Here is a 144,179-nt window from a genome sequence, read left to right as displayed (position 1 = left end):
GCCATTGCTAGTCATACATACTTCTAATGGCTCTTACCATGATGGACATAACCTATCTAGGTATTGAGGCAAGAAAAAAAGAGGGTGTCAGATGGGCTGACACTACTGAGTTCTTTTTTCTAGCATTGCTTGGGTTAATAATAGCTGTCATGCATTGTCCATTTTCCAAAAGGCAAACATAATGTAAAGTGCTTTATACATCATTATCCCATTTATTCACCAGGATAACCCTGTGAGGAAACTGGAACTCAGAGACGGTAAGTGACTTGCCTATGGTCACACAGCTCCTAAATCCATATCCCAGACCTCTTAAGCACTGTATTTTCCTTCCTCCTATACAATGAAGAGTCGTGAATGAGGCTGGGAGATTAGGCTAAGAGGAGAGGTGTTGGCTGGGTCAATGCCAATTTTGTGAACTAAACAAAATTGTTCTAACAATTTTTGAAAGCTTTTTGAACGTGGCCTTAGGCCTATCATGGTTCTGAGGTTTTCCTACAACTCCTTTTAATTGAGTCTTTCTAGGCTGAACTGCAGGATTTAAGTAATTCAACAATACAAAAATAGGAGTTCTCAGAATTTCCCTACTTTCCTTTTAAGTTGGATGAGAATGTGTCCTGCAGCTTTCTGCTTTCATGCACAAGAAAACATTCTGGGAGTCTGAGACAAGACCTGGGTCAGGGCTGCCATTTTTTATTGTACTTTGCACAGGAGGGCTGAAATCAAGGCTGTCCTCCACTCACCAAGGCATATAGCCTGGCCCCAGGTTGTCTCACCCAAAGAGGGGCCATATTCTGGTTCACACCCTAGGGCACCCTATGGTGGCACTGTGCACTAGTGGCAGCCTAGGAGAGCTATAACATCATTTCAGGTTATGATTGTGACTTGTGATTATGCGATTTCTGGATACTTCTAATCTCCATACTGGCAAAAGGAATCCAAATTCTGTTAAGTCGTTCTGAAGGGAGAGAGGGGTTGGCATCGCTGATTGGACTGGGTTTCCAAATGGTTGGCGTGTGGTTCTTCTCCTTGCCACTTCCCAGCTTGTCCCCCACCTCTCTACCCACAGCCCCTAATCCAAGCCCCAGGGGATAATCTTCGCAGTTTGGGGAATGGTGAGGAAATAAACTGGAACTCAGTTAGCAAAACAACTTGGTGAAGACCAGCCTAGAGCAGACCAATGTTAACCCCCAGAAAAGATGGCTTGCCTTAGAGCTCTTCTTCTGAGAAAACTGAAAGACCCTCCATCTGACCCCCAGGACACTATGGGTGTAGTTTAGGTGTTACATCAAATTTATGGTCTCTTTACTTTTGTTTCTAGGTACTGTGATGACTTTACAATATGCTGCCATGATTTTAATTATGTATGTGTGCTCATCCTGAAATATACACACTTTGGAATATATTTGAAACAGAAATAGGATTTTAAAGGAACAGAAATATTCTGAGTTTCAGGATCCCTCCTGTCTCTACCCCAGGTTCATTCAATACTTGGATATATTTATGCATGGCAGTACCTAGACAGCAAAGCATAGTTACAAATGATCAGTCTGGAGAGACAGATCTGGGAGGGTTCAGGTCTCGTCTCTGTCACTCACTAGCTGTATAATCTTAAGCAATTGCTCAAACAGTCTAAGCCTCATTTTCCTCAACTGTAGAACAGAGATAATAAAAAATTCCTTCTCCATAACTTCACTGTAAGGTTCAGTGAGATGATACATGTAAAATGCTGAGCACAGAGCCGAGAACTTAGCACCCATCAATGCCGGCTCTTCTTCTCATGTCTCTAGATGTGCACCTAAATTTCAGTTGAGAACTTGTTGAACACCGGACACAGTTTTTGTCATCTTTTGTTGGAGGCCCTCTCTTTCCTCCACGTGAATGCCCTCAGAATGTGATCCTGGTGCCCAAAACTCTGTCCATGTTGCTACTCCCACCAGGAAGCAGCTCTGGTTACCATGACGTGCACTTAGCTAGTGAGCACACTTAACAGTCTTGTTCTTCAAACCCCAGAGGTGCACTGGGGGACCAGCGAGCTTGTTAACACGGGTGCAAAGCTGGAAGGAATGAGTACATCTATTGGATGTACTTTAGGTACAACATTGTGTGGAAGATGAAATGATGAAAACTCAGGACACTGGTAAGCAGAATGCTCACGACAGCAAATTTTCCATTCTTACATACAATTGCCTCTACCTCTGAGTATAACAAAACTTCCCAGTGGCTTCTTTTTATCTGATGAGGGAGGATAGTGTAGTCAGTGTGTGTACTGACTTTGGGATGAGGCAGCCCAGGGTTGTCTGCTACTAGCTGAGGTACTTTGGGCAAATTACTGAACCTCCTCTCACTTCAATTTTCTCCTCTATAAAACAGAAATATTAATATCATCTATCTGTCTCACTTGTTTTGAGAAGCAATTGAGACAATGAATGTAAAGTGCCTGGCACATAGTAAGCACTCAATAAGTATACGTTATCACCAGCACCATCATCATAATTATTACCTACATCTTGGTGTTGCTGAATGTATGATAAGAGATCTGCAAAGCAATCAGCATTCTGCCCAAAATGGGCACTCAATAAATGGTGCATGTTATAATGTCTCTGTTGTGAATATCAACTCTAAAATCTAATCCTTTTCAAAGCTCTCCAAGGGCTTGTCCCATTCTATAAGATCTTTGGTTCCCACCCCGCTCCATGGCTCTGAAAGGATGGTTTCCTATGACCAACACTGCTGGTTACCACTCCCACCGCCAGTCTCCCTTCTTCCTTGTGCTAGCCCCAGGAGAGGAATCATGATTGGTGCAAGGCAATTATGGCAGTCCCATTTATCTTTACTTTAACTGGTTTAGGGGATGGCATGTGATTCAGTTATGGCCAATGAGATATGAGGGAAAGTCTCCCAATAGAAGGAAAGAAGACTATGTGGTGAACCCTATTTTGGTTCCTGCCCTCTTCCTTCCTACTTTAGGTACTCTCATATGAAGATGTGATGCTTGGAGCTTCCGCTGCCATTTTGTGACCATGTGGGTACAAGGATGAGGACAAAAGTCAACATGTTTAAGATGACAGAGCAGGAAAATAGAGTCCAGATTCTTAATGACATTGCTAAGCTACCAAATCGACTCGAGCTGCTTGCCCAAAAAACTTCTTTTTTTTTTTTTTTTTAAGATTTTATTGGGGAAGGGGAACAAGACTTTATTGGGGAACAGTGTGTACTTCCAGGACTTTTTTCCAAGTCAAGTTGTTGTCCTTTCAGTCTTAGTTGTAGAGGGCGCAGCTCAGCTCCAGGTCCAGTTGCCGTTGCTAGTTGCAGGAGGCACAGCCCACCATCCCTTGCGGGAGTCCAACCGGCGACCTTGTGGTTGAGAGGACGCGCTCCAACCAACTGAGCCATCCGGGAGCTCAGCAGCAGCTCAGCTCAAGGTGCCGTTTTCAATCTTAGTTGCAGGGGACGCTGCCCACCATCCCTTGCGGTACTAGAGAAATTGAACTGGCAACTTTGTGGTTGAGAGCCCACTGGCCCATGTGGGAATCGAACAGGCAGCCTTCGGAGTTAGGAGCACGGAGCTCTAACCACCTGAGCCACCAGGCCAGCCCCAAAAAACTTTTTAGTACACAAAAATGGTTGTTATGATTTGAGCTATTTTTAATTTGGTTTTCAACTATTTAATTGATACATTCTTTTTTCTGTTTGCCAAGCCTGGCTATTCAAATTCTGCCCAGATATAAAGACATTCAGTTCCCATTTTCTTCCCCTACATTTGGGTAATCAAGTCTCTTTAAGTAAATTCCGTACCCACCGTTATAGTAAAACTGCTCTTGAAAAGGTCACCAATGACCTCTTGATTGACATGTCCAATAGTTTCATCTAATTTTGCATCTGGCTTAAACTCTGCTCCACTGGACAGGTTGACCACTTCCTTATTCTTAAAGTGAGTCCATCCCTTGGTAGAGTCATTGCTCTTTCTACGATGCTGGTCCCTCTGTGGTCTCTTCTCTTTCTTCCCCTTAACTATGAACCCCGACATTCTTCCCTTTGCCTTCTCATTTCCCACCAGGAGTTTTCTCTGAATGCCTTCTCCACTTCTGAGACTTCGGTTACTACCCATGGGCCCTAATGATCCCACATCCATGTCTCCAGCGCAGACCTTTCCTCAGGACCAGACCCACCATTCTCTCTGTGAGTAGGACATGTCTACTTGGATATCCCCACAGGACCACTACCACCATATTTCTAAAGTGAGTTATGTCCCCTACAAATTACTTCTCCTCTGTCACACACATCACCACTTACACCAGCCCTCAGCTGGAAACCTCAGTTATCCTAAGCAATTCCTTCTATCCCAACCTCCAATTAATCACCTAGTATAACAATTTCTCTATTCTCACAAGCCTTTTGCAGCTTCCCCATGCTCACTGCCACAGCTTCCATTCATCATTTCTAAAAGTCTTTCGCATGCTTTCAATCTCTCCCCTCTTCAATCATCTGCACTGCTGTTAGAGTGGATTTTCTAAAAACAAATTGAATAATATCCCTGGCTTTACAATTTCCCAGGGAGTAGATGCGTATGGGAGGGGATTGACGGGAAGGTTATATTACCCTCCAGGCCCTCCAAATGAAGTCCAGACTTCATCACATGGCACAGAACACCCTCCAGTCACTCTGAGTCCAGGCTGGGATTTGTGCTGCATTTCCTACCATCTTCCCTCCACCTTCTGTGCATCCTTAGCTCGAGCTCCCAGGAACTCCTCTTTCTCTCCACTATTTCCTCTAATTAGATGCTTAACCCCTAATCCTCAGCATTCTGAACTCCTAGCATCCTCCAGTTCTCAAATCAAAATACACTTCTTCCCCAAAGCATTTCTTGAGTGCAGGACTAGACCAGAGTTTCTCAACCTCAGCACTATTGACACTTGGGGCTGGAGAACTCTGTATTTTGGGGGCCATCCTGGGCCTGGACGCTCAGACATGTCCCTGGCCTCCACACACTAGATGCCGGTCACCCTCCTCCCCAACTTACAATGAAAACTGTGTCCAGACATTTCTAAATGTCTCCTGGGGTGCAAACTGTCCCTGTTTAAAAATCGTTGAACTAGATCAAGTCCCCTTTTAATCATCTCATGGTGTCCTGTTCTTTCCTGATCATAACACCCATGGCACTTTTTCGAAGTGACTTGTTTGACTGTCTCATGTGTTTCAACAGATTGTTATCTCCAAGGGGGCATCTCCCAGGACCTGGCATGCAGTGCGTATGCGTCTAGCTTCTCAAAAGAGTGAGCTCCATGATGGAAACGTGCGTGTCATCTGTCTAGAGTCCAGCACAGTATTGACATGTGGTAAGGCTCCAAAAATATTAATGTTTGTTGAATGAAGAATGATTGATGATCCCATTCAAACACTTTTCTCTGTGAAACTTTTATTATCTTAGTCAAGGTCACAATCTTTTCTTCTCTTCACCCCATAATATTTTGCACATGCCCGTCTTCTAGCACTTCCTACATTGTTCAATAATTAGAATCAGAGTGTTAATAAATGTTTGTGGAAATTAAATCATGCTCTCTCTGTCTTCAGGCCTCTCTCTTTAAACAGAAAAACTCTGTCCAGCCCTGTGCCCGAGAATCTCACCATGTCCCTTTTTCTTGTACTTCTCCACCTGTTGTGCCCCTCCCTGGCTGCTCTCAGCCACACCTACCACATGCACACTCATCCATCTTCCTTCACTGACTTCAAGGAGGAGATAGGGCTCAGAGCTGCTGAGAACGGAGAACCCACTTCCGCGTCACCATACTATTCTGCCTTGCTCTCCCCTGGCTGTGTTCCCAGCCCTGGCACTGAATTCTGAGAGGTCTTAATAACACATAGTGCTCACTCATAGCTTCTCCCAGGGAGGGAAAATCCCACCTCTGCAGTGTGCCCACCACCTGACGACTTTATATGCCAGAGGCGGAAAAGAGCTGTGATACTATTACACAAACATTCAAATTGGTCGTGGGAAGGAAAACAGCCTGTATGGAAGAAGAGTTCAAGACTCAGAGGCAAGTTGGGTAGCTTTTTACACATGGTAGATGGTTAAAATGCCTCCTTTAGTCAAAAGGCCTGAGGGGAGAAGATGCCGAAGTTAATCTTTATATTTGGCATCCAGCCCTCCACACAAATAACAGCATCAAAGCCTTGGTGTTTAGTTTAAGGTCAGCTCTGTTTAAACAGCTAGGCCAGGTGCAGACACACACACTAGACCTTTGAACTCTGTGTTGCAATCCAGATGTTTGGCAGAAGTGATGAACGTGGGTCACTGACAGTGAGAGAGTGTTTGGTGCTCTCTTCTAGCATCTTCCATGGGGAGCTCTGGACAGTAGACTTGGCCCCAACCCCACTTTTCTCACCAGAATCAAGAAACAACAGTAGCAGCTGTAGTTGTTGCTAGTGCTGAGGGATCATCCACTTGGGAGCTGAGATAGCCAGGAGGGGGTGGGAGGTAGCAGGAAAGAGGTCACAAAATTGACCGTGCTTGGCCGCTGCCTGCATGTGGATGACTTGGAGACATTCTGCAATGGGAAAAATATCAGGCTTTTAACAACAGCCCTGACAAACATGATCCAAACTGGTCTCAAAAGCAATTGCTATCATTTATTAAGGGAGGATTTGCCAAATTGCATGGTTCTTCCAGGGTTTTCCTATCCCACACTTTGCCTCAAAAATGTATACAAAGTAAGGGGTTTGAACTTTTTGAATTCAATGCAAAGCACATATGTTGTTTGGGTTTTGTTTGCTTTTATGGTTGCAAAATATGTCATATAAAAAAGAGCCACATAGCAATAAAATGGTAATGTAAACACAACCCTCCAAAAGAATGTAACATATTTCTAATGAAAGGAAATAGCCACCTTTGCTTTATCCACAAAAAAATAAAAAATGATGAAGAGGAGCTGTTATATTCACAGATTGTGGAATCCTACTGTTTACTGCTCTTCAAATGAATGTTTTTGATGCATGACTTAAAATGGGAATTTTCAAAATGAAGCAGCTCCTGGCATAGCAAAAGGGACACTGATGTTGTCAGCCAGGCAACTTGAGTTCCAGTCATGACTGTTGGCCCGTTTCCTGGCTCCCAGCCCCAGCCACTCAAGTGCTCTTGTCAAGGGTACCAGGGACCTTCCAACGGCGAAATCCAAAGGGCACTTTTCAGTCCACTTCTGACCTGACCTCTCTTCATCACATGACATAATTGCCCACTCTTTCCTCCTTGAAATGCTCTCTCTCATGTCTTCAATGACACCATCCCATTGTGATTATTCCCTAGCTTTCTCCACCACTCCTTCTCAGACCCCTTTTAGGCTGGTCTCTTTTCACCAACAGCTGTGAGAAGCTGCTGTGGACCAGGGTCATGTGAGGCTTTGTGTGCATTTTCTTATCAACTCTTCACAGCAACCCTGAGAGGCAGGACTTAGTGTTTCCATTTTACAGACAGCAAAGTAAGGCTCTGAGTGATGAAGGGAACCTCACCCCAAGTCACAGAGCTACTAAGTAGCAGGACTGGGATTCCCATCAGGGTCCATTTGAATCCAGAGTCAGGTTCTCAACTATTACATTGTAATTTCTCTTCTTCAGGTAGCCTTTGAAATAGACGTGGTTTCCAGAGCTGTGTTTGGCCCCTTTTTCTTCTCTCCGCCTCTGTCCTTGCAGGCTGTCAGCCACAGCCCTCCTCTCATAGCACCTCTCCAATCCAAATCTGCCCTCTGATCCTCTTTTCCAGCTGTTTCCCAGATGTCTCCATTTGCGTGTGCCACTGTCACCATGTAGAGGTGGTGATGGCAGACTCTCCACCTGCCCCTCCGTTACTGATGATTGGCCAAAAGCCACGATTGCCTAAAAGGTGGGCAATCATGTAACCCGATTCTGCCAGTAAGACATTGTAAGTTATTCACCTCTTTAAAGGCCCTGTCTCCAAATACAGTCACGTTCGAAAGAACTGGGGGTAAGGACTTAATGAGTTTAAGGGTGACACAATTCAGTCCATGACAACATTAGATGTTCCTATGGGTAAACCTCTTTCTTAACCTAATTCTTAATTAATGAATCCCAGTTGTGTTTTAGAGGCGGCGTAGAGAAGAGGGAGATTGGGGATGGAGTTGGGAAGTCAGATGCTAAGTATGAATTCAGACTCTGTTCCTGACTCTGGGCAAATCACTTCACTGACTCAGTTTCCTCATCTATCAAGTAAGGTGATAATAATTCTTACTCACTGGGTCATTTGGGGTTTCAATGGAGTAATAGATGTAAAATCATTCTACAAATAATTTTTGTGTTCCTACTATGTGTAGGAACATTTCCTACACTGTTCTAGCCACTAGAGATACAGAATGGAACAAAACAAAGTCATTGTCCTGACAGCAATCAAATTCTAGTGGAAGAATCAAGCAAAAACAAATAATACATCATGTAATGCCAAGTCATGATAAGGACGTAAAGAAAAATAAAACAGGATAGGGATGGCACTGACTGGGGTTATGCCATGTAAAATGTCTTAGAGAGGTCCTCTCTGAAGAGGGGGCATCTAGCAGACACCTGGATGAGAGAAATGGAGCCATGAGAACTTCTGGGGGAGAACAGGTAGATAGGCCCTGAGGCGTAGCTAGGCTTGGCAGAAAACTGCGAGGCCAGTGTGCCTGGAGCTGAGATAGGAGCAGGGGAAGTCAGCAGGCTTGAAGGTCACGGTCAAGATTCTGGCTGTTAATCTAAGTGTCATAAGAAGTCATTAGAGGATTTCAAGCAGAAGAGTGCCTTTGTAGTATACATCTTAACAAGATCCCTCTGGCTGTTTGGAAAAGAGACTTTAAAGAATCATGGTAACCACAAAGCTGATGGCCAAATATTTTCTGCTCTCTACCTCCTGGGCACATGGTGGGCTATACTTCCTGGTCCCGAGTGGAGCCATGCAACTCTGACCAGTGAGCTGTGAACTGAAGTCACAAGTGTCACAGGCCAAGCAATTCATTCCCAGTGTGAGGCCCTCCAGAGCTCCTTTTCCTTCTATCTCAGGGACCAACAATGTCCAGGTGGAGGTTGCTCCCTCAGCCTGGATCCTAGGGGAAGAGATATGGGAGAGAGATGAAGCTGACCTGCAGTAGACATGTTGCTTCAGTGAGAAATCAACCTTTGTACAGATAAACCATGAAGACTTGGGAGTCATAACCATAGCATAATCTAGCATATCCTGACAGGTTCAAGGAGCAGGAGGAGACGTAGGGAGGCCAGTTAGGAGGCTGAAAGATGATCCTAATTTGAAATAGAGTAATAGAAGTAGAGATAATGAGAAGTGGTCAGATTCAGTAGATCTATTGAAGGTCAAGTGCAAAGGATTTGCTGATGGACTGGATGCAAGGTATCAGGGAGAGAGGAGTCAGGGATGACTCCAAGATTTATGGCCTGAGTAATTGGGTGAATAGTAAACAGAAGAACACTCAGAAAAGCACAGGATTCCCCCCACAGTGCTAGGCACATGGCTAAAGCCCAAAACGAGAGCTTTTGTGGTTATTACTATTAAGGGGACAGACAATATGAAATGTAGAGGCTTGGGTAACTCTTCAATCCAGAATAATCAAAAGTCAGATTTCTTACAGTGTAATTTATATACAGTATAATTTACTCTTTTTGGCCTATAGGTCCAAGTCTTGACAAAAGCAGTTTGTCTTATAACCACCTTCACAATCAAGATGTAAATTACTGCCGTCACCCCCCAAATTCCGCTTTGCTGCTCCTCCCTTTGTAGTCAATCCTCCCTTCACCCCTCACCCCTGGCAACCACTGATCTATTCTCCATCCCTATAATTTTGTCATTTCCAGAATGTCACATACGTAGAATCACATAGTATGTAACATTTTGAGACTGGCTTCTTTCACTTAGGATAATAATTTGAGATTCATCTGTGTTGCACGTGTCAGTAGTTTCTTCCTTTATCTTCCATGGTGTGGTTGGACCACTCTTTGTTTATCATTCACCAACTGAAGGGCATTTGGGTTGTTTCCAACTTTTGGCAATTATAAATAAAACTGCTATAAATATCTGAGTACAGGTTTTTTGTGTTAACATATGTCTTTAGTTCTCTTGGTGAATTTCTAGAAGTGGAATTGCTGGCTCATATGACAAGTGTATGTTTAACTTTATAAGATATTGCTAAACTAGCTCTGGTCAAGATGGCAGAGTAGGTAAATGCTGTGTTCGCCTCCTCCTATATCAAAATTACAACTAAAATACAGAAAACCATCATTGAGAATCATCAGCAGTCTAGTTCAACCGAAGTTTTATAACTTCTTCATACAGAAGAAGCCACATCAAGACTGGTAGCGGGGTGGAGATGCAGAACAGGCTGGTCCCATACCCATGTGTGGCAGTTAAACATTGTGAGAGATATCTTGGCTGCAGAGGTCCCTCCTGAGGAGTGAGGGGTTCCAGTCCCACACCAGGCTCCCCAGCCCAGGGTCTCAGTGGTAGGAAGAGAAGTCCCCATAACTTCTGGCTGTGAAAACCAGTGGAGATTGTAGCTGAGTGAGATGAAGGGCTGCTAGAGTCCCAGGCATTCCTCCTAATGGGCCCACACATAGACTTACTGTCTGATGAATTCATTTGCTCTGAGCTCCAGTGCTGGGGGAGCATATCAAAAGGTGCCAGGGACATACGGGGAGGAATTGAATTGTCCGGCTTCAGAGTGGAGGGCTAGAGGGGCAGCTTTCTCCCAGGTAGAAGTGCTGGCAAAAGCCATTGTTCCTTAGTTGAGTCCTCCCCTTTCCCAGCCTGTATGTACAGTTGGGCACCATATTTCAGTCTCCATCAACTTAGTTAACACCATTTGCCCTGCCCTGGTGATTCCTAGAGATCACACCCCTCCCAACTTTCAGGCCCACCCAAAGATTCCAGTAGCTTCTCCATACAAAAAGACTGTGTTAGCTCATGCTATGGATTTTCCTGAAATCTCTCAAAGGTTCACAAACCCCAAACAAGCAGCATCTGGCCTCAGCATGTCTCATATCCCTTGCTAAGCAGACCTAAGCCTGGCACTAGTGGCAGCCAACCTTAGTTGACAGCTTAGCCTCTCCCAGGCACCTCTAGGCCCAGCACAAGTGGCAACCATCTAAAGATCACTTTGTAGCTCATACCAAGTAGCCCCAGGCAGGACATAGGCTTCAGCTGAACTTGGCCTGCACAAGAGCCCCTCCCAAGAGGCCCCAGAACCTACACACCTGGTGGCCAGCTTCAGACAAGACCAGAGCACCACCCAACCACATCCACAAAGGGCAGACTCAGGAGGGACCAGAATGCCTGCTAAAACAAAAATCCTGCTCTCTAGGGTCAGCCCCTGCACAACCAGTCCTCATAGCCAATCAGCCTGAGAGTCAATCCCTCCCATTGATGTGCCAACAACAATCAAGATTCAACTATGCCAGGAGGGCACACACAACACACACAAGGGACACATCTGGAGCATGCTACTCAGGTGACCAGGGAGACTGTGCCATTGGGCCCCACAGGATCCTTAGTACATAAGCCTACTCTACCAAGACTGAGAGACATAGTAGCCTTACCTAATACATAGAAACCAACACAGGGAGGCAGCCAGAATGGGGAGACAAAGAAACATGTCCCAAATGAAAGAAAAGAACAAAGCTCCAGGGGGAAAAATCTAAACAAAATGGAGACAAGCAATCTACCAGATGCAGATTTCAAAACACTCATTATAAGAATGTTCAATGATCTCAGTGAGAACTTCAACTCAGAGATAGGAAATATAAAGATGGAGATAGAAAACATAAAAAAGAACCAGTGAGAATTGAAGAGTACAATAATTGAAATGAAGGAGTGACTGCTGTGAGCGGCTGACCCATGACCAGTGACCGACTGCCTCAAGCCGGAGGGAGCGCAAAGCTCATAATACCAGCATGGGCCAGGGAGCTGTGTACTACACAACTAGACTAAAAACAACGGCTTGAACCGGAGTGGGGGGAGAGGTGGAAGAAGGGGAAAAAAAAAAATGAAGAAGTGATGTAATAGGAATGGCAGCAGCGAGATGGTCTTCTTGAGTTCTCCAGAACTTACTACAAATTAAACATCTATAACCCATCAAAGGACTCTGCGCAACACATTGAACAGCTAAGACAGTCAGATTATTTGAAAGTGGGCAAACCGGGCGAGTAGAGGAAGAGGGAAGGGAGCGGTGTGGAGACATGGCCCGTATCTGTGGCTGCAGAGACGCAGAGGCCCCAGGATACAGGCTAGAGATCACAAGAACCAGGCGGTACGCTCTTTCCCTGCATCTCACAGCTGATCTCTCCCCCGGAAAGAGCAACATATCCAGCATTTGAGGCAGCAACCTCAGAGATCTCCAGCTGGGCCCTAGGTCAGACAAAATAGCAAACGCCATACCTGGGCCCCTTTCCCCACTCTCCCACAGCAATCCTCCCTCTGCCCTTCCAGAGTCTCAAGCTGGTCTTTGAACTGAAGAGAAGTGTCAGATTACAGAGGAGCTGTAGTGCTCAGAACCTGGAAAAAGCCGCATTGCAACTGTGACCTAGGGAAGAGGCTGGGAAGAGTGTGACACTGCTGGGCTGGGAGACGGCAGACACCTACCTTCCCAGCCCTCACCTTTTCTGGGCTGCTGCAGCAGGACAATTACAGCTGCAGAGACACATGCAGGGGTCAACAGCAGGTGGCAGAGGCAGCTCTGGGCTTTAAGCAGCTCAGAAATTTCACGTCCTCCACACGGCCGATGAAAGAAGTGCCCTAAGACTCAGGAGACTTGGGCACAGGGAATAAACCCACCTCCCAGTGGCTAGCTGTGGTGCTCTGAGCACGCGTATGTGCAGGTGAGAGCAGAAACTGCACTGGCTTTGTAGAAACTACCAACCACACCCCATAGCCCCACTCATCTAGAACTGCAATGCCAGGGTCACTCTGGACACCAGGTGGCTGGCTCTACCTCCACAAGAGACTCAGAGGAATCTTTGTAAGGCAGAGGAAAACCTGGAGATTGTTTGGTGGGCTTAAGCCAAGACTGGTGCTATTTTTTTTTTTTTTTTTTAGTATTACTATCATTTTTAGCATGTATATGTATATATATACATTTTCCCCATTCTCTATCTCTTCTCTTCTTTTTTCTCTTCCCTGCCCCTACTTTTCCTCCCTCTTTCCATTTTTCTCTGTTTTTTTTTATTTTTTTTTGGTATTTTTTATATTTTTGCCTCTGTTGAGTGTGGGTTATCAGTTGTTTTTACATGTGAGTGTATTTGGTTTTTTTCTTTGTTGTTGTGCTTGTTGATTTGTTTTGTTCTGAAATTGCCCTACACCAGGGCCCAGCCCAAGAGGCACACGATTCAACACACCCAGAGGCCAACTCCAGACCAAACCAGAGTATTACTGGGTTTAAACTACAAATGATACACCCAGAGGGAATTCTCTACAGGCACAAGAGGCCATAGGAGCCAAGCCTCATCTGAGCGGTCAACCCTCACGCAGCAGCTCATGTACTGTGGGCATAGCCAACTCTCACAATTAGTCAGCCTACGAGTCAATCCCACCTACTGACAAGATAAAAGCAATTAAAGCTCAACTTAAACAGGAGTATACATACAACACAAGGGTCACCTTTGGAGCACATGAACAGGAGAATAGGCAAGTCAAATATAAAGGACACAGACTACATAAGATCACCTAGCAAAGACTGTGAACCCTAGGGGATCTACCTAGAAAACATCGAAGCAAACACAAAGAGTCAGCGAGAATGGGGAAACAAAGAAACATGTCCCAAATAAAAGAACAGAAGAAACCTCCAGAATTGGAACCAAATGAAATAGAGGTAACCAACCTATCAGAGACAGAGTTCAGAACACTGCTGATAAGAATAGAAAAGGAGATTAGGGATGACATAAAGAAGGATAGAAAAATCATAAAGAACAACCAGTTGGAACTAAAGAACACTATAACTGAAATAAGGACCACACTTGAAGGAATTACCAGCAGGTTAAACGAGGTAAAGGATCAAATCAGCGATTTAGAAGAAAAGTTAGCAGAGATCACCCAAGTGGAACAACAAAAAGGAAAAAGAATAAAAAACAATGAAAATGGTTTAAGAGACCTCTGAGATAACATCAAGAGCAACAACTTGCACATCAGAGGAATACCAGAAAGTGAAGAGAGGGAGCATGGGATCGAGAACATATTTGAAGTAATAATGACTGAAAACTTCCCTAACCGGGTGAAGGAAATCAACATACAAGCCCAGGAAGTGCAGAGAGTTCCAACCAAGATGAACCCAAACAGGCCCACACCAAGACACATTATAGTTAAAACTGCAAGGGTTAAAGACAAAGAGAGAATTCCAAAAGCAGCAAGAAAAAGAAAGCAGGTTACATACAAGGGAACTCCAATAAGACTATCAAATGACTTTTCTACAGACACTTTGCAGGCCAGAAGGGAGTGGTAGGAGGTACTCAAAGTGATGAAAAACAAAGGCCTACAATCTAGATTGCTTTATCTAGCAAGGCTGTCATTTAAAATTGAAGGAGAGATAAAGAGCTTCCCAGAAAAGAATAAGCTAAAGGAATTCATTACCACCAAGCCAGCAATGCAGGAAATGTTAAAAGGGCTACTGTAAACAGAAGAAAGATGAAAACAATCTAACTAATGAAGACCAGAAATACAAATAACAAAATGGCAATAATTATGTACCTATCAATAATCACTTTAAATGCAAATGGATTAAATGCTCCAATCAAAAGACACAGGGTGGCTGAGTGGATAAGAAAAGAAGACCCTTGCATATGCTGTATACAAGAGACTCACCTCAGATCAAAAGACACACACAAGTTGAAAGTAAAGAGTTGGAGTAAGATATTTCATGCAAATGGAAATGAGAAAAAAGCTGCAGTTACAATACTTATATCTGACAAAATAGACTTTAAAATGAAGAATATATTAAAAGATGGGCACTATATAATAATAAAGGGATCGATCCGACAAGAGCACATAACCCTAATAAACATCTATGCACCCAACATAGGAGCACCTAAATATGTAAAACAGATATTGACTGTCATAAAGACAGAGATCAACAGTAACACTATCATAGTTGGGGACGTCAACACACCTCTGACAACAAGGGACAGGTCCTCCAGATAGAAAATAAATATGGAAACAGTGGCCTTAAATGATACATTGGACCAGTTGGATTTAATCAATATTTTCAGAGCATTTCACCCCAAAGCTGCAGAATACACATTCTTCTCAAGTGCACATGGAACATTTTCCAAGATAGACCACATGTTAGGCCACAAAAAAAATCTCAATAAATTTAAGAAAATTGAAATCATAACAAGTGTCTTCTCTGGCCACAGTGCTATGAAATTAGAAATTAACTACAGGAAAAAAAAAACTAAAAGATACACAAATACATGGAGGCCAAATAACATGTTACTAAATAATGAATGGGTCAACAATGAGATCAAGGAAGAAATCAAAAGATATCTCAAGACAAATGAATATGAAAACACAATGACCCCAAATCTATGGGATGCAGCGAAAGCAGTCCTAAGAGGGAAATTCATAGCAATGCAGGCCTACCTAAAGAAACAAGAAAAATCACAAATCAACAGTTTATCCTTACACTTATGGGATCTGCAAACGAACAGCAAAATAAGCCCAAAGGGAGTACAAGGAAGGAGATAATAAAGATCAGAGCAGAAATAAATGCAATAGACACCAAAAAAAAAAACCAATTACAAAAGATCAATGAAGCCAAGGGCTGATTTTTCGAGAAGATAAACAAAATCAACAAAACTTTAGCCAGACTCATCAAGAAAAAGAGAGAGAGGACCCAAATTAATAAAATCAGAAATGAAAGAGGAGAAGTGACAACAGACACCACAGAAATACAAAAAATTTTAAGAAATTACTATGAGCAACTATATGCCAACAAATTAGACAATCTGGAAGAAATGGACAATTTTCTAGAAGCAGACAACCTTCCAAGGCTAACTCAAGAAACGGAAAGCATGAATGACTAATTACTACCAGGGAAATTGAATCAGTAATCAAGTAGCTCCCAACAAACAAAAGCCCTGGACCAGATGGCGATACAGGGGAATTTTACAAAATACTCAAAAAAGAATTATCACCTAGTCTCCTCAAACTATTCCAAAAAATCCAGGAGGAGGGAAGGCTCACAAACACTTTTTATGAGGCCACTATCACCCTGATTCCAAAATCAGACAAAGACATTACAAAAAAAGAAAACTACAGGCCAATAGCCCTTATGAACATAGGTGCAAAAATCCTCAACAAAATATTAGCAAACAGAATTCAGCAATAAATGGAAAAGATCATACACCATGATTAAGTGGGATTCATTCCTGGTATGCAAGGTTGGTTCAACATCCGCAAATCAATTAATGTGATACACCACATTAACAAAATGAAAAAAAAATCATGATCGTATCAGTAAATGCAGAAAAAGCATTTGACAAAATCCAGCAGCTATTTATGATAAAAACTCTTAAGAAAGTGGGAATAGAGGGACCATATCTCAACATAATAAAGGCCATATATGATAAACCCACAGCTAACATCATACTCAATGGGGAAAAGCTAAAACCATTCCCCTAAAGATCAGGAACAAGGCTAGGTTGCCCACTTTCTCCACTTCTATTCAACATAGTTCTGAAAGTTCTAGCCACAGCAATCAGACAAGAAAAAGAAATAGAAGGCATCCAAATTGGTAAGGAGGAAGTAAAATTGTCATTACATGCAGATGACATAATACTATATATAGAGAACCCCAAAGACTCCATCAAAAAACTGTTAGAACTGATAAATGAATTTAGTAAAGTAGCAGGATACAAAGTTAATATTCAGAAATCGGTTGCATTTGTATATATCAATAATTAAATATCAGAAAGAGAAATTTAAAAAACAAATCCCATTTACAATTGCTCCAAAGACTATAAAATACCTGGGAATAAATTTAACCAAAGAAGTAAAAGATCTGTACTCAGAAAATTATAAGACACTGAAGAAAGAAATGAAAGAAGATACAAATAGATGGAAACACATACTGTGCTCATGGATAGGAAGAATTAATATCGTTAAAATGTCCATATTGCCTAAGGCAATATACAGATTCAACACAATTCCTGACAAACTATCAAGGACATTTTTTTACAGAAATAAACATATAATCCTAAAATTTATATGGAACCATAAAAGACCCCGGATAGCCTCAGCAACCTTGAGAAATAAGAACAAAGTGGGAGGTATCATGATACCTGACATCAAATTATACTACAAGGCAATAGTAATCAAAACAGCATGGTACTGGCATTAAAACAGACACATAGATCAACAGAACAGAATAGAGAGCCCAGAAATAAATCCATGTCTATATGGTCATTTACTCTACGGAATTTATGTTGGGGTAAAGACAGTCTTTTCATAAATGGTGCTGGGAAACCTGGACAGACACACGCAAAAAAATGAAGCTGGACCACCACCTTCTTACACCATATACAACAATAAATTCAACATGGATTAAAGACTTAAATGTAAGATCTGAAACTATAAAACTTCTAGAAGAAAATATAGGAAGAAAGTTTACAGACATTACCTGGAGTAATATTTTTACTGATATATCCCCTCAGGCAAGGGAAGTAAGAAAAAAAATAAACATATGGGATTATGTCAAACTAAAAAGTTTTTCACAGCAAAGGAAACCATCAATAAAACAAAAAGGGATCTTGGGCCGGCCCGGTGGCTCAGGTGGTTGGAGCACCATGTTCCTAATGCCCTGGGCTACCATGTGCTGCCAGGAGTGGCTGGTGGCCAGTGTGAGTGGCTGGCAGCCAGCGTGAGGGGTCATGGGCTGCTGTGTGCTGCCGTGGGCTACCATGTGCTGCCATGAGTGGCTGGTGGCCAGTGTGAGTGGCCGGCAGCCAGTGTGAGTGGCTGGCAGCCAGCGAGAGCTGCCATGAGCTGCTGTGAGCAGCCGACTGACAATCGGCGGCCAACTGCCTCAGCTGGGTGGAGCGCAACGCTCAGGATACCAGCATGTGGCAGGGAGCTGTGTCCTACACAACTAGACTGAGAAACAATGGTTTGAACTAGAGTGGGAGGGGGGAGACGGAAGAAGGGGGGAAAAGTTAAAAAAAAAAATCAAAACAAAAAAACAGAGAGATCCTACTGAATGGGAGAAGATAGTTATCAATGATATATCTGATAAGGGGTTAATATCCAAAATTTATAAAAAATCTCATTCAACTCAACACAAAAAAAACCAACAACCCAATTAAAAAATGGGCAAAGGACATGAAGAGACATTTTTCTAAAGAGGACATACAGGTGGCAAACACACATGAAAAAATGCGCAACCTCACTAATCATTATAGAAATGCAAATAAAAACCACAATGAAATACCAACTCACCCCAGTCAAAATCGCTATCATCAATAAATCAACAAACAATGGGTGCTGGCGCGGATGTGGAGAAAAGGGATCCCTCGTGCACTGCTGGTGGGATTGCAGATTGGTGCATCCATTATGAAAATTAGTATGGAGGTATCTCAAAAAACTAGAAATGGAACTACCATATGACCCAACAATTCCACTTCTAGGTATCTATCCAGAGAAATCCAAAACTTTAATTCAAAAAAATTTATGCACCCCTATGTTTATTGCAGAACTATTCACTATAGCCAAGGCATGGAAACATCTGAAATGTCCATTGGTAGATGACTAGATTAAGAAACTGTGGTACATTTACACAATGGAGTATTAGGCAGCCATAAAGAAGAATGAAATCTTACCATTTGCAATGACATGGATGGACCTAGAGAACATTACGCTAAGTGAAATAAGTCAGACAGAGAAAGACAAATACCATATGATCTCACTTACATGTGGAATCTAAAGAATAGAATAAATGAACGAACTAATCAGAAACAGTCTCAGAGATATAGAGGAAAAACTGAGAGTTGCTAGATGGGGGCGGGGTGGGGATGAGGGAGAAGGTGAGGGGATTAGAAAGCACACTCAGTAACCACAAGATGGCCATGGGGATACAAAAGTCAATTTGGGGAATATAATCAATAATGTAAAGATTTTGTAGGCTTTCCGATGGACACTTGTCTTATTAGGGAGACCACGTCAGGGATGGTGTAGATGCCTGATCACTGCAGTGTACACCTGAAGCTGAAGCTGAACAATAGTGAATGTTAACTATAATTATATATATATAAATATATATACATATATATATATGGTCAGAAGAAGTGGAGTACAGCATAAGGAATAGACAGTGGAAATGTAACGGCCCTATGTGATGTCAGAGGGGTAGTAGATTGGGGGTTATCACTTTGTGAGGGATATAAATGATAAATGTCTAACTATTACATTGTTTGGTATACCTGAAACTACTAAAAAAAATAAAAATAAATAAATAATTGAAATGAAGACTACATTAGAGGGAATCAACAGTAGATTAGATTAAACAGATGATCGAATCAGCGATTTAGAAAATAATGTAGAGGAATGGCGGCAGCAGGGCGCACTATCTGAGTTCTCCTCCAGATCTTGTTGCAAACGGGAACTATAACCCATCGAGGAAATTTTCGCTCACCACACAATATTGTGGAGAGATTCGTGGATTGCTTGAAGCTAAGAAATTCTTGGGGATAAGCTAACTGGACGGAGCAAGGAGAGGAGGAGGAGAAGCGGCGTGGGAGCGCCCGGCCGGCAGCGGCGGGAGAGCCCAGCCCCCAGCGGAGCCTCAGCTGGCGGGGGCGAAAACCGAAAACCACGGAGCCGGGCAGGCGCGGGATCCCAGGCGGAGTGGAGAGCGCAGAGACCGGGGGTAGGCCCTTTCCCTGCTCCCACGGCTGATTTCTCCCGCCGGGAAGGCGGCGCGCCCTGCGGCGGACGGGGGGCGCAGTCTCCATACCTGGGCCCCTCCCCCCGCCCTGCCCTCCCAATCCTACCCCGCCCTTCCAGAGACTGGGACTGGAAACCGCGGTGCAGCCCCGCTGTGCCGGGCGCGCAGAGCGCAGAGACCGGGAGGCGGGCGCTTTCCCTGCGTCCCGCGGCTGATTTCTCCCGCCGCGCGCCCTGCGGCGGACGGGGGGCGCAGTCTCCATACCTGGGCCCCTCCCCCCCGCCCTGCCCTCCCAATCCTACCCCGCCCTTCCAGAGACTGGGACTGGAAACCGCGGTGCAGCCCCGCTGTGCCGGGCGCGCAGAGCGCAGAGACCGGGAGGCGGGCGCTTTCCCTGCGTCCCGCGGCTGATTTCTCCCGCCGGGAAGGCGGCGCGCCCTGCGGCGGACGGGGGGCGCAGTCTCCATACCTGGGCCCCTCCCCCCGCCCTGCCCTCCCAATCCTACCCCGCCCTTCCAGAGGCTGGGACTGGAAACCGCGGTGCAGCCCCGCTGTGCCGGGCGCGCAGAGCGCAGAGACCGGGAGGCGGGCGCTTTCCCTGCGTCCCGCGGCTGATTTCTCCCGCCGGGAAGGCGGCGCGCCCTGCGGCGGACGGGGGGCGCAGTCTCCATACCTGGGCCCCTCCCCCCCGCCCTGCCCTCCCAATCTTACCCCGCCCTTCCAGAGACTTAAACCGGCCCCTGAACTGAGAAGTGGTATCTAACGCTCACGCTTTGGGAAGCCTGACGGGCAGCCCTGACCCAGGCAGACTGGGCAGTGTGCGTGATTTTGGCTGCGCTAGGAGAGAAGAGACGCCTCCACCCCCAACCACCACCTTTTCTGGCCTGCGGGAAGAGGGCGACGCACGGCTGGGCTGGGAGAGTGAAGACCCCTCCATCTCCAGCCCCCACCCTTCCTGGCTTGCCTAGGGTGGGGTGGGTGCAGCGGCCGAGACACACCCGGAGATCAGCAGTGAGGCAGGCGCAGCTCTGGGCTTTCAGCAGATCAGAAATCTTCTGCCCGCACTCACACACACACACTGAAGAGGTGCCTTAAGACTCAAGAGTTTTGGTCACATATCTGGTGGTGCCACTCTCAGTGTGCATTTGTGCAGGCAAGGGCAGAAACTGCACTGATATTGTAAAAACTATCATCCAGACCCCTCAGGCCCACGCTTTTAAGTCTGCAGTCCCAAAGTCTCTCTGGGCACCAGGTGACCGGCTCTGCCTGCGCAATAAGCAGGGGGCTCCTTGGTACAGCAGAGAACAACCTGGACATTGCTTGGTGGGCTTAGGCCGAGACTGTCGCTGCTTTTTGTATTGCTTTGTTTTGTCTTGTTTTGCTTTGTCTTTATATCTTTGATATCTTTGCCTCTGTCGAGTGGGGTTATCAGGTGGTTTTTGCATGTGAACGTATTTGATATTTTTCTTTGTTGTTGTTGTTGTTGTTGTGCTTGGTGATTTGCTTTGTTCTGAAACTGCCCTGCCAGGGCCCAGCTTGTGAGGCACGGTCAGCAGATCAGAAATCTCCCGCCCGCACCCATACACACACACTGAAGGAGTGCCCTAGGACTCACGAGCTCTGGACAAAGGACTGGTGGTGCTCCTCTCGGTGTGCATACGTGCGGACAAGGGCAGAAGCTGCACTGACTTTGTGGAGACTATCATCCAGACCCCTCAGGCCCACGCTTTTAAGTCTGCAGTCCCAAAGTCTCTCTGAGCACCAGGTGACCGGCTCTGCCTGCGCAATAAGCAGGGGGCTCTTTGGTACAGCAGAGGACAACCTGGTCATTGCTTGATGGGCTCAGGCCGAGACGGTCGCTGCTTTTTGTTTTGCTTTGTTTTGCTTTGCTTGGTTTTGTTTTGCTTTATCTTGTATCTTTGATATCTTTGCCTGTGTTGAGCGGGGGTTATCGGCTGTTTTTTTTTTTTTTTTCTTTTCTTCTTCTTTGCTGTTGTCGTTGCTGCTGTGCTTGGTGATTTGCCTTGTTCTGGGACTTCCCTGCCGGGGCCCAGCTTGGGTGGCACGGGACTCGGCATATCTGGGGGCCAACTCCAGACCAAATCGGAGTGCAGCCGGGGTTGACCTACAGGTCACATACCTAGAGGGGGTTCTCGGCAGGCTCTGGAGCCCATAGAGGCCAAATCACATTGGGGTGGTCAACCCTCACGCAGCAGAGTGCCCTGCGGGGGGCAGAGCCAAGTCTCACGGCAGGTCAGCCCAGGAGTTGACCCCACCTGCTCATTAGCGGGAAGCAATTAAAGATCTTCTTGAACGGGACAGTGTACACAACACAAGACTCACCTTTGGAGCACACGCAGAGGAGGACGACGTGGTGCGAGTCAAATATAAAGGACACATACTACACAAGATAACCTAGCAAGAACTAAGAACTCTAGGGGATCTACCTAATATATCAAAATAAACACAGTCAGCCAGAATGGGGAAACAAAGATACACGTCCCAAATAAAAGAACAGAAGAAGCTTCCACAACTGGAACCAAATGAAGCAGACGTAACCAACCTCTCAGAGACTGAGTTCAGAACACTGGTGATAAGAATGTTTAAGGAGCTTAGAGAAGACATAAAGAAGGATGTAGAAATCATAACAAACGAGCTTAGAGAAAACATAAAGAAGGATGTAGAAATCATAACGAAAAACCAGTTGGAACTAAAGAACACAATTACCGAAATTAAGAACTCACTTGAAGGAATTACCAGCAGGCTAGATGAAGCAGAGGATCGAATCAGCGACTTAGAAGACAAGGTAGCAGAGATCACCCAAACGGAACAACAAAAAGAAAAAAGAATAAAAAACAATGAAGATGGCCTAAGAGACCTCTGGGATAACATCAAGCGCAACAACATGCGCATCATAGGAATACCAGAAGGTGAAGAGAGCAAGCAAGGGATTGAGAACATATTTGAAGTAATAATGTCTGAAAACTTCCCCAACCTGATGAAGGAAACCAACATACAAGTCCAGGAAGTGCAGAGAGTTCCAACCAGGATTAACCCAAACAGGTCCACACCAAGACACATTATAGTTAAAATGGCAAAGCTTAAAGACAAAGAGAGAATCCTAAAAGCAGCAAGAGAAAGACGGAGGGTTACATACAAGGGAACTCCCATAAGACTATCAAATGATTTTTCTACAGAAACATTGAAGGCCAGGAGGGAGTGGCAGGAGATACTTAAAGTGATGGAAAACAAAGGCCTACAACCTAGATTGCTTTATCCAGCAAGGCTATCATTTAAAGTTGATGGAGAGATAAAGAGCTTTCCAGAAAAAAATAAGCTAAAGGAATTTATTACCACCAAGCCAGCATTGCAAGAAATACTAAAAGGTCTTCTGTAAATAGGAGAAAGATCAAAACAACCTAACTACAAATTTAAAAATGGCAATATCTATGTACCTATCAATAATCACTTTAAATGTAAATGGATTAAATGCTCCAATCAAAAGACATAGGGTGGCTGACTGGATAAGACAGCAAGACCCTTGTATATGCTGTATACAAGAGACTCACCTCAGAACAAAAGACACACACAGGCTGAAAGTGAAGGGTTGGAGTAAGATATTTCATGCAAATGGAAACGAGAAAAAAGCTGGAGTTGCAATACTCATTTCTGACAAAATAGACTTTAAAATGAAGAACATACTAAAAGATAAAGATGGGCACTATATAATAATAAAGGGATCGATCCGACAAGAGGACATAACCCTAGTAAACATCTATGCACCCAACATAGGAGCACCTAAATATATAAAACAGGTACTGACTGACATAAAGGCAGAGATCAACAGTAACACTATTATAGTCGGGGACTTCAACACACCTCTGACCACAAGGGACAGGTCTTCCAGACAGAAAATCAATATGGAAACAACAGCCTTAAATGATACATTGGACCACTTGGATTTAATCGATATTTTCAGAACATTTCACCCCAATGCTGCAAAATACACCTTCTTCTCAAGCGCACATGGAACATTTTCCAAGATAGATCATATGTTAGGCCACAAAACAAGTCTTGATAAATTTAAGAAAATTGAAATCATACCAATTGTCTTCTCTGATCACAATGCTATGAAATTAGAAATGAACTACAGGAAAAAAACGGGAAGACACACCAATTCATGGAGGCTGAATAACTTATTACTAAATAATGAATGGGTCAAGCAGGAGATCAAGGAAGAAATCAAAAGATATTTCGAGATAAATGAAAATGAAAACACGACGACCCAAAATCTTTGGGATGCCGCGAAAGCAGTCCTAAGAGGGAAATTCATAGCTTTGCAGGCCTACCTAAAGAAACAAGAAACATCACTAATCAACAGTTTATCTTCACATTTAAGGGATCTGGAAAAAGAACAGCAAAATAAGCCCAAAGGGAACACAAGGAAGGAGATAATAAAGATCAGAGCAGAATTAAATGAAATAGAAACCAGAAAAACAATACAAAAGATCAATGAATCCAAGAGTTGGTTCTTAGAGAAGATAAACAAAATCGACAAACCATTAGCCAGACTCATTAAAAAAAGAGAGAGAGGACCCAAATTAATAAAATCAGAAACGAAAGAGGAGAAGTGACAACGGACACTGCAGAAATACAAAGAGTTTTAAGAAGTTACTATGAGCAACTATATGCCAACAAATTTGACAATTTGGAAGAAATGGACAATTTTCTAGAGGCGTACAACCTTCCAAGGCTAACTCAAGAAGAAACAGAAAACCTGAATAGACTGATTACCACCACGGAAATTGAATCAGTAATCAACAGTCTCCCAACAAACAAAAGCCCTGGACCAGATGGCTTTACAGGTGAATTTTACAAAGCGTTCAAAAAAGAATTATCACCAATTCTCCTCAAGCTCTTCCAAAAAATCCAGAAGGAGGGAAGACTCCCAAACACTTTTTACGAAGCCACTATCACCCTGATCCCAAAATTAGACAAAGACACCACAAAAAAAGAAAACTACAGGCCGATATCTTTAATGAACATAGATGCAAAAATCCTCAACAAAATATTAGCAAACAGAATTCAGCAATACATTAAAAAGATCATTCACCACGATCAAGTGGGATTCATTCCTGGTATGCAGGGGTGGTTCAACATCCGCAAATCTATTAATGTGATACACCACATTAACAAAATGAAAAATAAAAATCACATGATCATATCAATAGATGCAGAAAAAGCATTTGATAAAATTCAACAGCCATTTATGATAAAAACCCTTAAGAAAGTGGGAATAGAGGGATCTTATCTCAACATAATAAAGGCCATATATGACAAACCCACAGCTAACATCATACTCAATGGGGAAAAGCTAAAACCATTCCCCCTAAGATCAGGAACAAGGCAAGGATGCCCATTATCTCCGCTTCTATTCAACATAGTTCTGGAAGTTCTTGCCACAGCAATCAGACAAGAAAAAGAAATAAAAGGCATCCAGATTGGTAAGGAGGAAGTAAAGTTATCATTGTATGCAGATGATATGATACTATATATAGAGAACCCTAAAGACTCCACCAAGAAGCTATTAGAGCTGATAGATGAATTTAGTAAAGTGGCAGGATACAAAATTAATATTCAGAAATCAGTTGCATTTGTATATACCAATAATAAAACATCAGAAGGAGAAATTAAAAAAACAATCCCATTTACAATCGCTCCAAAGACTATAAAATACCTGGGAATAAATTTAACCAAAGAAGTAAAAGATCTATACTCAGAAAATTATAAGACACTGATGAAAGGAATGAAGGAAGATATAAATAGATGGAAACACATATCATGTTCATGGATAGGAAGAATTAATATAATTAAAATGTCCATACTGCCTAAGGCAATATACATATTCAATGCAATTCCTATCAAACTGCCAACGTCGTTTTTCACAGAAATAGAACATATAATCCTAAAATTTATATGGGACCATAAAAGACCCCGAATAGCAAAGGCAATCTTGAGAAATAAGAACAAAGTGGGAGGTATAACAATACCTGACTTCAAATTATACTACAAGGCTACAGTAATCAAAACAGCATGGTACTGGCATAAAAACAGACACATAGATCAATGGAACAGAATAGAGAGTCCAGAAATAAATCCACGCCTATATGGCCATTTAATCTACGACAATGGAAGCAAGAATGTACGATGGAGTAATGACGGTCTATTCAATAAATGGTGCTGGGAAACCTGGACAGACACATGCAAAAAAATGAAGTTGGACCACCTCCTTACACCATATACAAAAATAAATTCAAAATGGCTTAAAGACTTAAATGTAAGGTCTGAAACCATAAAATACCTAGAAGAAAATATAGGAAGAAACTTCTCAGACATTACCCGGAGTAAGATTTTTACTGATATACACCCTCGCGCGAGGGAACTAAGAGAAAGAATAAACATGTGGGATTATATCAAACTAAAAAGTTTTTTCACAGCAAAGGAAACCATCAATAAAACAAGAAGGGATCCTACTGAATGGGAAAAGATATTTGCCAGTGATATATCTGATAAGGGATTAATATCACAAATCTATGGAAAACTTACTCAACCCAACTCCAAAAAAACAAACGATCCAATTAAAAAATGGGCAGAGGACTTGAAGAGACATTTTTCTGAAAAGGACATTCAGATGGCAAACAGACATATGAAGAAATGCTCAACCTCACTAACCATCAGAGAAATGCAAATAAAAACCACAATGAGATACCACCTCACCCCAGTCAGAATGGCTATCATCAATAAATCAACAAACAACAAGTGCTGGCGCGGATGTGGAGAAAAGGGAACGCTTGTGCACTGTTGGTGGGATTGCAGACTGGTGCAGCCGCTATGGAAAACAGTATGGAGGTATCTCAAAATTCTGAAAATGGAACTACCTTATGATCCAGTAATTCCACTCCTAGGTATCTATCCGGAGAAATCCAGAACTTCAATTCAAAAATCTCTATGCACTCCTATGTTTATTGCAGCACTATACACAATAGCTAAGACATGGAAACAACCAAAATGCCCATCGGTAGATGATTGGATTAAGAAACTGTGGTACATTTATACAATGGAGTATTATGCAGCCATAAGGAAGAAAGAAATCTTACCATTTGCAACAACATGGATGGATCTAGAGAACATTATGTTAAGTGAAATAAGTCAGACAGAGAAAGATAAGTTCCATATGATCTCACTTATTTGCGGATTCTAAAGAAAAGAATAAGTGAATGAACTAATCAGAAACTGGGAGACAATGAGGAAAAACTGAGGGTTGCTAGATGGGCGGGGGGAGTGGGGGGTGGGGGGGAGGGTGAGGGGATTGGAGGGCAGTCGGTGACCACAGGATGGCCACGGGGTTTGAAAATTAATCTGGGGAACGTAATTTGGTGGTTACCAGAGCGTAAGGGGGTTGGGGGGTGGGGGATGAGGGTGAGGGGGATCAAATGTACGGTGATGGAAGGGGAGCTGTCTCTGGGTGGTGAACACACAGTGTGATTTATGGATGATGTGATTCAGAATTGCACAACTGAAATCTATGTAATTCTACTAACAATTGTCACCCCAATAAATTAAAAAAAAAAAAAAAAAAAAAAAAAAAAAAAAAAAAAAAAAAAAAAAAAAAAGAAAAAGATAGCAAACGACTTTCTCCCTTTTCAAGGAAAGTATAATTAACATTTGGAAACTAGCTTGGGGAACTTGAGCTGAGAGCATCAGAAGTTCACCAGAGAGTCATCTAGCATTTCTCAATTCTAGTAATAAAAGAAAACACCAAAGAATAAAAAAAAAAAAAAAAAAAAAAAAAAAAAAAAAAAAAAGAAAATAATGTAGCAGAAAACACCCAATCAGAATAGCAAAAGAACAACAACAACAAAAGAATCCAAAAAACTGATGATACTTTAAAGGGCCTCTGGGACAATATCAAGCATACCAAAATTCCCATATAGGGCCACCAGAAGGAGAAGAGAAAAAGCAACGATTTAAAACCTTATTTGAAGAAATAATGATAGAAAACTTCCCTAACCTGATGAAGGAAGTAGACATACAAGCCTAGGAAGCGCAGAGTCCCAAAGATGAACCAAAAGGGGCCAACACCAAGACACATCATAATTAAAATGCTAAAGGTTAAGGACAAACAGAGAATATTAAAAGCAGCAATAGAAAAGCAGTTAGTTATGTGCAAGGGAGCTCCCATAAGACTGTCAGCTGATTTCTCAACAGAAACTTTGCAGGCCAGAAGGGATAGGCCTTCATGAAAGATATTGATTCATGAAAATCATCAAGAGATATTCATTCATGAAAAGTAAGAACTACAACCAAGATTATCATTTAAAATTAAAGGACAGATACCTTCCAGACAAGAAAAAACTAACAGAGTTCATCACTACCAAACCGGTATTACAAGAAATGTTAAAGGGATTCCTTTAAGAAGAGGGAAAAAAAGATACAAAAAGAAAAAGTAATAAAACGGCAATAACTACATATCCAGCAACAATTACTTTCAATGTATTAAATGCTCTAATCAAAAGACCATAGGGTGGGGAAATGGATAAGAAAACAAAACCCTCACATATGCTGTCTACAAGAGACTCAGTTCAAATCAAAAGACACACAGAGACTGAAAGTAAAAGGATGGAAAAAGATATTTCATGAAAATGGAAATGAAAAGAAAGCTGGGGTAGCAATACTTACAACGAGACAAAATAGACTTTAAAACAAAGGCCATAACAATAGACGAAGAAGGACACAGTTGTTCTACTTCTGGGTATTTATCCAAGGAAACCCAAAACAGTGGTTCAGGAGGACATGTGCATCCATATGTTCATTGCAGCATTGTTTGCAGTGACCAGGATATGGAGGCAGCATGGTGTCCATCCATTAGTGGATGAATGGATACTGAAGAGGTGGTATATGTATATTATATGATGGAATATTGCTCAGTCATGGAAAGGAATGGAATTTTGCCATCTGCAGTATTATGCTTGGATAAAATAAGTGAGACAGAGAAAGACAAAAATCACGATTTCACTTGTATGTGGAATCTTGGAAGCAGAATAAATGAATAGGACAGAGGTACTCATGGATACAGAGAACATTTTGATGGTTGCCAGATGGAAGGAGGGTTGGGGGATGGGTGAAAAAGGGAAAGGGATTAAGACGTACAAATTGGTAGTTACGAAATAGTCATGGGAAGGTAAAGTACAGCATAGGGAATACAGTCAACAATACTGTAATATGCATGGTATCAGATGGATACTAGATTTATCAAGGTGATCACTTTGTAAGTTACATAAATATATAATCACTATGTTGTACACTGGAAACTAATATAATATTGTATGTCAACTATAATTAAAAATAAAAAAAAGTTTAAAAATAAAAATAGAATTAACAGTGATGAAAGAAAAAGGAAGGAAGAATGAAAAGAAAGAAAGGAAGGAAGGAAGGAAGGAAGGAAGGAAGGAAGGAAGGAAGGAAGGAAGGAAGGGAAGGAAGAAAGAAACCACCAAACCATTTTCCCAGAGGAACTGTACCATATTGTACACCTACCCGCACTATGTGAGGGTCACACTACGTTTTCCCAAGAACTGAGATTGTCAAGATTTTTATTTACGCCATTCCAACGGGCAGTGGTATCTCATTGTCCTTTCAATTTGTGTTTCCCTAATGAATGATACTGAGCATCTCCTCACATGCTTACTAAACCATTCATATATCTTTTTTGTCAAAATGTCCATTTAAATATTTCATTAGGTTGCTTGTTTCTTTTATCGTGTAACAAAAGTTCTTTGTATATTCTAGATATGATTCTTTTATCAGATATGCATTTTGCAAATACTTCCTCCGTCTTTGATTTGTCTTTTCATTTTCTTAAGTGTCTTTCAAAGAACGGAAGCTTTTCATTTTGATGAAGTCCAAGACACCAACTTTCTCTTTTATGGAGCATGATTTTGTTTGGTTGCTTGTTTTTGTATCATATCTAAGAAATCATCTTCCAAAGGCTACAAAGGTTTTCTCCTACATTTTTTTCTGGAGGTTTTAAAGTTTTAGGTTTTACACTTAGGTCTATGATCCAATTTGAATTAATTTTTGTAAATGGTGTAAGGTAAAACCCAGGACAATTTTGACTCATGGCTATGCAAGAAGCAGATCAATAAAACTTTACATCTCTGATAAGCACGTGCACAGGTGACTTTGTAGCTTGTTGCAAAACTTGGTTAAAGTTCAAATACAAATGGTCAAGGAAGCTCCACCTGTCTTTGACTCCAGGGCTGCTGCTTTAGAAGTGAATCCTGTCATCAGTATCTCTCTGCAGATGTCCCCAGTAATACCAGAACAAGACTGAGTCTTTCATGAGCTAGGTTCTCTTTCATGAGCTAGGTTCTCCCCAGTTCCTGACTCCAGGTAGTTAGTTGCTTCAAGAAACAATGTTCTCTTGTAAACCACTGTAGGAACATTTGGTGCAAAATGGGGCATTCAGTCCTAGCAATTAGGATAAAAATCGTAAACATGTCTAGTTTCTGTCTTCTTGAGTGGCTTTTTCAGCTACCAAATGATACTATTTTCTCCTTCCTCTTCCCCTCAATAATACTAGCTCTAATGTTTCATTAAAATCATTTATATCTAGGTATCCCTTAAACTACAAGAATAAAACTGGCGAGGAAAGAGTTTAGGAAGCCAACACAGAATAGTCAACTTGTGATGTGGGCTATTGAGGACATTTTAAGAAAGGCAACTACCATCTCCTATTGCCATTACTCCATTATAGAGGGGGCATTTCAATTACCCAACACTCCAAGAAAAGAAAAAAAAATTGGAAGGATGTAATCTCCCAATAAAAAAAGTCTTTCCTAAGAATCAACTGTTGGTAATTTACTTGAAAGTAGGAAAGTATACATACATTTACCCTTTAGTTTTCTCGTTTCACTAGAGATTGGTAAAAACTCCACCCCAAATCACAGTTTGGCACTCAGACCATAAGAAGGTGTAACATGGGTGGGGTGGGGTATTTGGAGAAAGGTTATTTTTTCTCTCACTTGTTTATAATAATTTTATTGGATAAATTTATTTATTCCTAAGGTTCAAAGTCCCAGTCTTAGTGAGTACTTAGATTTTCCACCTGGGAATAGCACTTGCAAATTTAAAGTCACAAGGAAGGTAATAACAATCCAGACCCTTCCTTTGGCAGGCACCCATAGTGTTGGCTTCTTTCTGAGCAAAAGACAGAAGGGAAGCCCAGACAAGCGGCCCTTCCTGACCCATCTCTCGGGCTAATCTAAAGGTACTTTCACTATCTCCTCCCCGCAAGGGCTCTGCGTTCTCCCAGCATCTCATTCATTAAGACAGATCGAAGGCACTCCCAGGTAAACAACTATTCCAACAAATTGGTAAGCTCATCAATGGTGTAGATGAAAAAGGGGCGCTGTAATAAATTATAAATCTCTAACTGGGCAGGTCATGGTGGGCAGTCATGCCTGATGCTTGTAATCTCTTTAGTGAAAGGTTTTAAGCTAGCCCTGTCCACTGTTCTTGTGCATCTAGGTTAATATACCTTTGAAACACCAGAAGTAATACCCCTTGAAGGTGTAACCTTCAAGAACACATAATCTTAACTATCCTAGAATCCAACCCCCACCTTGCTTTCTCCCACCCTCATGTAATCTTCCCTCCTTAATTCAAAATGCATAAAAAAAACTTCGAACAGTCATTCTCTGGAGCATTTGAGATTTTGCTTCTGGCAATTGTCAATTTTGGCTCAAATAAACTCAGAAAAATTCTCTACAGATCTGGAGGTTTCTTACATAGGCAATGGCTTCCACGCATTCAGGATAAAGACCCCAAATCTCCACTAAGCCTTCCTTGCCACACGGGAGCTAGCCAGAGCCTAGCTCTCCAGCCTTACCTCTCCTCCTCCCCAAGGGCTCCTGCCATAGCCGCTTGCCTTCAGGTCCTCCCAACACCATACCCTTGAACACTCTTTCCTTCTCTTCTAGGCAATCTTAGCTTTTTCAGGAACCCTCCCCCTTCCTTAATGCCCTCTCCACTTACATCCTGTAGTTGGTCATTGTAGCAACTGTCACAATCATAATTAATTAATTGTATAAAATGTGGCTTCTCAACTAGAATGTAAAGTCCAAAAGATTAGGAATCAAGTCTATCTTGTTTGTCTGATCTTCCAGTCCCTGGTATGGGGCATGGCACCTAGTTGCTGCTCAGTAAATTACTATTGTTGAATGAAAAAAAAAATTCTCTTTACTGCATATTTCCCGGGTACTTATAGATAACAGTGAGGGGGGACAAAGAGAAAAAAATTCCTTGCCGTTATGAAGCTTATATTCTATTGGGGCAAGACTTGCTACACAAGATAACTTCATGGTATGTTAGATGTTGATAACTGCTAAGGAGAGAAAAGTAAAGCAGTGAAGAGGAACACGAGGCAGCAGGTTGTGGGCTGATGTATGAAATTTTTAGATTGGGTGACCAGAGAAAACCTCCTTGAAAATGTGACTTTTGAACAAAGACCTAAAGGAAGTGAGATGGCTGAAAATGTGGGTATCTGGGGAAAGAGCATTTCAGGCAGACAGAACAGCAAGTGCAAGCTCCCTGAAGTGGGAGAGCAACTTCCAGGAACAGCAAAGAAGCCATTGTGACTGAAGTAGAGGGGAAGGCAGGCAGAATATGGTCTTTTAGTTTCTGCAACGTATGTGTGGAATCACTGACATGCGGCAGTTTTGGAGAGTGCTTCTACTCAGCAGCTCTTTTAAAACCATGGGTTTCAAATAATTTTTAAAGCAGAACCCTTCCTTCAAGTGAAACATGAAATGGAAGTTCAAGATAGAAAATAGAGGAGCCCAGGAGGGCGTCATGCCTTCAAGCTACACTGGTTCAAGGCAACACAGTGAGGAAGGTTTGTCCCCCACCCAGCTCAGGTTGAAACCATGGCTCTAGAATCATAGTCTGATGCTCTGCCTAGAGCTGTGCTATTCTATAGCACGCTGCTCCAGAAGTAGCGCTGTCTGGCTCCTTTAACTACAAGGAGAATTTCAGTAGATCTTTACCTCTAACTTGTGAATGAAATTGGAGCCTCTACAGTTACAATCACATGGTGATGTGTGGGTCTGATATGTCCTTAGAAATTAGTTCTCTATAGTGGAACTTCTTTCTTAAAAACACTTCTTAAACTTTGCCCTTTTTTGAAAAGGTGAAACAGGTCAAGGATACTAAAAGAAATACAATAAAAAAAGTCAGTCTCCTATGGATAACTAAATTACCTTGAATTTGCAATGGAATTTTACACACTTAGGTAGACAAACAAAAATGAACTTCTGATATAGGCAACGATATGGATGACTATCACGAATATTATGTTGAGAAAAAGGTGCCAGCCACATGAATACATAGCATATGACCCATATGTATGATATTCATAAATAGGCAAAGCTAATCTTTGGTAACAGAAGATGGAATAGTGGTTAACTGGAGGAGAACAACTCACTGGAAGGATGAAAATATTCTGTATCTTGATCTGGATGGTGGATACAGAGGTGTAGTAGATAGATACAAACAATTCAGTGGTGAAAAATGATTTGTGCACTTTACATAAATCATAATAATAAAGTCAGTCTCCTTCCCACTACCTATGGCTCCCAGCTACCCAGTTCTCCTCCCCAGAGGCCACTCCTCCAGCTGGGATTTCTTAATGCTCCTTTTCTTTCAGTACCTTCCACCAGGGGTGGAGTCCTGGGAGCCTGCCAGGCAGCACCAGAGGCCAAGGCTGTAGGCACTGGGCCATGGCTGGTGGGCAGCCCCTTGGCTTTCTCAGGCTCCTTTGGCTCTCCGCCCCACACCCATGCCTCCCTCCTTCTCTTCCTCCTTTTCTTCCCTCCCTTCCTGAGAAGGCAGGGGCAGCAGTGAGAGTGGCCAGGAGGGCTGACCCTAAACAGCGCTGTCGCTCCTGGCCCTCTAGGGCGTGCCTGTCTGGAAAGGACAGTGTGTGCTGAGCAAGCTTAGAGTTGACACACTCCCTCCCTCTTACTCTCTGGCTTCTGATCCCTGAACTGATCCTAGAACTTCCTGCACCCTGGGCACCCAGTCTCCGTATGCTTCCCTTCGTGGGGGCAGTCCTGATAATAACCGACTATGTGTTTGCGTATGAACAGGGCTTAGCACAGCGGATGCCCAGGGCCTGTCTTATCTTCCGTCTACACCCCTCCCCCCCAACTTCCAGCAGTATTCTTTGACCCTGTTCCACCCCACCCAAGGCTTCAGCCCAGCCAACCCTTTTATCTTGTCATCTGGGGTCCACTCCCTACCAGACTCCTCACCCCCCTTCCCCAGTGACTGAGGGCAGAGGGGCCTGAGTCAGTTTGGTAAGCATTCTTGGAGCAGGGCAGAAAGTAAAGGGTAATGCATGTTCCTTACCTTCAAAATCTTGTGAAGTGGGGGAAATAGTGCACTACCCAGGCCCAATTATGATAGTCTCAGCCCAGCATTTTGTTTTGGTCTTTCCGAAGACCGAGGCACTGACCTGCGTGCTTTTCTTGCATTAAGCCTGAATTTTCCAATGTTCAGGAGGAGGGTTATTAGCCTCATTTTGGAGATGGATTTGAGGCCCAAGGTTTGCTAACACGTGGCTGCCAGGATTCCAACAGCCACTTCCCTAGGGAAACGCCCTTTTTAGGCTCGGGGTGGGGTGGGTAAAGCGGTAGTCCGGGCGCAGGAGCTGTGTCCAGCCTCGGGGGACCTTTAATCGTACCACACCCGTTTTGCACAGTTCCCTCATGCGTCAGGGGCCTGGGAAGGGTTTAAGGCCGGAGTAAGGGCTGGAGGCGGGGACTTCAGGGGAAGCCTATTGAAAGCTCCGCGTGGCAGAGGAGCAGAAGGGTGCGGGGGGGACCCAGGCCAAAGAGGCCCTGCTGGCTCCCGTGGCACTGCAAGCCTCGAGGCGTTGGTACAGGCGCGGCCGTTGCAAACCCCAGAGGTGTGAGCAAACTGCGCGGAACTACTTCCCCAGGGCGGCTTGGGTCACGGGGACAGCTTCACCAAGCGGCAGTGCGGGACCCGAAGCTTATCGCCGGCCCCGGGCACCGCCACGTGCGCCCCGCCGAGCTCGCACGCTCCGCCGCGCCTGGCCGCGGGGCCACCAGCAGGCACGCGCGCCCCCAGCGTGCACACACTCCGGGGCACGCACACCGACGGCCCGGCCCACGTCCGCCACGCCACGCCCACCCCCGCGCCCCGCCCCCGCCCTCGCGGCGCAGGCCACCGCCCTCCCATTGGCCGCAAGGCGCGTGACGCGCGGCGCCCGGCCCCGCCCCTCGTCAGTCACTCGGCGGAGGCGGCGCTGGCGGGGACTAGTCTCGTCCGGAGACTGGCAGCGGCGGCGGCGGCGGCGGCGGCCGGAGCTCGAGCCCCAGCGGCTGAGGGCGGGCGGGCGCGGGGGAGGGAGGGGGGTCGGTCCGAGACGACTCCCCGGACGGCGTTTCTCCTTCGAGCGGCGCCGGTTTCAGCTTTGGGGGGGCGGGGGTACAGCCCATCCATGACCATGGGCGACAAGAAGAGCCCGACCAGGTACCTGCTCAGAGCTGAGGGGCGGAAGGGGAGGGAGGGCTGGGGGCGGGCGGGGGCCGGCGAGGACTAGGCCCAGGAGCCACCCGGGCGGGGGGAGGCGCCGCTAAGATGGAGATCCGGGGACGGGGGGAGGCGGGGGCGGCGGGGGCGGCGGAAAGCGCTGTCGCTCCCGCTGGGGGCCGGCGGCCGTGCGCGCCGCAGCCATGGCGGCTCCTCCTCAGCCGCCGTCCGCCGCCGCCGCCGCTCCTCCCAGACAAAGGGAGATTTAACCAGGTGGGGAGGGAGGGAGGGAGGGCGCGAGCGTGGGAGGGGAGAGGGAAGGAACCGGCCCACTCCCCCGCCGGCCGCGGGCTGCCCCCGCGCACCCGCTCCAGATCCGGCCGGCGGCTCCCCTCCCGGCCCCCCAGCCCCAAGCTCAAGTCCACAAGTCCGCCCGCTTCCTGCGCCCGCCTTGGCCCTTCCCCGGGCGCCGTCGCCGCCGCCTGCTGTGCGAGGCTGCACGGCCCGGCCCGGAGGCGGCAGGGTGCCGGTGGGGGCGCCCTGTCCCCTCCCCTGGTCCCTCTTCTAGTCCCCGAAAAGGGTGGGTGGGTGGTCGCCCGAGCGAAGTTTCCAGCGCTGGATTCCTGCGAAATTACGACGGCTCACTAGCGCCTGTGATTTGCTGTCTCCCCCTTTCTCCTGCTCCCTGTCTCTCTTCTCCCCTTTCCCCCACTCCTCACTACTCCAAAGGCCAAAAAGACAAGCGAAACCTGCCGCAGACGAAGGCTTTTGGGACTGTAGCGTCTGCACCTTCAGAAACAGCGCGGAAGCCTTTAAATGCAGCATCTGCGATGTGAGGAAAGGCACCTCCACCAGGTACTTGAAGATCTGTGTTACCTTTTGTTAAAGGACTTTTTTTTTAAAAGTGGGGAGAGGGTAGTCAGCTATACTTTTTGCCCTCTTTCCAACTTGTTGATTACGCCTTTTTCTGCATTTGTGGGGTGGGTGATAATGCGGTTTTGGTTGTATTTCGTGTTGGGTGCAAAGTCTCATGTTCAATAAAATTTATGGGAAGGAATTTTTCCAAGTTTTCGTTTTATTTCAAACAGACGTTGAATTTATTTTACACTTGTATCCTCACTGGTATTGGCTCAAAAAGAGAGGAAGCAGTAGTTTTGCTATGCATTGTAGGACATAGTCCTTTTATTTTTGCCATGCGTAGAATGTTTTTAATTTGCCTGTCTTGAATTTTTGTCCTCTGAGAAATTTAGTGGTGGTTGTACAGTAACGCTGGTTGTGCTTTTCCTGTTTTGAGCTGCAAATGTCTATTTTCTTACACTTGAAAATAAATGTTGGGGCTTGATAAAGGAAGTGCATTTTTTGGAAGTCTGAGTTGACAGTTTGGTTTTTTTCTGATTAGCTTATGTAGAGTGGTGATGGAGGATGATTTTGCAAAATGGTGAAATGAATAGTGTGACTGACTATATTGAAGTTTGTGTTTGAAACTATTATAATAAAAAGAATGTTGAAAGAATTTATTTTCATTTTGGTGAAGGTAGTATACTGCATCTGGCATCAAAACGAGTTCACTCCAGATTTAACATTTAGATATACAAGAATAAAATGCCAAAACTAATTTTGTAGTTTTCCAGTCAACTTTTGACTTGTACCTTGAATTTGTTTCAGTGATGTTAAAGTTTGAAGTTAAACTAGTCTTGATGTCATTTAATGGGCAGACATTGGGATATGTGTGTGAACTGGAGACAAAAATGAATGAATTCCTGGTGGATCCTTGAATACTTTGCCAAAAGTCTCATTTCATCAGGAACTTGTTTTTGAATTGGTGGCTTTCCAATATGACTGTGTAGTAGTACTCCATAGTTTTGACTGGATATTGTTCTTTGACTAAATGGATGTGTCCTGTTAGGATTTCATTGCTTTATTTATAACTGGTATTAAATAGGATATTGGGCCACCTAAAGAATATATCTCTGAGATGAATGGGCCCAGTTACTGGTGGAACAGTTCAGTGAATTCCACTACCTCTTTAGGTAATGAGACCTTTGAATAAAAATACTCAAGAAGTGACAGTATTTTCACCATAAGTAGTTTTCAAAGTAAATTCATGTTAATATTTTTGTGTTATAGGTTAGTTAAGATAAAACAACCTCATGGGGAGCTTAATGGACTTTGTTTTGCTATCTAAAACACGTCATTCCATTAAATGGCATGAAAGTTTAGAAATGTATGTTATTTAAAGTAGTAGTGATTATATTTATGAGTAATTTTTTTTTTTTTAACATGTAGAATCCCACAGAGGCCAAACCTCTTTATTGTGGTTTTGCTTTGAGTGTTACCGTAGATGATGCTCAAGTAAATGACTAGGAAACTCCTAAGAACTTGAAACTTTAGTGGTGAAAATAAACTTACCCAAATTCAAAAGTGTACATCTGATGTATTGCTGGGAATAATTATCACATAATGAAGTACATTTCAGTTTCTACATGTATTAAAACCTGACTCATCAATGAAAAATGTTTAAAGTTTTTTCAGTCACAGATTATGATAGTGAAAGTCAGTTTTTTAAACAAATATTAAATTGTTAATAATGAAAATATTTTAGAGTCCATTCAGGAATGGAATACTTACCTACTGTCTTTAAGGATCTTCGTGTAATTTTTTGATGTCTGTTGTTGAGTAGTAGGCTGTGAACACAGATTTCAGAGATCTAAGGACTTAAACTCTTACCAACTCACAATAGGTGCCCTTACATAGTCCTTCAATTTGTTTCATTTTGGTTATTGTCAATATTTTGGTATTAGATCTATTAAAGAAGTCATCTTTAATTGGAAAGAAGGCAGATAACATTTTGGCTTTCTTGTTATGAATGGGCTTCATGTGTGCGGAAAGGTGAAATTTCGCAGGTTTTCATCCTGTCCTATCCAGTGTATTATTGGTTAATTTATCTGTGATCATAGTTACTATGTGTTTTTCTGGAGCTTTTTTCTTGTAATTTTTTTAGTACCTCGAAGGTTTGACATTTTCTGATTTCCATAGTTTAATCAGACTTGATATTGATGGCAGTAGAAAACTTGTTGGGTTTTGGACATTGGGTAATAGGCAAAAACTTGTGATTTTTAGAATAATTTTTAAGTAATAAGAGAGTTTTTCTAACCTTTTGACTGATGTAAGTTGGGTTTTATTATTCTGAGCTGGTGTTTGGTATGACAGCCTACCTGATTGGTTAGCCAGTGGTCATAGTTAGTTCCTCATTGTTGCCATCTACCAGTCAAACAAGGAAGTCAGCTTTGAATTAGTGGTGTCCAGTAAGAAACAGAACTGTATTTAGCCTCTGAAGATAGAATTAATATTCCTCAATTTGATGAGGAAAATGTTGTCACTTATCCAAATAACATTTATTAATCCCAGGATGTGAAAGATACTGCTCAAGATATTGGGGAGGGGAACAGGGTGTAAAAGATTGGTAGAACATGCAGTGGAATGACCATACTCCAAGTTATAAAGGCCCTAAGAGCTATAAAGAGCTACCGTATGAGAGATTGGCACAGTCTGGCTTGGGGGATCAATTGGAGTCTCCTTCCCCCTGTTTCTTCTGGGCAAGGAAAATTGATTTCTACAAAACCACCTACCAACTCTTCACTATTATTGCCTTGTGGACCAGATATATTTAATTCTGCAGGTGGAATCATGAAAATGTTTAGAAGGTCTTTATGCTTCTTGGAGCAGCATACAGCAGATTGAAAGGAATGTCAGAAACTCCTAAGAAACATGTTAAGGGAAGAAGTAGGGGATGTTTAATAGGCTACTTGGAGGTTTAGGGGGGAGTAGAGATCTATATTTTGGATATATTATCAATTATGTAGTGGGTCTCTATCCCTTGCTGTGGTTATCTTTTTTTATAGCTTTATTGAGGTGTGATTTACATACCTTAAAATTCACCAATTGTAAGTGGATAATTCATTGATTTTTAGTAATTTTGAAGAGCTGTGCAGCCATTGCTATAAACCAGTTTAGAACATTTCCGTCACATCATATGATTTCCCCATGCCTGCTGTGTGATACACTTTTAAGTAGACTTTAAAACTAGAACATGGAGGAGTCACCTGTGGCTGGGAAGGATGCCTCTTCAGACCCATCATGCTGATGTACGCTAAGCCTTTCAAGGTGAAAAATAACAGACTGTGTATGTAAGGTGGCGATAGTTGGGGAAGAAACACTATCCCTTTTCTAAGTGATAGCTAAAGTAGTATTTCCCAGCCCACTTGCCAGTTTCATGAAAAAAGATACCAGCTTTTAAAAGAAAAAGAAAAAAAATCCCCACAAATTTAACCATTGTTAAATTGAAGTTCTTGAGTGTTGGGCATAGTAGCCTTTGGACTTAGTGATAAATATATTTTACTTCTGGTCTTGTTATTTCTCTGAATGTAGTGATGTCTTTATTGTAAAATAAAAATTACCAAGACATTGCTGCAGCTCTTGTTGATGAATGGTTCTTTGACAGTAGTGCTGCATTTTGAACTTCAGTTACTGCTTAAATCACACTCAACTTGAAAAATTGGAAATTTTTTGCTTTGGGTAATTACCATAGATTTAGAACTTTTCTAGTCTTTGACTCCACATATTATAGTGTTGAGTTGAGATTAGGTTTTATTTAATCCTTGTTTATTTGAACATTATCCCTCTGAAAAGTGTACTGTTTTTAGAGATGTTACAGAGAAGGAAATATGAGGAATTGACTTCAGATGCATTAAAAAATTATGTAGCTTAATAAAAAAGTTGGTACTTAGATTGTTGAATTGGAAGTTGGTACTCGGTTGTTTTGTGTGTAAAATGTTTTCCTTGTTCCCTGATTCTTTGCAGTTGTAATTTTTGGATGTTTTCTCTTAAATCTAGGTACCTTGACAACTGAAAATATCTTCAGTAGTAATGAAGTACTTTAGGAGTTTTAGGGGGAAACACATATTTAGTGATAACGTCAAAGTTTTGATCTTTGCTGGAAGCTTCAAAAGTGCATCATCCTGTAATACTGCTAGCAGAGGGAGTAGGTAACTAACGTGGAACAGAGCTTGGACTCTTCCCCAAGGTTCTGGGTCATCCACCACTATCCTTAGGTCACATTAGTTTTATTGTAGTGTTTGTCTTTCATAAAATTTCCCCATAACATAGGTCAGAAAATTACCTGTCTTCCAAATCATCAAACCTTTCGGCCTTGAAGCTGGTACAAAAGCTGGATCAATCACTCTTACCCAGAAACGGAGTGATAATTTATTTTGTATTTGCTGTTACATTGGACTTACTGATTTATTGGTACTGACTTGATCTTATGTATAGTTTGTGACCTTAAAGTAAATTATCTGGGTAGTTGTGGTTATTTGACAAGTTTTTATTGAGCACACAGACACCTGAGTTCTGGGTGACAGTTCTATAAAGACAGACAAGGACCGTGTTCTTAGGGAGCTTAAAATGCCGTGGAGAGGAAGAGAAAAGAAACAAGTAAACAGAAAAATCAGATAATACCAGCTAGTGATAAGTGCTACTAAGAATTTAGAGCAGGTTTGGGAACTGGAGAGTGATGAGAAGTGGGTGCAGTGGCTGCTTTATAGACTGTGGAGATACCTGCCTTTTTAGGAAACAGTGCTGCTTCCTTTTGGAGCAAGGGCATAGTTATTTCTGTAGGTTTACTTGTGCCATTTAGCTCATATGTTTGGGGACAGTTTAGAGTTGAAGCCTTTGTGCACAGACTGCTCAACTTTTTTTAGTTGCTTGTCATAGACTAAACCCAGGCCAGCTGATTTGCCAGTATATCCTATTAGTTACAAGAATGGGAGGTTCTGTGTTATTGATTCACGTGGCATACATTTCTTGTGTGCTTCTATAGATGCGGAAGAAATCTTAAGATTAATAAAAGCTTGCTTAAGTAGCTGTAGTTTACCAAAATAGTTATCAGCACTAATTCAATTCATTACTGCTTTAGGTGATAGTGGGTCTCTAAAGGTCTCCTTTCCAACCTGAACTAAAACATTCTACAATCGATTTGACTCTCGTATTCTCTTTTGCCTCATCACCACGGCCTTTTCTCTTTGTGGCGTGGCATCTTCCTTTATACCCTCCATCACTGGTACTCCTCTCCTTTTTTTGCCTATTTTACTCATAAGTAAACATTTTGAACTGTAGCATACATAGAGGTGTGCAAATAAATTATAAGGCTTGATGAACTTTCACAATGTGAGCACACCTGTGTAACCAGCACCTAGATTAAGAAACAACATTACAGGAACCCCAGAAGCCCCTTGTGTACTCTGCAGTCACTGCTCCTACCCTAGCCACTCTCCTGGCTTCTAACACCAGAGATGTGTTTTGCTTGTTTTTGAACTTAATATAGAGGAGTCATACAGTATGTATACTTCTGGGTCTGGCTTCTTCCATTCATTGTTTGTGAGATCCATCCCACTTGTGTATTGTTCTTGTGGAGCCGTTTAGTCCTAAGAATATCTTAGAGCTCAATTCTTTGTATGCAGACCCTTATACATTGTAGAGATAGGATCTCTCCTGACCTGTCTTCATTACCTACATACTTGAACACTGCTATCTCCTCCCAGCAGTAGCATAAATCCATACATCATTAGGTGAAAGGAATAAAACTGGATGTGTGGAGCTTTCTAGAGTACGTACACATATACTTTGCCTCTCATCTGTAGTATTGTTCATCACTCATTTATATTTCAAGGCATTGATTAAATAGACAAAATTCCTGCATTCAGGGAAACTAACAAACTTGTTGAAAAGACCATAAAAAGAAAACAGATGGTGTAAAGCACCCAGTGATTGAATGAACTTCATGGTAGTCATGGAATGAATGAGTACATGGTAGAGAACATAAGTGCTTTTTGGAGGACTTAGAGACAGTCCGGGGGTGGTACACTGGGGAAGGCCTCACTCAATCTGGGATTTAAACTAGACCTTCATGGTTCTGGGATGTAGGGTTTGCTGTAGAGGCTGATGCAAGGTAGTTCTTTGCCTCTTCCTATCATCTCCTCATTAACTGTTTCCTCTTTTCAGGTGTCGTCCACACCTTTCCACTTCTCCCCACAAACTGGTAATTCCCAAGTACTATTTATTAACCACCGGCCACCACTCCCCCCTGCACACACAGATGCATCACAAAGAACCCAACTGGTTTTTGGGCCTCTCCACTTGAACGACTTAAATTATTTCTTTGTCCTCATTGCCTTTAGGATAGAGTCCAAATCCTGAGCATCACAAGGGGCTTCTGATTTGGTCTTTTACTGTTTCTTTAGAATTTCTGGAAGCAGCCTGCTGCCATCCCACCTGTCCTCCATGTACAGCATGTGTGTTTCATACCAAACTGCTTGGTGTTTTCCAAGCATGGACCATGATGTCTCGTTTCCATACCTACACACATTCTTTTCCTCTGGGTTTTTTCCTGAAATGCTTACCTTCCTTTTGTGGCGTGGCTGACGTCTGTTTGTCCCTCTGGATGTCTCAGGAAGCCTTTCCATTGCCCCCCATTGATGTGTAACAGTTGCACTGCATTTTCATTAGTTTGTCTTTGTTATGTTGAGTGTGGGACCTTTCTTTTCATAGTTTTATTTTCCTATCTGTTACAGTGCCTGCCGCTTGGCAGGGGTTCAGTAATGTATATAGAATAAATGAAGACTTGGAGTTTCAATTGGAGTCCTGTTTAACTGTTCCACTTAAACTTTCATTTAGGGCTTACATCTTGGTGTGCCTAATGTTAGGGGAAGTTGTCTTTGTGTCCTTAAAAGTAGTATTCCTATTTTTCTGGTTTTGTTTTCAAAACATGTACTAGAAATTAAACACTGAATTACAGTCTTGGAATCTGTAGACAGTGCATTTAAAGTACTTTCTGGAGTGGTTTTTAGCTTCAGAGTTTTATAGCACACTTAAATAACAACTGTGACGATTCTGAATCCTTTTTTCGTTGCCCATTTGGTGCTTTAAACAGTCACAAGTCATATTGAAAAGTCTGGTAAAGCAGAGGATCAGTCATATTGTGCAAAAACAATTTAGAGGTGTGATAGATAAGATAAGGAACTGGACCAGTGCTTGTAAGATAGTTAAAAATGGCTACAGAACTTCAGGTGTTAGAAATGGTGTGCTGTCCATTGTGTAGGTTCTTTTGGGTCAACGTATCCATAACTTGATGGTTGCACATGGTGTACATTGCTATTTTGTTTAGTAATTTGGATTATTTTTGTTGGAAGTCTTGACTCATTCACTTATTTAGCTATAATTTCAGTTCCGTGCAGTGATTGACACAGACTTTGGTGTCAGTGTTGAATTCTCGGTAAATGCAATGCACATAAACTGTTACACAGAAATCGTAGTTGAAATCACAAAGTAAACAGTGAAATTTTTATTTTTTAATAGGATTAGATACTACTTCCTGCTCTCTTTTTCTCCCTCTGTCAATTTAGAAAAATCTGCCTTATTTATCCTTTGGGAAAAGAAACTAGTGGAAGGGATATGTAAAAAATTCATCTTACTTAAAACTTATTCAAAACATTTTCCTCTAAGAGTCATAGCAATACAATTTAAGATGAAACTTGGATAGCCTTTGGGAGAGACAAGAAATTAAGTGCAATGTAAGATGCCAGTTTCATCAGTATATTGTCTTAAAACACACAGAGTGCATGATGGTTAGTTGAAGGTGGAATACAAACATGGTGACTGCTTTCTAAGAACAGGTCAGACTTCAAATGTAAGTTATAAGGTTTATATACTGTTCTCTTCATTCTTTTACAAAACTAAAAGTTGTTTAGTATCTTAGGTGCTGCAAAAATATTCAAGGTTGCAAGAAATAGGAATTTAAGTCAAACTACCTTACGTCAAAACAAAAAAAAAATAATGAATTTACTGGTCCATATAGCCAGTAATGACAAAGATACCATTTGAACTCAGAATCGAAGGAAGAACTATAGGAATCAGGACCCCTGTCATTTGTCCAATTCCTGGACCGTTCTTTGTAGTCTAGAGGTTGGGATACTGGGATTTGCCAAGCCTAACACATCTGTAGGATGTTACTGGAAGGGAGTTGGGACACTGAGCCTAGCTCCTGTAGTTAGTACTCCACATTGGATTTGTTGCTGGGCTAATACACAGGATATGTTCAGTTCTAATTTCAAACTACGTATAATAAGTTTCTTGAAGGCGGGAGCTCTGTTTATCTGGCATTACCGTAGCATCTTGTAAGTTTTTATCACATAGATAAAAGAAAGATTATCAGTGAACGTTGGTAAAATTTAAAAAATACTGACTGATGTTCTGTAGGTTAATTTTCTTTATCATTAGTCACTGGTTCTTTGTCCTTTATTTTAGTTAGAAGGTAATACTTGCTTATTACAGAAAATTTGGGACAAACACAAAAACAAATAAACAAAGGTCACCCATAATCCTTCCAGCTAAAATTATTTTTATTTATTGAGCAGTGTATTTATTCACTGGACCACAACTATTTGAGTAACTATAGTTTTCCAGGTACTGTGTTTTAATATGCTAGTTGGTTGAATTTTCAAAGTGATGTAGATGGTAGTTCCGTGTGGGAGTAGGAAGTCAGAAAGTGACTCTCAACAAACTGACTCTTGATTTGAAAGACGTGTTCCGATTTGTTTATATAGTTCATTTTGGATTCTTCTAAGGGAAAATTTTTCTGAACACTTCATGTTCAGTTTACAGTTTTCTTTTTGGATTGTTTTAATTTGGGGAGGAATGAAAATATGTCATTGAATTCTTAATATCTGTAGCATAATTAACTTGAACTTCTCCCAAGTTCTTTATTAGAGAATAATCAAGTATATAAGGGAACCTAGATTTAATGTTTTTATACTAAATTTGTTCACATCAGTGGTTCTTAAACTTTAGCATGCACCAGAATCACCTGGAAGGCTTGATGAAACACATTGCTAGGTCCCACCCCCAGAATTTTTTATTAAGTAGGTCTGGGGTAGGACCCAAGAATTTACATTTCATACAAGTTCCCAGGCAATGTTGCTTGCTGCTGGTCTGGGGAGCACACTTTGAGAACTGGTTTAGATGACCTCAAACAACATTTAGCCTGGCTTCCTAATGAAGCTGAAGAGAGTTGTTGATGTTTGTTAATGGAAAATAATGTCTTGGCATTTCAAGGTGAATTCAGAGAGAAGTAAGTGATCCCACATTCTAGGAACCATGTTTTTAATCTAGAGCTGCCACTGGAGGTGATTTCTTAATTACTAAATATATTGTGTGAAGTATAGGAAAGTTTATAAATTGGGGGACCATGTCAGCTAAATTTGTAATTGTTTTACATTATAAAATCAGCTATTACTTTACATTACTGATACTTGCATTGGATTTCAGATACATGTATTTTAAAAACCTGTTTCTTTGCAACATATGTTAGAACCAGGCCTTATAATAAACTAATATTCTATCGAAATGTTGGTGGAGAACATGAACAGGTCATTAATAAAAACTACAAATTAAGTTAGGAAAGATGAGAAGCATTAACCTTCCCGTTACACAAAACAAAATACCCCCCCCCGTTCTTCCCCTTTTCTTCCCCCCCCCCACTCCGGTTCAAGCCGTTGTTTCTTAGTCCAGTTGTGTAGGACACAGCTCCCCGGCCCATACTGGTATTATGAGCCTTGCGCTCCCCCCTGCTGAGGCAGTCGGTCACCAGTCCGCCGCTCATGGCAGCTCTCTCCGCTGGGCTGCCAGCCCAGCTCCAGGGAGAGCTGTTGTTCACAATCTTATCTGTAGGGGGCACAGCTTACTGGCCCATGTGGGAATTGAACCAGTGACTTTGGTGTTAGGAGCAAGGCGCTCCAACCACCTGAGCCACCGGGCCGGCCCTAGATTTTTTGACAAGTCAAATTTTAAAGATTAAAAAAAATTTTAGTGAAGCTAGGAAATACATTCTCACAGACCTTTGGGTGTGTTAGTTGATTTAAATTTTCTGAAGGCCGTTATGATATCAAATACCTTTAAAATGTTTGTACCCTATGACCTAACAATTTAACTTCTAGGAATTTGTGTGATCTGCCTGTAAAAATTTCTGTGTAAGTACAGGTATACTAATTGCATCATTATTATAACTAAAAATGAAAATTACCTACATAGGAATCAGCAGGGAATTGTTACAAAAGTATGGAGTAGCCATGAATATTTTGCAGTGGTTACCAAGATTTAGGGCTTGTGAGGCTGGAGAAGGGAGATGGGCGTATGACTCTAAAGGGGTAGCAAGAGGGAGGTCTTTGTGGTAATGAAATAGATCTGTATCTTTTTTTAAAAATTTTTATAAGAGTTTGAGTGAAACTGATGACATGTGAGGAGGCAACATCTCAAATGCTCTCTAGATCTGTATCTTGATTGTGGTCATAGTTGTATGAATCTACATGTGTGATAAGATGGCATAGACCTATACACACACGTACCGATTTCCTGGCTTTGATGTACTGTAGTCAAGAGCATCCATTTCACGGAAACTGGATGACGGGTATATGGGATCATACTATTTTTGCAACTTCTTGCGAATCTATGATTATTTCAAAATAAAAATTTAACAAAAATTTTAGAAAGGATCTTAAAAGAAAATGTAATAGAAAAAAGCAATATACAAAATGATGAACAATATGGTCCCACTGTAATATTTCACACCATTTAATATATACACCCCTGATCAGAAGATTAATTGAGTAGTGGGATGATGGATTCTTTTTTGTGTGTGCTTTTCTATAATTTCTGTGGATGAATAAGTATCACTTTTATAGTTGGAAGACCAATTTTTTTATGACATTCAAAAAAATGATCTTATTGTGGAATATTGAAATTTAAATAAGCAGAACTATATTTTTACATTAAGGGATTTTAAAGTTTTGGTTTTCCACTAACTTAGTATTAAGTTTGGAAAGTATCTGTACTTTAAAACGTGTTATGTTTACAATTTAAAATTATTTTGTGCTCTTTGTATTATAAGATAATCCTGTATGCTGTTCTAAATCAGTGCTGTCCAGTATAAGCCTATGCATTGCAAGCCACGTGTAAATTTAAACTTTCTAGTAGCCACAATAAAAATGTAAAAAGTGGCTGGTGAAAGGAATTTAAAAATAATTTAAATACATTTTATTTATTCCATTATATCCAAAATACTATCATATCAACATTAATCCGTAGAAAATTGCAGTGAGATGTCTTACATTCTCTTTCATACTAGGTATTCAAAATCTGGTGTGCATTTTACAATTACGGCATAACTCAATTCAGACGGGCCACGTTTCAGTTGCCGCATGTGGCAAGTGGTTGCCATGTTGGAGAGTAGTAATAGTAGTAATAGTAGTTGAGAGCCAGGGCTTTGGTGTCAGACCTCAGTTCGAGTAACACCAGCTCTGTCATTTGCTAACCTTGTGGCCTTGGGCATGTTACTTGAACTTGTGCTTTAGTTTTTCATCTACGGATAATTTTTCCATAGGTGAGTATTATAAGGATTAAATGAGTGAATGTGTGTAGCATACTAGGCACTGGACCTAGCACAGAATTCGTACTGTAAACAATATATAATTCTTGGTGATTTTATTATTGCAATAGTGTGTGTCTTGGATTGAATGACTAATCATTCTAAAGACATGACTGATTTCTTTATAATGCTACTAGTGAGTAAATATATTAGTAGTACAGGAGATACTGTTTGTTTTTTAGAATTAAAATTTGGGCCCTAACTTTTAAATTATGACTGAATGAGTGGACAGAATTTGAGCACTTGTGCAAAATATTGCACCAGGCACTTGAACGTTGAGACTATAAGTCTTAGGATGATATCCGCAAATACTATACATTTGCGTAGTACTTTACATTTTGCATGCCAGTTTTATGTGTATTTTCCCAATGTAATACTCAAAGCAATACTGAGAGGTAGTTGTTATTCCAGTTTTCACAGTTGAAGAAGCTGAGGCTCAGAAGAGTGAAGTAACTTAGTTGATTTCATTGATTTGATGGAGGTGATTACCCAGTTAGTAGAATAGAATAGAAATGTGACTTAGTTAAACAGATTAATAGGGTACCAAAGGGTTTTCACTGCATTCTTTTGATTCTATACCTTCCACCTTTGTCATCTCAAAAAAGAGCACATATGAATGCCCTCTCTTCCAAGGCCATTTGAATTAGAAGAGGGCAATGATATGTCAGTTGAATAGCTATCTTGCTCAGAATTATCCCAAGAGTATTATCCTAATCAGATAACCTATGGTGGAAAAAGTTAACACAAACCTGTATAGATTAGTTGATTTATTTTGCTTGTTGTGATGTTTCTCTTTATAAAGTTCAGTGTTTCTTATTCTGTCTCTTGGTTAAATATATCCACAAAAATGGACTGAGAGTATGCAATACATACTAACTGCCTTAAAATCAGATGCTGTTCATCGCTTGACTGATTCAGAAAAGTACAGTTTTTTGAAAGAACGTTGCATGTCATCATTAAAATCAGTGGCAAGAGGCAGTGAATTTGAAAGATTGACTCCCAAGGCAGAGGAGCAGTGGATGGCACTTGTTTTCTGGGTAGTCAGACAGAGCATATGTATCATTAGGTGTTCAGTTTCTGTGTTCTAATACGTAGATTCTGCTTTCACTGTTAGTCATTGCTGCCTTTATTTCCAGTTTCTTCTCCACTTGAGAAAATTGAAGTCACATGACATCCAATTTGTTGTTGAGTACTCTAGGATAAAATGTACAATAGTAATCTATCAGCTCATTTTGACAAGTACTTTTGGTATAAATCTATGTATAAGAAGGAGAATTCTGTTTTGGTGGAAGTGGAGGTAGGTGTGTTCTTGGCCCCTTGGTTTTTCTGTGTGCCTTTTCAGAGTTTTTCCCCTTTATCCCTGCATGATTTGCCTGACAATGCCTCGTCCAGCTTACCCCACCTTGACTATAGAGTTAGGAGTATCAATCTTATAGTACAAAGAACCCATCAGAGTCCTGTATGAAGAACTCATCATTCCTGATCTCCGTGAATCTGCAGCATCAAATTCTGCATTGGTGGTGTTTTCTTTGAAGGGCTGTTATGAGGATTGTGGAATGTAGCTATCCTGGTTGAATTTTTGGATGAAATTTGATGGAATGTAATCATTGCATCAAATGGTATGGGGAATCTCAGCACCTAGAATTCTTAAAAGTCTCACTGTGCGTAATTTGTGCTACTGCAATTATAAGAGTAAAAGCTTTAAAACATCACATTGTAAGACATTATATGTGTACAGATATCTATGCTAGGTTTGGATTTAAAACTGTGGGTGCAATTAATATTTGAAATTTTCTGAAATTCCCAGTAGTAGATTTCTATATCTCCTTCAGTTCTAAAATATTGTGATTTATGTCAGTTTTGGTAGTTTATAATAAATAATAAAAGGACTCTTACATATACAATGCCCAGTTAATTGTCCTAAAATATATAGAAAATTTGTAATGCCTCACCCCCGTACCCCCAAGATATATCAGTAGATACTTATTATACATTTTAGAATCTCTGAATAGCAAAGATTTGTCTGTTAAAACCTTTTGGCATTGTGGAGTTTATTTATAGCTAAACAAGTTTCCTTATTTAAGTTATAATTAATGTTTTTATTTTGAAATCCTTCATTTATGGGTGGGTAACAAATCCTAGTACCTGATTTTCCCAGTCTAAGAAATTCATTGCATACTGATCAAAACCCCTAGGTTAAGATAAGGGCTTCCCCTCAGAACATCTGGTGTGGAAGGTGAGGTGTTTTTTGTTTTGTTTTGTTTAAGTGCAGTATGGTGTACTACAGCCCTGGGGTATCTTACTTAGTCCTTGTTATATCATTTAATTGAAAGAATGACTCTAGTCCGTCTTTTTTTTCTAAAGTTTGTATTACTGAAACAGTTGATATTCGTGTCACGCCCCAAAGGCAAAGCTTGGTTCTGATAGAAGAGGTGTACATTGGACATTTTTCATGCTTCGCATTTTTTCAACTGTTTACTGAGTGAGCTAGGTGCTGTAAGTGTAACACAGACCCAGAAGGAGCTTCATTAGGTAACAGGAAGAACATTGGCACACAGCTTATCAAAGGCTGTCTTGGTGATGTGCATCCAGCCCAATGATAATGCTTACAAGGGCCAACATTTAATGGGTATTGAACATAGAGCAGACACTGTGCTAAGCCTCTTTCATACATTGTCTTTTTACCCTTAAGAGGCTGTGATGTATACATAGATATATCCCCATTTTACAGATAACGAAATGAGGCTTCGAGCTTACATTCCCAATCCAAGGTACATATAGCAGAGTTGCACTTGACTCAGACCTCTTCCAGCTTCACAGAATTGCATATGGTTTCTCTTTAGTGTTTTTCTTTGATAATGACATTACCATCTGTACAGCCACCCAGTCTATAGATTTCAATTTAGACATCCATCCATAGTAATCAAACAAAAGGAAACGCTTGTATATTTGAATGTTGCTAAGAGTAGATCTTAAAAGTTGTCATCACAAGAAAAATTATAACTGTGTACGATGACGGATATTAACTAGACCTATTGCGATCATTTCACAGTATATACAGATAGTGCATCATTATGTTACACGCCTGAAACTAATAAGATGATGATGTATGTCAATGAAACCGCAGTATAAAACACTTTGTAAGTCACTTGGAAATAATACCACACTAGTTTACTTTCTCGCTGTAGTTTCTAATTTTTGCATAATCTATTGTTACTCTTAAGATATGTCCCTTAATTATCTCCCTATCAAGTTCATACCTGCTTTACTGCTTATAGCTGAGACAGCAGTTGATTTCACAATAGAATTCTTCAGTGTCTATCCCTCTCAGAACTCCTAAAGAATGCCTTCCTCTTAAATTCCATTGTTTTGTGCTTGCTGGCTCAAAGTTTTAGAAACAAATTCTTGAAAGGTTTGTAAAACAGTGACTAGAGACTAAGAGAATACCTTTCTAGATAAGAATATGGCTTAAGGAGGAAAAGGTGGATTAAAATTGGCAAGATCATGAAGTCTATTAGGAGCATAATGGTTATAATTCTTAGTAAAGGATTTTCAAGAGGTGGGCTACATAATTTTTTGAACTGATTAATACGTTGGATGTTTGATTTTTTTCTGTTATTTGTCAGGAGTGAAGTCCTGGATGACCTTTCCCTGTCAGCTGGTACTGTTTTATATGAAGCCTTAGAATTATTAGTATTTTTCAGAGCTCTTTGATCTCATGAATTTCATGAGAGAAGATATTTCTCATGATGAATTGGGATGTTTTGGTAAAAAGAGAATTTGTTACATTTTAAATTAACCTATTAGCTATTAATAAGCACTGGAGCACAAACTTGGAGAATAAATTCTCAGTGAAAATAGAGCTTAATCCTGAACTGCAAAGTTGGTTTCTAAATAGATGTTTACATGGAAACTTATAAAATCAATACCTAGTTTAAAAAAATATTTACAAACAAATGTACAAAAGTGAATAAATTTCGTATGGAGCAGCCAGGGGGAACTTTTTTGCAAAATTTAGTATTAGACTTAATCTTAATAGTTAAATCCACTAATGGTAACTTGATATGAACCATTATGATCCTCTTTTGGTTTTGAAAGGTGTACAGTATTTTCAGAATTAATTATAACATGATCACAGAAAATTGATATAAAGATATTTGTTTCAGTGACCAATAAATTCTTTAAAGTGTACTTTTTAGTTTTTTTTTGCTATGACTGTAAGTTTGTTTTGTTTCCAGTTCAGTGATTTTTGTCACATAAATGGTTCCTAGTTATCTTTTCCTATTTCCCCTTTCCTTTATCCAGGCTCTATAGTTTCATATGAAGTATTGCATTAGAAATGAGGTTTTTATTTGTAACTTTTTAGTTCGTCTGTATGGTCTATAAAGTGAAATTCAAATTTATAGTTTGTATTGTTCTCCAACTTCTTAGTAATATGCATGCAGTACGGGGATGTGGAAAACTTTTCAAACTCTAACATAATGATAAATATATCTTGGATGGTTTTGTGTCATTTTAACTTTCGTAAGCCTGGTGTTAATGAACCAGATTTTCAAGGAAAGAGGTAAGAGCTAAAACTTCTAACGTTGACTTTATGGTGGTGTCTGCTGCTTAGTTTTTCATTTTAAAACTCTTTTACCTCTATGTAATTGAGTAAACATACCTGAGTTGTAGAGAGTAAAATATAGTGTGTGGTTTTCTTGTGTTTTTTATATTCTTTCTTGACTTGGACCAATGATTGTTCTTTAAGAGTCAGAATATTTGTGGCATGCAGATAAATCAGACTTTTGTATAGTTCTGTTCTTGAGGATATAATTTGACCTTCAGTTTAGCAAATGTTTGCATTCAAGTTGTGGAACACTTTTTATTGTATATGAATGAACACATTTTTAATTCCTGCCACTGGCTACTTAAAATCAGAGAAAACAATCTTGTTGGCTTCCTCTCTTGTCTGCTTTACAGCAGCAGAAAGCAACATAAGAATGATGAATGTGGAGCAATTAGCTTCGGTCTCCAGTTGTCTTATATGATTTAGAATTTCCTCATCTAACCCTAAAATTCACTTTAATCATTGGCTTCAACCTTCTCATCACCGTCTTCCCCCTCCCTTCCTTCCCCTTCTGCCAAAAACCCCAAATCCTGGAATTAAACAAAAGGCATCTGGCAAATGAAAGTTGATTTACTTTCTTTACCTTTTGCTTTTTAAGACTGGGGATTCAAAAGTAATGAAAGAACTCTTACCTTTCCCCCTTGTCCGTTCCCATGAAAACTTTTAGATGGTGTGAAGCAAGAAAGAGCTAACTAGATAATTGACCTTTGAGCAAATTCAGCCTGGTTTTGTTTCTTTCGGATCTTTTCTTGTGCTGGGCATAAAAATGTTTGGACCATATACTGGTGTGGAGATAAGGAAGCAAGAGTAGGATTACTCTACTGTAGGGAACATGACATACAGTATAGTGACCTCAAAATCACATGAAGTTGTAAACAGGCTAGATTTATGATCTCTTCCAGTCGTCAGAAAAACCACTTTATGCTTTGGTGAAATCCTGGTGGTACAAGATTGTTTCTGAAGAGATGCATGTTATAATTTATTGTGTGTGTGTGTGTGTGTGTGTGTATTGATAGTAAATTTACAGCTAAAATGTTAGGCTCTATTGCCAATTAAAATTTCTAGGAACAAAGAGAACATTTTGAAAATACTTTTAAGCTAGTGAGAAAATACTTTGCTCTATAAAAATACAATCTATTTGTAGCATATCTAGGAACACCCTCAAATAGTACCGTGTTTCCCTGAAAATAAGACCTAGCCGGACCATCAGCTCTAATGCGTCTTTTGGAGCAAAAATTAATATAAGACCCAGTCTTACGTTAGATTAGACCCGGTAAAATAAGACCGGGTCTTACAGTAAAATAAGAACAGGTCTTACATTAATTTTTGCTCCAAAGATGCATTAGAGCTGATGATCCGGCTAGGTCTTATTTTCAGGGAAACACGGTAATAACTCGATTTTAAAATCTGATTTTAGAAGATGATAAATAGTAAAACTTATATAAAATAAGTTTTGTATACTAATGTATAATTTCTGTATTACTTAATGTTTGTTTTAATCCTCTGTATTTTTAAAAAGTGTTGTGCTATAATCAGGAGAAAAACACAATGATCTATGATTAATTTTTTCAGCTTTATTAAAGTAGAATTGGCATATAAGAAACTTCATATTTAAAGAATAACCTTGAAAATCACCAAAAACGATATAATAATCATATCTGTCAATCCTAAAACTTTTCTTTTGCCCGTTGGTAATTTCTTCTTCCCCTTTCTGTCCCCAGGCAACCCTAATCTTTCTGTCACTATGGATTAGTTTGTATTTTCTTGAATTTTATATAAATATAATCATATAGTATGTACTTTTTTGGGGGGTAGGATATTTTCTTTCAGCATGCTTATTCTGAGATTCATCCATGTGTGTTCCCTTTTTATTGCTGAATAATATTCCATTGCGTGCATATTATGCTATTTATCTGTTTACCTGTTGATAGACATTTGAGTTTCCACTTTCTGGCTGTTACAAGTGAAGTTGCTTTGTATATTCCTGAACAAGTCTTTGTGTGGATTATGCTTTCACTTCTCCTGAGCAAATACCTAGGAGTGGAATCAGTGGGTGTGTTCACTTAACTGCCAAACTGTTTTTTCAAAGTGATTGTATCACTTTAAATCCCCAAAGCACTGGATGAGAGTTCCAGTTCCGCATCCTTGCCAATCTTCATGTGGTTATTAGTCTTTTAAATTTTAGACTGATAGAGGGTGTCTAATGGTATCTCATTGAGGTTTTAATTTGTTTCCCTAATAACTAATTATGTTGAACATGTTTTCATGTGCTTGTTTGCCATCTGTATATTTTCTTTAAGTTCTTATTTTCTTTTCATACCTTTTATACATTTTTAAATTTGGTTGTTTGATTTATTGAATTGTGAGAGTTCCTTATTCCAGATTCAGGTACATGTTTTTAGTTTTTTGAAGATCCAACATAATAATTTTGATGAAACCTAATTTATTATATTTTTTTTATGACTTTTTGTGTCATATTTAAGAAATCTTTGCCGAGTCCAACATCACTAAGATTTTCTCAGATCTTCTAGTTTTGTAGTTTACCTCCTACATTTAGGTCTTTAGTCTATTTTGAGTTAAGATTTGTATACAAATTTGTAAGGGTGAGGTAAGTTTTTATTATTTGACTGTGTAGTGGTTCCAGCACCATTTACTGAAAATGTGGTTCTTTCCTCATTGAGTTGCCTTAGCATCTTTGATGAAAATCAGTGGACTGTGTATTTGTCGCCCTTTCTGGACTTTATTTTGTTCCATTGATCTGTTTGTCTTTTCTTTACACAGATACTGCTGTCTTAATGTGCTTTATAATGTTTTCAAATCAGGGACTCTAGGACTTCTAACTTTGTTTTCAGTTATTTTGGCAATTCTAGGTCCTTTGAATGTAAATTTTAGAATCTGTTTGTCAATTTCCATAATAAAAGCCTGCTGGGATTTTTATTAGGATGCGTTGAATCTATAAATTTGGGGAAAACTCCATCTTAACAGTACTGGATTCAGTGTTCCAATTCCTGAACATGGTACAGCTCTCCATTTATTAGATCTCTCAGCAGTGTTTTGTGATTTTCAGTGTACAAGTTTTGCATATCTTTTGTAAAATTTATCACAAAATGTTCGCATTTTTGATGGCATGTAAATGTTACTACAGGTTTTTCAATTTCTGGTTGTTCGTAATTAATTTATAGAAATATCTTTATTAATCTTGTATCCTGCAATTTTGCTGAATTTACCTATTAGTTCTAATAGCTTTTTTGTAGAGTCTTTGGGGTTTTTTTCATAGATGATCTTGTCTGTGACTTAAGGTAGTTTTACTTCTTTTATCATTTGGATCCCCTTCGGTCCCCCCTTTTTTTAACTTTACTATTGCACTGCACTGGCTAACCCTTAAGTACAGTGTTGAATAGAAATTGTAGGACCATCCTTGCATTATTCCTGATTTTTAAGGGAGTAAAGCATTCAGTCTTTTACTACTAAGTATGATGTTAGCTGTGTAGTTTTTTGTGTCTGGTAGGTTTGAGGTAGTTCCTTTCTATTCTAGTTTGCTGAGGTGTTTTTGTTTGTTTGTTTGTTTTAAGGAATACATGTTGGACTTGTCAGATACATTTTTCCTCTTCCATTTACTAAGATAATCATACAGTTTTTCGTATTTAGAGTTGAGTTACATTGGCTGATTTTTGGAATTGTAAACTAATGTTGCATTCCTGGGATAAATCCCACTCTGTCATGATGTATTCTCATGGCAGTAATCCATGTTGGATGTGTTTGGTAGAATTCATCAGTGAAGCCTTCTGGCCCTAGTTTTCTTTAGAGGTAGGTTTTAACTACAAATTAAATTTCTTTAAAATGTATAGGAATATTCAAATTATTTATTTCTTTTTGAGTGAGCTTTGACAGTTTGTGCTTTTTAAGGAATGTAGGGCTTTGTCCATTTCATTGAAATAAAGTTGTTCAGAATATAATAAAGTTGTTCAGAATATTCTAAGATCATCCGTTAGTATCTGTAGCATCTTAAGATGTCCCTCTCTTATTCCTCATTGGTAATTTGTGTCTTTCTTTTCCTGATGAATTTGTCTTAATCAGGATATTATTGATCGCAACTTGATTTCACTGATTTTTCTTTGTTTCACTTTGTATTATTTCATCGATTTCTAGTCTAATCTTTGCTATTTACTTTCTTTTGGTTAATTTAAGTTTTATTTGTTCTATCCTAGTTATTTAAAGTATAACTTGAGATTATTGATTTCAAAGCTTTCTTTTTTTTTTTCTTTTTTTTAACTTTCAAGTATAGGCATTTGGTGCTGTAAATTTTCCTCTTAAGTACTACTTTAGTTACAATCTATAAAATTTGATATAATGTTGTGTTCTCATTTTCATGCAGTTCAAAATACTTTCTAATTTTCTGTTTAATTATTTTTGACTGATACATTACAGTCATGTGCTGCTTAATGACTGGGATACATTCTGAGAAATGTGCCTTTAGCCATTAGTCATTACACAAACATAGAGTGCACTTACACAGACCTAAATCGTATAGCTTACTACTGTAATTGTATGTGCTATGCTTGTAGATATCTGGCAATGCAGTAGGCTTGTTTACACCAGCACCACCGCAAACACATGAGGAATGGCTTGCACCAGGACATTAAGATAGCTGTGACGTCACTAAGCAATAGGAATTTTTCTGTTCTATTATAATAATCTTAAGGGACCACCACCATATATGTGGCCCGATGTTGACCAAAACGTCATTATGTGGTATATGATGGTATTTAGAATTACGTTACTTGGTTTCCAAATATGTGAAGATTTACCACATATCTCTGTTTTGGCATCTAATTTAATTATGTCAGTTTTATTAAGTGCATAAATATTTTAGAATTATGTTCTTGATGAATTGAACCCTTTGTCATTATGACATGATTTTTATCCCTGATCATTTTTTTTACTCCGATAATCTACTTTGTCATATATTAATATAGCCACTCCTGCTTTCTTTTGACTAGGTTAACATGGCATACCTTTTTCTATATGTGCGTCTATATTTGAAATGGGTTTCTAATATATAGTTGTATATAGGCAGTATGTAGTTCGATTTTGTTATTCTAATTAAATATCAGAATCTTTGAGTTTAATCTTGGTGTAAGACCACTTACATTTAATGTGATTATTGATATGATTGGTTTTAAACCTAGTCTTGCTATTTGTTTTCTATTTTTCCCATCCATTTTTTGTTTCCCCTTTTCTGCCTTCTTTTGGCTTAATTGAGGTTTTTGTTTGTTTGTTTAATCCCATTTATTTAGCTTCTTAACTATAACTCTTTGGTTGTTGTAGTTGTTGCTTTGGTGTACACCTTTACCACCATTAACCTTCAAGTGATACATTTCTTCACACACAGCCTAAGAACCTTATAGCGGTGTGGGCCTCTTTCCCACATCTAGCCTTTGGGCTAGATCTAGCCTTAGTGTCATATATTTACTTCTATGTAAGTTGTCATCCTCCACAATATATTATAATTTTTGCTTTAATTAATAATAATCTTTTAAAGAGATTTAAAAATACAATGAAAGAAGTCAGTTTACCACATACTTACTGTTTCTGATGCTCTTCATTTGTTTGTGTAGATCCAGACTTCCATGTGGTAACATTTCCCTTCTGCCTAAAGGACTTTCATTAACATTTCTTATAATGTAGGTCTGCCAGTGATTTTTTTGTTTTATTTTTTTATGTCTTAGAAGTTTTTTTTGCCGTTCTTCAGGTAATAGCTTTATTAAGATACAAGTCACATCATACAGTTCATCCATTTAAAGTGTATAATTCAGCCACATTTCATCAACCCCAAAAAAAACCCATACTTTGTAGCCATCACCCTCCGGGGTGCCCCATCCCCCACCCCACACACCTATCTCCAGTCCTAGGGCACCACTAATGCACTCTCTGTGTCTCAAGACATATCTGTTGTAGTTATTTCATACAACTATTAATAGTCATACAGTATGCGGTCTTTGACTGGCTTTTCACTAGCATAGTGTTTCCAAGGCTCACCTTGTTGTGTATGTTGCAGCATATATCAGTGCTTCATTCCTGTTTATAGCCAAATAATATTCTATTGTATAGATGCAAGATCTGGCAATTAACTTCACGAACTTGCCACCGTGCGCTTATGTTGGCAGCACTGTACAAACAGCTCAGTAAGGTTTCATAACCTTGGCGTATCAGTGTCTCACAGCTGTGTTTGTGTCGACATGTGGTGGTGTCTTGCTGAGCGGTGTTCATTATTGTTGAGTGTTTTTGTGTGCCATTGCAAGAATGTCTGAGCTTGAATGAGAGCAACGAAAAAACATTAAATGTCTTGTTAAATTTGGCAAGAGTGGAGTGAAATCAGGGACGTTAGTCAAAGTTTATGGGGGTAATGCCATGAAGAAAACAACAGTGTACAAATGGATTAAACGTTCTCTGAGGGGAGAGAACATGTCACTGATGAAGAGAGATCAGGGCAGCCAGTAACGAGCAGAACTGATGAAAATATTGCAGAAAAATGTCGAATTGTAGACAAATGTCGAATTGTGTATCAAAATCGTCGGCTGACTGTGAGAAGCATAGCAGACTAAGTAAACATCGATAGAGAAACAGTTAGGAAAATCTGAACTGAAAATCTTGGCATGAGAAAGGTGTGTGCAAAAATGGTCCCGAAGTAGCTCACCGATGAACAAAAGCAAAGAAGAGTTGAAGTTTGCCAAGACCTTTGGAGAGAAAAGACGATGTTTTGGGCCTTGTCATCACTGATGAGGAAACATGGGTGTAGCAACAGAACCCTGAAACAAATTATCAAAGTGCCCATTGGAAGTCAGCCAATTCTCCACGACCAAAAAAGTTCCATCAGTCCAAATGAAGAGTCAAAATGATGTTGCTAACCTTTTTTGATATCAGAGGGATTATTCATTATGAATTTGTACCAATTGGGCTGTTAACCAAGTTTACTATTTGGAAGTGCTGAAAAGCTGCATGAAAAAGTTAGACAACCTGAACTTTTTGCCAACAATTTATGGCTCTTGCATCACGACAATGCACCAGCTCACACGACACTGTGAGGGAGTTTTTAGCCAGTAAACAGATAACTGTATTGGAACACCCTCCCATCTCACCTGATCTGGTCCCCAATGACTTCTTTCTTTACCCAAAGACAGAGGAAATACAGAAAGGGGGACATTCAGGACATCAAGGGTAATATGACAGCAGCTCTGATGGCCATTCCAGAAAAAGAGTTCCAAAATTGCTTTGAAGGGTGGACTAAGCACTGGCATCGCTGCATAGCTTCCCAAGGGGAGTACTTTGAAGGTGACCTTAGTGATATGCAGCAATGAGGTATGTAGCACTTTTTCTAGGATGACTTTGCAAACTTAATTGGCAGACTTTGTACACCATATTTTGTTATCCATTCACCAATTGATGGATGTTTTGAGTTTTCCTATCTTTTGGCTATTGTGGATAATGCTGTCATGAACATTTGTGTACACATTTTTGTGTAGATGTTTTAATTTCTCCTGGATTGCTGGGCCAGATGGTAACCTTTTGAGGTTCACCAGTTTTCCAAGTGGCTGCACCACTTTATATCCCCACCAACAATGTGTGAAGCTCCCAATTGCTTGCCCTTGTTTTGAAAGATGTTTTCAATGGATATAGAATTCTAGGCTCAGTTTTTTATTAGTACCTTAAAGATGTGTTCCATTGTCTTCTGGGTTATATCATTTCTCATGAGCAATCTTTTCTGGTTGCTTTTTAAGATTTCTCTTTATCACTGGTTTGTAGCAGTTTGATTATCATGGTCCTTGGTGTTAGTTTTCTTCGTGTTTCTTGTGCTGAGGTTTGTTGAGCAGCATTTTACTTTCTACTTAAAGCTCAAATCCTATTGGGAAATAAATAACAGACTTGTACAAAATAAGATATTGTTAAACCTGCAATTTATAGTAAGAAGTATGCCATAGAAGAGCTAGAATCCTTTGAATTGCCCTTGGCTACTGTATATTCCTCCTGAGAAAAAATTCTTTAGATTGGGTCTTAGAGATAATTTTATCCAACCATTATTTCCAAGAAAACTGGGTTCAATGACTGGCCCAAGGTTATGGAGGAGGTTAGTAGTATGAGAACCTGGAGTAGACACCGTTACTAGCTTTGTCTTCTTCCCATCAAATTACACCACCAGTGTGACAAACTGACCAGTAGTCAGATGACTAGATGTATTATTATTATTCTCTGAACTCGATGCTGTAAGACTGCTGCTATGCTCTATATTTAGGGTTTCTTACCTCTAAGATTCAAAACTAAACCAGGCACATGTGTATTTCATAGTGAAATAAGAACTGTTTCTTCTCAATTTCCAGCTCTCATTTTTCTCCGTCTAAATACTTATTTGAAGTATTCTCTTTTACAATTACAACTATCTTAGACTTTCATTGCTTGTGTGTTGTCCTAGGAAGTCTATGGTTTCGTTTACTTGACAGGTAAATTTCTTATTTGATATGAGGGGTTTCAGGGTGTGAACCTGCCTTCTCTTGACATGTTTCTCTTTTCTTCCCACCTAATTTCCCCCAGTGGGAAGTATGTGTGAGTATGGGTTGGTGATTTTTTTTTAAAGTTACCATCTGTATAACATCTGTAGTACTTCCTTTCCTTTTGTAAGAGTTCCTTTTTTTAGTATCCTTTCATATTGACTATTCTGTTTGATGACTTTCTTGCACCTGGAGTACTTTGACACAGATGGAATACTTTACATGTCTTTATCCTTTTTGAAACTTAATCTGATTCGTTATACATTTCTATGCATTTGAAACAGATTGTGTAGTAATGTGGGACATGAGGTCACCTTGTCTTGAAGAATTGAGGTTTGATGAAGCTGACTACATGAGGTTCTCAGAGCCATTTAGAAGTACATGATGAGTTTTTGAATGGAAAACTGAAATGTTAAAATAGTTTAGAGAAAATACTTAAGAAAATTTGAGAATCTTTAAAGTCAGATTTAGGCGGTTTTTAATATAGTAAAGTTAACTCTTTTGGTATACAGGTCTGTGAACTTTGGTGAACTCAGTCTTGTAATTACAATAAAAACAAATATTTTTCATCACCCTAAAAAGTGCCATTTGCATTCTCCGCAGCAGTGTACGGAATTCCAGTTTTTGTGCATCCTCCTCGGTACTTGGTATTGCAGTTGTTTCGACTTTTTTACTGGCCATTATAATAGGTGGTATCTCATTGTAGTTTTAATTTGCATTTCCCTAATGACTAATGATAAGCCACTTTTCATATGCTTATGTATGTCATCTACATATCTTTTTGTTGGAGTGACTTCAAATTTTTTTGGCTCATTTTTAAATTCTGTTGTTTATTATTGAGCTTTTAGAGTTTTGCATGTGTTCTGGATAACAGCTCTTTATCAGATGTATATTTTGAAAATGTTTTCTCCTTGTCTGTGGCTTTTCATTTTCTTAATGGTGTCTTGGAGGGTGGGGGGAATTGGAGGAAGGTAGTCAAAAGATACTAACTTCCAGTTATAAGATAAATAAGCACTAGGGTTTTAATGTACAGCATGACAACTATAGTAACCCTGCTGTATGGTGCATGGGAAAATTAAGAGAATGGATCTAAAAGAGTTCTCATCTCACAGAGAAATTTTTCCTTTTTTTTTTTTTGGCATCTATATGAGGTAATAGGTGTTAACTAAACCTATTGTGGTAATCATTTCACAATCTACGTAAATCAAATCATCATTCTGTACCTTAAACTTGTACGGTGATGTATGTCAATTCTCAGTAAAACTGGAAAAAATAGTGTCTTTTAAAGACCAGAAATAAGTTTTTATGAACGCAATATATCACTTTTTCTCTTTCATGGTTTATGTTTTAGCCAAGGAATCTTTGCTTAAATCAGGATCATAAAGATTTTTCTTTACGTTTTTTTGGGAGCTGTATAATAAGTTTGAGGTTTATTTATTTATTTAAGAAGTGGCCCTGTGGGGATCGACTGGCAACCTTGGTGTTACTAGCATCACACTCTAACCGCTGAGCTAACCAGGCACCCCTCATTTTGAGGTTAATAGGCGTATGATTTATTTTGAGTTAATCATTGCTTACGGAGAAAGGTATGGATTGAAGTTCTTAAATTTACATCTGGATTGTCCCAGTTTTTTTGTGCACAAGTTGTAGAAACATACTTTTCTCTATTGAACTACATTAGTATGTTTGAAAATCAACGACGATATATGTGGTAGGATGTGTTTCTGTACTGGTTTGCTCCATTGATTCTTTGTCGGCCATTTTGCCAGTATTACACTGTCTTTACTGTAAGTAGTCAGCGTGAATCATGTAATTAGGAAGCTTGAGTCCTTCATCTTGGTACTTTTTTTCAAAAGTGTTTGACTGTAGTAGGTTCTATGGTTTTCCATGTAAATTTTAGAATCAGTTTTGTCAGTTTCTGTGAAACTTGCTGGTATTTTGATGGGATTGCATGAATCTATAGATCACCACTGTCCAATAGCAATAGAACTTCCTGTAATGATGGTTATGTTTTGTATCTGTACTGTCCATCATACAGTAGTCACTAACGATATGACTGTTGACTACTTGCAATGTGGATAGTGAGACTGCGGAAATGAATTTTAAATTTTATTTGATTTCAATTTAAATTCAAATGTAAATAGTCATGTCACTAGTGGCTACTCTATCGGATAGCACAACTATAGATCATTTTGAGGAGAATTACTTCTTAGCAATATTGAGTCTTCCAATCTTCAAACATGGTATATCTTTTCATATGCTATTTTAAAGACTTCTGTATTTGTTAACTGTGTTTTAGAATGTTGAGAGGGTTTAATCTTCCTGGACATACTTCTCTGAGTTATAATTTGAACTTTAGCAAAGTCCTTTCTTTTGATCCCGTTATAAAGTCTGTTTTCATGTGTTCTACCTTTTGTCTTTAGTTGTATATTAGTTCAGGGTGCAAAAGGACTATAGTATGTGCCCATCTTACTTTTCTTTATATTGTTATAACTATCAGGCAGTGTTACAGTTTTTCACATGGCTGCTTTAGAGCTGTTCTTTCTTCGAAATTGAGAGGAAGGAAGGCTTCCCCACCTGGACCCCAAGCCCTTCTTTTCTTGACAGCTGTCCATTCCATTTGAACACTTGCTGGTTGCCATCAGTAGGTCACCATACTCAAGGGACTGGGCTTTGCAGGCTTTAGGTGGAGATAACAGATGATGAAATCAGGCATGACAGTTTATTGTCATACTTTTTTCCACTAACCAGAGGCTCAGGTATCCTGTCAGGTGTACTTTGTTACCTGTTAAGGTGCTAAGAACCCAAGTTAATGATCTGAACTTGTTTGGTAAACTTAGAATCCATAACAAAAGATATGCCTGTTTGTCTTGAAGGCATGACTCCATCAGTATACCACACTATAGAAAATATTCTCTGATTGATGAGATTGTTCTTGTGCTTGCTCTATGACAATTGTTAGTCTCCCTCCAGAGATTATTTTATCTGGCTTGGTTTAGAAGTTGTAAGTGCTGCATCTCTTTCCTACTTTTTTCCTCCGGTGTTTAGGAATCAATAATTAATGACTGATTTTGATCACAAGTTTTATTAGGTCTACTTCTGTTCAGGAAAAGGTCTCTGTCCCATAAAAAGAATAATATATTGCAAGACTTAAACAATGCCTCCTCAGAATATGTGATCTATTGGTATTCCATAGAAGTAGTGCACATGTAGTGTGTTGATTCTTTAAACAGTTAAAAAAAAATCATCTTGAAGTAATTGTAGATTCAAATGTGAGAAATACTATAGAGAAATCTCATGGCCTTTACTCTGTTTTCCCCAATGGTAACATCTTGCATGACTGTATTGCAGTATCACACCCAGGAAATCTACAACAATACAATCCACAGACTTTACTTACTTCTGTGTATGATGTTGTGAGGAGAGGTAGGGAAAATAGAGAATATGAAAATGCATATTTAGTTTCATTTAGTGTTATCACATGTGTGGTTTGGGTAATCACCATCACAGTCAAGATACAGAATAGTCCTATCACAAGAATCCCTTCTATTACTCTTAGAGCCACAGTCATCTACCTCCCCTGCCACCAACCTCTCTGGAAACTACTACTATGTTCTCCACCTCTATAATTTTTGTCATTTTGAGAATCTTACATAAATGGAACCATACATACAACCTTTTAAGATTTTTCTTCGCTCATCATGATTCCTTTGAGATCCATTCAATAGTTCATTAGTATCCATAGTTCATTCCGTTTTATTGTTAAGTGGTATACCCTGGTATGGAGGTACCACAATTTTAACAATCACCTACTGAAGGACATTGAGTTATTTCCAGTTTGGGGCTATGAACAAATAAAGCTGTTACAAACACTTGCGTACAGGTTTTTGTGTGAACATAAGTTTTCATTTCCCTAGGATAATGCCGAAGAATACAGTGACTGGTCAGCTTATATATTTTTTGATCGTACTGAAACATGTGCTGTGTTAGAAATTTCTAAACAACATGCCTTAAGTGGAAACTGCTACCATCTTGAGTTTCCTTTTAACACTAATACAGTTTATGTTTGAAAACATAATTGACTACTGGTAAGTAAAGAATAAGACATGAGAATATTTTGATAAGTAAAAATAGCTTCTATATTAAAAATTTCTAAAGAATTGGGTTGCAGAAGTTTTCACTTTTAACAGATTTATTGCATTATAATTTACCATGTAATTCACCCATCAAACAATTCAGTGAACTTACACAGTTGTGCAGCCATCATTATAGTCCAGTTTTAGAATGCCTTTGTGCCTATTTGCAGTCAGTCCTCACTCTCTAGGTAACCACTGATTATCCTTTTAGTCTTAAAGTTTCATGTCTGTATAACCATTCACTATATAGTTTTTTTTTTTTTTAAGCATTCTTAACACTTTCTATTTTGTTAAAGAAACAGGCCAAAATGGAGACATTTTAGCTAGTTAACATCACCAAACCAAAACTTAATAATTAACTGACTTGTAGCTTCAGACTCTCCCTGGATGGTATTTTATTTTACTTTATTTTATTTTATCTTTTTATTAGTTTCAGGTGTACAAAGCAACATAATAGTAGTAAGACATTTAATCCCCTCATAAAGTGATAACCCACCCTCCAAGCTACTACCCCTGACATCTTATATACCTGTTACAGTACCATCGACTATCTTCCCTATGCTGTACTTCACATCCTGTGACTATATATACCTATATATTTAGGTATAGTTGACATTCAGTATTATTCTACTTCAGCTCTTCAGGTGTACGGCACATTGGTCAGGTATCTGCACAGTCTATGATGTGATCCCCCTGATAAGTCCCGTGCCCGTCTGGCACCTTACATGATCTCTACAACATTGTCGATTATATTCCCCACTCTGTATTTACTATCAATTTGTATTTCCCTTTTATTATTGGGGAATATTGGAGAACATGTGTTTTTCTATGACTCATTAGCTCCATGTCAAGTCGTTCTCAGTCTAGTTGTTGGGGGGGGCGCAGCTCAGCTCCAAGTCAAGTCATTGTTTCACTCTAGTTGTGGAGGGCGCAGCTCACTGGCCCATGTGGGAATCGAACCAGCGACCTTGGTGTTACGAGCACTGCACTCTAACCACTGAGCAAACCAGCCGCCTTCCCCCATCATTTGTATTTCTTAATGCCTTTACTTTTTCCATCCTGACCCCAACCCCATTCCCATCTATCACCCTGAAAGGTCTAGTACCTGTCTGGCACCATACCTAGTTATTACAAAATTACTGACTATATTCCTTATGCTGTATCCTACATCCCCATGACTACTGTATAACAACCAATTTGTTCTTGATCCCTTCACCTTTCACCCATCTTTACCCCCTCCCATCTTAAAGAAGTCCCTCTAAGAGTCTTTGTAACACTGGTTTGGTGGTGATGAACTCCTTCAGCTTTTTCTTGTCTGGTAAACTCCTTATCTGTCCTTCAATTCTAAATGGCAGTCTTGCTGGGCAAAGCAATGTTGGTTGTATGTCATTGCTTTTCATCACTTGGACTCTTTTCTGCTGCTCCTTTCTTGCCTGCAAAGTTTCTGTTGAGAAATCAGCTGACAGTCTTATGGGGGGCTCCCTTGTAGGTAACCATCTGCTTTTCTCTTGCTGCTTTAAGATTCTCTCTTTGTATTGAACCTTTGGCATTTTAAATATGATGTGTCTTGGTGTGGGCCTCTTTGAGTTCATCTTGTTTGGGACTCTCTATGCTTCCTGGGCTTGTATGTCCATTTCCTTCACCAGGCTAGGGAAGTTTTCTGTCATTTTTTCAAATAGGTTTTCAATTTCTTGCTCTCTCTCCTTCTGGTACCCCAATAATGTGAATGTCAGTACGCTTGATATTGTCCCGGATGCTCCTTAAACTCTCCTCAATTTTTGAATTATTTTTTATTTTTGCTATTCTGGTTGGGTGTTTTCTGCTACCTTATCTTCTATTAGTATACATCGCTGGTTGGATCCTCTAATCATCTAATCTGTTGATTCCCTGTAATATATTCTTTGTTTCCATTATTGTATCCTTTATTTCCGACTGGTTCTTTTTTATGGTTTCCATCTCCATTTTTATGCTTCGTGTCTCTTTGTTGAAGTTCTCCCTGAGATCATTGAGCATTGTTACAACCCGTGTTTGGAACTCTGTGTCTGTGAGATTGCTTATCTCCGTTTCTCTTAGTTCTTTTTCTTGAACTTTGTTCTGTTCTTTTATTTGGGACATGTTTTCTTTGTCTCCCCATTTTGGCTGCCTCCCTGTGTTTGTTTCTGTGTGTTAGGTAGGACTGTTAGGTCTTCGGTCTTAGAATGGCCTTATGTAGTAGGTGTGCTATGGGTATGGGGTTCAGTGGTGCATCTTTCTGGTCACCTGAGCCACGCGCTCCAGGTGTGTCCCTTGTGTGGGTTGTGTGTGCCCTTCTCTTGTAGTTGAGCCTTGGTTGATAATTGCACATCAATGTGAGGGATTGACCCTTGGGCTCACTGGCTCACTGGTTGTGAGGACTGGCCTTGAGTACAGTGGAGGGGTTGTTGTGCAGGGGCTGATTCTACGGAGCAGGATCTGCCTCAGCAGGGCTCTGGTGGCGCCTGCCCAGTGCACCCCTTGGGTGTGTCATACTTGGAGGTGACTGGGTGATGCTCCAGCTCACTTTGAAGCTGGCCACTGGGGGGCATCAGCCCCAGGACCACCTGGGAAGGGAACCGCTGTAGGTCTACTTTAGCCAGTCCGTGCCCCACCCTGCGCCACCCAGCAGGAGCCAGAAAGAAATCTGCAGATGGCTGCCGCTCAGGCTGCTCAGTCAGAGGTACAGGACACTCTCAAACCAGATGCTGCTTGTGTGCATTCTGCGAACTTTTGAGAGACCCTAGGAATGTCTGTAGCTTGAGCCAAAGCAGGGGGTCTACATGAAAAAGCCACTGGAAGTGGCGTGGGTGTGCCCGAAAGTTGGGTGGGGCCAGGTCTCAAATCGCCAGGTTAGGGCAAACGAATCTCAGAGACTCAGATATGGCGGCCACCTGTGTTCACATGCTGGGAAGGGGGAGGGCTCAACAAATAAATAGTGGCCTCCACCCGCTCCCCCGTCCAGGAGAAAGCCGCCTCTCCAGCCCCCGTCCCAAGCCAGACAACTCAGTTCCCCACCATTTTTCCCCGCCACCTCTCCAACTGCTGCCTCAGCAATGGAGCTCAGAGCAAGTGATTTAACTGGTGGGTAAGTCCACGCATGGTCCCTTAAGAGGACGCCTGTGAGTACAGCTGCATTCAGTTCTCTCAGTCACAATCTCCGCTGTTTTTCACAACCAGAAATTACGGGGACTTCTCTCCCCACCACTGGAACCCTGGGCTGGGGTGGGGCTGGTATCTCTCGCTCCTTTAGGGCATGGGGGTACCCCCGCAGCCGAAATAGCCCCTTGATCTTTAGTGGTCGCATACGGGTGGGGGACCAGCCCATGCTGCGTCTCTGCCCTTCCTGCCAGTCTGGAGGTGGCTTCTTCTGCACGTCCTTAGTTGAAAGGCTTCAGTTCAGCTTGATTTTAGGCGGTTCCCAATAATGGTGGTTTTGTAGATGAGTTGTAATCTTGACATGGTTGTGAGAGAAGGTAAAGAGCATTTGCCTACTGTGCTCTTAGTTGACCACTATATAGTTTTTTGGTGTCTGGTCTTTTTTCAGTTAGCATACTGTTTTTGAGGTATGTCTACCTTGTTAGATTATCACTGTGTAGTAGTATTTCTTTGTATGGATAAGCCACATTTTCTGGATCTACCAGTTAATGGATTAGATTGTTTCCAATTTGTGGCTGTTACTAATAATGCTGCTGTAAACATAGTATGGACATGTGTTGTGTTTCTTTTAAGTAGATAACCTCGGAGTGGATTGCTGACTTGTGTGGCAGTTGTATGTTTAACTTTTTAAGAAATGTCAAACTGTTCCAAAGGTGGTTGTACTATTTATATTACCACCAGCCATATATGAGGGTTCCAGGTTCTCCATGTCCTCACCAACACTTGGTATTGTCTTTTTGGTTGTAGCCTTTTAGTGGGTGTATTGTAGAACCTCATTGTGGTTTTAATTTGCGTGTCTCAAATGGCAGTGATGTTGAGCATCTTTCTTGTGCTTATTAGCCATTTGTATATCTTTTATTCAAATGTCTGTTGATATATTTTACCTATTTTTAAAATTGGGTGTCTGCCTTATAATAAGAATTGTGAGAATTCTTTCTATAGTTTGGCTGTATGTCCTTATTTAAGTATATGTGCCTTTTCATTTTCTTATTGATGTCTTTTGAAGAGCCAAAGTTTTTAATTTTGATGAAGTCCAATTTATCATTTTCTTCCTCTTAGAGAAGTATATTTTTTAAGAAGCAATTTTACTAGTGAAGGATGTATATTCATTATGAGCTGGGCCTTCATTAGTTGTTTCTAAAATGATACTGAGTTACTGCGTTAAATCTTTTTTTTGGTTTTAAGTTTTCTTATCCAACAATGAATAAACAGCTTGTAGTATCTATATTTTTGCCCCAGAACCTTCTGAATGTCTCATAAATCCTACGTGAAGCATTTGGTTTTCCTCGTATTACTTTATATTGAAAAAGCAAGAAATATTTGTACCGTAGGCCTGTTCAGGACGTTTTCTTGAGCAAGTTACAAAGCCTGATTGAGATGCACTATATATAGGTGTCATAACTGACACCAAATGCCATCAGATTATTATTAGAAATGCAGGCTAGTGAAATGCAGTGTCTGTTTGAACCCTTCTGTCTGTCTTTCTTCTGTTTAAAATTCATAGCAAAGGAAATGATAAGGCTCTTTAATTTTTCCCTTTGTAACTTTTTAGTATTGTTGGAGCAAGCTTTTAAAAAATTACCATATGGAGGTCAATTACTGTAACTCTGGCTTGAAAGGTGTCAAATTTTTGTCATATCTTGTTCTCCCTTCATATTTATATCTCCATTTTGTCTTCATTTGACATCTGCTCACATAAATTATCAAAGTGCAAGGCAGATCTTGAGCATATTCTGTTTTTTAAATTAAAGGACAAACTCATAAAGGAAGGAATGCAAACTGTACACTTAATTGTGATGTTAGGGTTGGATTTCTTCCCCAGTCATCTTCACGTGCAGAAGACAGCACAGTGATAACACTTAATTGAAAGTGAACTTCTCAGGTGAATTTCAAGATGGGCACACGTAAAAGATGGGAGTATTTTTTCCATATGCTTAACACTGCTTTGCATCAGGCATCTTTCATGAACTTCCCCTGTGCACAACAGTTCTGTGTTTGGGGCAGTGTGTAAACATGGGCTGCAAGCCATGTAAGTGACTGATACTGTAGGTCATAAACCGGAGGGGCCTGAGGTCACCTGTCAGCGCACAGTAGTGTGAGCCGGGGAATGTACACTATGCATATTGTGGCCCGCAAAAGATACACGTTTTTCTTGTTGAGAAGTAAAACAATATATCTAAATTCGGTGATAAGATGGGGGAAGTTAATAGGAATTTAGCTGTGCTTTACTGAAGGCCTTCTTAAATGAGAGAATTCTGTGCAGGAGAAGGTCCGTGTGGCCTGTGGGGTGTTTGCTGAGGAATACGTTAAGTTCCTCTGCAGTCATTCCCATCAGAATGAGTTGGGCCTTTCGGAAGGTACCTCCTTTTTCCCATTGTATACAATTTATGTGGAGGCTCATCTTCTAGATGACATTTAACTGCAGACATTTACTTAACACAGTTTTTTTTACAACATAGTTGATGCACAGAAGCAAAAATATGGGAAACTTGTAATAAGCATGCTATGACCTTTTAAACAAGCTACTGTTTCGGAGTTTGTCAGAAACAGACTTTAAATAACAGTTTTCAAAGCCTCCTGTGGTGATGAGTCCTGCTGAGCTTCTGCTTAAGCTCCAGTTAGCAAAGCAGTACCTTGCTATGTAATACAGGCTGTCTGATCCTGCCTTCTCACCAACCGTAGTGCAGTAAACTGATGTATAAGGCCCCCGGGCTCATTTGGGTGCTTTGCCGCAATCTCCAACCAGAAAGCACGTTTGGTAGATAGACTGTTGAAGAAACGTGGCTAGTCACCGAGCCGGTGACTAGACTTAAACCACCTCTAATTTTCTTACCAAGCATGATGTTTTACTGGCTACATTTTCACCATATGACTTAATTACATCAGTGTCTTTGGGAGCAGGAAAGACGGGAGTTTGGGGAAGGAATTCCTATTGGACCAGGAAACTTATCTGATCTCTATGGTGCTCTACTCCATTTAACCATAAATATGTATAAAAAGATAAATCTGTTAACAAATAATGGAATCCTATTTGGTGCACTATAGGAAAAAACGTTGGATTATCTATCGTTAATTATTCACATCACTAGCATAGCTGTAGAAGGATTGATTGGAACCCTTCTGAATTTTCTGAGAATAGTAAGAGTGAACCAACATCACTTTTTCCTGCAGATTTTGGCCTTAAAGCTGCCAGGGTGCATAATATAGTCCTCATCGCCTAAGATGGTTTCTTGTGACTTGGGGGATACTGGATACTCTTTTTACATTAATTTCTATTGATAAATATTGAGATGGCTTCTCATCACAGGTTTACAAATTGGCTGAATCATCCTTAATTTTTGCTGTTTGTTGGTCTGGAATTTGTCATCTGGGCTAAAGTTGATTGCTTATTTTTCTTAAATATAAACTCTACTGAGGTTTGTGTTCTGAGGTATCTATATGATTTAGAATATACTTTGAAGTTTCTAACTAGACCATGGCAAAAGATAAAGAATAACAATTGTGAAAACCTGTAGCACAGTGAAAGTAAATTACTTTGGTTTGAGCCAAGTGAATCCAAACTTTGCTTATTCCTCCTGGTAAAGCAAAGGTGTTACTAGAGTTGAATTTGTAAAATATTTTCTTATAGAAACCTCAAAAATGGAATTTGTATTTTAAACTTTAAAAGGAATACTACAAAAGGAATACTACAAAATTGACTATCTGTAAGTTAGGTGTTCTAGCGCTTTGGGGAATATTCATCCTGACAGTAATGTTTCTCACTGTCAAGAGCATCAGTGTCAATAATAAGTAAACACATTTAAGAGTATTTCAGACTTGAAACAGTCAACGTTGAACTACAACCAGATAAGTCTAGTTATAATGTGTGTTCAAGTGCATATAAATGCAGAGGTTGGGAAGCATTATAAAGTAATGCTTTTTGTTTCCTATCATTGCTATTGCACATTATTACTCCATTATAAAGTCCTTTTATTTTGAAGTGGAGCCTGTCGGTTGAGAGGAGGACAAGTAGTGAACCGAAATGGAGAATCTTGAACTCAATTCAGCCTCTGCCCAAGTACTGCAGATGACTGAGCAAGTCACCTAAACCTTCCCTGGCTTTCGTTTTTTAATCTGTACAACGGAAAGGCTTATACTTATTAGATATCAGCAGTGCTTTCCAACTCTAAATCCTCTAAATTGTGGGTTGTAATTTTTTATAAAGCCTTGTTTTAAATGAACACACCATCTGAGATGATTAACAATTAAATTATTTGCAGATATTTTACAGGCTGGAAAATAGCATATCTTACTGCTTCTTCCCCCTTCACCTCTGACAGAAAAATATAACAGCAATGGAAATTCCTTACCATTTAGTAGCTTTCATATAAGGGCACAAACCACAGGTTGAATTACATATAATCATTGGCACCAGTTCAGTGCCAACAGGAATCCCCAGTTTGGGGCGTGGTGAAGAAGGAAACTTAGTACAAACAGCTCAATGGTGTTACAGCTCTTCTTCATTCTGGCCCACTCTGCACGATCTGCTCTTGGGGAAAAGCAGCAGCCCTCCGTGTTTGGTGGAAAGGGAAAGTGCGCTCTCTAAGCCAGGGGAGCTGACTTACGTTGAGAGAAGTCCCCACCCCGGGTCCCTGATTAGTCTGTCTTCATGGAAATGAGGACTCCAAATACCCACAGTTTGATTGGTACAAAAAGCACCGCCCTGATTGGTTGGAATGGAGCCACGCTGATTGGTCAGTGAAGATGCTAATAGAGAGAGTCACACAGCTCCAGTTGGACAGGGAAAGCCTTAGTCCTCTTGGTTGAAATACAATTCCAGAAACTCCTTCATAAGAGTTGGCTCAGACAGCAGGAACTCAGTGCAGGCAGGCAGTTCAGTGCAGGCTTCTCCCTGAAGCATGGTTTGTGTGAGAGGCCCCTGTGGAGAAAGGGTTGCTAGTCTCTGTTTATAAATTTGAGCCCACCAATTAGCCACCAGTTCTTCTCAACAGGTACATTCATTCTTGGGGTCAACAGTACATATTGTGTTCGCCACTAAGATAACTGCAAAGACAAGTTCTTAAACTCAAGAACCTTTTTTTTTTTAGAATTTTTATTTTTTTAGTTTATTGGGGTGACAGTTGTTAGTAAAGTTACATAGATTTCAGGTGTGCAGTTCTGTATTACATCATCTATATCTTACATTGTGTGTTCACCACCCAGAGTCAATTCTCCTTCCGTCACCATATATTTGACCCACAACAGCTGTTTTTTAATTGGTTTTGAGAGCTGTTTTTTAATTGGTTTTGAGAGAATTAAGCTCTATTGCTCTAAGGCAGGGGTGTCCAAACTTTTTTCAACGGTTTTCACCAAGGGCCATATGTGGTAAAATACACAAACAGCCGGGCCACTCACTCGAGGTGAAGTACGTATTGCCTCACCTGGTTTATTTAAGTAAACTAACATATTTTTGGAATTTGCTGCGGGCCAATTAACAATGGATTGTGGGCCACAGTTTGGACGCCATTGCTCTAAGGTTTCCATTGGAGATAGTGAATTACCTTCTCCACATGCGATCAGAATCATACCAGTTATACATATCCTTGGGAGAATTAAGAAAAGAATCAGTGAAATCCTTTTTTTGTGTTCTGTGGTTCAGGCTGAGAACCTAGGCTGCGGACCCAGAAGAATACTCTGTGATGTATCTAATCAGTTCTCATGTGAATTTACAAATGCAGAACAAAGCTGGCAACAAAGATATTCTTTGTACTTGAGACATCACCCCCCTAGCATATGCTTTTAGTTTTGCCATAACCCAGATACCTAGTCCACTCCTGCAGTCCTTTCTGTCACTGGTGATCATGTGCTTTGACTGGCCAGATCTTTTGGAGTTCCCCACACCTACTTGTTTGTCTCTCCCCTGACAAATATTTTCCCCTCTTAGGGATGTTCCCCTTGTTCACCTGATTCACTGATTGAAGACTCCCTAGTCATTTTCTTGACTCATCTGCCAGGGCAAAGTTGGTATTTCCTCTTTTGTGCCACAATACCAAGCTTCATAACCATCATCTTTCACATTTAAAAATAATATTTCACAGAATTGTCTCACCATTCCTATCCTTACGCATCCCCAGAGGACAGGGACTATTAGACTTGTTAGTAACCTAGTGTGTATGCGTATGTTGTTTGAATATTGAATTATTCATTTTGAACTCTTTTGCTGTGTAATGGTAGGCATTCATAGTAAGGTTTTCTACCAGTAACGGCAGCAGTGTTTCTGGGCACCAAATAGCAGAACACCTTGGTCTTTGGTCCACATGGAGATAAAAATACAATCTTGGCCTCATCAACACAACACTCAACCCTGCTACTACTGGCTGACAGTAGCATAAAGACATTAAAACATGTCCTGAGTGATGCAAGACTAATACATCAAATACAGGTATGTAATTAATGGCAGAGAACAAGCCAACAGGGTCTTTTAAAAAACATTGAGTTAGGTGGATAGAGAGAGCATCAAAGAAGTTATGTACCCAGAAGACCTAAATGAGATCAATTCTGTTGTCATTATTTAGGTCTTAGAAAGGTCAGTACAATCTCTGGACCTCTCGTAGTTTTCTTATTTAGGAAATTGTTGTTTTGAGAGAATTGCTTGAGAATGTATGAGCAACTGTGTTGAAAGTGGGAAAGCAACAAAATAGAAGTGTGAAGTTTAGCAAAATGAAACATTCTAAGTTTAAATCGAAGTTTCTAGTTGTCACTTCTTTTGTCAACCAGAGAGGTGAATAAATAAGGCCTTGCATATCATTTAGTAAATATTTCTTGAGTCAGTGAAAGAAGTGAGGCTTCAGGATATAACTAACAGGCATGAATGACACTAGGTTGAACTGGGTACAGAAAGAGTCATCTAGCTAAAGGTACCTCTGGAGAGTGTCTCGAAGCACCAGAGCTGCTTGAGAATGGAGTGTGAAACGAACCTAAACCTGCTCCATAGTGCATGTGGGAACTCACGCTGATGTTTTTGAGGAAGGGAATGGTATAATCAGGGACAGTGTCAGAATGACGTTCTTTGTGATAAACTAAGGACAGTACTATAGGCAAGGGGGTTTGTAGTAAGCAGCTTAGGTGAGCAGTACAGCAGGAGGTGGGATAATTAATAACCATTTATTGAGTAACCATTATGTCAGGTCCAGTACAAGGCATTTAATAGAGAACATTTATTTTTACAGTATCCATGAAGGTACCTAGTATTATTCCTATTTTAAAGATGGAGAGAAGAAAGTGGGGGTGTGTGGTGGTAGTAGTTGTGGGGTTGTGAAGGATTGCCCTCCGCTGTGGACCTCTGCAGGCTTTGCCTTTACAAACTGGTGGAGGTGAAGCTGGGTTTGATTTCTTGGGAAACGTTACTTGTTTTTGTTCAAGTTATTTACCAGTTATTATTGAAATAAGTCAGATCTTTAAGTTTGTTACATTAAACTATTAGTCTTAATAGTGAGGAAGGATCTTTAACCACTTTGAAAATGCATTATTACCCATTTTAAAAAGATTATCTATTGAATGAATGGTGGTAATATATTGTTAAATTTCTGAATATGGGGAGAAGAATAACATACTTTTGAAAGTAAAACTAGGAACTCTGTTCGGTAATTAACTTCCCACTTCAGTAACTTAACCATATGAACCACCCAAAGAAGAAATAAAAATAAAATTTTATCATTCAAGTATTTAGCTGTGCACACTGTATCTCTTGTTTCATTATATCTCCAAACCCCCGTTCTTTAACAGATTACATTATAGCCCTCTCATGTGTTCACACTTGCCTTCTGTAGACCACACAGATTGATACATAGGGATCCACTTCCTTTACATTTTCTATGCCCCCATGCAAGCCTTCGTTCTAATTGCACTTATTTCTGAAATGCCTCATAGTATCAGCCTGTCAGTTTCCTCCTCTCAGTAACCCCAAATATTTGAATTAATTAGATTCTGTATCAAGAAGTGTTACGCTATTCTGTAGGAGTTGTAATGATTTGTTACAGTGTACTGCCATTTATCCTTTGCCTTTTTAATTCACCAGTCCACTGAATGCACTATTTAGCTTGCATCAAATATTTTATTTTGTTGTTTTTACTTTGTATGCCCTGTATATTTTGTGTTGTTTATAGGTTTGGCTCATAATCTCCAAATGGGAATTGTAATATCTTTCCTTTGTTTGGTATTGAGCTTAGTCCAGTGTAAACAGGCTCATTGCTTTAAAGAACGTTTTAGTAAGAGGTAGTAATTTAGTTTACTGTTTTGTGTGTGTTTTAAGCTACTTCAATTGAATGAAATACTAAAGGTAGAGGAAATGGTTTGGGGAGTATAAAATTGCTGAGTTTGTAGAAATAACTTTTAAATACCACACAAAGAGAAGTGTATTTGAAAAGGGTGCCTGATGCATGATAAAGTAATTTTGCATTATTTTTGCCAGTCCTAAGATTTATATAATGTTTTTTTTTTAAACACAAAGACATACTATTTCCTTAAGGTGATGATAGAATAGAACACCTTTCCAAGAATGTAGCCATTGTTAAAAGAAGGACTTCTATTGGATGACATCTTTAAATCATTTTTTTCAAAGTGTTAACTATGTTTTGAGAAGGAAATAAAAATCCGAATGAAAAGGTGGAATGAAATGTTCTTGTTCCTGGATTTAAAGAAGAAAACATTTCACGTATGTTTGAAACTTATGAAAGTTTGAAGGTGAATGGCATTTGCTGAGCAAACCTTTTTTTTTATTCTCCATACATTCGTTCAACACTCTCCTTAAAGACACTTTATGTTAAGCTGACAATTCCACATGTGTTACATAGTTTAGGCACAGTGCCAAGTGTTCAACCTTTAGCTAACCGGAAGTAAAGGCATTAAGAAGCCCGATAATCCATTCTCACATCAACTCAATATACTCTGGTCAGTGGAACTGGGGAGAGATTGTGGGCATTGAGAGGGATGGGCAATGAAAGGCACTTCTGCCGTTGATGTGAGACTCTAAATGGAAAATGACTTCGAATAATGTTGCCTGGATGCTGTCATTTACAGTTGGCTCAGGTTCATCTTAGAAAGGAAAATTCTTGGATGGAGCTAATTTTTCTCATTGTGTCGTTTGTAACTGTTCTTATAATGGGTTTAGTTTTAAAATAGAGAATGTGAAAATTGCGTTGCATCTTTTGAGGTAAATTTCAGTAAAAATCCGAATTTTCTTAATATGTAAAACTGCCTGCTTAATGACTAAAATCTTCTTTATGCTTTGCACATTGACCTAATACTGAACAGACAGGCACAGATAATCCAAAGTAGCCAGTGAAATCTAAAATTATTCATAAAATGCATTCAATTTTGAATTATTATAAACATCGCCTTTGTATATAAACAGTATTAGGGGTAGAATCCTGTTAGTATAGATAACACTGACTAGCAATTTTCTTATGTAACAAAACAAGCTAGAACCACTAGCCTGTCTACTTAAATTCAGGGAGTTTAATAGTTTAAGAGTTGACCTGTATTTGACTTTGAGTTATAACTGTCACTTGCTTGCAACTTCAGAAGCCATCTTGAACGCACTCCTTTCCTCCAGTTTCTTAAGACCCTGCGACTAGTGTTTCTCAGTCAGTTCTCAAACAAGCTTTTGCATGGGACACAAGTGAACATGAATCAAGTGGTTTCCTTTCCCTGTTTCTTTTCCCTTTTTTGCTTGTGATGAAAGGAAGCTCTTTCTTGGACAAAATACCTTCCTGTATTGTCTGCCTTCTTATGGATTTTATCCTTCTCCCACCAACTGGTGTTTTGACTAAAGTATTCAGGACTGAAGTGCTTGCTGTCAGGGAAGTCTTTATTTCAACTCAACACCCGTCACCCCACCCCTATTTCACTTGTGTGTTTGAAAAGGTGTGAAGAGAATGAGTGTTTCTCCTGGGACTTACTACTCAGATGTGTTGGGGACCCTAGCAGTGTGGGTTAAGTCTAGGAGGAACCAAGGGGGAAAATGTCTAGGTTTAAGGAAGGGCTTGAGAACAGCTATTTCTAAGAAGTTAGTTACTAGAGCCATCCCTATGACAAATGGTAGTCTACCCAGATTTCACCTTAGCGTCTGCTGGGGAGGTATTTAAAATACCTTTGACTCGGTGGGCCCCATCTCAGACCCATTGAATTAATACTCTATTGATGGGGCCAGAGCACCATTGTTTTCTAAAGGCTCCTCAGTTGATTCCAATATTCAGTCAGATTTGAGAAGCACTGATCTAAGGGTAAGTAAGCACCGAGGAGAGTTGCGATATGTATCTAGTAGGATGTCTGCCAGGCTGCTTACTTCTTTAGCACTTGTGTGTATTTTGTTAATATTTGAGCACATTCCTATTGATGCATGTAACTTTTCATGCAGCAAGTGAGTTTTAAGTTTCAGATCACATAGTACTTTGGTAGACAGTTATAGGGGATTTGTAGTAGCTGAGTCCATGGTGCCTGAATAACGGTGCCGGTCTGGCTCCCTGCCTGGCCTCCTGCCTCATCTTGGGGTGCGCAGTCTTAACAACCAGACCTTTTTCCTTCCAACCACAGGGCCATTTTCCATGCTTCCCCTACCTGAGATTGCCAGTCCTTGACTCTTCCCAACCCCCACCATGGTTAACTTCTTCACCCCAAAGCCACTTTCTTTGAATATACCCTTGAGGTTCCTGTCCTTTGGAACACTTCCGTCAGTTGTACTTCTATTTATGTGTGTGATTATTTGCTGGTTTGTCTCCCTATTTAGACCAAGGTCTTCAAGAGCAGACATCACCTGTTTTTATACACCATTGTATTTCTAGCATCTAGCACAGTGCTTGAGATACAGCATATGTTGAATCAATGAATTAAATAAAAGTGCAAAGCAACTGGATAAAAATTCCATTAGCTCTCTGTGTCTGTAGGACCAAGTAAATAGGAGAGCTAATAAGAACTCAGACTTCTGAGGCTGTAGACACTGATGGACGGGAAGTCAGGAATGGCTTTGCCACAAGTAGAAGTAGGCAGGAAGGGGGTGGTTGTCGGTTTCATGGGGCCCATGGGGGTGGTCGGTCAGTAGCCAGACCTATTTGTTTAGGGTATTGTGGTCAGGCTTGGAAAAGGCAGGCATTAGGTTGGTGTTACATTGTGGACTTTAGGTTTTTACAGCATATGTTGTCAAAAGACATTGAAAGTCTTAGAGGAAGGATCAAAGCAGTATTTTAAAAGATGAATTTGGCATTAGGATAGAAGCCAACATGGAATAATTCAGAAGGAACTAGAGTGTAGTTTGAGGGTTCTAGAGCTTCATTTGGGCTCTGCCATGTTTCTTCTGGGTTAGGAAGGGAGTGAATTTGTGTTGGGTATATGTCATCCGTGGGCTTTACAGGATGGACAGTAAGGATTCAGAGTGAGAAACCTTGGGGAGGAGAAATAAATAGTGGTTTATAAAGAGTGGTTTTTTTCCTTAGAGGAATTATGTGATAGCAAAATTGATTGATTGACGTAAATAAGGTAGTTATGACTTTTCTGGGTGGCTTTATTTTTTAAAGAGATAGAGATAATCCATACCTTATTAAATTCAAAATTGGCAGGCAAACCAGTTCATTAATTCTTTAATGATTATTAGCAGATGAGTCTTAGGACACATTTCTAATACTTAGGAATGTATTTTCACATATCTATGAATATTACTTTCATATTTATGTGAATTTTATAAGGAAGTAATAAAATTGTGTCCCCTCCCCACACCTCACCCCCAAAAATAATGATACTAAAGGAAAACTAGAGAAAATACTTAGTCTATTTGCCCCTAAACTCTCTTCCCTAAGAAGCAGGTGGCATTAACTAAAGGCTGTTGTTATCCAGTGGTTTTCAAAAATACCCAGGAGCCTTGGGAAACTCAGAGCCAGAATTTGAAGTTCAATTAACTGTAGCAACAATGTTTTTTTGCACTTGTTTCTATATTTAATCTGCGATTAAAAGTTTTGCAAACTATTTCACCTTTTGTGGAACACAATGGGGAGAGAATAAATGATTAGTTTTGTTAAGTACCAGACCAGCCCATTTAAATAATATTTCCCATCCACTCTACTTTGAAACATTTAGACCTTTTCTATCCATTTCTTCAATCCCCAGTAGAGTAATATATTGAATATATTTATTGGTGAGATGTTTAGCCATGGCACAGCACTAAATTTACTGAATAAATTTAAGAAAATGTAAATTTTCTTAGAACATTGAGTTTTCCTATGACACTTAATATTTTACTTAAGTATGTACATTCACAATTTTATGCTAAATATTCTAAAATATTTAAGACTTTAAAACAGTATCTCAGTACATAATGTACTTGGATTCAAACTGGATCCTTACCTGTCACCAGATGCCAAAGTTGAGGGTAATGACGTCTTTCCTAAATGCTCTCAGCCACCAAGCAGGTACCATGTAGCCAGGCAGGTGCAAACTTTACATATAATTCCATAGTGAGTACCTGGCTGTCCGTTTGTGGCAGATGTGTTATAGCTTGATCTTGTTGTTTTTCCTGTGGGGGTGTTCAGGGTCGTTGATTGGCCCACCAGACTGATTTTAAGTGCTTTCAGTGATATTTTCACCAAGGAGAACGTTTAACAGGAAGTGGGGGAAAGAATTCTGAAAAGATTAACGGGTCTATAATTTTAGAGACAGAGACAAAAACATTTTCTTAAGGCAAATCAAGCAGATTGGTATTCCTTTTAGAAAGCATTTCACTGGCTTCTTAGAGGATTTTCCTAGTATGAGAACCTAAGCAAATGAGGTATTTTCCAGACTTTAATTTCTTTTCATTTTCTTGCCTCCTTTTAGTATAAGAGCACTGCTTGCCTAATACCTATTGTCAGTTAAGTAGACAATTAGGCGTCTTCGTATTTGTTGTAAGTATATACTAGTCATGGATTTTTGCCATTCAGAATATTCAGATGTAATAAATACCAGCTCCGTCATGTGGAATCTGAATTCCACAGAAAACAAACAACTTGGCAGAGGTTGAGCAGCTGGTCAGAGTGTAAGGACTAGGTGTTGGCGGTCTCCTGACTGTCGGTGTTAGGGGGGCTAATATAATGATTAAACTCACTCCAAGCATCCATTGGTCCAGAGAAGTTGAGTTTATAGAGCTGTGTGCACTTAAAAAAAATAAATTAGGAAACTTGTAACTTCAGAATTTTAAAGCCAGATGATAGGATAATGGCAATAGTTGAAGGTGAATTGTACGATTCCTTGCTGTATTGGGTAACTAGTACATCATGTTTGCTGCTCAGACTCTTTGTTCAATGATAAATTTATTTGCTGGACTTTACAACCATCACCGTCTTTCCCCTGATATTCCAACTGAAACAAATTTGCATTTATTCGGGTTTGACAGGAATGTATGTCTTTGTTCTTAGGACTCTGGTGTTGAGATATTGTTAACTTTGGAATGGCAAGCAAGCCTTGCTCTCAGGAAAAGACTCTATGTTATAAGTTTTGTTGGTGTTTAATTAAGATTTGCGTTAATATGCAACCTGTGGGGAAGTCCTTTGAAATACAGACACTGAAAGCTTTGCATTTGCTTTAGTGTGAGAGACCATGTACTTTTTGTAGTCTAGACTCTAGTAGGCAAACTAGGGCCCACCACCTGGGACCTCAGAGTGCTGTTTACATTTTTAAATGGTTGTTGTGTAAGGGTCTACATAATCTTCTTGATTTTGCCTCTTGGCCTACAAAGCCAAAATAGTTACTATCTGGCCTTTTACAGAAAACGTTTGCTGAACTCTTGTCCAAAGGAATACAATAAATATTATTGACAGTATTTGATTGAATGTATGGCGAATAGAATATGAGGTCAGAGCTGGGTTCTTATATTAATTAGGTTTCACTTCTGGCTTCCTCAGATTAACCATTATTCTGTCTAGAGTCGATGTGATCAGAATGTTTTGTAGAAAATAGCAGCTGTATCATAACCTGGAACATGTATGCTTTTTTTCTAGTCATTTTTCTATATTTATAAAATGTATATTTGGGAAATGTGTTATCTGGGGGAAATTTTTGCCATTCAGAGGATTGGCATGTGTGTTATATATTATTTATTGCTGCGTAATAGATTATCCCCAAAATAGCAACTTAAAACAAACGTTACCTCACAACTTTTTTCTTTCAGTTTTATTGAGATACTATTGACATATAGAACTATGTAAGGTTAAAGTGTACAGCATAATGACTTGACTTACATATATCATGAAATGATGACCACAGTTAGTTTAGTTTTAACATCCATCACCTCATATAGTTACCCAAACAAAAAGAAAAAATTTTTTTCTTGTGATGAGAACTCTAACAGTTTTCAAATATACCACTGAGTGGTGTTAACAGTAGCCATCATATTTTACATTACATCCCAGGTAATTACTTAATCTTACAACTGGAATTCTGTACCTTTTGACTACCTTTATCCAAATCTCACATCTTTTTTAAGAGTTAGAAATTTAGGAGTGGTTTAGCTGGGCGGTTTGGGTTCAGGGTTCCTAATGAGGTTGCAGCAAGATGTTGGATGGAGCTGTAGTTATCTGAGGGCTCGACTGGGGCTGGATGGTTTACATGACTGTACTGAAAACCTCAGTTTTTTTTGTTGGTTGTTGCCAGGCAAGGAAGGTCTTAGTTTCTCCACATGTGAGCCTCTCCTGAAGGCTTTGTAAGTGTGTATGACGTGACTGCTGGCTTCCCCCAGTGGTCCAAAGAAGGGCAACGACACCGCGACGCCAGTATAGTTAGCATAGTTAAGCTCAGAAACCACTTAAGTTATATTCTGTTTGTTAGATGCGTGTCATTACGTGCAACCTGCAGTCAAAAAGAAAATTAGTCTCCCTAGTTTTTCTTTTGTTGTTGTTTTTAAGGGAGAGCTCAAAAAGAATATGTGGACAGATTTTAAAACCAGCGCGATCTGTTTCGGTGATAGCAGTAGGAGCGGAGGGTGTTGTGTGCTTTGGGAGTTGTGAGTGGAGGTTGGTTTTGTATTTTCAAAGGTACAATTGGGTTACATATAGTAATATTAGGTGTTGGCAAGTTTTCTAGGTAAATGACCAAAAGATGGTGTATGAATATGTATCTTTGGGGTGGAGTTAGGAGTACTGGTTTATTTGGGTGGTGTAATCTGTGTATTTTGTTGATATCAGTGTGTCTAAGGAGCACACACATTTGTGTGTGCTTGTGTAGGGTTGCTTGAAGTGTGGGCAGGCGTGTGTCTGGAAGGGTATGTGCTGGCATGTCTGGTGTGAGGTTGAAGATGGGTGACCCTGGGTATGTTGTTCGATACGGAAGGAAGGCTGATACTGGAAAGGGTAGATGTCTCTCCTACCAGGCAGGCTGAGATTTCGTTTGGAGGCCTCCAGGAGAGGCTGCATCTGGAGCTGTCTTTGCCTTGAACTGGGATTATTTCATTACACACACACATATTTGTACTTACATACATGTATAAATTTTATATGGATGGCTTTGCTACACAAGCCTGTGGAACTCATGTACCCCGATCCACCGCATTTTAGTCTGCCCCCTCAGGCATCTGCTTGAGGTATCACCAAGCTCTCTTAATATTCATATTTCCAGTTGGCCCCAATGGATTTAGCTATCAAGGAGATTGAACAAGTCTTTGTAAAAAGACTTATTTCCTCATATTCCAAAACATCTCTATTCTGGGAAGACTTTAAAGTGCAGATTTGGGATTCAGCGCTTGTTGTTCAAGGTGTCACAGGGGAAAAGAAACACAACACCTCTCAATCCTGTAATACTAGACTGGTAACCTTAACATTCAAGATAATCTGCAGAGGCTCAGATTTCAAAACAGAATAAATGAAAACTATTCTTGATCATAAAATAGTTAAAGTTTAGCTTGGGAAATTAAGTACAGAAGCCAAAACTCAATTTAAGAATGGATAAGCAAGTTAAGAAATATAAACTCTATAGTTCCTCTGTAATAAAGGGCAACGATGGGGCTGGGTGGACATGGAAAGACGGAAGGATTCTTGGATGTGAATATTGAATTGCGCCTTCATGGAAGTAATGTAGGTGACTATAGAAAAAAAGGTAAGATGGCATTTATGTGCGACCATTTTCAGTCATTTTAATTTAGCTAAGTTTTTGGATGCTGTTCAAGGCATGCTCCAACTTAAATACTAAATTTGCAGTTCTCATAGTTGATAAGAGAAGAAGCAGACAGCTTCAACAGTAACATCCTTAGATTCTGAAAGTCCTAGATAAAAACTTAGCTCGTTTCCCCTGTTCTTGTTTGTTTTTATGTAAACTGGTATTTGCTGAACCAGTTGTATCCATGGAATCTACAAATCTTCTGAAATTACACGCAGACATTACTCTGGTGTGTGCACTTTTTTCTGGAAAGGTTAATAGTTTTTATTCACAAAAGCTTCCAAGAAAGACACCACCCACCCATGTTAAGAACTCCTGAAGAATCTGAGGTACAGATAGAGTTCTTTATCTCTGTTTCCTCAGCACTTAGCACAGTGAATAAATATGTCCCAGGGACACAAGTCTGGAATTTTTCTGGGAAAATTCATTATTGTAGACGTCCCATGATTCCTTCCACTAGCCCATGTTTCTGTTTCCTTTTTCTCCTTGAGCCCCAAAACAGCAGAACAAAATGCAACACATTTTAAGGTGGGTACTTTTCCTGGATCACTTTAACATTTTTTAGTTTTTAAGCACTTTTTAAAGGCCGTTGATAAATGTTTGGTAATACTGTCAGCCACCTCTCTGAAGCTTTAGGATAAGTATTAAAGAAAGTTAACTGTTTTGGATTAAGTAGGGGGCTGTCAAATCTGACTTCAAAACTAGAATATTAGAGTATTTTAAAATTCACTTAGTTTTATTTTTAAGTGTTTTATCTTTCTATTGCAGTGGTAACTACGCTAGGGCAACTGCTAAATGACCCATAGGAGTAAGTCAGATCACACCATTTTGCCTGTTCTGATAGGCCAGTTTCCCACATTTTACCCTTTTTGAGGTGGTGACACGTTAACATTGTTGACATCTCACTTGGTGTTGGAAAGTGGAAGTGTAAAAATTTCCCTCTGACATGTGAGAAGATTAAGAACATGACGTCAGTTGGGACTTGGAGTAGAGGAATAAGAGTTTTAGTGTGCACCTACTCTTCTGTTACAAACAAAACATTTTAGGAGTCTTGGTTAGCCAGTTACCTGGTGGTTGCTGTGTGAAGGCAAGTTAAACTCAGATTTTTGAAAAAAGTTGCTCGTTCTTTCTAAGCCTGCTTACTCATCTGTAAAATAAAGGAAATTTTTCATTATTGTGAAAAAAACAGTTACTTTGAAACTAAGAAAGGGGAGAGAGCCCCCAGCACACACCAACCAGCATGCACTGCAGGTATGCTCCCATCTCTGGACCCATCCCCGGCTATCTGAAAGAGTGTTCTTGTGAAACCTTTCGTAATTCGAAGTGGCATAAAAGAAGCAATTATTAACTTTCATGGAAAAATTTTAGCAATCCCAGAAACCTACTAAATCATACCAAATAACACATGAAACCTAAAATAGCACTAACATACAGTAAAGGCAGGAATAATATAACTACATAGCCTGTGTAAAGTAGAAGAAATAATGTATGTACAGTGTAGTTTCTTGTATGAATAATATAACTACATAGCCTGTGTAAAGTAGAAGAAATAATGTATGTACAGTGTAGTTTCTTGTATGAAAAAGACTGGTTTCTCCTTAAGTATAAGATAATTTAATGGAACATCACACTTTGTACACCCATCACCCCAGTCAAGCCACACTTTCCATGTTATCTATCCAGGCCCACTAAAAGAGACCACTTAGCTACTAGGAGAACCAATTGGAACTTCGGCACTTTGAGATTGTTTCTGCATGTGAATAGTGCGAACGGTGGGTGCACACAGCTTTCAACACACGTGATGTCTTTATTTCACACACCACGATCAAAACCCTTAATGATGGCCAGTTTTATGCCAGTTTTTTACAAGCTCTGGGCTTCATGGTATCTTAGGACAGCCTTCCTCATGATGCAGGGGATAGATAGATGGAGGTAAAGCGCAGACGCTCACAGACGCAGTTCAAAGCTCTGGGGCTTGATGCTGAGAGGCTGAGTGTGGTTCCTGGGAAGGAGCTTGGCGGGGCCACTTACAGCTCGGGGCAGGAGCTGCCCCTGGAACAGCTGCTGCAAAACAAACGCTGAGTGCTAAGTTCGCTTTTCTGTGAAAAAGTGGGGTTTCTTTATGTCATCACGTACAGGTGCTAATGTAAGTCTTTGGTAACAGCGCAGTGGCATAGAGTGAATTCTCAAAGAGCAAGAGGGGTGTAGTGTTAGCGTTCCCAGTAGCCTTTGTAACCATGCAGCGGCCATAAGATTGCCCAAGGAGTTGTAATGTGTAAAACATATAAACTCATTACCCTATTGGGTACTAACCCCAACTGTTGATCATAGACACTTAAGCACATTTCGGAGTTAACTTTTATTACTAGAAAAAAGGAAAACAATAAACCACAACTTCCTTTAGGGTAACAGAATACCATCCCATCCCACTCTCTAAAGAAAAAGCACCAGTGCTCATACTTTATTTTGATGGTGAGCCAGATGGAACATAGTACGAAAACCCTATGAAAGTTAGAAATCCATTGAATGTAAACAGGGAAAACAATCAAAAGCAAAGAAGATTCTGTGATCAAATAAATGTGGAGTCACTAGGTAAAAACGGTTACGCAGATTTAATGTAGAATTTTTAGGTCTTCAGTTTTACTGCCTATTGTGAGCCTTAAAGGTGATTCTGTGAGATGTGTTTTCATATTTATTTCTTCAAGAAACATATTTGCACCTTGCCAGACACTACTTGGCAACTGCTCTACGTTTCTGTAAAGTTACATTATGACTACAAGTCCAAGCTAGGTCTTTAAAAATTTGAAAATCTTGTTTATTCCTCACAGTCCTTTTGAAACCCTTGAAACCTTCTCCCGCTCCTCCTTAAAGGTATCTTTCATCCCATCAGCTGGATCTGTTTTCCCCTTTGCATGAAACTGATACATTTTGTCCTTGTTTGGTATTTATACTGCTCTACCTCGTGGCCCCTGTCTTGTTTATTTTCAATTTATTACATCTAGTATGGGGTTAGTTTTGCATTTAGCAGACCCTTAAATATGTATAGATTTGAACCCTCACCCTCCCTGATAAGGATCAGAAGTGAGCAACAAGCTTCTGGGTTTTTTTTTTTGTTTTGTGTTTTGTTCTTCCCTCCTAAGCACTGTGGATTTCCTCTTTCACAAGTGCAGCTGTGCACAGACAGCACTGGGGCTTCAGGCAAGATCCTGTTGATCCACAGATGGGCTTTTCAGGAGCTTAAGGGCCGCGTGGTGGAGTTTGGCTTTCAGCCCCCTTGTCCAGACTAGTCGTAGCCTGTGGATTTCGGACTGTGGGTAACTATTCACAACTCAGAAAAATAGAGTGGGGGTATCGCTGTATGCTGTACCTCCCCCACAATTAAACCACTTCCTGTCCTTATCACTGCTCTATTTTAAACATGTCCATATTTTTCTAAACTCTGGGATAGTTCAGTTTTGCCAAAACCTAGAGAGCAATGGGGTCCATCCATCATATTCTTCTATAGCTGAAAAGGTTGAATGAAACTAATTCTGTTATTATGTGTAACAAATAAGAAAAAATGAAAATGAATATTACCGTGTTTCCCCGAAAATAAGACCTAACTAGACCATCAGCTCTAATGCATCTTTCAGAGCAAAAATTAACATAAGACCCGGTCTTATATTTTATTATATTATATAAGACCCGGTCTTATATTAAAATAAAATAATATTAAAATAAGACCGGGTCTTATGTTAATTTTTGCTTCGAAAGATGCATTAGAGCTGATGGTCCGGTTAGGTCTTATTTTCGGGGAAATATGATATTTAGAGTTTTATGCCGTTGTGAAAATTAGAAATTGAATCTGCTGGTTCTTTCAGGAGAAGGTGGGTTATTTGTAGAGTAGGAAACACTTTGTTCTGTGATTAAGGTTTTAATGGTTAGTCTGATAGGTCTTCATCCACATCCCTACCAATCAAAAATACATTTTCTAGCTGCTGTTAGAAGGGGAAGAGTTTTAGTCTTGATTTACTGTACTTGTCATTCCCATGAGATATTTCATACTTACAGAATGAATATGATTATTGATGTATTTGTGTCATCTTCAAGTTTTCATTACCAGATTTTAAGTTTGGGATGTGTGTGCATATTGAGATAATATGGCTGTAGCTTATTTATTCAGAACAGTTAAGTGTGGGAGGACGTTTAAATTTTTTTTATGATTGATGGATTTAATGCAGTTACAAGAACAAGTTTCTTTAAAAGACACTTGGAGAAGATGCTGGATTAGTGGTCAGAAATTGAATGCATTGTAATCTTCTTCAGAAACAACTCTTCTCAGTTCTAGCATGGTATTTTAAGTGCATTCCCAGAATGAGATGTGGGTGTGGATGGCTCTTACATGAACAGCAGGCATACGGACAGCTCCCAGGGTAACAGATGGCGGAACTGCAGGGCACTGCCATTGCCGCATACGACACACACTGGCCTGGACTGGACAGGGCTGCAGCAGCTCTACGGATTTCTCCAGGGAGTCTCATCTAATAGCAGCCTAAAGAATCAAAAAGTTAAACTATTTCCATGTAGTATTTAATAATATGAGGAATATGGAATACAATTTTTAAAACTGATATTGGAAAAACTGTTGCACACTGGGCAGATTTATTTACATAGAAAATTCACTCAGGAATCACCAGTGGTGCTCAATAAATGTAGTACGACAATTGAAGCTCGTCTTTTTTTTTTTCTTGTTGGAGTAACTAACGTAGCATCAACCCTCTGAAGCATATTGGTATAAAACTTAAGTTTTTAAAACTTGAATTTACTTTATGAATATGTATATGCATGAATGTAAAGACCAAAATAGCTCTTTTGTACTTTGCCCCCCAGGTGTTTATTTGGCTGGTTCCAGCATTTTATCCTCAACCATATTGAGAGGAAGGTAGGACAGGTATTCTCTCTTAACAGTTGGGGAAACTGACTGGAGGCTGTGGTTCTTTGGTATAAGTTATTCTATAAATTGATAAAAGAACTAGGGCTAAAATTTTGTTTTCATAACATCTATCACTAGGCCACTTACATTCAGATTAAGAAATACAGCCAGCAGATTATCTCCATATATACTGCTGTCCTGTAAAAAACTAATTGTCTGATCTCAAATTCATTATTCTAGTTCGCTGAACCCCTTCAGATTTTCATTGTCATCCAAAGTGCTAGATATTCCTCCAGCTATCCTTTCCAGTCTTGTCACGTGTCTTAATGATTTTTATAAACCTTTTTATATAATATACACACTCTTACTCATTTTGGTAAATTAGGTAATTTTTAAAAGTTAGTTGATAGCAGGTTCTTGAAGAGCTGTTTAGCTTAGTCTGAAAAAGCTTTATTCTATTACTCTGTGCCTAAATTAGACAAGTAGTTGTCTTTTTGCTTTCATTCTCTTTCTGGTTTCTTGTATCTCAATTAAGACGTTATGACATTATCTGGTTGTGCAACCCAGCAGACTTCTGGTTCATTTATTTGTAACTTTCTTTTAATGAATATAATTTAAACACAAAAGTAGAGACAAGTCTCCCTACCCATTGCCCAGCTTCAACAGTTATCATATTATTAATAGAAGCTTGCTGATCTACACAATAATTGTAAAAGCTTATCGTTTCTGGTAAGCCATCAACTACACTTGTATAAAAGTGCATCCTCAGCAAAAAGTTGGCCCAACACCATTAGTCATTGGGGAATTGCAAGTGAAAACCACACTGAGATATTAGTCCACACCACGGGAATGGCTCACGTGAAAACCACACTGACCCTACCCAGTGTCGGGAGGGTGTGGAGCGCTTGGGATGCCCATACTTCGCGGGAGGAAATGTAAAATGGTATGATCAGTGCAGAAGAGTTTGGCAGTTTCTTATAAAGTTAAATACACACTTGCCATAGGTATTTTAGCCAAGAGGAATGAAAACAAGTCCACACAAAGACCTGTATATGAATGCTGAAAGCAGCTTTATTCATAATAGCTGAGAACTGGAAACAGCCCAAATGTCTGTCAGTAGGAGACTGGGTAAATAAAACACACAGCAACATGGATGAACCTCAGAAATGTTTTGCTCACTGAAAATAGTCATATACAAAATGAAGACTATATTCCACATAATTCCATTTATGTGAAACTCCAGGAAACACAAATTTAATCCATAGTGACAACAAATTGATGGCCTCCTGGAGCTAGGCGTAGGGATTGTATAGGAAGGGACACAAAGGGATCTTGATTGGGGATAGTGATTACACTACTGTATGCGTGGATCAAAAGGTAAACTATGCTCTTAAAACTGTGTGCATTTTTGTTGTGTCTAAACTGTACCTCGTTAAAACTAACTCTGAGCACAAATTGGCCAAGCCAGCAAACCTCAGCACTTTCCCCTTCCTGCTCCTCCTCTTGTTTGTGGACGGCAGGTGACCATGCACCTGTAAGTAAGCAGGGAGTGCTTTGGGAGGTGCCACTAGTCTTTAGTTTTTTAGAGCTGTGGATAAAGAGGGAGAGAGAAAGTCAGAGGCAGTTTCTTGGTTACTTTCCCCCACCACAGGCTACTTACTCTTCTTTGGAAAGTGCACGCAGCCTTGGCTCTTGTACCCTTTTTCCTGGGCACGATATCTCCAGGTTGTTCCAGAGTTTGGAATCTTTTTCCTTTCCCTCCTCAGAATACCAGAAAAACATATTTTATGTTTGAGAGAACGCTTTGTCTAACTAACAGAAACCTGTCATTCTTCCTGGCATTTCTACCTCCGGCCACACAATGTTTGAGGATCACGTATGTCTTCAGAACACAGCAGTTTTCTGTTGATAGAGGCGTTCGATTAGCAAGAACATTCTGAGAGAGCGTACTCGTTATGGGATCCAGATTTCCCCCCTGCTTAGATACCACCCAACTTTTGTTAATGGTTTTGCTATCTGGAATACAACACTAATTGGAGAGGGTGTAAGCATTTATCACTTTGCATGACTGTTAGACTTCTCAAGCTGGTGTAAAATGGTTTTCTTTGAGTACAGTGCTTAGGAATGTAAAATACTCTAAGGAACATTTATCTGCTCTTAGAAAACTAGTTTAGACTCTGAGGGCTCAGACAAGGGGGGGTTTGTCAGAAGAACTCACCATGAAAGAAGAGCTGGTGGCAGCTCCAAAGCTGGAGCAATTTAAGCAACAGTAAATAATGATAGCACTGGATTTGAACCCGTAGGATAACATATACACCCATGAATTTACACTGATGTAACTAAATAAAGAAATGGGAGAGAAGAGAGCTCTTGCAGAAGAATTCCAGTTGATAAATGTAGAAGGAAAGGGGGAACTGGAAAATCAGCATTAGAACAAAACAAACAATAGTAATTTTTGCATAATCCACATTGGATGCTAAAGTTAGTGGGTGAAAACTTGAGGAGAAACAGCATGTTTGTACGTTTAGTCTCAAACATCTAAGATAAGTTACCTAAAAGATAGTAACTTTCCAGTGGGGAGGTCTGATAGATACACCTTAGGCAAGTGGTCATGGTTAACGCCACCAGTAACAGGTGTAGAAACATCACACCCCTTGCTGTCACGCGCCCAGGAGGACACACAGCTTTGCTGTGTATTGTCCTAATGTATAACCTCATTCTGATCATGAGAAAACACCAGACAAACCCCAATTGAGGGACATTTCTATGAAATAAGTGACTAGTACTTGTCAAAGTGTCAAGGCCATCAAAGACAAAGAGACTGAGAAGCTATTGTAGATAGGAGCAGGAAAAAATGAGTAATAACAACAGATGTGATGTGGGACCCTACACGCAATGCTGAAACAGAAAAAGGACATGGTGGGGAAACTGGTGAGAATTAAAGAAAGTTTCCGGTTTAGTTAACAGCATTCTATCAGCGTTAATTTTCTGGTTTTGATAATTACACTACATTTATATAAGATGTTAACATTAGAAGCTGTGTGAGGGGCATACAGGAACTCTACTATTTTTGCAACTCTAAAATTAGTTAAAAACAAAACATTTAAAATTTCTTTTTAGACTTCTAAAAAAGCATTTGAAAATCTTTAATCTTTGCAAGTTAGTGAACTAGACTTTCAGCAAATCTTTGAAGATGGTGCATTTGCAGCAATTTAAGTCCTTTTCAGAAAAAGATATTTCGGACTCATTTAATAGAACACACAGGATCTTTACTGTGTTGGAAACTTACTACCAGGCATGCAAATTGGCTAACTTTGATGCCAAGGCAGGTGCTTAATTTGGAATGGAATACCAACTTGAAAACTTCTGTTACTGAAATGGTGGCAAATGATTGCATATATGTGCTAGACCGTCATCCCAGTTTATCCACATATCCCTTTGATAAGCTAAGGATTTAGCTAAGTCTGTGTAATTGGAGAGCTTGCTGGTAGTGTGAGAATCCCACTGGATGCTGCAGTACTTACCCTGTAATGATGTGGTTTCTCTAAGGTTAAGTAAGCAGACTTGTTAATTGTACCATGCTTTTGAGAAGTCAGTTGTTACTCCCCACAGATCTTTTACTTTGATGGGACAAACAGAAAAGACCAAGAGCATACCTGAAGGACTTACACCTGACTTCCTAAGAATTTTATCCTAGTTCTTGGCCCATTTTCAGTCTTCGTTTACTGCAGATTTAATATTATTGACTGTTGTTTCCCGGAGACTTTTTGTCTCCCTCTTTTTAGTAGTATAACACTCCCCTTTGTTTTCCTCACGTTCGTTGGCTACAGTTCGTTTCCCTTGCTTCCCAAGGTTCATCAGGTGGGCAGTGTGGATTAGTGGAAAGGGCATAAGCTTGGGTTAAACTCTACTTGCTTTAGCCTTTTTCTTTCTGTTGGACCTTGGGCTTTGATTCCCTTCAATAACTTCAAAAAGCTGGGAGAATATGAGATGATGTATGTAACACTCATAGGAAGCATTTCATTACCTGTCCATCTTCTTACCTCTTCCCCACTTTAAAACTGGGAGATCTGTTTTATCTCTAGGATAAATGTTTGTATTTAGTGAGAACCTCCTGCCCTAAGCTTGGTACTTGGAAATGGCGGTCTAAAAGGTGACTTATACCAGGGTCCTCAGTTCTGAGCTCCAGCTAGACTGTTCAGTACTGCATGATAACACATTGCTGTATTTCATGCGGACACAGCATCCGCTGTCCGCACGATATCAGATGACATACGAAGTCTGGCAGTTAAGTCCGCGAACTTGCCACCGTGTGCTTTCGTTGGCAGCACTGTACAAACAGCTCGGGAAGGTTTCATAACCTTGGTGTATCAGTGTCTGACAGCTGTGTTCCTGTCGACGTGTGGCGGTGTCTTGCTGAGCGGTGTTCATTATTGTTGTTGCATGTCTTCATGTGCCGTCATGAGAATGTCTGAGCTTGAATTGGAGCAATGAACAAACATAAATTTCTTGTTAAACTTGGCAGGAGTGGAAGTGAAATCAGGGACATTAGTCCAAGTTTATGGGGATAATGCCATGAAGAAAACGGCAGTGTACAAAAGGATTAAACGTTTTTCTGAGGGGAGAGACCGCATCACTGATGAGAGGTCAGGGTGGCTAGTAAGGAGCAGAACTGAGGAAAAACATTGCAAAATTTTGTTGAATTGTGTGTCAAAATCGTCGGCTGACTCTGAGAAGCATAGCAGACCAAGTAAACATCAATTAGAGAAACAGTTAGGAAAATCTGAACTGAAAGTCTTGGCATGAGAAAGGTGTGTGCAAAAATGGTCCCGAAGGAGCTCACCGATGAGCAAAAGCAAAGGAGAGTCGAAGTTTGCCAAGACCTTTTGGAGAGGCAAGACGATGTTTTGGACCGTGTTATCACTGTGGTGAAACACAGGTGTACCAATATGACCTGAAACAAAGCATCAAACTGCACAATGGAAGTCAGCCAATTATCCACGACCAAAAAAGTTCCCTCAGTTCAAATCAAGAGTCGAAATGATGTTGCTAACCTTTTGTGATATCAGAGGGATTATTCATTATGAATTTGTACCAACTGGACAAACAGTTAACCAAGTTTACTATTTGGAAGTGCTGGAAAGGCTGCGTGAAAAAGTTAGATGAAAACGACCTGAAGTTTTCGCCAACAATTCATGGCTCTTGCATCACGACAATGTACCAGCTCACACGGCACTGTCTGTGAGGGAGTGTTTAGCCAGTAAACAAATAACTGTATTGGAACACCCTCCCTACTCACCTGATCTGGCCCCCAATGACTTACTTTTCTTGGGTAACAAAGAGAAAGGAAATATTGAAAGGGAGACATTTTGATGACATTCAGGACATCAAGGATAATACGACGACAGCTCTGATAGCCATTCCAGAAAAAGAGTTCCAAAATTGCTTTGAAGGGTGGACTAGGCGCTGGCGTTGGTGCATAGCTTCCCAAGGGGAGGACTTTGAAGGTGACCTTAGTGATATGCAGCAGTGAGGTATGTAGCCCTTTATCTAGGGTGAGTTTACGAACTTAATAGTCCTACCTCATTCATTCTCGCGGCCAGTATTAATTGAGCTGCTGTCAGGAAACAACTCGTTAATTTGAAGCAAGTTTAGGGAGCATAGCATAAAATGTGAAGGTCAGCACTGCCTTGGGTGTTCATGCTCTAGTAGGGAGAGACGGATACTAGGGTGATAGCACCATGGAGGACACCAGAGGTAGACGTATGTCCGGGTGGTGTGGGGTCCCTGAACATTGGGCCACCAGCTGTTAATTTGCCAGGAGAAATTGGGAAAACAGTGGCATTTGAGCTGGGTTTTAAAGTAGGTATGGGTTTTTCAGTTGGCTTATGGGGAGGGACATTTCAGAAGCTAAGGGATCAGCAGAGGAGCAAATGCAGCAAGTGGTAAACAGTCATCTTCTGAAAAGACGAAGTCTTGTGTGGCTTGTGCTAGACTCAGAAACAAGCTGAGTGCTGAGAGGAGTAAAGGCGGCCTGGTGAGGAATGCTGGAACTAAATAAACTGAGGAGCCCCGCGAATCCAGGTGGGGAGTTAAGATTCACTTCTGTAAGCCACCGGTTGTGGCAGAGGTTTTAAGCAGAGAAGCAGGCAGTTACACTTTGGTTTTGTACCTTGGTCTCAGTAGCGTCATGTAAGATAACTAGAGGGAAGACGAAAAATGCCAGGTAGGACTCTGGAGAAAGGCGTTGAGGTCCTGAACTAGAATGGAAAAGGCAGATTGGAGAGCCAGGTTCCCAGGTCCTCGTGCGTGTGGAGGAGGAAGACGAGAGAATACGGTGTTCTGAACGCGACAGTGATCTGCATGTGACACTGAAAGCCTTAGACAGCACCCATTATATATAATACACTCAATTGACGTTTCACCACACTTATTTGCTAGGAAAGTTCTTTTTAGGATTTTGCTTAGGTAAGAAAAGTACTCATGGGTACGGCTGCCCAGCATTAACTTCTTATATAGAAATGTTCGTTAATGTCCTAAACAGCACTTCCTTTGGTCCTTCAGAATCACAAGGATACAGTGTAGAAAGAAGTGGTTATCAAGATTTGCCAACAGATGTTTTCTTTAGCTAAAGTGGACTTTGATACTTGCTTGCATGCCTGGTTCCTGTGCACTGAGATAAGGTGCATACTTGGACCTGTGGGGATGTAATATGTGACTGTTGACAGTAATGGCAACTTTTTCTCATTCAAGGTTTTCTTCTTATCCAAATAATTCTAGTTATTTTCTGGTTGTTTCTTCTGAGACAGGTCTCATCCATGTGTAATAAATATAATCGACATTTAATTCAAAGACTTGCTGTACTGTGTAAAATGATCTATGAATTCCCATCTTCACCTTGTGTTACACTGTCTCCCATTGTCCCAGCAAAACAAAATCATTGATTGAGTTTAAAGAATTCTTAAACTTAGTGTTAGTGTCACTGGCTTATAGCTACTAGTGGTTTCAGAGTCTTCACCTTTGTTCACATCTAATTTTAAACCATTTGAAGTAATAAGACCCTAAAATTTTCCTTCCCTTACTGGAAATAAAGACCATGATTAACCTGAAATGCCTGAAGTGTAGGTGATGTGAACTGTCAGTATTGTAATTGTGTGGAGATCATCAAATATTCTTCCCTCAAGCATCTGTTGGATGTCTGATTGGACTTGTCTCGTGGTATTATACGCAGAGGTTGCCTTACACTTTACCTTGGCTTTCCCCCCAGAACAGGTGCCACACGTTAAAATAATGTTACTTATGTCTAGGTAACTGATGTGTTCCTGACCAAATGTATGATGCTTAGCTATCTTTATATAGAACTACCAAAGACATCATGTTTAATCAATGTAAATGATATATCTTATGGTGGGTAAATTTATGTACTGCTATGCAGTACAGAAGTTTATTTAATAAAACTATTCAAAGTATTTGAGAAGCATGATCATATAACTTCATTTAAAAAGAAAAACACAGTATTAGTGTATTGAGTTCTTAGGATTTTTCTTCCGAAATCCTACCATCTTATATCCCTTACCAGTTAGAATGATGAACATATTCCAGATGCTTTTGGCAGGTGTCTTTTGATAAAATTTTGATCGAAGTGCTGTTTTTTCTGGGCTGCCTTCCCATATTTGTAAATATTTCTATGCCCTTATATTCTTGTATAGACCAGTGGTTCTCACCTGGGAGTGATTTTTTTTCCCACTCAGGGAACATTTGCCAATGTCTGGAGAGATATTTGCCTGTCAAAACTTGGGGATAGTTGTGCTACTGGCATCTAGTTGAGTAGAGGCCAGCGATGCCGCTCAACATCTGTACTGCATAAAAGCACAACCCCCACAGTAAAGATTGTAAGGTCCGAAATTTCAGCAGCGCTGTGGTTAAGAAACCCTGCATTATACATCCTTCCTAAGTAATGAGGGGCTTTAAGAAAGTTTTGATTACCAGTGATGTAGGAGACCCATTATAATGTAATTTGACCGTGAACTGGGTTGTTAGAACTGCTACTTTCTAGTATGCACATTTTTAAGGAATAGATTTGAGGGAAATCCTTAAAGATTACCTTAATTGAGTTGAACCCTTTAATTTTACAGGTAAGGAAACCAAGACCTGAAGCGGGCAACTGATTTGTTAGACCTTGGTTTTCTTTGAATTGTCTAATACCTTTTTTTTGTTTGAAGAATTACCAATTCTTTTATGTGCTTTGCAAGTGCCCAGTTTGGTGACATGAGCTATAATTTCAAAATGGTTAAATGTATTTTAAATGGGATCTTTGACAGCTATAAAGTAATTTGCAGAACATACTGGATTGCTTTAGTGTAGTGTTGCTTAGAGAAAAACCTGGTTCATCATCAAGTTTATTTGCATCTGAAAATACGGTTTGCTTAGAGATTTGTAGTTCTGTGATTCCTCTTAAATCATTGACGTGATTTATAAGGTAATTTTGTGTGTCTTTTGGGGGAGAGGGAGAAGTCATATCAAAGTCAGTAAACCAGCAGTATAGTTCATAGAATGTGCCTTGTGATGTGTATTCCTTAAAAGGAGGCTGAATGAGTTACTAACAGCGTAAGCCGCAAACTTGTCTTGTGTTAAGAACAAAGAATCTAGTTAGTTGTCTTTACTAAATATTGAATACAAGTGTCTGATTTAAAGAAGCTTAGGGATCACTTACTCTGCTCTCTTACCAGTGAGGAAACTGAGGCTTGGGGAGAGTCACCAAGTTAGGCTACAAAAGAAATACAGAAAGTAAAGAGGGGAGAGTTTAGGTGTCTCACCTGTTAAGTACTAGGATCCAGCTTGTGTGGCAGGGAGCACCCCTTAAAACGAAAGACCTTCCCCAGGGATCTGGGCCACTGAAGTCTATTACGTCCTGTCTTCACAGTTCCTTGGAAAATGAGCATATCCCCACAGAATCTAGTATAGGCAGCACCCTGCCTCAGCATGTAGTGTAGGCACCAGGAAAAGAAGTCTGTTGAATGAATTTGGAAGCATAAGGCAGAATGCCAGAGGTGAGACAGGGAGAGGAGATGGCACCAGGAGGTTCTGTGTCTGCTGCTTCACCCGAACGAACAAACCAATGTACGCTGTGTTGGAGAGGCAGGGGATGGTGGCTCAGGGAGTCGGGATTGGACGCCTGCTGGGCTTTCCTCCTCTTCAGTGAGGCAGGTGAAGAAAGAAAGGTGTGTGTCCACCAGACTGTCGCCGCAGTGCTAGTAGCTGCTGGGACACACTGCCTCGAGTTCGCCCATGACCCTGAAATACTACTCAGACCCGATCCTCAGCAAGGGTCCTTTGCTTCCTGAGGGTTTGGTCTGAGTAGGATGTTTTTTGTCGGTGGGCTAGCTTTTGGGGAAATGCCGTGGGAGATCTAAAAGGTAGGTTTCTTATGGAACAGTAACTTAAAATATTTGAATGACCACACTAAAATTCAGTTATTTTAGGCACCACAGGGGAGAGGAAGGAAGGAAGCTAGGGATCTATAGTCTATGGTTGAAATACTTTAAGCCCACTTCTTGAAAGTTGTTCTGGTGTTTAGTAAGTTTAAAATTTTGCTTTATTTTCAGAATGTTTCCTTAACCTGCAATCGAAGGTGATATGCTGCCTTTCATGTTTCCTTTTCGAAGTTTTACTAAGAATTTAAGGTTGACTTTTTAAGTGCTTTCTAAAGAAAGTTTTCTTATTTTCTTTGTGATGAAGCAGACTTGCACAGGAAAATATTCCACATGGTTCTGGGGTGATAGTTCTCAAGCGTTTTGGTCAGAGGATACCTTATGCTCTTTAAAATTATAATATTATGGACCCCAAAGACCTTTTGCTTGCATTGGTTTAGATCTACAGATGCTTCCCGTACCAGAAATTATCCTACACTTGGTGGTGCTCAATTGTATGTCAGTAAGTGTGTTCTTCAAGGCATAGGAGACATTTGAATATTCAGAATGACAAGTTTGAATCTACATTAGAATTCAGATTCCACTGTTTATTAAGAAGGCTTGTGTTAATTCTTTTGGAGCCCGGGATTCCTAACCGAGGAAGTGGAGGACCGTGTGTGTTGTGCAGTTGAAGTCTGGTGGCCTCCTGAAGGCGTCCTCTTTAAAAGGAATATCTGAAAAATCAAAATTCTCTCTGGAATATGCAGGAAAACCGGCAGCTCTGTCGCAGAGGATGCAGGGTGCAGCTATTGGTGCTGCACAACCCAAGTCACTGTAGGACACTGACATATGTGAAGGATGTCTCTAGAACCGTTAATGTGGGGAAGACTTACCAGCCTCTTGGGCTTGGAAACCTTCCCATTTGTTTCCCCCAAAGCTGAGAAAGGGTAGTAGACACGTGTACAGCTGGTAAAGGAGTGCTCTGAGGTGTCAGTATTGTCTTAAAGGGAATTATCTTGTAGAATGTGTCCATACACTGTGATAAGACCTAAGTGAACTTACCTCATTCAGTCTTGAGCTCCTCCTCCTTAGATGAGGTTTGGCATCATTCCCATTTTGAGAAATTGACCTGAGCTCAGTAGCCAAGATAAAAGTCCAAAGGAAGTCCATACCCCCTCCCTATCATTTGTGAAGGTGACAGATGGCAAGATAACGTGGGAGAAAGGGGATGGCTTGGTCTGGTTTCTTTGGGGTTTATGTTTTTTTAATGTGATGATTGGAGTCAGATTTGAGGGGAAATTTTAAGTTTCCTGGTACAGAGCAGAGTGGTCCTCCTGAGTCAAAGGTGTATACTGGTGGGAAAGAACCTAGAATCAAACTAAGACCCCTTCGGGTCACCCAGGTCGTTCTAGAAGGTGAGCCAAAGGATAAGAGAAATTTCATGAAGACAAGTGTTTTACACGAGAGGGAGAAAGAACTATTTATGAGATAAAAGAATAGCAAGAAGACATACTCTTTGATGAGCCGAGGGAAATTAATAATGCCATGCAATGTATGATCCTAGAAAAGTTAAGTGACGGTTGACTTCTTAAATTATCCATGTTACAATGATGGCTGGTTTCAGTGAAGGTCTCAAGGTCACTTAGGTCACTTGGTGTAGCATGGCCTGACACTGGCGAGAGCAGGTCTGGGGAAGGCCGTGAGTACTACTGTTTCCGGAGCAAAGCCAGCTGGGTGTGAGTCATGTTGGCTTGAGCCAGCAAGCTGGAGGGCACCTGGTCACTGGGACTAAAAACTACATAGTACAAGGTCTTACGTTTCATGCATCAGGGAAGAGTTAGGTTGGGGCTGTTGTATGGTTTCGTCTTCCCGTAGCTGAACAGATGAGTATTTGTCCAGTGTTGTCTTAAGATTATCAGTCCTTGAACGGCAAAGAAAGCGCTTACCTAGAAACTCCCTGGGAATTTACTTCTAAACCAGATTATCCACCATGCATTTTCCCATCTGTTATTCTTCACTGGGCTGGATGATCACATCGGTGATTTTTAGTAATACTGAACTGTAACACTGCAACGATATGAAAAGGTATAGAAATGTTTAAGGTATTAAAACTTTATTTAAAAACTCTCAGCCTAGCATGGTGTAGCTAAAAGAATACTAGATTCTGATTCTCTGGTCTAGTAGTTGGCCCCCTCTCTTTTTTAGTGGCTGTCTTAACTTTTCCTTTCGAGTTGTTGAGGATAAAGTGAGGCACAGTGGTCATTTAAAAAAAGTACAGGTGGAGGGGAAGAAGCCATAAAGGTAGGTAGCCTATTTAAATCTGTTCTATATATTTCTAGATTAAAAAACAGTCTTATGTCACCTTTTAAGGTCTCGTGGTCATAGATGTTGGAGCTAGAATCCTAACTTCTGAGTTCTATTCACAGCATTTCTCCTCTGAGTTATCTTTGGTATTTAAAAAAAATAGAATGGGTTAGGAGTGGTGGGTAAAATGAACAGAAAACAAGTTGTTCTTGTAGGGCCTCTTTTCTGTATTAGTCATCAAAACCAGGGGCCGGCCATTAGTGTTCAGTGGGTGGTGGTGTTGGGATAGACAGACTGATGCTTAACACTTACAGTCCAGTTTTTCATTGCATTACCCCGTTTAAAAATGGATTGTATTCCACAAATGTATTTGCAATTTGATTATTTACAACTCTGAATACATTACTGTATGCAGACTAGTCCAGACAAAGATCAGATTTATTAGCCCCATTGTGGCTTTTAACACAGTACTTTTGCAAAGAAAAAACATAGTTTATTTTTACACATGTGGCCTACCTAGTTCCCTGAGGTTGGATTTACTATTACTCCCATTTCATTTTTAAAATGTTGTAGGTGGCAGGTGTTCCTGAATAACAGCCATGCACAGAGTACTTCGCTAAATTGTCAGCAGTAAAGCAGTTCTGCCATTGTTGGGTGGGTAACGTGTATCCTAGCGGCCGTTGCACACATACAGGACAACCTTTGAGTGTAGGAGCAGGAAGACGGGTCATGGGAGCGGCTCCTCTTGATCAGAGTACCATGATGTGATCTATCAGAAACTCGGGCTCCTGGCAGTGAGCTAGGTGGAAAGGCAGTCTCGGAGTTGTTAAATCCTCGAACTGGCTGATACTTCAACTAACCGATCGCCAAAACAAGGAAGGCTGGGGAAGGAAGGGGTGAAGGCATTGTCCAAGGAACTCAAGGGCAATGAAAGCGGACTTGTAACGTACCTTCTTAAAAAATTGTGTGAGTTGGTCATCTGATTTCAGAGCCTTTGGGGTAATTTAATTGAAAAAGTAGAACACCAGATGGAATTCTGTAAGTGGGCAAAACGCACCCACGGGAGTTTTAGGAAGAGTTGGACATAATTAAGAAAAAGATAGGATTTGTTTGAGATGCCGCCTGCTCTTTGTTGCCTAACCCACAAGACCATGGTTTTACATGGATGCTTGGCGTGGTGGCTAAGACATAAAGAAGCACACGAAAAGTGAGTGGTGAGATCTCAGGTTGCCCTGAGCACACAAGTTTTGAAAAGGGGAAAGGGTATGAGAGAAATGCCTCTTTAAAATATAAGGTTTGCCTTTGTTCCCCAAAAAGGGCACAAGTACACATATCAGAACAATCCTGAAGGATATCTTATTTTGTGTTCTCACTTGTGCTCCTTCACGTATGCTTGAATTCTGAAATTTTCCTTTTCAAACTTGAAGATCTCCCTAGGTAAAGATTTGCTTCACTTTTTATGGACTCTTATGTAAAAATGCAAATAAATAGGCATGTTTTCCTAATGACATCTATTGTTGAAATTTCACAGCAGATTTTCATTTGTAAACTATTGAAATAACAAAAGATCTATAAAATAATTTTAACACAAAATTTTTTTTTCCATAAAAATATACAGTCTTGAAGAAGAAGGTACTAAAAACTTGTTTGGTGCCAAACTTACTCATGAAGGAAACCAGGCCTTCTGTTTATATATATAGCACTTCTGGTCAAATAGGGCTTTTGTTGTTGTTGTTGTTGTTGTTGTTGTTGTTGTTGTTGGTTCAGTAAGAAGAGGTCTTACGGGAGGTCTCAAACCGGTGGCCTCATTGGACGCTTAGACACCAAAAGCTGTAAGCCATGTGCCTGTCGTCTTATGTTTCCACTGTAGTGTGAAGGCTGTGAAATGCTTGCTTAAGATCTGTTAGTTGGGAAACAGGTGATTTTGGAGAACCCAGACTCTCAGCGCTGTATTGAAGAACTGACTTTCTATGGAAGTCGTGCCCATTCAAGTGTGTTGTATATGATGCTTAGAAGACGTCATTGAGCAATGTGAGTCTGGGAGGCACCTTTCTCACGGGTGAGCCCCGTTCCTACTGAAGTGAGGCTCCGCGCAGGACAGGCAGTGCTCCAAAGGCAGTGGGCCCTTCTTGCCGATTCCCCTGCCCTTTCCTCCTCCCTGAAGGACAAACCAGTAGTCCTCTTCTTGCCAGAATGAGAATGCTGAGGCTAAACTAAGGAGGGTATTGGGGCTCGGAGGAGTTATCTAGCTAAACTCTAGTCTGGGGTGACCTGGGTTTTTCGTCCCTAGTACCTACCCTGTGCCGGAGTCACAGCACCAGCCCCACCTCCCCACGCGCACGCGCACCCACACCACACCGGGGCTCTTCCCTGGCGGAGGAACTTGTTTGCGGTTACCCGCACAAGAAGAGTGCGCGGAGAGTCCCGATGGGTCTGGGTTAAAAATCCCAGCTCAGCCACTGAAGTGTTGTAATCCTTAGATAAGTTTCTTAATCGTTCTGCTTCTTGGTTTTCTTAATCTGTACAATGGAGGCAACAGTCCTCCTAGAGGAGGTTGTGCGAAATCTAGCTTCATGTTGTGCCTGCCACATGTCGGCTGTGCGATGGCTCTGCCTCTCCTACTTCGGGTGCATGTTGTGATGTCTGATCCGGAGAGGCTGGCACGGCTAGGAGTGCAGTGTGTGGAGCTCTACACTGCTGCTGCAGGTGGGACGTTCCCGTGCTTCCTCGTGCAGTCAGGTATTGGCCCAGAAATAAGAAGGGGACAGGTGGCAAGAGCTGCCAGAACACTTCTGATAGGGTGGCACCTTTAGTGCAAGCACTAAAGGTTTTGTGGAAGATCTCACAACGGTGGACCTTGCAGTTTTGTTCACCTTCACCTTCCCTTTCCGAAACGTTTGTGGTGCATTGTGAACCATAAGAGCTGGTAGGCACTGTTCAGAAACACTGTGTGCCTTTTAAAAATTAATTAGGTACATTTCCCTACCTTGCCAAGTTCCCTGACCCTGGGGGAACTCACTTTAAAAAGCAGCTGTAATAATTACAGGAAAAAATGCTCATCTGTTGTTCAGGGTTTTATTGCGGAGAAGGACTGAACAATGACTGAAGACTTAGGTTGTTACTTAGAACGTACAGAGGGTGCCCAAAAAATGTATACACATTTTTTTTAAAAGATATTGGGGAAGGGGAACAGGACTTTATTGGGGAACAGTGTGTACTTCCAGGACTTTTTTCCAAGTCAAGTTGTTGTCCTTTCAGTCTTAGTTGTGGAGGGCGCAGCTCAGCTCCAGGTCCAGTAGCCAGTTGTTAGTTGCAGGGGGCGGAGCCCACCATCCCTTGGGGAACTCCAGGAATTGAACTGGCAACCTTGTGGTTGAGAGGATGCGCTCCAACCAACTGAGCCATCCGGGAGGCAGCTCAGCTCAAGGTGCCGTGTTCAATCTTTGTTGCAGGGGGCGCTGCCCACCATCCCTTGCGGGACTCGAGGAATCGAACTGGCAACCTTGTGGTTGAGAGCCCACTGGCCCATGTGGGAATCGAACCGGCAGCCTTCGGAGTTAGGAGCACGGAGGTCCAACCTCCTGAGCCACTGGGCCGGCCCCTGTATACATATTTTAAGAAAGGAAAAAACTTAAAATTACGCTGATGGGAACTACTTTGAGCACCTCTTGTAATTGCAGAAGTCAAATGTGACTTGTCTTCATCTTTTGTTACCGGTATATATTATTACAATTTTAATAGTGTTTTTCCTTTCTCAAAATGTGTATACATTGTTTGGCACCCTCTGTATATGACATTTAGAACAAGACTTTTGGAACCACACCGGTGGTCTTAGTACACACCTCATTTCTTGGTAACAGACTCCACACAGCCTTTGGTTCTTTTCATTCACGAAATTTTGCTTCTGTTGGCCATTAGAGGAAAAGGACAGTTCTTTCACCATTCTAGTCAAAAATTCGTTTTCTTGGGAGCAACTGAGCATACGCACACATGTTGTATGTTAGGAGTTATAACTGATTTTACCTTTTGTGCTGTAGATAATGGATTGTGATGCTTGTGCTAAAGGAGAATCCTGAGAGTGTATTAGCGGAAATGTTAGAGAACGGTTGCCAGTGGCAAAAACACGAAGGTGGGTCACCTCACCTGGTGTCCACGGTATCTCGGCAAATTGGCCTTGTTAGGGAATATCTATTCTGGACGAGCATGCCGGCTGGGTAGGTAAGGACGTCTGTAAGGCACCGCACACTCGTGCCTTCAGGGCAGCTGGTGAGATGCCAGTAGCTTCTCTCTGTTCATCGCCAATTCCCTCTTCTGCTGTCAGTGCCTGCTGCTCCCCACACTAGGCGCCACCTCTAATGTCTGTCCACGGCTTTCTCTTCTCGGCTTCTCACCGCCACACGCTGCTCACAGCCCCCTTTACCTAACATCCCTCTCCTGTCTCAGAAGAAAGTGCCCCATTCCTTCGATTGTCCTCTTTCTGTCCTTTTTACCTCAGCACCACAGTTCTCAGACGGGTTTCTGTTTCCTGCCTCCATAGGCTCCCTCTGACCGCCTTTAGTGCCTTATCTTTGCCGTCCTGATCCCCTGTGGCCTGTTCTTCTAAAGTCCGCAGTGACCTGATCACCAAAGCTTTGACCCCTTTTCTCAATCCTCATCCTGCTTTGTCTTTCTCTGCAATGTTCATTCATTCGTTATTCATCCAGTAAATAGTTTTATTGATACCTGGTACTGTGCTGAATGTCATGGTGACAAAAATGATGAAAGTGTGGTTTGCCATCAAGGGGTGTATAGTTGCTTGGCAGTTTCAGTGCGAGGTGGTCAGTACCATCACCGAATGTCGTGGGGTGTCCTGGAGTGAGATGGGCGCCTTTTACCTCGCGTTGGGTGAGCCTGGTGAGGACCCTGCCGGTTCTGGGCAGCACCTGGCGTTCCCTTTAACTCTCTGTTGAAGACACTTTTCTTGCACTGGTGTCCAGTGTCCTCTTGTTCTGGCTTTGGACTTCCTGGAATAAAGCCGTATGCTGGCTTAGTGGAAATTCCCCTTCAGGGTATAGTTTTTCATAAAGTTTTAATGGTTTATTCATTGTATTAACTCTGGCTGAATTATTTCATTTTGACACCTGAGTCTTGGTTAGTGTATGGCAGTTTGTTTTAACTCTGATGTAAACTGCTTGGTAATCCCTGCAGACAGTTGGTCCCTTTGTATACCTAGCAAGGGCCTGGAAAATGTTTCTCAGTGGTGATTATCTTGGTGGGTATTAACACAGTGGACTGCCTTTGTCAGAACCTGTGAAAAGAGAAAGCTACTTTTCACATGGGTTCTGGGGGGCTCGGGTCCAGCCTTAGAGCTAGCACATTCCTCTCCTTCTCTAGGGCTTCTTCCCATCTGTGTGTGAATCCCTTGCTCAGTGAGGAGTGAGACCTTTGTGGTCCAGGCTGAGGTGTACCTGACTGGCTTCTGTGGTGGCCTCCACGGGACCAGGGCCTGGGGTGCTGGCGGTGAGAGGAAACTTGCTCTGAGAGTGTGCCTTTGTTGGTATGTTTTCTGGCAGTGCCGCTCTACCACCGCCCCAGTACTGGAACACTCAGAACAAACCCAGTGTCCTCCGATCAAGTCCTGAAGCCAGCCTCTGCCCCCTCCTTGCTTGGGTTCCTTCTTAGCCACATCACACCTGCTCCCAGGAGGGAGGTGCTCAGTAGCCCAGTACCCGTGCTTAGCTTAGGGCTCAGCATATCAGGTAGCCAGCACCTCTCTTTGTGTGTGTGTTGGTTTTCTTGCAAAAAAATGGCAGTTGTTTAAGAAAGAAGCTTTGTTTTTCCTAGGTTTGTTTCTGGTTTTTGTTTTTTTCCCAGTCCTCGACTACTGGCTCTCCCATGGATGGACCAGACCTTGTCTGCCCAGCTACTTTTATCTGGCCAGCTCCCCCATCCTGGGGAACAGAGAGGAAGCTGTAGGATGGAAAGGGGACCCTTACGTTGTTGTGGCAGCCAGTTGTCTCACCTCTTGAGTACATCCATTTGGATATTTGTTTCCCTGCCTCGGATTTGGAGAGTTTATTATGTTGTAAATGTCGATCTAGATGGGAATGTCTTTGAAAATTGATATTGTATAGAAACAATGCATAGGCTTTCCTTTCTTCCTTCCATTTGGGTTTGAATGGTCATGCATTGGGAAAAGTGTTTGGCACCAGTTAGAATTTGTAAACAATAGTGTTAACAGCTAGTGTCAGTTGGAGATTGGCGGCGACATAATGGGCGATAGCACAATGAATGTTTCACTTGTCTAAGGGTTTATAGTGACTTTCAGTCTTCACCCCCTTGGGAGCTGGTGTGAAGCAGTTACCTGTCACTGCTCGTATGTGTAGTCTGTGCCCATCAGCGCTGCGGGGGAGCAGACCACGTCGGCATAGATTGAAGAGGGAATGTCACACTTCTAATTTTATTCTCTTTTCAAGGGATTACCAGTGTCCATTTAATAAAATGAGATTAACCTCTGCAGCAGGAGCATTTGAACGCTGTCAGTTTAATCCTGACAGCTCCAAAGAAGTAGTGTTCTCTTAGAAAGTGTCCTTTTTTATTGGCTGAAAGGCATTTTTACTGTTTGTGTGAGCATATGTCATTAAAGGTACGAAAGTAAATTTGAAAGAGGAAAGTTTTTATGGATTTATCCGTGCTACACAGAAATAGTGATATAGAAACAACACTGTGTAATTGAGTTTTGAGATGCCAGTTACCAGTAATAAAATACCTCAGAAATTATGAGACCAGAATACAAACAATTAAAGAAGTATTTACAAGGTAAATAATGATGTGTCTTTCCTTGAATGTTTTAGAAAACCTCGGATCAATTCTCAGCTGGTGGCACAACAAGTGGCACAGCAGTATGCCACTCCCCCACCCCCGAAAAAGGAGAAGAAGGAGAAAGTTGAAAAGCAAGACAAAGAGAAACCTGAGAAAGATAAGGAAATTAGTCCTGGTGTTACCAAGAAAAATACCAATAAGAAAACAAAGTAAGTTCCGGGGTTACTCAGCACGGTATATTATTTGCGGATGAATCAAAGATATCTTTTAAATGCCTCTCTTGGTATCCCCCGTTTTAGACCAAAGTCCGATATTCTGAAAGACCCTCCGAGCGAAGCAAACAGTATACAGTCTGCAAATGCTACGACAAAGACCAGTGAAACAAATCACACCTCAAGGTATTTGAAACTAGAATGAAATTCTAAATGCTGCTCTGATTTACATAATCATAATTGAGAGCCAGGGTGGTTTTGTGCCTGTGGTTTGCAGGCTTAGAGGGGGTGGGACTGGAACCTTTTTAAATATATGTAAGCGGTTCCAGCTCTGTGGCCAGAACAGCAGACAGATGAATGGACGGTCGTTTTGCCTTGGCCCAAAGCTTTACTAACTGCCGGTGGTTTCTGTTGCTGCTAAGGTCGGTCAGCAGATGTAGTGGTACACTTTGGGGTGTGTGTGGTGGCAGCTAGGGTACATTGCCATCGTGCCGTGAAAGATGAGGTGTGTGTTGATGATATCTGCCAGAAGTCGGTTTTAATCCAAAGCTTATTTAATTGGCTGTTCCCCCATGGTGTTGCTTTCAGGCCCCGGCTGAAAAACGTGGACAGGAGCACCGCACAGCAGTTGGCAGTAACTGTGGGCAACGTCACCGTCATTATCACAGACTTTAAGGAAAAGACTCGCTCCTCCTCCACGTCCTCATCCACAGTGACCTCCAGTGCAGGGTCAGAACAGCAGAACCAGAGCAGCTCGGGCTCCGAGAGCACAGACAAGGGCTCTTCCCGGTCCTCCACGCCCAAGGGTGACATGTCAGCCGCAAATGACGAGTCCTTCTGAACTTGCACATGGAATTGTGAGAACTATGAATCAGGGTATGAAATTCACATCCTCCACCTGCCCGTGCTGCCGGCCCCCTGGAGAGTCTTCTGTGGACATCGACCTCTTGGCGATGCTGCCGGGATCCTTTCCGCTTGGCCTGGGCATCTGGCCACCAAGGAATTTCACACCCTGACAATTACTCTTGACACTTTTATGTATTCCATTGTTTTATATGATTTTCCTAACAATCATTTATAATTGGATGTGCTCCTGAATCTACTTTTTATAAAAAAAAAAAAAAAATCTGCTGTGCACAATTTTTCATGTACATTACAACTGGTTTTTTGTTTTTGTTTTGTTGAGGGGTGGGCTGGGAGGGGGAGGGAACATTTATTTATTGTGTTCACAAACTCCATTCTTTCAGCATATCCTTTTAAGTTTAGTTCTTTCTTCCAGTTATACTATGTGCTATCAGTTTTGATATAACTATATATAAATATAAAATTATATATAAAGGGTTATTTGAAACCAATCCATGGCAACGCTGGTGCTTGATACACTGTGAAGTGAATACAACATTGAACAGTTACAGATCTGGGGCAGTCCTTCTACGAAAGACCTTAAATTAAAATCAGTCGTACATGAAGTATGTTCCAACCCACCCGAAAGCTTGACTCTCTCATCTGTCTAAAGAGTACTGGATGATATAAAAATATATGTTTTTAAACAATGTGATCTCACACTTGAAGACTGCCCCAGATAGCCTGCATTTGCAATGGAATAACTGACAAATCACAAGTGGTTTAGTTGGGAGGGCTTTTGTCGTTCAAAAGTAACTAAACCAGCTCCAGAATGCCAAGTATTCGTGTAAATTACGGTTACATGTTAACGTTGCTGTTCTTACATAAGCACTTGTGAAAATACGGTATCTGTAACTTGAATTCCATCCATTTTCCAGACCTCTACTCACGTCTGAGGTAAATCTGTAACTTGTCTATCTTAGTTTTAGGATTAAAACTGTCTAAACTGTATTTTTGATCCATACAAGAAGCAAATCCCTGTTTCCACTTTGCATGTGACATTGCAGTGGTGGTTTTTGTAATTGAAATTTGTTTGCCTCATGTCCCTTATTTCCCTTTCCCTACCAATTCAGTTGTGAGGATTGTTTTTCTTTCTTAAAATGTACTCTTGTTTGTTTTACTGAACAAAGGTTATCAACCACACATTCAGTCCGGACATGGAGCTTTTCAACGTTTAGAGACATTTCTCAATTCCCTGCTTGTGGGAAGGAACTCAAGTGGTGAATGTTTTAAGTGGTAGCAGCCAGAGTTGCAGGGAAAGCTCATACTTCCTGGGCACCTGTGATCTTTTCTTCCTCAACATAAAGATAGCTTGAGTAGACTCTCTTTTAAAGTGTCTTTTCACTCATCATTTTACTGTCCTGCAAAAACAAAACAAAAAAGACCACTAATAATGACTCCACCCTCCTCATTTTTAAAATGTCTCATTTTGCTTTACTTTGTTTGGATTTAGGGTCTCTCTTCTCTTTGACTCGTACCGTTCATGTCCACAGAGTTCACAGACTTCAGAATCATTTCCAGCACGGGAACTTGGGGTCCCCTTCCCTCTGTTTGATCATACCTTAGGGGCTCATGGGAGGGCCAGCTGATTTGTAAGGAAGCACCACATTTTGGTGTGTAAATCCTGGTTTGCTTAAAAATAGAATGAATTTCTGTCTGTGGAGGCAACGAGTAAAAAAAAAATTAACAGCTTGATTTGAGTAGCCAACAGGAAAGGTTCCTTTCACATTTACATTAAAACTATTCTGTAGTCAATAATGTACCATAATTTAAATTCTGTTCTCAAAGGTAAAGATTATAAAGCAGTGCCATTTGTTGCTGTGGTCCTACTCAGATGCATGGACAATGTTCCCCTCTTTTTAAAAACAATGCTTGTATCTGGGGTGCAAGCTATGCTTATCTTTTTAAATACATTTTTAAAGTATTTATTAATGAACCAAAGGAAATCAGATGCTTTCTGTAAGCATCAGCATATATAATACATAGTGATTTGACTATGAATTTTAAGTCCACATTTTAATATCAGTGGGATATTGCAAAGACATTCCTTCTAAAGTTTTAATATTCCTTTTATTAAGGGTCTCAGGGAGGGTAAATTAGTCAGCCATATTTATTTTCCAGAGATATAAAGGAATTGCTAAGTTTTTTAATTAACTTTTTAAAGAAATTTAAATGCCACCAAACTCATGTGGGTTGCACTGCTTTTTGAACCAATAAGTAAGTGTTGGTATGCACTTTGTTCAGAAACACTGTGTACTTTTCCAAAATTTGTTTCATGTAAAGTGATTGGACCCCTAGATTAGTGGAAAAAGCTGATTAACCAGCTACTCATAGGCTGCTAATTAATTCATTGCCAATGTCTTGGTTTTTTGGTTTTGCCTCCGTGATAAATTAAAGAATAAATTAATGGGGAGGGGTGAAGGAAGGGAGGGTTGCTTTAGGACAGGTGGGATGAAATTGCCATTTTGATAGGAACTGCAGCTAACAGAGGAACTTTTCTTGGCAATCAGATGTTACTGGGCCGGTCCTTTAGGTGTCATTGTGTATTCTGTGGAGGTAGTGAGGTGGTAGGTACTTTAGACTTAATTTCTGAAATTGATGAGATCCCTCAGGCATATATTCTGGAAATGGAATTCCTGTAACTTACTGCATTTGAGGTTTGTCCTACAATTAGTAGGCAGCATATATAAAAACACTAGATTAGAAAGATACATTAAAAGAGGGCCAGAAATACTTGGTATTCAGTGGCACAGTAAGCAGGTTATAAAAGAAAAAAAAAAAAAAGCACAGTGTTAGCTTGCAAGTTTCCATTTGTTTTAACACCACATGATCTTTCACACACTTGTGCGCGCGCACACGCAGCTTACCTGACATGCTCTGCTTGAGTCATGCAGTTAAAAAAGAAAGGTGAAGACATCTTGACACCCACAAAATATTTTAATAAAAACCTTTCAGTTTCAATCTGGATATTTCAAAACATTGGCAGAAGCTTCTGTGAGTTTCGTCCCACTGAGATGTTCACCTGCCTTATCAAGACCATTCTCAGTCTACTTTTTTAAGCTACCATATCTTAAATTATTGAAAATTTATTAATTGCTGAATATATAATAACCTTTGCTTGTATGTAACCGAAAATGGTTTAAGAGCCAACATTTAGAGTATGACAATGGAGCTGAACAGTTTTTAATGCGCAAGCAGTTCTGTTCTTGTGTATGACTTGTAACCTTAATTTACTGTGTAAAGATGGTTACATTATTTCCTTAGCTTTGTTTGTTGGAGACAAATAGAGAATGCTTGTTAAGTATGTCAAAACATAATCTTACCTTGTGAATTTTTGTTAATGTATTATACGAGCTATATTTTTCATTTGCCCAGAAAGACAGCTTGTATAACGCTTTTGGAAGTTTCTGCTCTGTAACGTCCTTAGAGCTGACAGTCTTAGGTTTCTTTTTTTCTTCATGCTAAAGTGTCGGTTGGTGGTTTTGTGAACTGGTCAGAAATTCACAGGTCTTAAATGTTTGGGGGAAATTTATATTGGACACTGCTCTTTGTCTAGCAAATAAAAGATGTTAATATATTCCTGTTACTGGCATGTGCACGACTATGTTATTAGAAGCCACTTTATCATTTTCCTGCTTAAATAGAAATGTCTATTTATGAATTCTGCTTGTAGTTTTTTCACAAATAAAATAGTAAAATTTACATTGAAATCTTTATTTTTGTGCGTGTAGATTTTAGCTCTTAGAAAAGTAATTTTTGTACTTAGATTTTTAATTTGTGGAATATTCCCAATGTGAATAGGAGACTAACAACTTAAATTATTTATCAGAAACTGAAGTTGGTTTACCTGCCTCAGTACTCGGCTGCAGCAGGAAATACAGGTGAACGAAAGAGTGACCGAATTTTGGAAGAAAGTGAACTAATGTCTCTAAGCGCATCCTTTGAAGAAGATGGCAGTGATCTGAAGAAGGGAACGGAGGTAATGGCTAACTGCTTAATTCAGTCTGACTGAAAACCCTTGGAAGACACCTGTTTCTGGCCAACTGGAAATAAACGAAAGGCAGTGTCAAACCTAGAAGCCACAGGAGCAAAGGTGGCTTATTGCCCCTGGGAAACTGCTGCTAAGGCCACTGATGCCTCCAAAGAGTATGGAAACCATTTAAGAAACTTCCAGGTCCATCCCCAGTTACTCTTTTTTGTCCTGGGTCAGCCCCTGAACTAACACTGAAGGAAGGGAATATAAACAGTGCAGGACCCTAGTTTGAAAATGGGTTTGTCTTGGTAAAAGAAAACTTGGCAAACTCCATTTTCCTTTGTCCTTATTTCCTGGGACTGAATCCCAAGCCAGGTCTGGCCCCTCGGAAGTCTTGCGGAGATGCAGCGAAGGCTGAAGGGCAGGGATCCCAGGGGCCAGTGTGGATATAGGTAAGGGATAGGCTGTAACCCCACCACCAGACTGCTTTGTACCTGAGGAGTTCTCTGTGAGGGTCGCTGCTGTGGGTGGCACTGGTGTCACCCTTCTGGGGAGTAGGGAAGCGGCTTCCCAGGCATGCAGCAAGAGATTGGCCCCTACAGTGAAAGTGCAAGGATGTCTTAGGAAGGGTGTGGGTTCTTAGCAGTTGTGAGGATGAGAAGGGAGGCAAGAGGCGAAGCTCAGACCCCCTGTTGAGGGACACTGTGATGGGCTGTGACCATCATGGTAAGGAACTCCTGAATTGACCTTGGTCACAGGTAGGCTGATGTCTTAAGCTGGCAGGTGCCCACACTTGTGCGTTCATAGGCCTGTGACATGGGAAGCAGCCAGCCTCCACCTGGGGCAGCGAAGATGAAGGGTGTCAGGCCTGTGGTCTGTCTTGTTGCTGACCTCCCGGCAGTTCTGAAGAGCCACTCTGAAACCTTAAAATCATAAAAGTGAAAGGTTCCCAGCCATCCTTGTGTCAGGATTAAAAACTCTAGATGAAGGACTTGCTAATCACCAAAAGGAGCTTCCCTTAATGGCATTTGTCAGGAAGCACAATGGAGATGGACCACTGAAGACTGCAGGGAAGGCTCTGACTTGCCTAGAAAAGATTGTAGGTCACATCTGGAAAGATGGGGTGAACGTGGATCCCCAGGTGTCACATTCTGCATGGTAAGCGTGTGTGCTCTGCAGGCAGCCACGAGGCTCACTGCAGCGTGTGCCTGCCACACACCCAGCGAACGTGGTGAGTGCCGAGGAGGGCACAAACTGAACGGTCCACTCCTGCAGGCGCTTTGCACTTAGACCTGGCAAACAAGGACTCAATGGCAGTGCTTTCCGCTGAATTCAGGTTCAGACTCAGCTCAGCTCTGTGAATCACAGCCCCACGCCCTGTGAAGTAAAACTGCCATTCCTGCCCTGGACAAACGCCCCCAAAGCAACTGAGGAAGCTTACAAGGCCAGTCTTAATCCTCGTCAGTTGTGGGCACTCCCTGGAACCATAGGAACTCCAAGAGGAAGACGAGCAGGAGTAGGGAAAGAAGAGACGTCGGTATCCAGTGCCCAGCTCTCCCAGAAGCTCAGCTCCCTGTTCAGAAGTCAACCAGACCCACGGGCCTGCCAGCCACGGAGGCCAGACGGGCCTGCCCCAGGTGGCACATGGGTTTGGCGAACCCTAGGGACTAAGATAACAGGACGCAGCACCAAAGGGTTTGATGCCTGTAAACAACAGGATATACTTTTAGAGTCAACGGGGTGAGATTGCCACCTCCTCCTGACTAAGTGACCTTAGGCAAGTCACTACCTTAGGTTCTTTTTCCTCATCTCAGGAACATCCTCCACTGCCCTATTCTCTGCTCCAAGGGGCCCTGGCAGTGTCCAGTGCTTGCTTGTTTTTTGCCATGTTTTTAATAATGGGCAGCAAAATACTCTTCTGAACATTCATTCTGATGTATCACATCACTGATGTCAACACCGAGAATGAATGAAAAGGGTTTGTTTTGTCTTGTAATTGTTTTATTTTTAAATTCTTGAATGAATGAATGAATGAATGAATGAATTTATATTCTTGACCCAGAGGAAGGAGCAGTTGCCACATGTAAATAAAATCCGGTGATATTTTTGACAGCTGCTTGGTGTTTTTGTGTCTACAAACAGTGTTACAAGGAATATGACCTTTTTTTAATGTTCACTATCCTGTTATTAAAAAATAACATCACACAATAGGAGCTTCATAAGTGTTAGTTGCTGGGTTACATCAGTCCGAGTGAACTGGGGATGGAGACACGTGTGAGTGGATGGTAGTAGGAGCCACGGTTCACCCTAGAATCTTCTCTTATGCTTTCAGCCCTGCAACAGCTCATCATTTCATTCTGACTGGAAGCCAGTTACACTCAACATGGACGGGCATCATCAGCAAGATTTACCTCAGTAGCAAGAATGGCACATTTTACAGGTCCTGTTTTGTGTGCCTTCGGTGTACTATCTCATTTAACCCTCACAATAACACTCCTGAATGCAGCTGGGGCACGGGTGCAGACCAGCCAGCAGCCACACCATCCCCAAGGCCTGTGTTTCAAGGCCTGTGAGCCGCTAGCCCCTGGGTGTCCTCTGTGGCCTCTCAGGGAACGTGGAGCAGTGTACTCTGCCGGCAGCGCTCTCGAATCCACTCTCACCTGAGTGAGTCACTCTCGACCCCCAGGACACCAGGAGCCTTTTCCTGAACAGCAGGTGAAAGGCTGGCAGCCTCTTGACTTGACGTTCACTTCAGTGCCTTCTAAAACCCCCACCGCCCAAGACCCAGACTTCGGAAGATTTTGTGTAATAAAGAGTCGCTGCAGGAAGGAGATGTGGGAGGCCGGGCTCCCAGAGCTGAGGTGACAGTGCCTGAGCTGGGTGATCCCTCCTCAGTGCCTGCTGGGGACACTGGCATTTCCCAGAAGGGGAGGCTTGCCACAGTGCCCAGCATGTAGGAGCGTTAAATACACAAAGTAAGTACTAGGAGCATCGAGAGTGGGGAAATACAACTTCAACATATATTTTAGAAATAAAAGGCAAAACTTCAAATTTCACATTCTCAATGTATGTATTTCCTTCAATGGGAGCTTCAGTTGAAAAGTTTGAGATAGCTTCTACTTTCCTTTCTCCCACCCACATGGAGCCCAGTTTGGGGAGATATGGAGGGGAGTTTAGATAGCTATTTGGCAAGGCGTGGGTTCCAAGGCCCTCCTGTGTGTGTTTCCTAGTCTCTGACAGTTGGCAAAAGCAGCCAGCAGCCATCTCTCACACAAGCTCCTGAAAGCTCTAAAGAGCATGGGAATCACCCATATCAGAGCCGGTCCTTAACCTACCTCTGTTTTTCATTTGTCTCTCCCCCCACATAAAGCCAACCCTCCACAAGAAGACCAGCCTCGACTCTGCTGCTGCTTGATGTTAAAATGACATAGTTCGAAGGCACTCACCCATTCCATGACTTCTCCCCATACTGACAACTGTTTTCACCTTCCCTTCATCCTCAGAGGACATGTTCTTCCATTATAGGGCCTCCAATCCTGCTGGGAGCTTGCACCCCAAGGGGAGGAGGCCCTTAGGGAGGAGCCGAGATGGCAGCCAGCCTCCTGCTGCTGCGTTGAAAGTCTTAACTTTTCATTTCCTGAGTTTTGTATGCCTAGGCTGGGCTGCTTTTCTCCTCATTTGTCAGTTGTCACCATATTTTCCTTCTCTCCTGCCCACCTTCAGTCTTTGCCCACAAGGAGACCACCCTGGGAATGAGAGTCTGACCTGACCTCCCACCAAACACATGCACAGACACAACAGCCTTTACATCTTGACAACCCTGGACAGCCAGACTGGAAACCAGGTCTGTGTGATCAGATGTGGCCATGTTTGAATATAAAAACAGTAACATGGTAGACCCTTGTTTCCCTCCCAATTTCTGTTCTTTCCTCATTCGTTAGTAACGGACCCCAGTTGTTAGCAGGGCAGGCTGCCCTCTGGGATAAGAAAACATTCCCCAGACTCCCGTGTAGCCAGGTATGGCCATGTGACTACATTCCAGCCAATGGGAAGCAAGCTGAAGTGTCTGTCATGTGTCACTTCTAAGAAATGTCCTCAGATGAGGGGAGTGAGACAAGCGTCACATTACTTTACCTGATTCCTCAAGCTTCCAGCCTGGAACTTGACCATGATGTCTGGTATCTATCAGTCGTCTTGGACTGTGAGCTGACCTTAAGGATGGAAGCTACATACTAAGGATAACAAGAGCTGAAAGATAGAAGCCTGGGTCTTTGATGACTCCATGGAGCTGCCATGCCAGGTCTGACTGCCGAGCCCCTGACCTCTTAGAGTTGAGACAGAAACCTCTTTTTTATTTAAACCACTTTGTATTAGGGCTCTTCAGAGAAAATGAACCAACAGAAGACATTTTTTTATCTCCCCCTCTCTCTCTCTCTACCCGCTCCCCTCTCAGAGAGAGAGGTTATAGAAATTGGCTCACGTGGTTATAGAGGCTGAGAAGCCCACAATCTGCTGTCTTCAAGCTGGAGACTCAGGAAATCCAGTGGTTTATTCAGCCCGAGTCTGAAGGCCTGAGAACCGGGGGCCGATGACGTAAATCTCAGTCTGAGCCCATAATCCCAAGAACCAGGAATGCCGATGTCTGAGGGTAGGAGAAGATCTCTAGCTCAGCAGAGAGAGATGGAATTCACGTTTTTTTCACCTTTTTGTTTTATTCAGGCCCTCAACATATTGGCTGATGTCTGCCCACATTGGTGAGGGTGGATCTCTTCACTCAGTCTACTGATTCAAACGCTAATCTCTTCCAGAAAAACCCTCACAGACACACCCAGAAATAATATTTAACCAGCTTTCTGGGCATCCCTTAGCCCAGTCATGTTGACACACAAAATGAATCATCTCACACCATTATTTGGGGTTTTTCTGTTGTACGAAGATGAATTTAACATTAACGGATTTAAAAAATTCTTAGTGAAACTGATACCCCAGGAAAATGTGCTACATTTCTTCTGCAGTATCCAATACCCTGGATTTGAGTAGCTTGGGCCTATGGATGACGCCAGGGTCTAAAGTCAGTAGAATAACAGTATGGATCCAATTATCACTTAATAGCTGGATGACCATGAGCTCTCCTATACAATGGGATACCTTTCCACTTGGCTGTTGTGTTTAGTCCAACATACTTTTCTTGGTTGCCTACTTTGTGCTAAATATTGTAACGAGCCAGAGCTGAGTAATAGAGTTCCCGTCCTCTAGTGGAAGATTTCTTAAGTGATATCTCAAGTGTCAGCTCCTCAACTTAGTTTCCGCGTCTAGGAATTTTTGAAGAAAGCGAGACTGAAATTAGACCTTAAATCAGGACTTCATGAATGGGTTTCAGAGGATCTGTGAGGTGAATGCCTTGAAATTATTTACAAAAATGTGTGTGGCACATTTTATTGCAATTGTGCATTTTTTTTGGGGGGGGGGGGCAGTGTTCAGAGGTTTCACTGGATTCTACAGTGGTTCCATGATCCCAAATTGAAGTACCACTGCAGGTTAAAGAAGGATCCAGATAATTTTGGTATTGCTCTCTCTTTTCTTTTTCTAAATGACTCCTCCCTGAAAAAGAAAGAATCTATATTATCAGAGAATGTGACGGTTACACGAGTTAATGGGCAGCTGTTGGGCAGCTTCAAACTGAAGAAATCCCCACCTGAATCAGTCAGTTCAGGCTATGTTTTGCTGCTATAACAAATGACCTTAAATCTCCAAAGCTTACAACAACAAAGGTTGATTTCTCACTCATGCTACCAGTCTCTGACAGCTCTATTTCATGTCATCTTTACTCTGGAGGCCAGGCTGATGGAGCAGCTGGCCCTGGGATGTTATTGTCAGTCTTGAGGCAGGAGGAATAATGAGCCATGCTCAGGCTCTTCAAGCCTCTGCTTAGAGATGACTCAGGTGGTGTCTGCTCACATTGCATGAGCTAAAGAATCACATGGCCACACAGGATAGGTGCCACAGGGAGGGGCAGCAAGTGTTTTGAGCATGAGACAGTCTACCACATCATTTTTTTGGAATATAAGAATACAAAAAGAAATTGACCAGGAACTAGAAAGAACTAAATCTAACCTAGCTTCCTCCACTCCACTCCACTCCCCTCACCTCTTCCCCCAATGTACAAGGAAAGACTCTAAACAGAAAAACCTGGTTTTCCATTCTTGCTGCATTGTTAAAGGTGGAAGAAAAGTGAAGCCAGGTTTGGTATTCTGGAAGGGCCAGGCTGATGGTGAGCAAAGTTCCGTATTCCCAGTCACCTTTTTGCTTCGGTCAGCTAGACTCCTCTAAAGTGTCAATTGGGAAATGTTACTGAAATTGGGAGTTTCGTGGTCTGCAGTTTTGGGTAGGGGAAGGGATGTAATTTTAGTTGCATGTTTAATTGTTTCTGCTCTAGAAGATCTCTGTGTGAATTTGGCCCGTCTTTTAGCTCTTGACAATGAGTCGCCTTTGATGATCCAAAGGCAGGACTCATAAGAAGTGCATGTTTAACCGCATCTGTGATTAGCCCAACTCTTTGTGCCCCAGTTCTGGCTTTATAACAGGATACCTTCACACGTGTGCATGCTCCCGGATATACCCTATACAACACGCTTAAAGTCTAAAGAATCTCCTAGATCAACAAGGAATGTTGCATATTATGGACTGGATTGTGTTTTCTAAAATTCACATATGGAAGCTCTACCTTTATTACATATATTGTATGAGTCTATTGACATGAAATGTTCAGAAATAGTAAATCTATAGAGACAGAAAAAGTACTTAAGTGGTGACCTAGCACTGGAGAGAGGGTTGGAGAGAAATGGGGAATAACTGGTACAAGATTTCTTTTTGGGTGATGACAATGTTCTGAAGTTTGTTTTGGTGACACTTACACAATTCTGTGACTATACTGAAAATCATTGAATACTTTAAATGGTTAATTGTATGGTATGTGAATTACATATAAATAAATATGTGTTTTAAAAAAAAAAAAAAACACCACTGATTTTTAATGGCCCTGGCATCTTCATGTCTGCTACAACCCTTTGTATTGTTTTTGGAAGTAACTGGGCTAAGTCTTACATATCAGTGTAATAACACTACAGATTGGAGGTGGTCAGGGTCAGGGACGGTGGGTCAGGCGGACCTGAGGGGACTCTCAGATGAGTGACTTGAAGAGTGACTCAGTTTCATAGTCTGTGGAATAAGATTAATAACAGAAGCACAGGAAGGGATTTGATGTTCTCAGGGAGAGCTCTGTTAAAGGACTACGGGGACACTAGGAGTTTTCGCCTGTCTCCTACCCAGGAAGGGTGCTGTGGGAGGGGATTAAATAGGGCTCCTCTGGCTGCAAGAGACAGACAACAAAACAAAGCAGCTTGAGCTTGAGCAAAGGGAATGAATTGGCTTGTGTTACTGGGACATCCAGGTGTCACTTCAGGCATGGCTGGATGCAGGAGCTTAATTGATGTCATTCCTCCATCTTTCCCTGCTGACTCTATGGCAGTGGTTAAGAGTAAAGGCTCTGGAGCCAGACTGCCTAGATTTCAGTCTTACTCATCAGGTGACCTTGGGCAAGTTACTTTTCTATGTCTCCGTGTCCTAGTGTATGTAAAATGGGGATGGTGATAAGTGTACTGACCTCAAAGGAGAGATATGGGGATTCAGTGAGGTTATATATGTCACGTTCTTAGAATAGTGCTTGGAACAGTAAATATTGTATAAGTATTTAACTATTATTATTGTCATCATTATTTATTTTGTGATCCAGGTGCAGCCAGAAACACTCAATCAGGCAAGAAAGTTGGTTTCCAGAAGCTTGGGTGTATATACTATAGTATAGGATTAAAAAAATTTTTTTTAAGAGGAGGACTGTTGTCACACACTAGCTGCAAGTCTTAGGGAGTTTGAGTCATGGGCTCACTGCTGACTCAAGCAGAGGAATATACGCTAAGCTTGGCCCAGCGTGATGCTCAGGGAAACACGTACCAAAATGGCGGCCTCGGGAGACCACATGAAGACACATGGAGTAGAAGAGGCTAGAGGAAGCAGAAAATGGCCAGGCAGACAAAAGCCAGCACTGCCTCCACCTTCTACAAGGACGTTTCTCAACATGGATGGAGAGAACTGAGTTTGGGGATGGCTGCGCTGGGGCCATGGAAAACAGGGAAGCTCTTTGGCTCAGCTAATGGTGGGGCTCAGCAAAGGGGCTCAGCCTTGGTGCTGGAGGCCTGCTCTGTACCATATCATTCCAGTTATTACTAGAAAAGTGAGGTCTCTCAGGCTTCCTTGAGGCTGAGGAACGCAATGTGGTATGCATTACCCACCAAGTGATGGACCGTTTACCTTCCCCAAAGTCGGGAGCAAACAGACCTAATTGGTGCAGCCACTGGAATATTGTATGTCTCTCATTGTGGTCCCAGAACTTGAGACCTTCTTACTTTTGCAACCAGAACAACATGTTGAAAAGATGGTGGTCTTCAGCCTAAATGGAAAACTAACAGAACCTACATTTTCGATGGTTTTGGATTCTTTGAAGTGGTTTCTGGTTAATCCCAGCTCCATCAGGCCATCTGAGAGGTTTGCTCTGTCAGGGGTCTGCTGGATTGAGGAAATGATTTTGCTACGCCAGTCCAAGTCTGCATTCCCAAATGTGGAATTCTAGGATTCCTTTTGGAGAAAATGAAACAGAAGCTTCCAACAAAGGGTTCTTGGAAGTTGGTTTGTAATTAACCTTTCTGTGTAACATGAGACTTCTCAACTAAATGGAGTGGGAAAAACAGATTCAATTTTAATAATGAACAGATACTTGTAAATAGCAGTGCCAGCGGCCTTGACAGAGTATTGATTACCACATGCGGGGGTACTAGTCGACAGCCGTGTCTACACTGATTCAGTCTGTTTTCTTTTTAATTCAGGTTTTCTCCTGTGCTTGACCAACAGGCTCTGGGTAGAGGCAGCTGCACAGCTCTGGTGCTTGGGGCACAAACGCCACAGTGAGGCTGCGCTCCAGTCCCTGCTCTCATGGAAGCTGTGACCTCATGGGCTTGTCTCCAAACCATAATTGAATTCCCATTTGATCTGTTTGACCTCAGTTTCCCACAGAGCCGGTTCCCTGATGGACAGAGCGTGCTCTGGGGACACGGGAAGCTGCGGGGCTTGCCCTCCGTGCCCTCGGGCAGAATGCAGCCTCTCGATAAGTCTTATCGGGCCCACTGGGGTTGAAAAATGTTTTAGAATGTGAATGTCTTAGGATGCTGCGTTAGTTTGCAAGAGCTGCCATAGCAACGTACCACAGACTGGGTGGCTCAAACAACAGACACTTAAGGTCTCACAGTTCTAGGGACTAAAAGTCCAAGACCAAGATTTTGGCGGCATCTCTGCTGAGGGCTGTGAGGGAGGAGTCCGCCCCAGCCTCTGTCCTCAGCTGTAGAAGGCCGTCTTCTCCCTGGATCCCTTCACATCATCTTCCCTGTGTGTGTGTCTGTCTCTGTGTCCAAGTTCCCCCTTTCTATAAGGACACCAGTTGTATTGGATTACGGCCCACGCTAATGACCTGTCTTAATTTACTCATCTGCAAAGACTCTGTCTCCTAATGAGGTCACATTCTGAGGTACGGAGGGTTAAGACTTCAACATAGGAATTTTGGCAGAACGCAGTTCAAGCTGGGACGTGTCATGTGCTTCATTTCTCCATGGTTCTCTCCATCGCTAGCCTCCCCCTTTAGGTTCCCTACTGGCCTCTGTATGCCTTTGGACTGTGGCTCTGCCTCTTTTAAAAGTCTGTTCATTCGTTCATTCATTCATTCATTTACTCATGTGTTCAATCAATCAAACATAATAGTGCCCACTTTACAAGATTGCTGAGAAAATGAAATGAGATAATATATTTACATTTTTAGCTTAATGTCTGGCATATAGTAAGCATTCAACCACATTTATTCGTCTATTCATTTACCAATATTTAAGAAGCACCACTAAGTGCCAGGAACAGGGCTGAGCGGAGCGTGCAAAGCCAGGCTAAGCCTCTGCCCTGAAGAGCATAGGTGAGGTGGAGCAAGCTGACTGGAGGCAGTGGGCACAGCAGATGTGAGAACCAACTGTGATAAGTGCTCTGTGAGGCCAGAGGCAGGAGCCGGTGAACACAGGGCCGGAGCAGAGAGAGAGCATCAGGAAGGCTCGAGGTGGGCTCCAAGGGGCAGGCCACACAGAGCCTGTGGTCCACAGGGAGGCAGCTGGGCTTCCTGAACGTGCCACATGACGCTACGGAGAGCTTTCCAGCAGAGGATGACATGATCAGAGTTGCACTGAGGGGGACAGGTTGGAGTGGGGCAGGAAGGGGTTCCCAGAGAGCCCCTGGGAAGCTGCAGCAGGTACGTGCTGAAATAAAGGCGGGGAGTCTAGACGCGATAAAGCATGAAGAGTTACTCCAATCCTTCATTCATTCCACAAGTGTTGATGGAGTACTTGTACATGGCACGCAGTGTGTTAGAGCTCAGGGACACGGCGGTAAAGAGCGCGCAGCGCTTTGTGTAGTGGATGTTCTATGGGGAGATAAACAAGCACATACTCAAACAGATAACGTCATTCCGGACACTGGTAGGACTCAAGGCCAGGGGAGGTAAAGGGCAGTGGTGGGGCTGTCTAAGGCAAGGGGGCAGGAAAGGCCTCTCTGAAGAGCTGAAGCCTGGATGGTGACAAGGAGCTGCACACGGACAGCTTGGGGAAGAAGATCCCAGGTGCAAGGCACAGCCTGTCAAAACCGCCAGGAAGGAGGGAAAGGCTCAGGTTCTGGATGCAGTGCCAACCAGGGGCCAGGTCAGGCAGGGGCTTGCGGGTGTAGCAAGGCATGCACGTTGCCTGCGGCTCTGCAAAGCCAGCTGCTCAAGAAGGCTTTCAGCAAGGAATGCCAGCTTTGAAAAAAACAAATGGAATTCTAGGGACTTTGCTCATACAGTCCCCTCTTTGCTTAACTTAGTTTGAATTGAGTTTTGGTCACTTTGGGTCTTGATGAACACATTTGGGAAGAAAAATTTCTCTGGGAGTCTGTATCAAGATCCGAGAATCACAGCATGTTAGAGCCGGATGAGGCCCCAGGGATGCCCTAGGCTGGTAGTGTTCCAGCTGCTCCCTGTGGAGAAGGAGGGGTGCCCAGACCCAGGCCGTGTCATCTGGAACAGCTGGTCTGCCACCAGTTTCACACATGGAGGTCTGTATGCACTTTCACTAGTGGTGGCCTTGCCTAAAACTGTTTGGAAACCACTGAGCCAAGTGCGTGCCACTCTAGAGATGGGAAAACTGAGGCCCAGGGAGATTATTGAGTGCCTGAGGCCACACAGCTGGGAAGAGGTCTCACCAACAGGGGTCGTGGGTCTGCAGCCCCTACTCCAGTGCTCTTGTCAGTGAAGAAGGCTGCCTACCCCCAAGGGAAGTTTGCGGTGAGGGCAGAGGTGTGGGTTCTGAGGATGCCCTTCCTAGACATGGCCACTGGGCTTAAAGTATCTGCGGCTTTGGATTCATCCATCCCAGGAGAGGGGGGAGCCATGGGTCCAAATTCCCAAGCCGGGACCGTTAGTGCAGAGTGAGGGGAAGAAAGGTCCTGACGTTGGAGCTTCGGTCTGTAGCTTCACACAGACTGAGGTGACGCTTGCTAACCTGGCATCCCCGGGGACTGCATGGCTGTGCCTAGGGCCATGCAGTGCAGCCTAAAATAGGCATGTGAGGCACAAGCTTTTTCATCAGATATGAATTCAAGTCCTGGATCTGCTCCCCTCCGTATGTGAGATATGGGCATATCACATAAAGTCTCTGAGTCTCGGTTTCCTCACCTGAGATAAAATGTATACCAGCCTGGCAGAAATATAGTGAGAATTAAATGAATTTTGCATCAAGCATGTAACACAGTGCCCGGCACCTGGAGAACTCCGCATTAGCCATTGCTCTGCTGCTGTCATTTAACAAAGATCGTTGTTTCACGCCAAGGTCCTCACTGCATGGCTGGGGATGGGAGGCCATGAAAGGCAGAGCCCGGAGAAGGCTGGACCAGGGGCTGCTTTGTCAACTGGCATTGAAATCTCACCTCACAGAAAATTTCCAATGGAAATAAAAATGTGGGAGTTCAATGCTTTCCCATTTAATGGAATTGTGACTTTTCTTCCAGCCATTGCTCTTTCTCATGGGTTAAAGTTGTAGCAAATGCTGTCACTATTCTGTTTTCTTTGCTTTTATTTGTGTGATGAACAATCAAAGTAAATAAATTGGCTCATGATTTCAAGTAACTAAAACAAAAAACAAAAAAGAAGAAAATCTGCTTTGCCAGTGTTCTAGATCCCTCTGCTCCCAGATTCTGGCACCTCGAGGTTTCTTTACTATGGGACGTGATTTATAGCATGATGGTCCCAAGGCTAAGAGGAGCAATCTGAACACTTACATGTATCTTTACTCCTCCGGTAATTTTTAAAATGAGCAAATATAAGACTAACATTTGTTGAGCTATTTCACTGTACTAGGTACTATAACTGCATTTATATATTCTCTAGATTAGTTCCCCGTAAAGCTAAGAATTAGTATTATTCCCCTTTGCAGATAAGGAAACTAAGGCTAAGAGAGGGCAAATGACTTGCTCAAGGTCACATAGCTGGAAAAGATTCTGAGGGACTCTGAATGGAGTGTAGGGCAAATTGCAGGGCTCCAGAAAAGATGCTGAAACTCTGTCTGGCTTGTGAAGACTTCCCTTGGTGGGAGTTGACATACGGCTGCTGTGTTAACATGTGGTGGGTTACTAGATGCCCTTCTGGGTCACTAGAGCATCTTGGCAGAGTATAGACTGGCCATAGCTCAGAGTACTAAGTGCCTGGAAGACTGTGTACTTCAAAAAATAGCGGTATCCTGCAACGTAAAACCTCCAGACCTTTCAAAGTGTGATAGTCAAACTTTGCTGTGATAATGCCACGTGACAAACAACTCCCCCCAAATCTCAGGCACATACAACAACCATTTATATGTCTTGCTCTTGGGTCTGTGGGTCATCTGAGTTAGGTCTGCTTTAGGCTTTGGGTCTGTAATCAGGTACATTCTATGTATTTCTTCATTCTGCAACCAGTGCTTGCCCAGAAGATAATAGTAAATGGAGGAAGCACAGAAGACCAGGACAAGGGGAGCAAGTTCTTTTGAAACCTCTGCTTGCACACTCACTCTCTGCTGGCCCAAAACAGTCCAATGGCCAACGTGCCTCTGATGTGGGAGTTGTACAACCCACTACCTCTACCACCCACTTCCTCTACCACCCACTTCCTCTACCACCTACTTCCTCTACCACCCACTTCGTCTACCACCTACTTCCTCTACCACCCACTTCCTCTACCACCCACTTCCTCTACCACCTACTTCCTCTACCACCCACTTCCTCTACCACCCACTTTCTCTACAACCCACTTCCTTTGCAATCTGCTTCCTCTACAACCCACTTCCTCTACAACCCACTCCCTCTACCACCTACTTCCTTTACCACCCACTTCCTCTACCACCCCCTTCCTCTGCAATCCATTTCCTATACAACCCACTCCCTCTACAATCTATTTCGTCTGCAATCCACTTCCTCTACAACCCACTTCCTCTACAACCCACTTCCTTTGCAATCCACTTTCTCTACAACTCACTTCCTCTACACCCCATCTGCTACACAAAGGCACTCACCCAAGGATATCTCGCCTTTCTGAATGGGCGAGACTTTGCCTCTTCTTTCCATGAGGATCAGGTTGGAGATTGTCCAAAGGAACTTTACCAAAGAGTCGGGAAAACAAAAAGGGTGTAATAGATTCTGCTTGCCAAGAATCTATTCAGCTAGTAAATGATTCCAGATTTCCTTTTGGTAAATCACCTCGCCCCATTCTCAGTCTCCGTAATTTGGGGGTGACAGATTGATGTCCTTACCTGCCAATTTGAGCAGTGGACACATGATCCACTTCTGGACAATGGGAATACTGCATTACCTTGACCAAATGATTGGTCCACACTGGACCGATGACAGTGATATTCAGCATTTGTGCTAGAACTATTAGAACAGAAGATCATGTTTCCAGTGAGTTTGTGAAGCAGAGTAGAAGCCTGGAGACACAGGTGGTCACATTGTACCACTGGTACCATCAAGTAAAGTTGATACTGAGGAAAACAAGCCCAGAGATGAGACAGAATTGTGAGAATACTGACATCTGGATCTAGCTGTGCCCAAAAACCCTAAACTTTACAATAAATTCTTTTTCGGGATGGAGGTGAGCTGAAGCCAGTTTGAATTGGATATTTGTTCTTTGCAACTGAAAACACCTTACTAATTCAGAAATAGAGCTAACGGTGGTAGAGGGAGATGGCTAAGATCAGCCCTGGGTTCAAATCCTGGTCTTGTCACAGAGTTGTGTGGCCTTGCTGAGCCTCTGTCTCCTCATCTGTAAAATGGGAATATTCCCCTTGGTGATTGCTGTGCTGCTGACCCATATAAAAGAGATCGTCTGGGTTTGGCAAATTGTAGTCACTCCATGAATGGTGGATGCTTATTATAACCAAAGGATTCAGGAGCAGGCTCCCTGTCCTCCCTGGGAGGGCATCCCACTTCACAGTTTGTTTGCCCACAGATCCCACAAGTCACAGGACACTCCTTCCTGTAGCCTGCAGGAGAATGGGGTCGGCTCGAACTCTGAGCTCTGGCAGCTGTACCTTCTCTCCCAGAACCTCCCTCTCCCCTTCCTCTGCATCCTCTCCCTCTGGGCCCAGAGGGCTCAGCATGCTGGAAACACTTGCCATCCTGGCCCCACAGACCAGTCCCACCCCTGCCCCTGGGGGAAGGCCCGCGCCTCTCTCTGTCACAGTAGCAGGACTCTGAGATGCAGGGGACTAGGTAGCCCGGGAATTCTTTCTGCTTTGGTGGAGGGAAGAAACTGAGGTTTTCAGAGCCAGAAAGTGATACACCAGAATTCAAACCTCCATCCTGCATCCCTGGGGGTCACAGACAACTTTCGAGAACATGCTAATGGACATTTTTAATTTTAACAGCTCTGTATCTATTTAGGCAATTATCCTCCATCCACTTCCACATGAGAATGCCTGACCCACAAGGATGGGGATTCCTGTCTGTGTCTGCCCCCTGCACAGTGCCCAGTGCTTCCTAAACGTTCTGTTGACTGCATATGAGGTCTGACAACTGCATTCGCGAGCTCATCATAGGAAAAGTGCTACATACCTCATTGCTCAATATCACTACGGTCACCTTCAAAGTACTCCCCTTGGGAAGCTATGCACCGAAGCCAGTGCCTAGTCCACCCTTCAAAGCAATTTTGGAACTCTTTTTCTGGAATGGCCATCAGAGCTGTCGTCGTATTACCCTTGATGTCCTGAATGTCATCAAAATGTCTTCCTTTCAATATTTCCTTTATTGAAAGAGAGAAGTCATTGGGGGCCCAGATCAGGTGAGTAGGGAGGATGTTCCAATACAGGTATTTGTTTGCTGGTTAAAAACTCCCTCACAGTCAGTGCCATGTGAGCTGGTGCATTGTCGTGATGCAAGAGCCATGAATTGTTGGCGAAAACTTCAGGTCGTCTAACTTTTTCAAGCCGCCTTTTCAGCACTTCCAAATAGTAAACTTGGTTAACTATTTGTCCAGTTGGTACAAATTCCTAATGAATAATCCCTCTGATATCAAAAAATGTCAGCAACATCACTGCAACAATTTCACAGACTTAATTGTCAGCCTTATATATGAGTAGGGGGTGGTGGGACAAGGGAATTGCTGCTGGTGCTGATTCTCCATACTCACAAAAAGTTCTCTCTGGAAATCCATTTGAGCAGGATGGAGGTAAGTCAGTTTGAAGACAAATACTAAGGGGAGAAAAGTATGTGGAAACAGTGGTCAGGTGGAGCCTGATTTAAGAAATGCCAGGTTACTCTGCCTTGTGAAAAGTCTGTGACCTCCAAAGCAAGTCTTATTTCCAGTGGCTATCGTAACAAATTAACCACAAATTGAGTGGCTTAGAGCTACAGCAATGTATACTTTCACAGTTTTGGGGGCTAGACATCTGAAATGAAGATGTCGGCAGGGCCACAACCCATCTGAAGGCTCTAGGGGAGGAGCTTCCTGCCTCCCAGCTTCTGGCAGCTCCAGGTATTCCAGGACCTGTTGTCACATCAACTCCATCTCCTCTGCCCCTGTCTTCACACAGCCTTCTCATCTGTGTCTTCTTCTCTTCTGTATCTTAAAAAGGACTTAAGCTAACCCAGGATGATTCCATCTTGAGGTCCTTAACTTAATTACATCTACAAAGAGCCTTTATTCAAATAGTCACATTGACAAGTTCTGAGGGTCAGGACTTGGACAGATCTTTTCTGTGGCGACCATTCAACCCTCTACACCTGGGATGGGGCCCTGTGAAGCAACAACCCCAGCCAGGCACTCTCACCTCTCCAGGGAAGCCAGGCTATGTCCCAAAGCCTCTCGGGGGATGGCAATCTTGGGGACATTTGGTGGGGCCTGAGTAAGGTGCAGCAGTCTTTCCTGAGGAGGGTGCTTCTCCCAGGTAGCCGTCACAGGGTCCTCCCTTCTCTGGCTGCCATTTCTGAAGAAGAAAGAAAGGGGGTGAGCTGGGAGTATCTGGTCCCTGGGGAATTGACTGAGCATGGGAGCCTGGTTGCCACCTCTCTGGAGTTGTCTTGTCCCTCTGCAGACTTTTATGAATATTGCTTTCTGAGTGCCTGTGGGAAGTAAGACAGGACAAGAGTGTCTACATGACAAATGTGGCTTAGAGGCCAACATGTGTGTGCTGTCGTCACTCAACACATAGTTACAGGTCATCTGCCATGTGCCACCCTGAGCAGCATGACAGCACTCCCTGCCCTCATGGGGCTTGCCACCTAGGGCCAAAGACAGCTTAAAAGTGAGCTTACGGATAAACAACAAACTAGTATCACTGCTAGAAATAAAATAGCCTGGGTGTGGGGATGAAGAGTAACTCATGGGGAGGACTTGCAGAGGAAACTGTATTTGTGCTAAGACTTAAAGGTGGGGAAGCATTACAGACATGGGGACGGCATGTGCACAGGTCCTGAGGTTAGAAAGAACCCAGCACATTAGATAAATGACAAATGTGCGTTATGTTGGAATGCAGTCAGAGGGGTTAGCAAATACCAAATCCTGCCGGCCCTGTGGCTGTGGGAAGAAATCTGGATTTTATTCAAAAGATTTTAAACAGGTCGTGTCATGCCTTGTGTTAGATTTTTAAAGGATCCCTTTAGGGAACGGGCAGAGAATAGATTATACGGGCAGGGGTTGGCAACCTTTCTTTGCAAAGTTCCAGACAGTAAATATTTCTGGCTTTGGGGGCCATATATAGTCTCCATTGTGACTAATCAGCTCTACTGTTATATAGCACAAAAGCAGCAAGAAGAAATATCAAACCACGTATGGCTGTGTTCCAATAAAACTTTATAAAAACTGGGGATGGCCGGTTAGCTCAGTTGGTTAGAGCGTGATGCTAATAACACCAAGGTTGCCGGTTCAATCCCCACATGGGCCACTGTGAGCTGCGCCCTCCTTAAAAAAACAAACAAACAAACAAACAAAAAAATCTTTATGAAAACTGGCAGTAGCTGGATTGGCCTATAAGTGGTGGTTTGCCGAGTCCTGTTGAAGGGTAACAAAATGGAAAGCAGAAGAGCACTGTGGCCCTGAGCAAGTGACTTAACCTCTCTCAGCCTCAGTTTTCTACACTGTAAATGGGCACAGCTTACCTCCCAGAAACTTCTGAGTATTAATGGAGATAGTGCTGAGTGCAGAGCCCGGGCTTGTGGTAGGTGCTGGACGCACGGTAGCCACACACTAGTGGCTGTTCTATTCTTACTCGGAGGCAGGATGATTGTTATTTGTAAAACAAAGGCTTTCGGATATGGAGTCAGTAGAGTGAACCAAGTGCTGGGTTCTTGTGGCACTTTAGTGGTTGATTGAAATGTTTTGTATGGAATTGAATGAATGCTGCAGTGACATTGGTTAGGCCTCCTCTAAAGTCAGGCCAACATTCCTTCTGCTAATCTTGCTCCCTTTTCTTCAATGAGGCATCAGTCACCTCCCGCCATGGCCAGCCCAGCTGACTCTCTTGTCACCCTTTGTCTCCTTTGGGAGACATCTTTGCAGCTGCAGCTGCCACAGGACGCCCCTCAGACCTACATAAGGGTTTAATTAATCTTTGTTCATACTTCCCCTGTTGCTTTTCTCCCATCTCCCAATGTGGGCGATTTATAAACCTCTCTTTCTGTCGCTTGGTAGGAAGGAAACTGTACAGAAGGGTAAAGGGTCTGTTTTTCTTGAAAATCCTGGCTGGGGAAGGGACAGATAGATCCAGAAATGTGGGGAAGTCTGAGAGCACATTTGCCTTCACCTCCTGGGCACAGTTCAGGCTGAGAGGCAGGGAGGCTAACGTGAGGCCTTTTCCACCACCAAGCTGTTGGGGTCATTGTCCTGGGCATTGACCTCTGAGCGCAGGGACTTCAGGGGAGGCAGAAGGGCCTCCTCTTGAGGAACTGCTGAGTGGGTCCATCCTGAACCCAGCGAGGCAGAGGAGAGAAGGATGTGCAGAGAAGCAGGGAATGTGGCCAGGACTTCAGGGCAAAAAATGGGTGATTCCCAAAGACCAGTGAGAGAGGGAAGATGGGTGGATGGATGGATGGATTGATGGAAGGACACACAGATACAAAGAGAGGTGTGGGGCAGGTCTTTTCTACGCACTTAAGTGAGAGTCCTTCATTTGTCAACAAGGATTTCATGAGCACTATGTGCCAGCCGTGTGTCTGGTGCTGATTATTCAGTTCCAAGTGAAGCAGCCACTCTCCCGGCTCTCACAGTGCCCTCAATCTGCTGTGAGATCTAACGCTCCGGGCCAACAGAAAGTACTTTTATTCCTCTGGTGACTTCCTAGGTTGAATCACACATCAGCCCACAGGTACGCATCACCCAGAGGAGACGACAGAGGGCAGGGCCTGAAGGCCTGGTTCCCACATTCGTGAATTTTAAGAGGCTGGCAGGCAATATTGAGACAAACAATTAATGAATGGGAATCAGCTCTGCCTGAGGTCAAACCCCGAGCTTTGCCACTTGCTAGCTGTGTGACTTTGGGCAATCTCTCTATACCTCTGAACTTCAGTCGCCCCATTTGTTCATTTGTTATTGTAGGTGTTGAGGACACCACAGTGAATGAGGTAGAGGAAATCCCAGTCTCTGTGCAGTTTACATTCTAGTTGGAAGAGAGGGACAATGAACAAATACAGAAACCTCTCATGTACCAGTTTGATGAATGAAATGGAGAAAAGCAAAGCAGGATCAGAGGAACAAGGAGTTACCAGCAAGTGGGTGAGAGGTTTCATTTGAGCAGACCCTTGAAGGAAGTGAAGGAACGAGCCGTATGGATATCGGGGGGAAAGCATTCCAAGCAATGACAAAGAGAAGTGCAAAGGTCCTGAGGCAGAATGCGATTACAGCTGTGACGATTTAAAGGCTCTTGAGATTGGGGGATCATCCTGCTGAGTCCAGTGTAACCACAGGGTCCTTATTAAAGGGGAGGCGGGAGATTCAAGGGACAGAAGGCAAAGTGAAAATAAGTGGAAGCAAGAGGGTGCAGTGAAACAACAAAGGGGCCCCAAACCAAGGAATAGAGCTGGCCTCTAGACACTGGGAAAGACAAGGAAGCAGCTTCTCTGCTGGAGACTTCAGAAGGGGCGCAGACCTGCTGACGTCTGACATGGATCTCAGACCTCCAGAGCTGTAAGAGGATAAGTTTATATTGTTTGAAGTTTGTGGTGATTTCTAACAGCAGAGATAGGCAACTAGTCCAAGAAGTAGCTGATTTCTTCTTCTGTAAAACGGGGCAGTGACGGGCCCTGCCTGAGGGCCTATAGAATGAGGGGCAGGCGATGGGGGACCCAGCAGCCCCGCCCCCGCGGGAGACCTGCTTGGCTACCTGCAGAGCACCTGACCAAGGCTGAAATTAGCACTCCCCTAGTGTTCCTGGGTGCCAGGGATGGTGGCCTCGGTTCTGGCCCATCCCAGCCCAAGCGCAGGCCGAGGGCATCTTTAGCTGCCGCCCCACCAGCAGGAGGCACCCTGCCGTACTCCTTTCTATGTAGCCTCCGGGCCTTTGCACAGGCCGCCCCTCCGCCAGGAGGTCCCCGGCTGGCACGCTGTGTCCCCCTTTGTGTCTCTGAGCCCTTCCATTCCTTCCTCATTCCTCCACTATTCCTCCACCAAGTGGAAGCCTCTTTGCTGTTCTCATCACGCCTTCTCTTGTCCTTCTCATACTCTTGGTATTTCAATGCTGCTTTTCTTCTCTGCTTTCCCCTCCAAGAGTAAGACAAATAACTCTTATTTATTGAGTTCTTGTTGTGTGCCAGACAGGGCCACTGTGACGAGCTGCCGAGGCTGTGACTAATCAGCGAGGACGTGAACAGTGTCCCTGAATCTGTGGAGGTGGCAGCAACTGTGCCCTGAGCTCCTGGGCTGCTCACCGTGGTCAGGGCTACGTCCTCACATCACTTTGCAGAGGAGGAAGCGGCTGTAGGCAGAAGGGCACACCGTCAGCTGAGTTTTATGTTTTTCAAGCATTTATTGAGGATTTTGTTCAATTCTCACCATGACCCTGTGTGATTGGTGTTATCGTTGCCCCCCATTTACAGATGGGAAAGTTGAGACTCAGAGGGGAGAAGTCATTGGACCAAAGTCACAGGTCTAGTGACCACTGAGCTGGGATTCAGATGTAAATCTCCCTTTCTCTGAGGTCTTAAGCCTCAACGAAGGAATTAATGAGGAAGGCAGGAGTCAGGAGGCGACCTTCTGCTTCTTGGCCATGAACCGGGCGATGCTTTTGTACCTGGTCTGTTGTAACTCACAGCTTTGGGTGGCTCCCACTGAGCTCACGTCATCAGCCAGCAGCCCCTTGGGAACAGGGCAGCGGTGTTAGTGCGGGAGGGTTTTCTGGGCTCGCATTCAGATTCTCAGCCTCCTGGGGCATTCCTCCCCTTGGCCCCCCCTGACTCAAAGCACAGCCTGAGCTTTTTCCTCCTGGTGCTGGAGGGCCTGAGACACGGGGCCTTCCTGGAAGAGACCTCTGCCCCGCCAGGGCCTGCTCGTGACACCTGGGCCCTCGACTCTTCCGAGGGGAACCCTACAGAATTCCCTCCTGTTTTTGCCTCCCTGTCCCTGGGGGCCAGGCCCCAGTGGCTGTGGTGTCAGGAGCAGCTGGTGCTCCAGAGATTCTGTGGGATCCTTTGCTGGGACAGGTGGCATTTCGGGGTGGCTGGGGAGGGCCTTGCCAGGTCAGTGAAGAAGCTGTTGCCAGGCTGTGCAGCTGCCTCCCACCACGTTTGGGGCTGAGCTTCATGGCTTCACAGGTACATTTGCACTGAACAGCTTCATTAATCCTAAAATACCCCACTGAGATGAGTATTAATAATCACGAAAGTTCACATTTCTTCATTGTTTACTGGGTACCAGGCACTGAGCTGAAGTCTTCATATGGATTATGTTGCTTCCCTCTTGTCAGAAGCTTACAGAATAAAATCGATTCTTGATATTATTAGCTTTTGTGGGTGAGGCTTCTGTGAGTCCAGTCTGATTTCTGCCAAGTGGCCTCCTTAGAACATCTGCTTAAGAGATGAGGAAACTGAGGGGCCGAGAGTGGAGTACCTTGCTGAAGGTGGTCACCTCTGCCCCTGGAAACCTGCTGCCCATGCCTGTGGGAGAGTGACACAGGGCTGGGTGTCACCACTGCCCTGCACTGTGGGGAGGCGGCCCTGGGAAGACTGGGTCTGGGGAAACCCCCTGGGCCCTGAGGGCCATGGGCCTCGGTTTCCGAAGCTCTAAAGTGGCAGAGGTAGCAGAGGTGCCTGGTAGACCCGCTGCCCTTCTCGGGGCTTCCCCAGCACAGCACCACAAGGCCTGAGTTTTCCAGAGCAGCAGTTTGGCCCTCAGCCAAGCCCCACAACTGGCAGTCAGTGGCCTGCCCCACCCCCCTGGCCTTTCTCTCCCTCCCCTCCCCCGCACCAAGCTTCTATAATTGGAGTCCTGTCGGTGACTTATTGGCTCAATATTTTTATAGGTTCTCCCCACTCTCCCTAAAGAAAGGAGATATAAGACTCGAGCCAAAAACACAGCTCAGAGAATGTGTGTCCGTGACCCAGCTCCCAAGTGGGAGAGGTAGAGAGCTTTCCATCAGGCCCAGCCCTGGGCAGGGCCTAGACCGGTTCTCCCTCTGGCAGCTCCTGCCTATTTCTTCCTGCCAGGCTGTTCCCCTCAGCTGGCAGCTCCCAGCAGGGCCTCTAATGGTTCTGGGACAGGTAGGGACTGTGTGTACAGGCTGGCCCATAGGCAGTGAGCCAGGAAAGGCAGTCAGTCTGGCACTGTCTAATAGTCAGACCCCAACACATAGTCAGGGCTACACAGCGAGGCAGGGCCACTCACAGCAGTCACAGCTGCAGTTGGCCAGTCAGTCACCGACTCACTGTCGGACTTGGTTACACCGTCATAGCCATTCGCACGGGGGTCACAGTCATGGCCACTCAGCCAGCTACCCAGGCGACCGCCGTTAGCCAGCCAGGCAATCAATCAGTCACTGTTTCACAGCCAGGCTTTGTTGTACAGTGAGGGCCACATGGTCAGACACGGCCACTCACCGTGGGAGTCGCAGCCGTGGTCACCAGGCTTCCGGCCAGCTGCTCAGTCTCAATTTGCCAGCCAGTCAGCCGGTCAGTCACTCAAGGCAGGGTCACACAGCCTGTCTCAAACAGCCAGCCAGTCACCTTGTCATCTGTCACCCAAGAGCCAATCAAAATCAGTCACCCAGTCACCACATTCTAGTAAGTCAGTCGGTAGGACATTGTCTCCCAGCCAGACCCAGTCACACTGCCACAGCCACCCAGTCCGCCACTGAATCAGGTGTCAGCAGTCAGTCTCTGCAGCCTCAGCTGCTCTCCAGCACTCAAGACAGCAGGGCAGCCATTTTCAATGACTAAGGCAGGGAGTCGGTCCACCCAGCCAGACAAGTCAGTCACAGTCAGTCACAGGCAGCCATAGTCTGGCCTGGTCAGTCACAGCCACAAAGAAATAGCAGCCAGCCAGCTAGTCGGTCAATCTCAGTCAGGTGTACAATAGAGGCAGTCAATCAAGGCTCTGCGGTCACAGGCAGACATCAGTCATGTAGTTAGTCTGAAAGAGACAGTCACTCCCCCAGCCAGCTGAAGTAACTCAAGGCTGTTGGTGAGGAAATCACAGTCACCCAGTCAGCCTGAATTAGCCACCAGCCATACTGAATTAGTCAGTCAGTCACAGTAGTCAGGTGGTCAAAGTAGTAAGTCACAGTAAGTGCCTTGTTACCCAGTCAGTTTGAATTAGGCAACCAACCAGTCAACCACCGGGCCCATTGTTATCAGCCAGCCAGTTGTGTGTCAGTGAGTCTGTCTCCCAGTCAGCCAGGCACTTAGCCAGTCAGACTCAATCCATCAACCCAATTGCAGTCAGCCCGGGAGTTGGAGTTAGTTCACAGGCTCCCACAGTGCGAGGCCCGGTCTATCCCAATCACAACTGGTCAGCCATGGTGAAACGCCTAGTCAGCCGCCATCAGTCAGTCACCTAACCTCGTCAACACCCAGGCGCAGGCTGGCTTCTTACAGAACCAATGATCATTTTTAGCTAATTACTGACAGATACCCTAAATCAAACCGAAAATGTGCTTAACCTCCTTCAGCAATTGTCTAGAATTAGTGGTCTCAAATCAGCATTCTGTTCCTGATTCATCAGAAAGATGGGGTGATGGGGTGAGGACTCCCCTGTCAGCCAGACAGCCCACAGGTGGATAGCCATGGACAGGGCAGGGGACCTTTGCCCAGTTTTCTACCCCCACTACCTGGGTGCTCTGTGAGGGTTTTCTCAGAGCTGGGACCCCCAAGTGTTTTCCCAGCAGAAGGAGGCAGGGAACAGTGAGAGCAGGAGATGTCCCCAAAATCCGTGGCACCCTGTTTTTTCTCCCTCCTCTCTCTTCCTCCTCTTCCTCGTCCTCTTATTCCTCCATCATGACCTCCCTCTTTCTCTTCCCAGATAAATGCCTAGCCGCCTCCCATTAGCTCAGATCCTGTAGCCGAGGCCCACAGTGCCACTCATGTCCCTGACACACACACACACACATGCACACACGCACACGCACACACGCGCACACACACGCGCACACACGCGCACACACGCATGCGCACACACGCAGACACATGCGCCCACGGAAACACCTTGCTCCTTGGTGTGCCTCCTCATTTGAGAATATCCTGTTCCAAGCATCCGTGTCCCTCCCCGTCTGTTCTCGTGGTTTCCTCCTGCCCAGTGTTGCCTTTGCTGGACCCACCCACCTACCATCCTGGCATGAATATCAGTGACCTGGATGTGGGTTTTCCTGCTGCAACTCCTCCTCCTCCAAGTTCCTCTGGAGGAGAGGGATGATGGGAACAAGCCTGGGGAGGGAGGTGTCTCTGGCTCACTGAATTCCTGTGCTTGGCTGGGGGCTCTCCTGGAGCCAGGCAGGTCTCCCCAGGCGGCTGTTACCTGTTACCTTCATTACCGGGCTGACACTGGCTGCAGTCCAACTGCAGAATCAGCCAGGATTTCTAAGCCCGAGGGGAGAACTGTTCATCTCAGAGAGACTGAAGCTGCTTTCTGCTAGACTGGAGTGTGCTCTTGGCAGAGGGCCTCTGGACCCCTTTCTAGCACCTCAGCTCAACTGCTTATTGGCCTTGTGACAACACTGGGCACATTAGCTAGGTTTTAGAGCTGTGGCTACCTTCTCGTTAAAATGGAGAAGAGAACGGATTCCACCTCATAAGGTCTGGTTAAGAATGAAATGAGGAAAGCCTGGAAAGGTCTTCGGGCAGCATTCTGTGACTGCTGACTTGGGAATACTTTTTTCCAAGCAGGCAAACTGACTGCCCAGGCCAAAGGGGCTCCTGGAGGCTTTTCCCGTGGTCCTTTTCTCAACCTGGTTCTACGCAGGCCTTGCACTGTCAGAGCTTCCAGTCACTGTGTGCTCAGCACTGCTGATTCACCCTTCCCTCTCATGATAGCCCATGAAGTCCGTGCTTTTGCTATGCCCATTTTAGAGAGGAAGAAACTGAGGTTCCTTCCTCAGGAGTTGGGGTAATTTGCCCAAAGCCAGTTAGTAAGCCGCAAAGCCAGAACTACCTGACTCCTAACGCCCATGGGTGATACACGTTGCTCCCTTCCCTGCACCCCACAAGCTGCCCGCGACATTCCACTCCAGTATTTCCGCTTACATGTTTAGCCTCTCTTTCTTCCTGCCTCCCCTATCCATGTTGACTTCTTCCTCCTGCACTCTGACGTTTTGCTTTCTGCTTGATGTCCTTCAATACTTGTTCTTCCTACTTCTTTAGAAAGTAACCTCCTGAATGGCAGGGGGGGCACAAGAACCCCTGGAATAAAGCTGACGCTCCTCCGCAGTCCTTGCTGTTGGGCCTGGATGCATGCCTGACTTGTGGGCGATAGGACATACCTATATTAATTTTTGCTCCAAAAGACGCATTAGAGCTGATTGTCCAGCTAGGTCTTATTTTCGGGGAAACACGGTAATACCAGGGCTACTCTTTGCCTTTAGGACACCCTCTCTGTGAGTCTGAAAAAGCCCGTCCTCCAAGCATATGCTGCCATGTGGCCTCGGGCTTGGCAGGAGGCTGGCAGGGCGGTCAGTTAGAAGATGGAGCCCAGGCAGTGCGCACACGCGGGGGTGTCAGTCCTCACTCACACCACGGAAGGCGCTGCTGATGCTGGGGTGGGGCCTCACGCAGCCCACTCTCATGGCTCCAGCCTACACACCAGAGGACCTAGAGGGTCCTGTAGAGAGGGCTGCATGCAGCGTTTGTCTGTGAGCTGTGTGGCCTGGGACCCGGGACCTACTGGCTTGGACTTCCTTCCCGTCCCACTCTCTCTCCTTCTTGAACATTTCCTGCCCTCTCCCCTTCTCTCTTCCCCTGCCCTCAACTCTGCTCATCTTCCCTTCTTCCTTGTCTCCTTTCTTCCCTCTCCCTTGTCCCTTATCCTCCTTCCCACTTCCCCTCTCCTCCTCTCTCTTCCCTCTTTCTTCTCCCCTCTCCTCTTCCCCTTTTCTTTCCTCTACACTCAGCCCTTCTGTTTCTTTTATTCCTACCCTTTCCTTCTTTGGGGACAGAGCCCCGGAGAGCAGTTTCCAGGCTCTCGGCCTCACGTGGAAAGGTTCTGCCTTGGGTAGTAGATGGCCGTCAGCTGTGGCTGGTTGGCCAATTGGCCACTGATATCACTGCCGCGGCTGAGCTGGGGCGGCGAGTCGGTAGGTCGGCAGCAAAGTGGACAGCAGGTCGCACGTCGTGTGAACCCAGCCTCCAGTGAGACTATAGTGGTGTGACTCCCCTACCTATGGCTCCGTGGGTGATTCTTTTTGGCCTCACCATATCCTGCGTTCTTATGTGGGGAGCGGGACCAGAGACCCCGCAGGCCGCCCCGCACGACTCCCTTCCTTTTCCTTTCCCCCGTATCTCTTCCTCTCCTTTTCTGAATCTCTTTCTCAGGCTGTAGGTCCTTCATCTCCTTCCCAGTCCATTTGTCAGTCATCTTTTCCTTCAGGCCTTCCTCCTCTTTCTCTCTCCTTCACTCTCTATGTCTCTTTTTGTCTGTCTGTTTCGTCCTTCCTTGCTTGCTCCCTCACTCCTTCTATGTCCTTCCTTCCTCCCTGGAGGTCCCGCCTCTCTGAAGCCGGGCTTGCAGGAGCTGCGCCACGTCTGCTCGTTCTCTAGTGTAACCTAACCCGACCCTGAGCCACAGCCTCTGTGCTGCTGGGACTCGTTTGGTATCAGATGTGGGGGGCAGCCTCCTTAGGGACACCCCATGGCCCTCATCATCTGCGCCCTCCCCAGGCCTGGCCACCTCACTGAGGGGGTCCTGAGCATCTTCAGACTCCATCCCTTCCTAGGAAACCATCCTCCTCTCTTCCCTTGGGAACCCAGCCTCATCTAGATTTCACGGCCACCAAGGGAGAGGCTGTCTCCAAGCCCTGCAGGCACCCCGCAGGGCCTGGCTCTCTCCAGGGCCACTGTGAACAAGGCACAAATAGCTCTCCTCCCTTCTGATTCTTCCCCAGTGTCACAGACAAAACCAACCCATACAAACCAAGGTCTTAGTCGTACATCTCCCTCTGCCTGCCTTCTCTGTGCTCCCAAGTCCCCAGTCGCCACTCTGCTTACCCTTTTGAGCCACGTACCTGTTCTGCAGGCACACACCTGTACTTCATGGGTGTGCAGGCCCACGTGGGGAATAGCAGTCAGCCAGGCGCCAGGCTGAGTCCTGTCAGAACGACCACCCAGTCTTCTAGGTCCTGTGACAGCCTCCTCTTGGACAGGCCTAGATTGCAAGACAACTTCCTTTTCCTGGGAAGAACTGCTAGGGCTTGTGTTCCAGGATCGGGTGCTGTGTTTTCTTGGCTGCAGTTACACCCCGCACCATCCCCACCCCTCAGCTTCTGCTCCAGGTCGTGGTTGCCTTATATTATGTTTGTTGAAAACATTTGTTGATCATGGATTGTGAACAGTTGAGTGGAGATCGGGGAAGCAGAATGCACTCTGGAGACTGGTGGGGGGAGGTGGTGACCCAGGGACACTTCAGAAACTCTCCTTTGGCTGAGGAATTTGGATCTGAAAGGAATGTAGGGAAAGACTTTCTGGAGACACTTAGAAGCTATCCTTTTTAGGGTGGGGAAGGTGGTAGGAGAAAGACTGCTGGCATTCAAATCCCCACACGATGAGGGGCCTTGCTCTAGATTACAGGACTCTGAAAGGCACTCCTTATAGGCCCCCAGCTCAACAAGGGTTGGGAGGGGATGGCTGAATCTGTAAAGCTTCCCATGATCACTAAGCCACCCTGAGGAGAGATTTCTCTAAGGGACACTCTGAGTGGCACTCTACCCCACCCCCCGCAGTTCTGTAGATGCCTTTTTTTATTTGGATTCATACTTGGCGATGATGAGCTTTTTGAGGGGCTGCAGGGTGGAAGTTAGCAGCAGAAGCCCTTAATTCCCAGCTTGGAGGGGCTTTGCAAAGATAGTTCCTCTCCTGCTGAGCACAACTCTCCATTTTCCTCATTTCCTGGCTCTAAGGAGGAGGGCCAGGCCACAGTGTGAAATGCTGTTAGAGGAATCCTGCTGGGGTGACAAGTCTTGGGAAAAAAAGGCAGATGGCTCCCCACTGCCCTCAGGATGACATCCAAATGGCCTGCCTGCTGAATTAACAAAGGCTGTCCTCATCCGGCCTTCTGGCTTTGCTTCAGCCGCTGCCTTTGCCACACGCAGCCCATTCCAGCCACTAGACTGTCTTCAGTCTTCAGAGCAGCTCTCCTGGCAACCCAAGCTGCACCCTTATAGAGAATACTTTCCTTCTATCACCTCTTAGCTAACTCCTGTGCATCCCTCAGGACTTAGATGTCACTTCCTCCAGGAAGACTTCCCAGGATACCTCAGGGGAGAGGCAGTAGAGCATAACTGTTAGGATCAGGCATATTTGGGTTAGAATCCTGTATTAGTTTTTTAGGACTGCTGTAACAAAGTACCACAAGCCGGGTGGCTCAAACAATTGAAATTTATTGTTGAAGTCTGAAACCAAGGTATCAGCAGAGTTGATTCTTCTGGAGAGCTGTGAGACAGAATCTGTTTCCTGCCTTGTTCCAAGCTTGTGGGAGGCTCAGGCACTCCTTGGCTAGTACATGGTACTCTCCCTGTCCTTTGCATCACCTACGCTCTGTGTGATCTCTCTGTGTCCAAATTTTCCCCTTTGTGTAGGACATCGGTCATATTGCATTAAGGCCCACTCTACTGGCCTCATCTGAACTTGATAACCTCTGTAAAGATTCCATCTCCAAATAAAGTCTTATTCTGAAGTAGTGGGTGTTGGGACACGTATCTTTTTGGGGAGACACAATTCAACCCATAACACGACTCTGTGACCTTGAGTGTTATGTGACTTCTGTGAGCACTGTTGTCCTTCATCTGTTAAGTGATGACTATGAGTGGGAGGGAAATGGACCCAGGGTGCTGGGGACTTTGGTTTGAGGCTGCGTTCATCCGGCCACCTGTGTAACCTTGGGCAAGTCCCTTAACCTCTCTGAATCAGTGGCCTACTGCTGCAAACAAAACACTGCTAAGTTCAGTGGCCAATCCCCATCGTATATTTTGTTCATAAATCAGCAATTTGGCCAAGGCTCAGTGGGGAGAGCTTTTTCTCAATTTAAAAGCTGAGACAACTCAATGGGAGCTGGAGGATGAGTCAAGATGACTCATCATGTGGCCATCTGGTAGGTCCTGGTGTCGTCTGGGAGCTCAGCCAGGGCTTCGGGGCAAGGGCCTTTGTTCTTTTTGTGAGTCCCCCACAGGGCTGGTTGGGCTTCCTCACAGCATGGCGGCTGGGTTCCAAAAGCAAGTGTCTCCAGAGAACCAGGCGGAAGGTGCCCTGCCTTTTATGACTCAGCTTCTGAGGCCACACAGTGTCGTCTTCATCGAAGCCATAAGCCTGCCCGGTTTCCAGGGCTAGGGACATAGACTCTGCCTCTTGATGGGAAGACTGTCAAAGTCCTGTCGTAAGAAGCATGTACAAGTGGAGGTACTGCTGTGGTCATGCTTGGAAAGTGCTATTTACCACACTCTTTGCTGCCCTACCTGTCATGAGTCACCACACAGCCAGGCAGTGAGCCAAAGCTTTTACACACATGACTTCATTTAATCCTCACACCCCCATACTGCCGATGCTATCATTATCATCAGGCAGATGAAGCAACTGAGGTTCAGAAAGATGACATGCCCAAGGCCACACAGCGAGAAAGTGGCTCAGTCACATTCCCTTTGTCTCCAGACACTTCTAGACCTCAGATAAACCTCACCAGTTACTGCCATCTAGAAGCTCCTGCCTATTTTCCCCCACCCAACCCCTATACACCTTGCATGACACCCAATGTTGGGGCTTAACATGTTCTTGGCCTTGTGAATTCTACCTTTTATGCCCCAGTCTTTCTCATGCAAGAGGGTCCAGCTGGTAGGTGAGGCAGATGTGGTTTTCTGAATTAGTTTTAGGCAAATGGTGGCTTCCAGAGGCGCTTGTGAACTCAGAATACTGTTTCCATAGGAAAACATCTGGGTTCAGCCCACTGCTTTCCAGACACTGCTAGAAACTTCTGGAAATACAGTTGGAAACTGCCTTTTACCACCAACTTTACCTGGATGGATATGTAGGTAAATGTGTGTGTGTGTGTGTGTGTGTGTGTGTGTGTGTGTGTGTGCTGGGGGGATATCTTTAGATACATGGTTTGGAGTCTGACAAATTGGGTCCAAGTCCTGATTCTGGTAGTCACAGGGCATCAGTTCATAATCAGAGAATAAAGAGCTAACCCTCACCGCCACCGTATTTTAGAGATGAGGAGTCTGGGTTTCAAAGAGGTGAATTGACTTGTCCAAGGTCACAGAGCATGTAAAGGGAGGAGTGGGGTGTGGGCTCTGGAGCCTGAGCCGTTTTGGTCTTAGCTCCTCCACATGGAGCCAAGTCTGTGCCAAGTCTGTGCCATCGGATGACATGACAACAGCTGTTTGGCTGGTGAGGGGAGCCTGGTGGGCAGTGAGGGGGATGAGCAGTTATGTAGCTTGGTTATTAGGTCAAAGTTCAGCTGACTCAAGATTCCCACAGACCTTGCTTGTGCCACTTGTGTCACCTTGGAAAAACACTTAACCTCCCTGAAGGTTCAATTCCCTTTCTGAAAAGGAGGCTAATAACAGCTACCTTACCGGGTCATTGTGGTTGGCAAAGAAGAGTGTGCATGTGAAGGTCTATGTAAGGGCTTAGCACATGGGGCACACTTGGTAAAGGTGTCTGTTTTTATTCTTCTCCACCGCC

General features: G+C 42.4%; 1 protein-coding gene across 1 annotated transcript; it reads left to right on the top strand.

Annotated features, from left to right (window-relative positions):
* Positions 1–35,307: 35,307 nt before the first annotated feature.
* RYBP (RING1 and YY1 binding protein) lies at positions 35,308–112,924 on the top strand. Its single transcript, XM_033132847.1, has 5 exons — positions 35,308–35,525; positions 36,255–36,380; positions 108,128–108,304; positions 108,395–108,493; positions 108,896–112,924. Exons 1-5 carry the CDS (start codon positions 35,494–35,496, stop codon positions 109,146–109,148), a joined length of 687 nt encoding a protein of 228 aa, XP_032988738.1. The 5' UTR covers positions 35,308–35,493; the 3' UTR covers positions 109,149–112,924.
* The last annotated feature ends 31,255 nt before the right edge of the window (positions 112,925–144,179 follow it).

The sequence above is a fragment of the Rhinolophus ferrumequinum genome, chromosome 17 (assembly GCF_004115265.2).
Source record: "Rhinolophus ferrumequinum isolate MPI-CBG mRhiFer1 chromosome 17, mRhiFer1_v1.p, whole genome shotgun sequence".
In the NCBI taxonomy this organism is placed as follows: domain Eukaryota; kingdom Metazoa; phylum Chordata; class Mammalia; order Chiroptera; family Rhinolophidae; genus Rhinolophus; species Rhinolophus ferrumequinum.
The sequence above is the reverse complement of the archived record's forward strand: the minus strand, read 5'-3'. Positions and strand labels throughout refer to the sequence as shown.

What these genes read in the sequence shown, in the direction of transcription:
- RYBP (XM_033132847.1), top strand. Translation starts at nt 35,494, where the DNA reads ATGACCATGGGCGACAAGAAGAGCCCGACCAG. An exon ending in AGGAAAGGCACCTCCACCAG is followed by an intron (nt 36,381 to 108,127) that starts GTACTTGAAGAT and finishes TGAATGTTTTAG; the next exon opens with AAAACCTCGGATCAATTCTC. An exon ending in AATACCAATAAGAAAACAAA is followed by an intron (nt 108,305 to 108,394) that starts GTAAGTTCCGGG and finishes CCCCCGTTTTAG; the next exon opens with ACCAAAGTCCGATATTCTGA.